The 131,771-nt window shown below is 41.6% G+C and overlaps 6 protein-coding genes, 2 long non-coding RNA genes and 2 pseudogenes across 11 annotated transcripts; 7 read left to right on the top strand and 3 right to left on the bottom strand.

Moving 5' to 3' along the window:
• Positions 1–3,257: 3,257 nt before the first annotated feature.
• Positions 3,258–9,043, bottom strand: LOC476070 (mitotic arrest deficient 2 like 1). Its single transcript, XM_038545097.1, is given in 7 exon segments — positions 3,258–3,403; positions 3,406–3,426; positions 4,134–4,225; positions 5,195–5,315; positions 7,030–7,176; positions 7,968–7,994; positions 7,997–9,043. Coding segments are annotated over 7 exon segments (597 nt in total). The 5' UTR covers positions 8,040–9,043.
• Positions 9,044–9,781: 738 nt separating this feature from the next.
• LOC611720 (nucleoside diphosphate-linked moiety X motif 6-like) lies at positions 9,782–37,770 on the bottom strand. Of its 2 annotated transcripts, XR_005363482.1 has the most exons (4): positions 36,592–37,770; positions 15,363–15,417; positions 10,037–11,009; positions 9,782–9,941 (listed from the first exon to the last, which is right to left on the bottom strand). XR_005363482.1 is itself a non-coding variant. In XM_038545093.1 (3 exons), the coding sequence occupies exons 1-3, from the start codon at positions 36,592–36,594 to the stop codon at positions 10,615–10,617; spliced, it is 453 nt and encodes a 150-aa protein (XP_038401021.1). In that variant the 5' UTR covers positions 36,595–37,770; the 3' UTR covers positions 9,783–10,614. The 2 variants fall into 2 exon arrangements, 1 of the variants encoding a protein (XP_038401021.1); XM_038545093.1 differs by having other exon boundaries at positions 9,783–11,009.
• A 17-nt stretch (positions 37,771–37,787) lies between these two features.
• LOC119872887 (disintegrin and metalloproteinase domain-containing protein 20-like) lies at positions 37,788–40,883 on the top strand. The gene is made up of 2 exons (XM_038545091.1): positions 37,788–39,711; positions 40,087–40,883. The coding sequence occupies exons 1-2, from the start codon at positions 37,929–37,931 to the stop codon at positions 40,146–40,148; spliced, it is 1,845 nt and encodes a 614-aa protein (XP_038401019.1). The 5' UTR covers positions 37,788–37,928; the 3' UTR covers positions 40,149–40,883.
• A 2,747-nt stretch (positions 40,884–43,630) lies between these two features.
• On the top strand, positions 43,631–46,371 carry LOC119876500. Its single transcript, XR_005363486.1, has 3 exons — positions 43,631–44,161; positions 45,677–45,875; positions 46,211–46,371. It is a non-coding gene; the product is annotated as an uncharacterized LOC119876500 (long non-coding RNA).
• Positions 46,372–49,860: 3,489 nt separating this feature from the next.
• On the top strand, positions 49,861–52,964 carry LOC119876499 (disintegrin and metalloproteinase domain-containing protein 21-like). Its single transcript, XM_038545092.1, has 2 exons — positions 49,861–51,785; positions 52,161–52,964. Exons 1-2 carry the CDS (start codon positions 50,003–50,005, stop codon positions 52,220–52,222), a joined length of 1,845 nt encoding a protein of 614 aa, XP_038401020.1. The 5' UTR covers positions 49,861–50,002; the 3' UTR covers positions 52,223–52,964.
• Positions 52,965–55,618: 2,654 nt separating this feature from the next.
• LOC111097092 lies at positions 55,619–68,938 on the top strand. 3 transcript variants are annotated; one of them, XR_005363483.1, is made up of 3 exons: positions 55,619–56,240; positions 67,695–67,768; positions 68,380–68,938. It is a non-coding gene; the product is annotated as an uncharacterized LOC111097092 (long non-coding RNA). The 3 variants fall into 3 exon arrangements; XR_005363485.1 differs by lacking the exons at positions 67,695–67,768; positions 68,380–68,938 and adding exons at positions 57,756–57,954; positions 58,290–58,450 and having other exon boundaries at positions 55,683–56,105; XR_005363484.1 differs by lacking the exons at positions 67,695–67,768; positions 68,380–68,938 and adding exons at positions 57,756–57,954; positions 58,290–58,450 and having other exon boundaries at positions 55,711–56,240.
• Positions 61,950–64,418, top strand: LOC119876498 (disintegrin and metalloproteinase domain-containing protein 21-like). The gene has a single exon (XM_038545090.1). The coding sequence runs from the start codon at positions 62,095–62,097 to the stop codon at positions 64,291–64,293; it is 2,199 nt and encodes a 732-aa protein (XP_038401018.1). The 5' UTR covers positions 61,950–62,094; the 3' UTR covers positions 64,294–64,418.
• A 3,814-nt stretch (positions 68,939–72,752) lies between the features above and the next one.
• Positions 72,753–76,621, bottom strand: LOC119872889 (annotated as a pseudogene).
• Positions 76,622–85,563: 8,942 nt separating this feature from the next.
• LOC100682744 lies at positions 85,564–91,254 on the top strand (annotated as a pseudogene).
• Positions 91,255–95,053: 3,799 nt separating this feature from the next.
• SYNJ2BP (synaptojanin 2 binding protein) lies at positions 95,054–129,533 on the top strand. The gene is made up of 4 exons (NM_001252343.1): positions 95,054–95,157; positions 115,872–116,008; positions 126,624–126,719; positions 128,806–129,533. Exons 1-4 carry the CDS (start codon positions 95,094–95,096, stop codon positions 128,944–128,946), a joined length of 438 nt encoding a protein of 145 aa, NP_001239272.1. The 5' UTR covers positions 95,054–95,093; the 3' UTR covers positions 128,947–129,533.
• The last annotated feature ends 2,238 nt before the right edge of the window (positions 129,534–131,771 follow it).

Below are 131,771 nucleotides of genomic sequence, written 5' to 3'. Positions count from 1 at the left end.
GGCCTCCAAGTTTTGATTTTTTAAAAGTAATCTTTTTTATTTTGAGATAACTGTAGATTCATACGCAGCTATAAGATATAGTACAGAGAGATGACATCAGTTTTTTACAGATGGAGTCTTCCAGAGACACTTCCATCACCACAAGGGTCCTTCCTATTACCCATTTACAACCACACAAATTTCTTTCCCCCTCCACTACCTCTTTAATCCCTGGCAATCACAAATCTGTTCTCCATGTGTATAATGTTGCCATTTCAAGAATGTTATACAGATGGGATCACATAGTTTATGACATTTGGGGATTTGCTTTTTCCCATTTGATGTAACTGGAGACTCATCTGGACGGCTGCAAGTATTCACAGTTCATTTCTTGGTGTCCCTTAGTACTACATCATGATATGAATGTATCACAGTTTGCCTAACTACCTGTTGAAGGAGTTCGGGATTGTCTGCGGGTTTTGGCTGTCACTAACAAAGCTACTATAAACATCTGCATACAGGTTTTTGTGTCAGCATTAAGTCTTCACTTCTCTGGGCTAAATGCCTAGGACTGCAAGAGCCAGCTCATATGGTGGCTGCTATGTTTTGTTTTTTAAGAAACTGTCCAACTGTTTTCCAGAATGGCTGTGCCATTTCACAGTCTCCCTAGTACTGTATGAGTCAGTTTCCCCTCATCCACATGAGCATTTGGTGTTGTCATTTTTTATTTTAGCTATTCTGGTAGCTGTGTAGTGTGATATCTCACCGTGGATTTCACTTGCATTTCCCTAATGGTTAGTGATACTAACCATTGATTTGCCACCTGGGCATCTTCTTCAGTGTCACAGCATCTACAGGAGCCTGTTAAAAACATGTTACATGAAGATGGTGTTACCTTTCTACTAGGAAACTGATGGTTTTAAACTATAGAACACTTCTGAAAGAAATTGAGGAAGACACAAAGAGATGGAAAAATATTCCATGCTCATGGATTGGCAGAATTAATATTGTGAAAATGTCAATGTTACCCAGGGCAATTTACACGTTTAATGCAATCCCTATCAAGATACCATGGACTGTCTTCAGAGAGTTAGAACAAATTATTTTAAGATTTGTGTGGAATCAGAAAAGACCCCGAATAGCCAGGGGAATTTTAAAAAAGAAAACCATAGCTGGCGGCATTACAATGCCAGATTTCAGGTTGTACTACAAAGCTGTGGTCATCAAGACAGTGTGGTACTGGCACAAAAACAGACACATAGATCAATGGAACAGAATAGAGAATCCAGAAGTGGACCCTGAACTTTATGGTCAACTAATATTCAATAAAGGAAGAAAGACTATCCACTGGAAGAAAGACAGTCTCTTCAATAAATGGTGCTGGGAAAATTGGACATCCACATGCAGAAGAATGAAACTAGACCACTCTCTTGCACCATACACAAAGATAAACTCAAAATGGATGAAAGATCTAAATGTGAGACAAGATTCCATCCAAATCCTAGAGAACATAGGCAACACCCTTTCTGAACTCAGCCACAGTAACTTCTTGCAAGATACATCCACGAAGGCAAAAGAAACAAAAGCAAAAATGAACTATTGGGACTTCATCAAGATAAGGAGCTTTTGCACAGCAAAGGATACAGTCAACAAAACTCAAAGACAACCTACAGAATGGGAGAAGATATTTGCAAATGACGTATCAGATAAAGGGCTAGTTTCCAAGATCTATAAAGAACTTTAATTAAACTCAACACCAAAGAAACAAACAATCCAATCATGAAATGGACAAAAGACATGAAGAGAAATCTCACAGAGGAAGACATAGACATGGCCAACACGCACATGAGAAAATGCTCTGCATCACTTGCCATCAGGGAAATACAAATCAAAACCACAATGAGATACCACCTCACACCAGTGAGAATAGGGAAAATTAACAAGGCAGGAAACCACAAATGTTGGAGAGGATGCGGAGAAAAGGGAACCCTCTTACACTGTTGGTGGGAATGTGAACTGGTGCAGCTGCTCTGGAAAACTGTGGAGGTTCCTCAAAGAGTTAAAAATAGACCTGCCCTACGACCCAGCAATTGCACTGCTGGGGATTTACACCAAAGATACAGATGCAATGAAACGCCGGGACACCTGCATCCTGATGTTTCTAGCAGCAATGTCCACAATAGCCAAACTGTGGAAGGAGCCTCAGTGTCCATCGAAAGATGAATGGATAAAGAAGATGTGGTTTATGTATACAATGGAATATTACTCAGCTATTAGAAATGACAAATACCCACTGTTTGCCTCAACGTGGATGGAACTGGAGGATATTATGCTGAGTGAAATGAGTCAATGGGAGAAGGACAAACATTATATGTTCTCATTCATTTGGGGAATACAAATAATAGTGAAAGGGAATAGAAGGGAAGGGAGAAGAAATGGGTAGGGAGACAGAACATAAAGACTCCTAACTCTGGGAAACGAACTAGGAGTGGTGGAAGGGGAGGAGGGTGGGGGTGAATGGGTGATGGGCACTGGGGGGGCACTTGACGGGATGAGCACTGGGTGTTATTCTGTATGTTGGCAAATTGAACACCAATAAAAAATAAATTTATTATTAAAAAAATAAAAAATAAACAAAAAAATAAAGCTTGATTTTATAAAACATAAAAAAAATTTAAGAGTTTTGTGTCACAGGAATTTAAACAGTGGCAATATACATAGCTTTGCAGGTTCGAGTTCTCCAACAAATTAAAATCAAATAATTGGAAATGTTTTCAATATGGAAAATATACAAATGAGATAAATGGCAGAGACCTCTTATGAGCAATGTTTCATTACTTGCAGATTATCATTAGATGATTTCAGAACCTAAACAAAGACTCTCAATATTCAGACTTCTTTTCCTGTATTTTACATTTAATATCTCCCTACCTATATTCCAGAGTCAAAGTACTTGACCAAAAGGTCTGATTTAATAAGGCATTTAGCTTTATGGCAAAAGTTATCCATCTGCAGTTACTACTTTCAAGGACTTGACAACAATGCTGATGTGATCTGCTAGTTCCCTTTTGAACAACGTGCAATAATTTATGCCAACCCTGTATAAAGTCATACAGGTAACAAAAAAAGAAACAATTATGCACAGTTCAATAGATGTATAATGTTGTGTTGTTTTCCCAGTCTAAAAATTAACCAGTGAAACATAATTTATCAACTATACTTGACTTGGTTTCAGGAAAACCGCATCTGAGAACTACATCACTGTCCTTATCTCATCCTCAGTCATTGGTGGGAATTTTATAGGCCACCATGCTATTTATTTTGTGGATAGTAATAGTAAATGAACGAAGACAGACTTCCTCAGAATTGGTAATAAACGCTGGCCCCGACTCTTCCCATTTTTCAGGTACAACCAAATCTTTGCATAAATCAGTAGGTCAAATGAACCTAAATTGGGGATAAGATCATTAAAGTACAACTATTTTTTGAAAGGTACAACTATCCTTGCTGTCTCCCTCACATGTGAGCTACCTATCATGTCAGAAAAGCTAGTTTAGCTTGATCTCTAATCAGTTATATTAGCTAATTGCATTTCTTCAATGGAAATTTTAGTACAGAAAATACTGTACTCCTTTTTATTTAATGAAAAAACTCGAGTTTTTTTTTTTTTTTCAAAGAGAAAAACCATTAAAGATATTTGCAGAAAGTATATAATTAATCACGAGGCAGCATGAATCTAAGCCAGAGAAAGAGAACATCTTGGTTCTGTGACCGCTGTATCCCAATGCCCAGAACCGTGTCAGGCATACCGTAGGCATTTAGGGTATATCTGATGAATGAAGGAGTAACTAAGCTAGAAAAGAAAGACACAGTTATACCTGTAAGTCTTGATTATATACAAGGAAATGTGTAGAAAATAAAAGTAATGGAAGAAATTACATCAAAATATTCAGGAGTACTGTAGGAAACTTTCATTCTTTCCCTATTCAGCACTTGTAAATAAATGCAACCAGCATTACTTTAGATTCATGACGTTTTTCTCACTTATATACCATGACATGGATAATTAAGAAAAAATTCAACAAAACTAATTCTTAAATAGCTTAGTCTTTCCACAACAAATCTGAACCAACGTGAAGTCATATAATACTTACAAGAGACTTTCAACAGCGGCAGAAACGTCACGGTAGCTGTGATCTGTTGGATCTCATCCTGGATAGCCTTCTGAGACTTTTCTCTGGGTGTGCTACTGAAGAAACCAAATGAGTTGATTCATTTTAAGTTTTAACAAGTTATTTAAAACACTGGTAAGATTATTTGTTTGATTAAATGCTTCAAAACTCAAATTAAGTAATGCATTCAAAAGGAATTTTTAAAAAACAATTATAATTTCATTTATTATTCCAGTTTTTAAGGCTGATCTTAGTATCAGGTCATTAAATAACAGATGACTAGAAAACCTGCCAAGTGCTTCAACTCAGGAAACATTCAGCATATTGTAAAATAAAGATAACAAGTAGTATCTAAGATCTTTAATTGGCATAATCATTTTGGCATTTTTAGTAATACCTAAATGTCTAATTCTGTAGTGCTTCAAATAAGATGTTATATCAAGTTGTTTTTATAATTAAACATTTTCTAAAATAGACCAAAGGCTTCAGGAACAAACTACATATCATTATGAGAGAGGGTTCTGAGTTTACAAGTAAGCATGCCTAGGACAATGCTAAGAATTAGCATTTAATGAGGGGCATTTCCCATCCAGAGGATCTAAGAACTTCAGTTAAGAGTGTCTTAGGAAGTTCATAGCATTAAATGAAATACAGTAGATCTGCAGATCAAGCTAGGAGAAAGTCTAGGATAATACTTCATGGTTAAAAGTACCTTGACACAATTCATAAAATGGCCCACCTAATACATCATGTGTAGCTTACATATAGCACCATAAATACTAAAGGTTGAAATGTATGGATTTTAGACTAAGGGCAATTATGTTAAGAGTACACTATACAAGTCCATAATAGGCACGACTCTTTTGTGAGCACAGTTTGAGAGTCTAATTCTTCTCCACGGGAGATGAAAGATTGAATCTAACATAGTTAGAAACAAACTACTTATACGAAACTAGTTCGATATAGTTAGAACTCATTTAGTCAAGAAACAAGTTTTGGAAAAAAAAATCTATGAAAGTGGAAGCAATTTAATTCATACTTGCCTGTCATCTTTTGCAGTCTTGTCGCACTCAATATCAAACTGCCACCTTTCAAGGACTTCATCGCTTTCAATATTTGAGATGACTACCACCAGTTTCTGAACTGAACACTTGTATAACCAACCTGCAATACATAACAAGGCATCTTTTTTTTTTTTTTTTAATTTTTTTATTTATTTATGATAGTCACAGAGAGAGAGAGAGGCAGAGACACAGGCAGAGGGAGAAGCAGGCTCCATGCACCGGGAGCCCGATGTGGGAATCGATCCCGGGTCTCCAGGATCGCGCCCTGGGCCAAAGGCAGGCGCCAAACCGCTGCGCCACCCAGGGATCCCAACAAGGCATCTTTTATGGTTCACTGCATTCCAAAGTAACTCTTCCCAGGTCTCACTTTCTACCCTTAGCAAATTCCTGCCACTGGTATTTTGGAACTCCTCCAACCTATACAGAAAACTTGCCTCACAATAACCTAGCTCCCATTTTCCAATTCTCAGTATCTGTACCAGATGTAGCTAGTACTGAAGGCTAAGGACAGAGTAGTGAACATGCAGTATACTCTAATCCAAGGTAAACTGCAGAAGATGAGCATTAATCTAATCACTGCAGCAATAAATGTAAAATTTTAATTGTAATAAATGCTAAGAAGGTGCAGTGTGTGATCCAATAAGAGAATATAGGAAAATTTGACTCGGAATTCTCACTTGACTTCAGTTCTGCAAGTAAATACCATTAAATATGCAAAAGGTTACAGAGATCGAACAATTTGCCTCTAAGAAGAGCAATTCCTCCATTCTAAATAAAAGGGACAGATTAAATAGGGAGGTCTACATACAACTGAGGTGAAATGTCATCAGTGTAGTCTTAAAGGAGACAACCTAAAAACCAGTAGCTTAGGCAGGGCTTGCTTCTTCATCAAATGAAGGTGACATAGATTCTTAGTTACTTCTACATTTCAGGCTAAATAATCTGAGTATAGCCCTGGGTGATTTAGCCCTGAAGATGATAAAAATACAATTAATAGAATTTAAAAAATAAAGCCTCTTGAAACAAAATATATATGACTCAGGAATTTAAAAAAAATTACTGTAATGTTTTTTTGGAACTAGTTTTGGAAGGTCAAATGAGGAGCCAGGGAGAAACATCCTATAACACAGAAAAATTAGAAGTGAGACTCCTAAGTAGAGAAAAACATGGGGGGAAAAAAGAGTAGATGGAGAACAAGTATTCATTCAACAAGTATTCAGTAATTTCTTAAGCTAAGAAAAAACAATGAGTGTTCAGATAGAAATGGCTAACTTACTGGCAGGATTTTAACAAAGACAAATGAAGACAGTAAGACATTAGAAAACTTTATTGGGTACTCTATTAGTAGTATTTTTTTTTTTTAAGTTTAGTTCCCAGGCTAGATCCAATTTCATTTTGTTTTATTATAAAATAATGATGGTTTTAATCACTAGACAGCTATAGAAAACATATCATGTTAAAAATATATAGTGGATTTCTCTCCAATAATAAACACCATCATAGTTAATTCCAACTTGCTCCACCTGGCTCCACCTGGCTACACGAAATGCAAAAATCAAAGGGAGTTGATAGAGACTGTTTTGTGAAGCCAGATCAGATTCCTAACATCAACGTATTTAACCCACTCAAAATGTGGTAGGGAAGAGTGGACTTTCTTTCAACTTATTATTTGCTTCCTTCGGATTGAGAATCACTATGAGATTGCAGTGTTTTACACCTCTTTGTATAGAGCTGAAAAATGAACACCAAGATGCCAGAAATTACGGGTCCAAGAAGGCCTGCAAAACTCAAAATGGTTTTCAACAATTAAATACCTTTCAGTTGTTCCACTACATTATTGAGTTATTTTATGAGCTCAGGATCAGTTGTTACAAGCAAGGTGAGTCCGTATTTCTGCACTCCAGTAGAGGTTTCGGATGGATATATGCCACGCTGGTATAAAATGCTGTTGATGCCAAATGCTGAAAACAAAAGGAATGTTAAAGTCATTTTCACTTTGCAACTCTGGAAAATAAAACCTATTTAGATGTGGCTACGGTTTCATTCATGGTATCAAACCGAAAAAGCTAAATGTACGTTTGTGGGCGTCTTGGTGAAAGCAGGGTAGGTGAAAAGTGCCACTGAAAATCCTTAAAAATGTTGCTTCTAAGTGAAAAGAACACGATACCTGCGTTTATGCAGGAATAAAAATGCCAAACTGCATTAACCTAGTGTCAAAGTAGAACTACAAGCTCAGGGTAATGCAAGCCCCAATTCAGGTTATGTGACCGCAGGGTGCTGAAACAGGCTTTTGCGTCTGGATTAGCAACTGATTAACCGGTCCGATGCTCCAGAGCAAGCCTCTCCCTCACTTTTCCCTCCTCTTCTCCTGCCGGCGTCTATCAGAGGGTACAAACATGGCCTGGTCCAGGACAGAGTTTCCTAAATCTGGTCCATGGCTGTCAGTACCGGAATCAAAGCTTGGTGGATGGGCTGTTCAAAGTGTACTGGGGCTCCACCGCTCGGGGTGGTGCCGGGGCTGGGAAGCGGGTGGGACCCGCAGTTTCCCGCAAGGATGCTGGTGCAGGGGCGCGGCGCGAGGCAGGCCGCGGCAGCACCTGGGCTTCCCGCTCCCCCAGGAGCAAGGCGCCTAGATTAGATTCTCCAGCCAGGCGGGCGCTGGAGCAGAGACGCCCCCCACCCCCGGCCCCCGCCTCCGGGCCGGCCGGGCCTCAGCAGTCCCCGCCCTCTGGCCTGCGCGAGGGGGACTCACAGAAGAACTCGGCCACGATTTCCGCCTCCCGCGCAGGGCGATGCCTTGCTCCCGGGAGAGCTGCAGCGCCATGGCCAGGCCTACGCACGAGGGAGCGGCTGCGGCCCGGCAGACGGCGACGCCACAGCCTCCAACGGTTCCCGCCACTCGTTTGGAAAGTAACGACGCTGCTCCCCGGGCCCTCCGCGCAGGCGCGACGAGCCTCTCGGCCCACCCAGCGCCAGGCTCCTGGCTCGCCCGAGAGGGGCGCCTCGCGCAGGCGCAGTGGGTAGGCGTGGTCAGGCACTTCGGGGTCGTCGGGGCTCGGAAGGGTCCGGCCGGGCACCTGTACTTGCGGTCGCGGGGCTGAGCTGGGGCGGGACGCCGGCTCCCGAGGCCTGCGGAGTGAGCGGCCCAGGATCCCAGTTCGTCAGTTTCAAAGCTATTTTCCTTCCTTTTTTTTTCAAAGCTATTTTCGAATCCCTCTTAAATTATGAAGGACTTGGCCTCATCTGCTTTTGCTCCTTTCTTTCTCACCAAAATCTATTCCATATATCTTCTTGCAAAATATTCATTTTAATCTCATCTCCTTATTCCCTCTTCCCTGGTTGCCTATTGATTTCTTCTTCAGCTGAACTGCTGGTCCATTTTCATTCATCTACGTTATTACTGATTTCTAGTCCTGGTTCCTATCACTTTCAATGAACACCTGATTTTGACATCCCGGTGACTTTGGGTTTTGGTGTATTCTCCCATTCTCCACTCCCAGATGCAAGAGTGTTTCTTATTTATTCATTGTCTACTTATTCAATAACTGTTTATTGATTGTTATGCCAACCACCATGCTAGGCACTACAAAAAGAGTGATGAACTACACAGACAGTCCTTTCCTTCAAGGGCTCTCAAATTGTGTATCTCTTCAGAGATATTTCAAAACTGCTTCATCCAAGCAGTTCTTGGTACTTCCCCTTATACCTTAGATGCCTTGCGCAGTAGTCAGAATTCAAAGATGATCTCCAGGAGCACAGCTCCCAGGCCTCGAGCCCGGGCGCAGCTCCCCGGCCCCGAGTGCAGCTCCCCGAGCCCGCGCGCAGCTCCCCGAGCCCGAGTGCAGTTCCCCGAGCCCGAGTGCAGCTCCTCGGCCCGCGCGCAGCTCCTCGGCCCGCGCGCAGCTCCCCGAGCCCGAGTGCAGCTCCCCGGCCCCGAGTGCAGCTCCCCGGCCCCGAGTGCAGCTCCCCGCTCCGAGTGCAGCTCCCCGAGCCCGAGTGCAGCTCCCCGGCCCCGAGTGCAGCTCCCCGCTCCGAGTGCAGCTCCCCGAGCCCGAGTGCAGCTCCCCGAGCCCGAGTGCAGCTCCCCGCTCCGAGTGCAGCTCCCCGAGCCCGAGTGCAGCTCCCCGGCCCCGAGTGCAGCTCCCCGAGCCCGAGTGCAGCTCCCCGGCCCCGAGTGCAGCTCCCCGGCCCCGAGTGCAGCTCCCCGAGCCCGAGTGCAGCTCCCCGGCCCCGAGTGCAGCTCCCCGCGCTCAGCTCCCGGGCCCCGCGCCCAGCTCACGGCTCGCGCGCCAGGGCAGCTGGCGAGGGGAGCTGCAGGACCGCGCGAGGCTGGGGGCCCGCGGGCGCTGCCGCGCGCTGCCGGGCGGGAGGCTGGAGGGCCGGGGGCATGGCCGCGCCCCGGACCGGGTCGGCCCGGGCCCGGGGGCGGCGGCGGCTCCTCGCGCGGCTCTGGGGGCGCGGACACCCCGGCAGAGCCCCCCCGGGGTGGGGCATGGCAGCCGGGAGCATCACCACGCTGCCCGCCCTGCCGGCGCCTTCCCGCCCGGCCACTTCAAGGACCCCAAGAGGCTGTACTGCAAAAACGGGGGCTTCTTCCTGCGGATGCACCCCGAGGGCCGGGTGGACGGGGTCGGGGAGAAGAGCGATCCTCACGTCAAATTGCAACTTCAAGTAGAAGAGAGAGGCGTTGTGTCCGTCAGAGGAGTATGTGCAAATCGCTATCCTGCTACGAAGGAAGATGGAAGGTTACTGGCTTCTCAATGTGTTACCGACGAGTGCTTCTTTTTTGAACGATTGCAATCTAAGACCTACAATACTTACCGGTGAAGGAAATGCTCCAGTCGGTATGTGGCGCTGGAACGAACTGGGCAGTATAAACTTGGACCAAAAACAGGACCTGGGCAGAACGCTATACCTTTTCTTCCAATGTCTGCTAAGAGCTGATCTAAATGGCAGCATCTGATCTCATTTCACATGAAAGAAGACGTATATTTTAAAAATTTGTTAATGAAAGAAAAAAATGTGTACAGTTATCTGCTCGGTTTGGATAAATGGTCAGATAACCTTTTATCTAAGAGTAAATATTTAATCATTGCCTTACTAAAGAAAAGGTAACAAAAATGCCTGGAAAATGTATAGACTTCCACCTTTTATATTGCATTTGCCTTTATCTAGTAAAGCTTACTTAGAGCTACACTCTCTTCCTTACATTTGCTTCATTTGAAAAGAGGCTTTTAAAATTTGCACATTTTCTTCAAGTAAGTTTTCTTCGTGTAAATTATACTCTGAGAAAATTAAAATCAGATATTTAGTTAACCCCAAATGTCCACTACTTTTTATAATATGGCACACATTATTCTGCACGTACTTAAGATTTTTTAAAATATGCAAATATGGATTTAATCCATTCCTGTCATAGTTCTGTAATTGTCTGTCAGTTCCTTGTGATAGAGTTTATAGAACAAGCCTGTGTAAACTGGAAGTTCTTCCGTGGTGAAATCAATCTTGTCAAACCCTTCTCTGTACCCATAGAGCAGCAGCCTAGCGACTCTGCTGGTGATGGGAGTTGTATTTTCAGTCTTGATCAGGTCATGGAGATCCATCCATTCACACCTTAAGCATTCATGCTGGCAAAAATTTATGGTGAATGAATATGGCTTTAAGCGACAGATGATATACATATCTGACTTCCCAAAAGCTCCAGGATTGGTGTGCTGTTGCCGAATGCTCAGGAGGGACTTGAACTCTGATTTTATACCAGTCTCTTCAAAAACTTCTCGAACTGCTGTGTCTCCTACATAAAAGATAGGAGTACAAATCAGTAAGGATCACATTTTGAGAATTTTAATCACCAAAGATTTTCAGATAAAGTAGCACTATCCAAAGGTTGAAAAGCAAAACTTCAACATAAACTCTTTGCCTTCTGGACATCCTGAAATACTAAAGTATTTTCTTACAACTATACATCTTAGAAGCTTTTGAAATAGCGAATATTTCTTTGGCTGCTATTTGTAGGCTTACCCACCTGGTATGTATATTTTGGGGGTCACATTTTAATCTCTTTTGACTCTATTTCCCAAAAGTTGAAAACACAGGTTCTTGCCGTTAACACTCTTACATATTTCTTCATTATTTCCTGTTTGTGATCATCCATCAAAACTGCCTAAATTTATACATATCAGTATTGAGAAAAATTGATTCATTCTTCCTCACAAAAGTCTGTAGAGCTGCAGAATGTACTGAGCTGTGAAAAGTTCAAAACCTTCCTGGTGATCTTGGGTGGGACTGTCAAGCCTCTAAAGTCATAGAAGAGTTTCATTTATAACCATTTTGTTATGGTCCCCTAATTATTCTGTCAGGGGAATCCCAGTAGTAATTTTTGGCATTCCCTTTCGTTTCTTGAGATTCCAAAGAACTATTTTATCAAAAGTGTCAAAAAAGAAAAGAAAAGCTTGCAATTTACAGAATTTTATAATACAACATGGATTTCACATTTTATAAGGTTGATTTTTCAATATTATGCAAATTTCTGGGACAGGATTTTGATCACCATTAATATTTCTGTGGTTGCTTTTTCTGAATCTCCAGAAGAACCCCCTAAATGGGCTTTCTCTAATTTTGTGATGCTTTGTCAGTGTCTCCTAAAGTGTTTATGAGAAACTCTTTAAAAAGCTGCCTTCTTTGCTAGGTTTGCTTAGAAGCTTCCCAATTTCACAATTGTCACAGGCATAGATTTTTGTTCAAACACCTCTATTCAGTGCTTCTATTTCCTTGTTTGTCAAATAGAAAATTATACTGGTGAAGAATAGGTAAGGAAGAAGAAATCAAGGGAAAACATCTCAATTTTCCTGTAGTTGGACTATTGCCTTGTCTTAACAATTGCCTACATAAGCTCATGTTTGTTTTCTAAGAAACAGCTATAGCAATATGCACAGGAAAAACAAAGTGTTCTAAAATGTAAGACATTTGTCCACCATTTTGAATTACATGCTGACTTCCCCTTGAGATTTTCCATAGATTAAACATGGTTTGAAATTACTGTTTTAAACTAAAAACATTTAAAAAAAGAATTTATGTGAATAAAAGGAGAATCTTCCTTAAGAAAGATAATCTTCAGCTGGGAATACAATAGATGTTTATTAAATTTGTTACAGGTTGTGTCACTAGTCTTAAGTGAAATCAGCAAATGACATTTACAATTTAACTATTGTTGAAATGTTTACTCTGTCAGCACTTTTAAAAAAATAACCATGGGGGTTCCGTTAAACTCTTACTACCACTAATCAAGAATTTGGCATTTCAGTCAGAATCTAGCCTTTTTTATATATCATGGAGGCACAGGACAGACTAGTGAGTGAATCTACCCTACTCAGCAGTCACTTGAGCTGTTGATTAGAAATCAGCACTGCCTGGGTAGTTTGATCAGTTTAACTTGAATCAACATATTATGGACTAGACTAAACATTGATTGGGTATATAAGTGCTTTTGCATCCAGGGTATGAGTGACTCCTTCCTCCTCAAAATGGAAATCTTTACTCCACAGCTTTTTTGCCATGAATTTAAATTTTGTTATCCAGATAAACTGCTTTATTCTGTTGTACCTTTATTTTAACATACTGTAAGCTCAAGTGAAATAACATTTACTATTTTATATGTTTAAGGAACATAGGAAAAACCAAGAAGTTTTCGTTTTTTTTGCTGACTGAGAGATATGTTTAAATATGTCACAGTATTTTTGTTTAGTTACAGGACAGTGGAATGGAGTTTATTTTGTTATTTCTAGTTTGTAATATTTAACAATAGGGTTAGGTTGAAATAAAATAGGAAAAACTGCAGAATGTGGATTTCCCTGGTGTTTCCCTCTGATTCTGGTGCACTGATGAGCTCTGAACAGACCCCCTGCTGCTTTCTGGTCCTTTGACCATGCAGGAGATTCTCTTCCTGTCGATGGTAATGATGATATTTTAGAAAGGCAATTTCTCTGTTTTTAACCTTGTAGATACTTTTGTACTATTACGGTATTATATTAAAGCCTGAAGATTGTATTCTATTTTGTATATGCCCTCCCTTAATATTTTAAGTGCTTCATTTACCTAGTATTATCAAAGAATGAAGGATTCCAAACAAACGTGTTTCCCAGTTAACTAGAGTTTACTACTCAAGAGCTAATAGGAATGTGTGCACATTTGTGATGGTTGTATTCCTAAAATATATACACTCCTAAATACAGAGTTTAAAGAAAATAATTTCAATACTTAGGTAATTTGGCTCATCCTCAAGGATAATCTGTTGTGTTGTAAGACAGAAATGCTCTAATATGGACATAGTCTCCAGAATTCTATTGTCAGTTATCATTTCTAGCTGCTTTCAGGGTTTTATCAGTTCTAAGGGAAAGCTTTAATTTACATACTCCTAAGCTATATGATGAATGCGAGCTGCTTTTCTTGTAACTCCTCATGGTTGAGGTATATATATGCTCTCTAGATAGGTAGGGTTGTTGTGTCAACCACAAATACTTAATTCAGAATTCACTACTTTTTCTGTTTGTTTTTGTTTTTTAATTTGGACTTGAAGTGTTCTGGAGTACACTTAAACCTAAAATCATGTATACTTGGCTTGAAAATGTGTTCTTCATTTGCATTTAAATATAAGTAAACCGAAAATTCACAAGATCCATAAAAACTCAAAAGGAAAAAGTCAATTCATTTGAGAAGGCAAGATGCAGAGGAGGAAGCTAACCATACTTCCTGTAGCCTAATTTTTGCCCACTATGGATTGGGTAAGGATGTAAGACATAAATTTAACTAGTTTACACACACTCTCATATATCACATAAGGATAGTATGAAATAATTAGGTGTTCCAAAATAAGTGGCCCCCTCTTTCACTACTTGCACCACCACAAAATCTGTTATTTCAACAGAAGACCTAAGCAATGGAATCGAAGCAGAAGATCCTTAAGTACCTAAAGGCCAAAATTTGCTATGGACATATCTCAGTGTAGTAAATTTACTTATGGTTTGTTAGGAGTTGGCTATTTACTGTTTATAGGGCATTTTCATCTGTGTAACATTTTTAAAAAATCATGTTTCAAATATATATACATTTTAAAATATTTATAAAGAACCTAGGAAGTTGCCTTTATATATAAATGTTGGCTAAGTAGGCGACATGCATATGGAGGAAAAAAATTATGGAGAAATAATACTGAGATCAAATGAGGCATCTTGATTTATTATGATAATGCAGACTGCATTTGACCCAGTCAAGGGTCAGGAATAGGTAGGAAAACTCTGTCTTTATTCTTTCTTCTATTTACTGTAAAATCAGTAACACATGAAGAGTTCTTAGCTTATTTCACATTTCCCTGTTTGAAATATTGAGCTCAGGAAGTTGTTTTAGGGAGTTCATTAAGACTTTCTTGTAGGAGACATTTTACTAAGTTTTGACTTCCTGACTATTTAAAATAAATAGTAGATAAAGAGGAGAATTAAGTCACTACTGCTCTATAGGTGACTTTATAAATACTTATTTTGAGGTTCATTTAAAAGTTACTGTTCATCCTTGTGGGGTGAAATGGTCAAGAATTTGTGTTTTCTTATAGTTTAATTCCAGTAACAATATTAGTCAAATCCAAAATAACCCTTGATTGCTAAAATTTTCTAATGTATATGCAAAGCTTTTTATTTCTTTTTAAAAATATTTTATTTATTTATTCACGAGACACACACACCCACAGAGAGAGAGAGAGAGAGAGACGCAGAGACACAGGTGGAGAGAGAAGCAGGCTGATGGGGGACTCCATCCCAGAATTCCAGAATCATGCCCTGGGCCAAAGGGAGGCGCTAAACCGCTGAGCCACACAGGGATCCCCAAAGCTTTTTATTTCAAACAAATTAACCTAGGAGCAATTCTAAACAGAATAGGTGTTGTGCTCCTAATGGTATTTTTTATACTAGTGGGGTAAGTTGTAATATTACAAGTTTTGCTGCTAATTTTGTAGTAGCTCTGAAGTAACCTCTCTGAAATTTCTCAGTATAAACCAGTTAAAAATTTTTAAATCTTATTTTCAGCTATAGAGCAAAAAAGTAAACACAAATTTCCTGAGCATATTCAAGCCAGTTAAAAATATGTAAGGTGTACACACCAATATCTTCTCCAGGCTCTGACAGGCCTCCTGGAAACTTCCATATATTTTTCAACTGCAATATAAAGTCAGGAAATAAAGTTAACATAGCTTCATTCACTAACACACACATGGAGACTGCACAAAATCCACCCATAATTGGTCAAGAGGCTGAGAATTTACTTTTTGGTAATTGCATGCAAATTTCTTTTACCTTCCTTTCACACTCCACCCTTTCTTCTTCTTGGGGGAAACTGGTAACTTAGTAAATATTTCCCTATTTTTTTCTTCAGGAAATAGAAGTGGTTTTGTTTGATTTATGTGATAAATTCTGTTTGAATGAAACAGTGGAGGGAAACATCTACTGAGTTTGTGTAATTTTTAAAATTTTGCTGCTAGTTAACTATTAACAGGGGAATCATACAGATGCTGCTATAAATAAGTAGAAAGTACAGTATAAATTTAATAACTAAAGTATGCTATTTTTAATTTTCACACTTATTTTTCTATATTGTATGTCTAATCAGATTTCTCTTGTTCTGTGTTAATGATTTTATGTACAAATCTAATTGCTTTTCATGGGTAGTATGAATAAATTTGATTAGTATAAGTTTGCATTGTTTTTTGTGTGTATCATTTCATTTTTTGGTGGACAGGGACACAGGCAGAGGGAGAAGCAGGCTCCGTGCAGGGAGCCTGATGTGGGACTCACGCCCTGAGCCGAAGGCAGTGCTAAACCGCTGAGGCACCGGGGCTGCCCTGGACTAACTTTTAGAGGCACATCCCTAGCACAGAGCTCAAGCATCCCTCTCAAGCGAAGCAGCTGAACAGAACAAGCTTCCCCCACTCAGGTTTTCCACCTAGTCACTGAGTTCCAAAAGGCTAAATTCAGCTGCCACCACTCAGAGGCAAATGGGGAGATAATATACCCTTAAAGTTCTTTGTTAGTAATCTAGCATGTAAGTAGGGATATTTACTGTTTTCTCCCGCTGGTTTTATGAATCTAGAGTTTAGGATTATTCATTCAATCAACAAATAATTGAATATTTTGTGCCAGGTAAATAGACCAAGAAACCCAGAGCTCATGGAAACAGATAATGGACAGATAATAACACAAAATGTAAGGTATATCAGACACTGATAGTTGCTTAAGAGAGAAACAGTAGAGGAAGATAGGAAATGTGGGGGTTGGGAGTAGGTGCTGTTTTTCATAGTGTACACAAAGAAGGCCTTAGGAATGAAGAAATGAGGAAGTAAGCCATGTGAATATCTGCTGGAAGAACATCCCAGGCAGAAGAAATAGCCAGTGGAGATGTCAAGTAAGAAGTTAAATGTACAAATCTTGAGTTTGAGAGAGAGTTCAAGCCAGGACATATAAATTTGGAGTGATCAGCCTGCATATGGTGTCTAAGCTGAGAAGCCAGTTGAGATCACCAAGAGAGTTAGTGTAGATGGAGAAAAAAGATGGTGTGAGAATTAAGCCCCAATGTTTATTTTTTTTTTTAATTTTTTTATTTATGATAGTCACACACAGAGAGAGAGAGAGAGAGGCGCAGAGACACAGGCAGAGGGAGAAGCAGGCTCCATGCACCGGGAGCCCGACGTGGGATTCGATCCCGGGTCTCCAGGATCGCGCCCTGGGCCAAAGGCAGGCGCTAAACCGCAGCGCCACCCAGGGATCCCAAGCCCCAATGTTTAAAGTTTGGGGTGATGAGGAGCAATCAGCAAAGGAAACAGGCAGATTGAATACTGCTGAAGGAGTAAAACCCAGAGAGAGTGGAAGCCAAATGAAGAAAGATTCAGTGATTGATACAATGAAATGCTGATAGATGAAGTAAGATACAGGCTGCAAACTGACCTGGTTATAGCAGTGGGAAAGTCATCGGTGAACTTGAAAAGGGCTATTTCAGCGTAGTAAGGACAAAATCTGGGTTTAAAAAAGCAGAGGAGATAAAGAGTCAGTGAGATCATTATTTCAAAGAGTTTTGTTATAAAGGGAAGCAGGGAAATGAAATCATAGGGAGAGAGGGGTAAATAGTAAAAACTATTTTAAAAGATGTATTTATGTGTTTGAGACACAGCACGAGTGGGAGAGGGTGAGAGAATCCCCAACAGACTCCATGCTGAGCACAGACCTTGATGTAGGGCTCAATCTCACAACCCTGAGATCATAACCCAAACCAAACTGAGAATCAGATGCTCAACCGACTATGCCACCCAGGTGCCCCAAAGCTATTTTTAAGATGGGAAAAATAGTAGCCTGTTTTTATGCTAATGGGAATGATCTATTAGAAATGAGAAAAATTAATGGTTTGGTGTGTGGAGAATTGCTGCAGTGATGTCTTTGAGTGGTTAAGTGAAGGTGGGATCCAGTGCACAAGTGGAAGGCTTGCCCTTAGACAGGAGTACAAACCATTTCTTCAGTGTAACAGGAGGGAATGCTGAGTATATGGATAGAACTACAGGTAGGCAGATAGATAGGGTGGTAAGAGCATGAAGACGTTCTCTTCTGATTGCTTGTATTTCCTCAGAGAAAATGGAAATAAGGTCGTTAGCTGAGAATGCAGATGTGAGCACAAAGTAGGTGTAGACACGGATTTAACCATGGTTGTAATTTTGCCACATGAAGACAAGACAGTGAGTATGAGGATGATAATGATGATAGATAAAAGGCAAGTGATGACATTAGGATGGAGTAGGGACAATAGAAAGTAGGAACAATAAGTTGCAGGAGGTTACATGAAGGATTGTTGGAGTTAAGGCACTAAAGAGAATAAGCTGGAAAGACAGGAGATGGTGATCAGGGGGTGGGATGCTTGGAAATGAGATTATAAAGGGATTAAAGTGATTGAAAACAACAGGGTCTAGTAGGATGTGTCCATGAAAGTAAGTGGCAGAGAAATGATATAGGCAAGATCTTTGAGAGAGATGAGTGAAGGAACTGACAGACCAGAATATCAGAAGGATTATCTATGTGAACATTTAAATCATCAAAAATTGTCAAGAGCGATGTTGAAGGAAGTAAGCAACAATTAACTAACAGTTAAAATTTCAAGGAATGAGAGAAAGGGACCTGGGATATGTGATTAGGGTGTGGGGGCATTGGGTAAAGACAGAAACAAGGAAACTAGCTGGTGCTATGGGCCTTATGGCATGCAGTTCAATGCAGGTGCTTTATTTTTAGGGTGGAGGAAGGAAGAATAATCTGAAAATAGCAACATGGAGCAAGTCATTTGCATCTTGACTTCTTTCCTCTTCATCTCTTTTATCTCCTATAATATATGCTTCCAGTTAGGTATTTTAGAGGCATATTGCTTCTTGGCTTTCTTTACTCCTAAACTTTTTTTTCTTATTTTGTTCACTTAGTGCCCTAGGGATCCAATGCTTAGGCCTGACTATACAGTAGAATCACCCGAAGAGATATTTGAACACTTAGACTATAAACAGGCCCTTTGAGCTTTACTGATTACATTGTTTTGGGATGGGGTCCAGGTATCTAGAGTCTTTGAAGTTCTCCAGGTGATTCTAGTGGACAGGCAAATTAGGAGCCACTGTCCTAGGGAAAAGTTTGAAAAGGTTTGAATCTTTGTAGATATCTGCATTGTTATGGAGAATGCTCCATGGTTTTCATTATATCCTTGAATATATTCCTGACTCAAGAAGATTAACACTAAGCCCCTTATTTTTCTAATGAGAAAACTTGAACCTCAATTTATTTTTTAAAAATCTTTTTCATTAGAGATGGAGATGAGAATTGGGAAAAGGGTGAAATCTGGAAAGAATGATACCAACTATGTAAAATGATGATGTCTTTTCCAAAACATCAGTAGGAATCTGAAACCTCCATGAGTGGAATCCATGAAGCTAGCCCACTACCCTGTGCACCCAAGATCATCTCTGTTTCTCTTCCTGCCCTCTAAAAATGTGATATGTATATGGGTGGCTGACTCTGGAGCTCCCTCACAGATGGTTTCTGTGTAGGAGTGGTGCATACGCTAGGCTCACTTAGTACCTGCGTTTTATGATGTGAAAACTGCACATCCATCATATGATCATCACCTCAAATTGTATAATTTTTTCCTCACAAAGTGTAAAAAAGAGGTTTCAGAGTATGCATTCAACTTCTGCTGGGCTTCTAAAGGAGCAAGATGGGTCAAGAATGAGGTTTCAAAATTGGGGAGCTCAGGAGGCAGAGGCCCTTTCAGGCTGTGATGGCTGCCACTATACTTCACTTACTGTGTCCACACCCTTGTTCCTTCCCTGCTGCAGTAGGGCCAGCTGCCAGTGCACTCAGTTTTGTGAATTTACTCACGTATTAAAATGTTTGCCAATGTGAACTCAGTGGTTCTGGTTCCTTCATCACAGACCTTAATCCTCTGATAGGGAAGATAGAAATGTCTTGGAATCATGTACTTTAATTATAACCATCATTTTTACTTAGCCATCTTTTATCTATTCAGTTAGGATCCTGAGGTGCTCAAACTAAGCTATGACATTTCTCAGCAGTCAGCACAAAGATAATAGGGAACGGTTTAGAACTTGTTAGACAAGATAGATTCTAGTGAAAGCAGCAGCCAGGAGAAATTACTGAATATATTTGCCTTGGCTATGAAATTGCCTATCTCTAGCCTAGTGAGTATTAACACTTGCTTGCCTCTGCACATATGAAGGAGAAAAGATTGGCAAATAGAACATGTCCACAGATGCACTGGGTGAAAGTGCAAATGGCTTCTCCTTTGTCTCTTATTCTCTCCCTTTCTTCCTACCATTGACCATCATTTCCCCTTTTTTCTTTCTGCTTATAGTCCTCTACACCGACCTCACACGCACACTTGACTTCCACACCCACATGTCATCCACTGACTCATGCTCTCATAGTCACCCACACTGTGGTGCTCACTGTGTGCTTCTTTCATGTCCATTTCTGTCCAGAAGCCTCAGCTTTTCAGCTTTTGCCTGATTCTCAATAGTAGTAGTCTACAGGTCTGCAGGCCTTTGGAGTCCAAAATGCCTAAACCAACCATGGGTTGTTAACTTGTGACTCTCCTCACTACTCCATAGTATTTGGGTCAACTTTTGGAGGAACCTGTGATAACACACATAAATCTAATGAATTCAGCACAAGACCTCTGGAGTGGAGGTTGAAAATTAGCAGCTCTTATGTGATTCTGGTCAGTGTTGTCTTCATCCTACACGGAATCTTAAAAATACCCTTGGGGCCATGTTATCTTTTTTTTTTTTTTAATTCATGAGAGACACAGAGAGAAAGAGAGGCAGAGACATAGGCAGAGGGAGAAGCAGGCTCCATGCAAGGAACCTGATGTGGTACTCCATCCCAGGACCCCAGGATCATGACCTGAACTGAAGGCAGACTCTTAACTGCTGAGCCACCCAGGCATCCCAGGGCCATGTTATCTTTAACAAAAATATTGAGTCAACATTTAAAGTTAGGAGATATTACAACTTTTATGTAACATTGAGTCTGCATTCCCACCAGGCAATTGTCAGTTAGAGTTGATTCACTCCTGTGCCCCTTTATATAGGTTTAAATTTGCCAGTTTCCCACAGTCCCCACTACCCTTCATCCATCCCAACTTCCTGCCTTTTCATTTATTTATGGTACTTGTCTGGCTCAGGGAGGCATTTGTGCTGGACATATTCTCTATAGCTAGCACAAATGGAATCCAACCCAGCTGGGCAAGAACCCAAACTCCAAAAGATAAACTACCCTGGTGGTTGTGAAAAGCCAAAAGGAAGAGCTGTCTCCTGGCTCTTTGATGTAATAGAAAGATCATCTGCTTTGGGAACAAATATGTCTAAGTTCAACTACTTGCTAACAGTTTAACTTTGGGTGATTCATTTATCTACTACAAACTTAATTTCTCATTTTTATCAAATAGAGTTATTAATGGAGACATTGCTATAAAATAATGTATTTAATAAAATACCTAACACAGTAAATGCTAGCTGCTATATATACTTCCCCTCTCCTTTCTGGCCATATGCATTCTTGAGTACTAATGAGTACACATGCACAGTACTGATGAAAATGTCAGCAGGAGAGAAAGGATGATGTCAGCAATACTGGGCAATAATGATGAAGCCAAACAAGCTCAATGGTATTCCTAAGATTTTGGGGTGCCCCAGAGAGCTAGATGGGCAGAAGCTCTTGCCATAGTGCCTACAAGAAGGACCTGAAAATTCATCAAATGTTTTGCATCTCTGCTATGCCGATAGGCCAGAAGAGAGATCCCAGGGATCTATACTAGAGCAATCATAGTAGAGAAGGAAAGAATGGACAAAAACTTAAGAATTAAAAATGATTGATATGTAAGGATTATGTTGATTTTATACTCTGTCAACTTTGCTTAGTTGGAATTGCATTTTTCATAATTTCCTTCTCTGTGTGGATCAAGGGTGACCACATAAGGCATTTGGCCATGATTTGGAAGGTGGAAGTAAAACAGCAGCCATCATGTTGTCACTGACCTGCTGACTCACCTAGGCAGCGCCAAGACCACATCTTGTCTAGCTGTTACCCATCTCTTCCTTCAACCTCTCCAAATACTGGGCTGACACATGAACAGTTCTCAGATTTGTGGTAGCAGCTTTTCCGCTGGTCATCAGGATTAGGTACAGTGAGAGAGACATGAACTCCAGTGTTTCCTTTTAGGTTCTAGTTTATTCTTTGATTCTAATTTTTTCTCACCATTTTCCACAAATGTCCATCTTTCCTTCCTAACTGCCAGCCCTCCTGACCAAGAGTGACCCAGACTTATCATAAGATAGTTTGCTGGGATTCACAGAGGCAGTTGCCACAAAGAGCCAACAACCTTCCACAGACTTCAACATCAGCTTTCTTCATCTTTCCACTCGAGCAACTGGTTAGTGATTTTTCTCTGATCCTTTCAGACCTTTATTTCCCTAGATTCTCCAATAATTGTATGAGGTCTAATTTCTACAATGAATTCCTTAGTCTTTAATGTCCACAGTGGTTCTGATTCTTAAATGGAACCCTGATCAGTATGGGGAATAAGGGAAGGAAATGATGGAAGGTTTCCGGGCCACTGGTTTGGAGATGAACTAGATGGATGTATATGAAGAATATAAAAAAGACAGCTAAAGACATATATCTAAAGTTCTTGAAAAGACCCCCTGTCCAAAGGCTCTCAAAAGCATGGAAGAAGCACTGAATTAATCTAGAGAACTCAGATATCTAGGGAAGTTCTTATTCTCAATGCAGGACTCTCTTCTTTCTTTCTCTTTTTTCTTTCTTTCTTTCTTTCTTTCTTTCTTTCTTTCTTTTTCTTTCTTTCTTTTCTTTTCTTTCTTTCTTTTCTTTCTTCTTTCTTTCTTTCTCTCTCTTTCTTTCTTTCTTTCTTTCTTTCTTTCTTTTCTTTCTTTCTTTCCTTCCTTCCTTCCTTCCTTCTTTCAGATTTTATTTATTTATTTATTTATTTATTTATTTATTTATTTATTTATTTGACAGAGACAGAGAGAGCACAAGTAGGGGGAACAGTAAAGGGAGATGGAGAAGTAGGCTCCTTGCTGAGCGGGGAGCCCGATGCAGGGCTGGATCCCAGACGCTAAACCAACTAAGCCACTCAGATGCTCCCAGAACTCACTTTCTTTCCTTCTTTTAAAAAAGATTTTGTTTATTTATTCATGAGAGACAGAGAGAGGCAGAGACATAATCAGAGGGAGAAGCAGGCTCCCTGTGAGGAGCCTGTTGTGGGACTCTATCCCATGATCCCAGGATCACAACCAGAGCCAAAAGCATACACTCAGCCACTGAGCCACCCAGGTGTCCCAGCGGGGACTTTCATTAAGACTTCCATCTCTAAGTCACAGCTTCATCCACTTTACTACTCTGGCTGTGCATACTCTAGGGATAAATCTGTCTTTGGATGTATCAGGTACTATCCTCAGAGAAGTCATGGCCATAAGTATTTTATCCGAGATCTTCACTTCTTTTTGTTGTTGTTGTTGTAATATCACTTTCTAATATTTTATAATTTACTAATACGCTATGTTTATTGTTTATTTTCTGTATCTCCCACTAGAATGTAAGCTCCACAGGGCAAGTCTTGGCTCTCTGTACTTTAATGCAAATAAAATACCTAGACTGTGGTCCTAACTGTGGCACATAGTAAGGACCCCTAAAATAGTTGTGGAGTTAAACATAGTGAGATTCAGCAATTGCAGTATAACGGGCTCTATTATATGTACTCAGAATCAGAAACAAATGTGCAAAAGATATGAAAAAACTTAGTTGTAGAAGGTATTGGTCATATGGGACATGATATAATCAGTTAATGTGCTTACAGCTTTTGGGTCCAGACATGATGAATGTTATTCAATGCACACCAGTACTGCAGCCACCTTTTGTCCTAACAATGATAGAAGCAGCGATCTCAAAATATGAGAAGAGGCAAACAAAGCATGATTTAGAAGGGATACTCAAGTACTAGCATCTGAAATAATTTACCCTTTGTGTAACATTTCAGGATGCAGAATTTCCAAGAATTGAGATATTTTAGACTTTAGTAGCTATTGCAGGCTTCCAACCTGGTAGATACTATTGTATGAAGTATTTTTTGTGCTTTCACTCATTTTATCCTTTCACAAGCCAGCAAATAGATCTTATCATTCTGCAAATTAGGAAACTGAGATACAGAAATGCTATCTAACATCCTCAGTGTCAACCAGATAGGTAAATGAACTTGCTTGTAACAGGCTACATCCTAAGACTTGTTTCTTTGGTAAACATCTAAAAAAATTGCAGAGAATTTTTGTTTTCATATTTGTAGTTGCAACCTGGATAATCTCACTCTCTTGCCCACTCTTTCCTTCTAAAAGAGGATTCTTTGCTTTTGAGGATAGTTCTTGAGCTCTTCTTTTTGTTGTATGGAATGCAAATACTGTGAGAATAGAAAAGCTGAAAAAACAGAGGTTAATATAGATCCACATAATAAAACTCTGACCAATGAAGAGAGTGGCAAAAGCCTACCTTGCTTGAATTTATGGCTCAGTTTTTTGGAAGATCTTAAAGACAAATTTTGGAGCTAAGTTGGTATCAAGGCAATATGGAGGATCAGATGGGAAGTTCCTGTGGCCAAGTTCAAAAAGGGTGTTGCCTGTGTTCTCCTCTAGGATTTTGATGGAATCTTGTCTCACATTTAGATCTTTCACCCATTTTGAGTTTATCTTTGTGTATGGTGCAAGGGAGTGGTCTAGTTTCATTCTTCTGCATGTGGTTGTCCAATTTTCCCAGCACCATTTATTGAAGAGGCTGTCTTTCTTCCAATAGATAGTCTTTCCTCCTTTATCGAATATTAGTTGACCATAAAGTTCAGGGTCCACTTCTGGGTTCTCTATTCTGTTCCATTGATCTATGTGTCTGTTTTTGTGCCAGTACCACACTGTCTTGATGACCACAGCTTTGTAGTACAACCTGAAATCTGGCATTGTGATGCCCCCAGCTATGGTTTTCTTTTTTAAAATTCCCCTGGCTATTCGGGGTCTTTTCTGATTCCACACAAATCTTAAAATAATTTGTTCCAACTCTCTGAAGAAAGTCCATGGTATTTTGATAGGGATTGCATTAAACGTGTAAATTGCCCTGGGTAACATTGACATTTTCACAATATTAATTCTGCCAATCCATGAGCATGGAATATTTTTCCGTCTCTTTGGGTCTTCCTCAATTTCTTTCAGAAGTGTTCTATAGTTTTTAGGGTATAGATCCTTTACCTCTTTGGTTAGGTTTATTCCTAGGTATCTCATGCTTTTGGGTGCAATTGTAAATGAGATGGACTCCCTAATTTCTCATTCTTCAATCTCATTGTTAGTGTATAGAAATGCCACTGACTTATTTGCATTGATTTTGTATCCTGCCACGCTGCCAAATTTCTGTATGAGTTCTAGCAATCTTGGGGGGGAGGCCTTTGGGTTTTCCATGTAGAGTATCATGTCATCGGCAAAGAGGGAGAGTTTGACTTCTTCTTTGCCAATTTGAATGCCTTTAATGTCTTTTTGTTGCCTGATTGCTGAGGCTAGGACTTCCAATACTATGTTGAATAGCAGTGGTGAGAGTGGACATCCCTGTCTTGTTCCTGATCTTAGGGGAAAGGCTCCCAGTGCTTCCCCATGGAGAATGATATTTGCTGTGGGCTTTTCGTAGATGGCTTTTAAGATGTTGAGGAATGTTCCCTCTATCCCTACACTCTGAAGAGTTTCAATCAGGAATGGATGCTGTATCTTGTCAAATGCTTTCTCTGCATCTAATGAGAGGATCATATGGTTCTTGGTTTTTCTCTTGCTGATATGATGAATCACATTGATTGTTTTACGAGTGTTGAACCAGCCTTGCGTCCCAGGGATAAATCCTACTTGGTCATGGTGAATAATTTTCTTAATGTACTTTTGGATCCTATTGGCTAGTATCTTGTTGAGAATTTTTGCATCCATGTTCATCAGGGATATTGGTCCTTAATCTCCTTTTTGGTGGGGTCTTTGTCTGGTTTTGGAATTAAGGTGATGCTGGCCTCATAGAACGAATTTGGAAGTACTCCATCTCTTTCTATCTTTCCAAACAGCTTTAGTAGAATAGGTATGGTTTCTTCTTTAAACCTTTGATAGAATTCCCCTGGGAAGCCATCTGGCCCTGGACTTTTGTGTCTTGGGAGGTTTTTGATGATTGCTTCAATTTCCTCCCTTGTATTGGCCTATTCCGGTTTTCTATTTCTTCCTGTTCCAGTTTTGGTAGTTTGTGGCTTTCCAGAAATGCGTCCAATTCTTCTAGATGGCCTAATTTGTTGGCATATAGCTGTTCATAATATGTTTTTAAAGTTATTTGTATTTCCTTGGTGTTGGTAGTGATCTCTCCTTTTTCATTCATGATTTTATTAATTTGAGTCTTCTCTCTCTTCTTTTTAATAAGGCTGGCTAATGGTTTATCTATCTTATTAATTCTTTCAAAGAACCAACTCCTGGTTTTGTTGATCTGTTCCACAATTCTTCTGGTCTTGATTTTGTTGAGTTCTGCGCGAATCTTTATTAACTCTCTTCTTCTCCTGGGTGTAGGATCTATTTGCTGTTTTTTCTCTAGCTCCTTTATGTGTAAAGTTAGCTTTTGTATTTGAGTTCTTTCCAGTTTTTGGATGGATGCTTCTATTGCGATGTATTTCCCCCTCAGGACTGCTTTTGCTGCATCCCAAAGATTTTGAACAGTTGTATCTTCATTCTCATTGGTTTCCATGAATCTTTTTAATTCTTCCTTAATTTCCTGGTTGACCCTTTCATCTTTTAGCAGGATGGTCCTTAACTTCCACGTGTTTGAAGTCCTTCCAAACTTCTTGTTGTGATTTAGTTCTAATTTAAGGCATTATGGTCTGAGAATATGCAGGGGACGATCCCAATCTTTTGGTATTGATTCAGACCCGATTCGTGACCCAGTATGTGGTCTATTCTGGAGAAAGTTCCATGTGCACTTGAGAAGAATGTGTATTCAGTTGAGTTTGGATGTAAAGTTCTGTAGATATCTGTGAAATCCATCTGGTCCAGTGTATCATTTAAAGCTCTTGTTTCTTTGGAGATGTTTAGAAGACCTATCAAGTGTAGAAAGCGCTAGATTGAAGTCACCAAGTATAAGTGTATTATTATCTATGTCTTAACTTTGGTTATTAATTGATTGATATATTTGGCAGCTCCCACATTCGGGGCATATATATTGAGGATTGTTAAGTCCTCTTGTTGGATAGATCCTTTAAGTATGATATAGTGTCCCTCTTCATCTCTCACTACAGTCTTTGGGGTAAATTTTAGTTTATCTGATATAAGGATTGCTACCCCTGCTTTCTTTTGAGGACCATTTGAATGGTAAATGGTTCTCCAACCTTTTATTTTCAGGCTGTAGGTGTCCTTGTGTCTAAAATGAGTCTCTTGTAGACAGCAAATAGATGGGTCCTGCTTTTTTATCCAGTCTGAAACCCTGCGCCTTTTGATGGGGTCATTAAGCCCGTTCACGTTCAGAGTTACTATTGAGAGATATGAGTTTAGTGTCATCATGATATCTATTCAGTCCCTGTTTTTGTGGATTGTTCCACTGGACTTCTTCTTAACGGGGAATTTTAAGAGTCCCCCTTAAAATTTCTTGCAGAGCTGGTTTGGAGGTCACATATTCTTTCATTTTGTGCCTGTCTTGGAAGCTCTTTATCTCTCCTTCCATTCTGAATGAGAGCCTTGCTGGATAAAGTAGTCTTGGTTGCATGTTTTTCTCATTTAGGACCCCGAATATATCCTGCCAGCCCTTTCTGGCCTGCCAGGTCTCTGTGGAGAGGTCTGCTGTTACCCAAATACTCCTCTCCATAAAAGTAAGGGATTTCTTGTCTCGTGCTGCTTTAAGGATCTTCTCTTTATCTTTGGAATTTGCAAGCTTCACTATTAAATGTCGAGGTGTTGAACGGTTTTTATTGATTTTTTGGGGGGGGGAATCTCTCTATTTCCTGGATCTGAATGCCTGTTTCCCTTCCCAGATTAGGAAAGTTTTCAGCTATGATTTGTTCAAATACATATCCTGGACCTCTGTCCTTTTTGGCGCCCTCAGGAACCCCAATTAAGCATAGGTTTTTCTTCCTCAGGCTGTCATTTATTTCCCTTAATCTATCCTCATGGTCTTTTAATTGTTTGTCTGTTTTTTCCTCGGTTTCCCTCTTTGCCATCAAGTTGTCTTCTATGTCACTCACTCGTTCTTCCACCTCGTTAACCCTCGTCGTTAGGACTTCTAGTTCGGATTGCATCTCATTCAATTGATTTTTAATTTCTGCCTGATTAGCTCTAAATTCTGCAGTCATGAAGTCCCTTGAGTCCTTTATACTTTTTTCTAGAGCCACCAGTAGCTGTATAATAGTGCTTCTGAATTGGCTTTCTGACAGTGAATTGTAATACAAATTTTGTAAGTCTGTGGGCGAGAGGACTGTTTCTGATTCTTTCTTTTGAGATGAGGTTTTCCTTCTAGTCATTTTGCTCAGTGCGGAATGGCCAAAAACAAGTTGTATTGGGAAAAGGAGAAAAAGAGAGGAGAGAAAGAAGGAAAGAAAAGAGAAAAGGAAAAAAGGAAGAAAAAAAGAAAAAAGAGAGAAGAAAAAGAGAAAGAAAAAAAAGGGTGGGGGAAGCAAACAGAAATCAAAAAGCAAAGCAAAACAAAACAAAACAAAACAACACGGGGGAGTATCTTCTGATTCTGTATACTTTAAGTCCCTTGACTTCCCCTGGAACTTGTCCATCTAGCTGGTCTTCTGGGTGAGGGGCCTGTTGTGCTAATTTTCAGGTGTTAGCACTTGGGGGAGCTGCTCAGCCCCCTGCCTGGTGCAGGGCTCAGTGGGGGTTGTTTACCCCGTGAGGCCCCAGGAGGAACAACCCCAGTGGCGGCGGCCAGCTCTGGAGCCCTGGATTCAGCTCCTGCAGTAACTACAGAGCTCTCGGTCTGCAGGGGCCTGGATGCTCCGCCGCGGGGCCGCTGATCTGCTCAGCTCGGGGCAGGAGCGTCCTTGCTGTCCTGGGCCCTCCTGGCCTCTACCTGTCCCGGGGGGAGGCCGGATCCTGGGCTGTGTCCCGGCGCCCTGGGCTCCCGGGCCTGAGCTGTTGGATTCGAGCTCCCGGCCCCGCAGCCCCCTCCGCCCGAGCCCCTCCGAGCTGCTCCGGGGTCCAGCCATGGGCGCTGCAGCCCTTTAGGGAGCTCGGCGCACTCTCCCCGGGGCGCAGGTGCCCTGTTAGTGCCCCCGGGAGCCTGAGGGCATCCCCGCCCTCCTGGGGTCCTGCTCCAACTCCCTGCAAGCGCCTTTCCCTCCAGGAAGTTTGGTGAAGCTCCTGCTTCTCCAGGTGGGGCTTTCCTGTCCTGGGGACACTCCCCCTTGGATGCCTTTTGTTTCTTTATTTCTTCCCCTTGATAGAAGCACGAACTCTTCTCACTGTAGCATTCCAGCTGTTCTCTCTTTAAATCTCAGGCCGAATTCGTAGATTTTCAGGATGATTTGAAGGTTATATAGGTAATTTGGTGGGGACAGGTGACTTGGGGACCCTACTCTTTCGCCATCTTGCCCCTCCCTCACTTCTTTCATTTCTGATTTTATTTATTTTAGTCTTTTTTTCTTTCTTAATGAGTCTAGCTAAAGGTTTATCAACTTGATTTATTTTCAAAAAAGTAACTTTTGTTTCATTAATTCTTTTCTATTTTTTTAAGTTTCTCTTTCATTTATTTCCACTCTAATCTGTATTACTTTCATCCTTTTACTAACTCTGGGCTATTTTTGTTATTCTAGTTCTTTTAGGTGTAACGTTAGATTGTCTATTTGAGATCTCTTATTTTTCTTGAGGTAGACTTATTTCACTATAAACTTTCATTTTAACTGCTTTTGCTGTGTCTCAAAGATTTTGAACCATTGTGTTTCCATTTTCATTTGACTCAAAGTATTATTAAAATTTCCTCTTTGATTTCATCCTTTATCCATTGGTTGTTTAGTCTCCACATGTTTGGTTTTTTTCTAGTTTTTTTGCTTGTAATTGATTCCTACTTTCGTATCATGGTCAGAAAAAAATGCTTAATATGTCTTCTTAAATTTACTGAGATTTTTTTGTGTGTGTCCTAACATATGATCTATCCTGTAAAATGTACCATGCGCACTTGCAAAGAATGTGTACTCTGTCTTCGGATGCAATGTTCTGTATATATTTGTTAAATCCATCTGTTCTAACATTTCATTCAATGCCACTTTTTCCTCATTGATTTTCTAACTGGATAATCTATCCATTGATGTAAGTGGGGTGCCCAAGTCCCCTACCATTATTTTATTACTGTCAATTTCTCCCTTTATATCTGTTCATTTTACTTTATATATTTAGGTGCTGCTATGTTGCATGCATTTGGATATTTACAATTATATCCTCTTGTTGGATTGATTCTTTTATCATTATGTAATGTCCTTCTTTGTCTATTATAGTCTTTGTTTTAAAGTCTATTTTGTCTGATCTAAGTATTGCTACCCCAGCTTTTTGTTTGCTTCCATTCACATGGATTATTCATTTCTATTCCCTCACTTTCATTCTGTATGTGACTTTGGGTCTGAAGTCAATCCCTTGTAGGCAGCAAAAGATGGGTCTCAATATTTTTCAATCCATTCAGTTATCCTATGTCTTCTGATTGGAGCATTTAGAACACCTAAATTTTAAAGGATTGCCATTTTGTTAATTACTTTCCAGGTTTTTTTTTTTTTGTAATTTTCCTCTCTTCCTTTCTTCTGTTACTCTTTCCTTGTGATTGATGAACTTTTAAAAAATTTTTTTAATTGGAGTTCAATTTGCCAACATATAGCATAACACCCAGTACTCATCCCGCTAAGTGTCCCTCTCAGTGCCCATCACTCAGTCACCCCAACCCCCTGCCCACCTCCCCTTCCACTACCCCTTGTTCATTTCCTAGAGTTAGGTGTCTCATGTTTTGTCACCTTCACTGATATTTTCACTCATTTTCTCTCCTTTCCCTTTATTCTCTTTCACTAATTTTTATATTCCCCAAATGAATGAGACCATATAATGTTTGTGCTTTTCCGATGGACTTCTTTCACTCAGCATAATACCCTCCAGGTCCATCCATGTCGAAGCAAATGGTGGGTATTTGTCATTTCTAATGGCTGAGTGAGATTCCATTGTATACATAGACCACATCTTCTTTTGATTGATGAACTTCTTTAGTGTTATGTTTGGATTCCTTTTTCTTTATTTTTTGTGAATCTATTATAGGTTTGTGGATAACATCCTAAGTATATAGCAATCTATATTAAGTTGATGGTCACTTAAGTTTGAACACATCCTAAAAGCACTACATTTACTTATTTCTTCAGTGTTTGACCTATATGATACCAAATTTTGCATCTTTTTATTTTGGAATCCCTTTACTGATTTTTTAGATACAATTGATTTTATTATTTTTTTCCTTTAACCTTCATACTAGCTTTATAAGTGACTGATCTGCTACCTTTACTATATGTTTGATTTTTTTTTAAAGATTTTACTTATTTATTTGACAGAAAGAGAGAGAGCACAGGTGGGGGAGTGGCAGGCAGATGGGGAGAGAGAAGCAGGCTTCTTGCCAAGCAGAGAGACCTCTAGAACAGCATCAAGAAGAATAACATTTGCATTATAGAGGTTCCAGAAAGAGAGAGAGCATGAGGCAGAAAACGTCTTTGAAATAATGACTGAAACTTTCTCTAACATAAGGAAGGAAAGAAACATCTAGGTCTGGGAATGCCATAGAGTCCCAGATTAGAGGAAGCCAAAATAAGCCCCATCAACACATTATAATTAAGATGTCAAAAGTTATATATAAAGAGAGAATGTTAAAAAGCAGCAAAAGCAAAATAAATTGTTACATACAAAGAAACCATATAAGGTCATCAGCAAACTTCTTAGAAGAACCTTTGCAAGCCAGAGAGGGTGGCATGGCATATTCAGACTTCTTAAAGGAAAAATTACCAATGAAGTGTGTTCTACTTGTCAAAGTATATTTAGATTTGGAGGAGAGATAAAGAGTATTCCAGATAAGCAAAAGCTAAAGGATTTCATTATAACTACATTAGCCTTAAAAAATATTACAGAAATTAAAAATTATTTAAGCTGAAGTGATATAACACTAATTAGTAGGAAAACATGAAAGTAAAAATCACGCTAGAAACTAAAAGGTAAATACATAGTAAAGGTAGTGAGTTAATCACTCATAATGATGCTAAGAAGGCTAAAAGACAAAGATAAGATTACAATAATCAGTTAAGGGATATACAAAATAAAAAGAAGTAAAAAGTTACATGAAAAACATAACATTTAGAGGAGAAGTCAAAATGTAGAGTTTTGAAATATGTTCTAATTTGAGTTTCTATCAACTTAAAATAGACTATTATCTATTGTTACCTCATGGTAACCAAGCAAAACTTTATAGTAAGAAAATCAGAAGGGAATCTAGATATAACATAAAGAAAGTTATCAAACCACAGGGAAGAGAGAGAAGAAAAAAAGACCAGAGTGAAACTAAAAACAATTAACAATATGTCAATGCATATATACCTATCAATAATTACTTTCAATATAAGAAGACTAAATTCTCTAATTAAGAATCATAGAGTGGCTGTAAAGCCATCTATATTCTAACTGTAAGAGGCTCACTTCAGAAGTAAGGACACACACAGACTGAAAGTATAGGGATGGAAAAATATATTCCATGAAAATGGAAAAGAAAAGAAAGTTGGTATACCTATACTCAGACAAAATAGACTTTAAACACTGTAACAAAAGACAAAGAGGGACACTAAATAATGATAAAGTGATCAATCCAGCAAGAAGATATAACATTTATAAATATATATACAGCCAACATAGGAACACCAAAATATATAAAGAAAATATTAACAGACTTAAGTGGATAAATTGACAGAAATGCAATAATAGTGGGTGATTTTATTGCTGCACTTACATCAATAGGTAGATCATCCAGACACAGAATCAGTATGGAAACACTGATCTTCAATGACTTAACAGGCCAGCTATGTACAGAAATTACTAAATGTAACAAGATACACATTCTGCTCAAGTGCACATTGAACATTTTTCAGGATAAAACACATATTAGGCCAAAAGCCAAATCTCAATAAATTCAAGAGGACTGAAACCATATAAAGCATTTTTCCTGACCACAGTGGTATGAAACAGGAAATCAATTAGAAAAAGATAAAAATCATAATCATCTCAACAGATGCAGACAAAACATTTGACAAAATTCAACATCCCCATTTATGATAAAAACTCCAATAAACTGGATATAGAGGGAACATACCTCCACATAATAAAGGCTATATATGACAGACCCACAGCTAGTATCATACTCAGCAGTGAAAAACTGAAATCTTTTCCTTTCAGACCAGGAGCAAGAAAAGGATGCCTACTATCCGCACTTTTATTCAACATAGTTTAGAAATCCTAGCCACAGCAATTAAGTAAGAAAAAGAAATAAAAGGCACCCAAATTGTTAAGGGAGAAGTAAAATTCACTATTTTCAGATGACATACTACATATAGACAATCCTAAAGAATCCACTGTAAAGCTAGTCAGCTACTAAATGAGCTCAATAAAGTCACAAGATACAAAATCATTATGGAAAAATCTGTTGCATTTTTATACACTAATCATCAAGTACCAGAAAGAGAGATCAAGAAAACAATCTCATTTATAATTGCATCAAAAAAAGAGAATACCAAAGAGAGAGAGAGAGAGAGAGAGAGAGAGAGAATGCCTAGGAATAAATTTAACCGAGGAGATGAAAGATCTGTATTCCTTTTTTTTAAGGATTTTATTTATTTATTTATTCATAAGATTCATAAGATACACAGGGAGAGAGAGAGAGAGAGAGAGATAGAGAGAAGCAGATACACAGGCAGAGGGAGAAGCAGGCTCCATACAGGGAGCCCGACGTGGGACTCGATCCTGGGTCTCCAGGATCATGCTCTGGCTGAAGGCGGCGCTAAACCGCTGAGCCACCCAGGCTGCCCAAAGATGTATTCTTAAAACTATAAAACACTGATGAAAAAAACTGAAGAAGAAAGAAAGAAATAGAAAGTTATTGTGTGCCAGTGGATTAGAAGAATCAATAGTATTAAAAAGTCCATACTACCCAAAGCAATCTACAGATTCAATGCAATCCCTATAAAAATTTTAATGATGTTTTTCACATGACTTGAACAAACAATATCAAATTTCTGTGGAATCACAAAAGACCTCAAATAGCCAAAACAACCTTGAGAGAGACAGACAAAACCAAAGGAATCACTCCCACCAATTTCAACCTATTTACAAAGTTATAGTAATTAAAATAGTGTGGTATTGGCATAAAAATAGACACATAGATCAATGGAACAGAATAGAGCCCAGAAGTAAACACACACATACATGGTGAATTGATGTATGACAAAGGAGACAAGAATGTGCAATAGAGAAAGGACAATGGCTTCAATAAATGGTGTTGGGAAAACTGGATAGCTACATTCAAAAGCATGAAATTGGGCCACTATATTACACTGTATGTAAAAATCAACTCAAAAAAGGGGTACCTGGGTGGCTTAAGTGTTAATCATCCCACTCCTGATTTCAGCTTAGGTCATGATCTCAGGGTCATGAGACCGAGTCCTGTATTGGGTTCCAAGCTCAGCAGGGTGTCTGCTTGAAATTGTCTTTCTTCCTCTCCCTCTGCCCTTCCCTGCCTCATGGGCATGCATTCTCTCTCTCTCTCTCTCTCTAAAAAATAAATAAATAAATAAAATTTTAAAAGAAAAAGATTCCCTCTCCCCCTCTACTCCTCCACCTCTCCCTGCTCAAGTTCTCTCTCTCTTAAAAAAAATCAACTCAAAATAGACTTGAATGTAAGACCTGAAATCATAAACTGCTAGGAAAAGACATAAGTGGTAAGTTCCTTGACATTGGTCTTAGCAATTTTTTTTTTATGTCTGTGGCTCCAATGGCAAGGGAAACAAAAGCAAAATTAAACATATGGAATATTTCTAACTAAACAGCTTCTGCACAGGAAAGAAGACCATCAACAAAATGAAAAAACAAACTACAGACTGGAAGGAAATATTTGCAAATATCTAATAAGGGGTTAAAATCCAAAATATAAACAGAACTCATATAATCTATTAACAAACAAAATAAACAATCATTAAAAATAGCCAAAGGATGTGAATAGACATTTTTTTAAAGACATGCAGGTGGCCTACAAGCACATGCAAAAATGCTCAACATTAATAATATCAGGAAAACGCATATCAAAACCACACTGAGATACACCTTACACCTAATAATGGCTATTATGAAAAAGACAAAAAACACGTGTTGACAAGAATGCGGAACTCTTGCATGCTGTACATAGAAACATAAATTGATATAGCTATTATGGAAAGCAGTATGAAGGCTCCTCAAAAATTAAAAATATTGGCACATCTGGGTGGCTCAGTAAGTTTACAGATTGATCAGCTTGGGTCATGATCTGAGGATTTGAGCCTCACATCATGCTCTGCAGTCAGCATGGAGTCTTCTGGAGATTCTCTTCCAATCCCTCTCCCTCCACTCGATTGAGCTTTCTCATTCTTTCAAATAAAGAAATAGATAAATAGATAAAATCTTTTTAATAAATTAAAAACAGAGGGATCCCTGGGTGGCGCAGCGGTTTGGCGCCTGCCTTTGGCCCAGGGCGCGATCCTGGAGACCGGGGATCGAATCCCACGTCGGGCTCCCAGTGCATGGAGCCTGCTTCTCCCTCTGCCTGTGTCTCTGCCTCTCTCTCTCTCTCTGTGACTATCATAAATAAATAAAAAATTTTAAAAAAATACCCTCCAGTTTCATCAAGGTTGAAGCAAATTGTGGGTATTTGTTGTTAAAAAAAAAAAAAAAAAAAAAAAAAACAGAGCAATCATATAACCAGAAATTCCACTTCTGGGTGTTTTAATCCAAAGAAAACAAAAACATACTTTTAAAAGGTATGTACACCCTTATGTTTGTTGCAGGATTATTTACAATAACCAAGATATGAAAACAACCTCAAAGTCCACCCATGGATGGAATGGATAAGGAAGATGTGGCACGTATATAAAATGGAATACTACTCAGCGATAAAAAACAATGAAATTTTGCAACAGTATGGATAGACCTTGAGGCTGAGTAAGTCAGATGAGACAATTCTTCATGATTTCACTTACAAGTTGAATCTCAAAAACAAAACAAACAAACGAACAAATCAAAACACAGACTCCTAGATGCAGAGAAAAGATTAGTCCTTGCAAAAGGGGAGGGGTTGGGGGAAAGGCAAAATGAGTGAAGAGGATTAACAGCTACAAAGAAACATTATAAATAAATCACAGGGATGTAATGTACAACATGGGCAATACAGTCAATAATATTGAAATAAATTTGTACAGTGATAGATGCTTACAAGGCTTATTGTGGTGACAATACTGCAATGTATATTACGTTAAGTTGTTGTATGCCTGAAACAAATAAAATGTTGTATGTTAATTATTCTTCAATGAAAAATATTAACTTTTTTTGAGGTATACATAGCATACAATAATATACCTAGATTTTAAGGTAGAGATTGATGACTTTTGATGTGTAAACACTATGAATTTAACTTCTTTTAGTCACTATACTAAAATACCATAGACTGGCTGGCTTCTTTCTCACTGTTGTGGAAACAGGAAGGTCAAGATCAAGTCACCAGCTTGGCAGATTCATTGTCTAGTGAGAGCCGCTTCTTGCTTCAGAGATGGTACCTCTGGCTGAAAACCCACATGCAGGAGAGGCAAGAGATCTCTCTATGGCACCTTTTGTCAAGACAATAATCCCATTCCTGAGGGCTCCACCCTCATGACACGATCACCTTGCACAGGCTCCACCTCCTGATACCACCAACCTGGGGCTTGGCATTTCAACCTCTGAATTTTGCAGGGCCACAAACATTCACTCCACAGCACACCCTCATCAATATACATAAATTTCCTGTCACTTTTCCTTCGGAAAGTTCCCTCCATTCCTCCACTGCCACATCAGGAAACTACAGATTTAAATTCTAGTCTCATAAACTAAGCCCATTTTAGACTATACCAGATTTCATCCAAATTAAAACCTACATTAGGTTCGTTTGGTCTAACTCTTTCTGTCATCACAATACCTTGGAGATAAATCCTTATTCCTACATGATCAGAAGTTAGTTCTGATTTAGAAGGGATTATCTCACTGGGATTAAGCCAGTTTTGTTTACTGACTCATCTGTTAAATTCCGGCTGTTTATTCCCAGGTTGTAGAATAAATTCATGAATTATACTGAACATTCATACACTAAGTATTCATGGGTAATTCCCTAGGGCAGGATCGCTTGATTGCAGGGCAGTATAACTTTATAAGAAACGTCTATTATACATGCTAAATTCTCTACTCATGACCTCCATTTACAATTTCTTTCCTAAATCATCGCCAAGTGCACTCAAGTGTTGTAAAGTGTGAGGGAATCTAATTCTCTCCTCAACATTATTTGAAGACGCTCCCACTGTCCTCTCCAACCTCCGTGTTAATTATGTGTCGATCGCTTATGCCATTTAGTTTGAGAAAGAGAAGCCCTTCCCTCACTGAACTTCCACCAAGTGCACTGATTCTTCCCGTGTGCCTTCTCCAAGAGACCGTGGGACCTTTTGGCCCAGGGACACACTACACACTACTATTCCCAGTGCCTCCCATCTTTTCTCTTCTCTAGGTCCCCTGTGCTCAGACACCCAGCTCACTGAGCACAGCCTCCCCTACTGAGCACATCATTATTATGTAACAGCTTCTCTGCCTCCCCCCCACCCCCACCCCCACCCACCCCCTCTGGGGAGGCCTAGTCCCCAGTCCCTCTCTGCTCTCCTCAGGACTCCACCGCTAGAAAAGTTGCTGTTTCAGGGATCATCTTGCCTACCTCCCGCCTGTTTACATCTTCTGTGGTCACAGGCTCCTTCACTTATGGGGCCTGCCTGGGCCCAGGCCCACTTGACAGGTAATCTCTGGCTGCCTCTGCTCTGGCTACTCCTGTCCCCAGGCTGCTGCTCCCGTGCCCTCCCAGGATGGCGCTTCACTTCCTCTGAAGTCGTGATCCCCAGGAAGGTGTCCCACAGGGTGGGTGGAATGGAGAGACAAGGCCACCTCTCCTATAAGATTCACTTCAGGGGGCAAAGACATGTGGTTCACATGAAAGTTAAGAAGAACCTGCTGCCCAGACATTTTCCTGTGATCACCGATAACGATCAGGGTGCCATGCAGGAGGACTACCCTTTTGTCCCCCGAGACTGCTACTACTACAGCTACCTGGAAGGGGTCCCTGGGTCCATGGGCACGCTGGACACCTGCAATGGGGGTCTGCGTGGCATGCTGCAGGTCGATGACTTCACGTATGAAATAAAACCGCTGGAGGCTTCTTCCACATTTGAGCACGTGGTTTCCCTGCTTGTGACAGAAGGAAGATCATCAGAGGCTCAAAAGTGTAAGATTGGAGAGCAAGATACAGATCAAGCATATGAGGAGGCAATGCTTGCTGGAACTCCTAGAGCAGGCCCTGTGTATTTGTGGTGGCCACATAAGAAATACTTTAAAATCCATTACACCACTACTCTCTCAGTATTTGTGATCGACAGAAATTACACTCGTATTGTACAGGATGTAGTAATTTTGAACAACATAATACATACCATCTTCAAACCAGCCCTCCTGGATGTCTACTTACGTGTTTTGTGCATATGGGATAGAGTCGATAAGTGGGATCTGGATAGCTTCTTTAATATTCAAGATCTCATGGCTGATTTTGGTGTGAATAAATACTGGGGTTGGTTTGACGAAATTCCTCATGACACTTCACTGGTTCTTTCAGCAGAACCAATACTGGAGGCCTCCTATTATGGCCAACACAATGGAGCATGCAATCCTAACTGGGGCGTGGCATACGTATATATAGCAAGATACCACTTATTTTTGGCTGCGACTATTTCAGCACATGTCCTAGGTCATACTTTAGGCGCCGTTCATGATACACCCGGTTGTATTTGCTTTCGAAGAAAGCACTGCGTCATGGCTCCTCAGCCTGATTTATTGGATATGATGAGCAATTGTACTTATGACAGACTGCATCACAAGGTCAATATTTGGGATCCTTGTTTGAGCATACCAAATGTACCATACACCAATTATCCTTACGTAGCTGCTCGTTGTGGTGACCTGGTCGTGGACAGGAGGGAAGAATGTGACTGTGGCTCCTTAAAACAGTGCTCTAAGAATAAGTGTTGCACCACCACTTGTGCCCTCTCCCTTGGCAGTGACTGCAATGGAGGTTCCTGCTGTGTTAACTGCAAATATGCTCAACCTGGACTGCTTTGCAGAGACATACTCGGTATTTGTGATCTCCCAGAATACTGTGATGGGACATCGCATAATTGCCCTAATGACGTTTACACCCAGGATGGAACCCCATGTTCAACGTTAGCTGTCTGTGTGAGAGGAAACTGTACTGATCGTGATATGCAGTGTCAATCCCTTTTTGGCTATGGAATAAAAGATGCTGCACCAGCATGCTATGAAAAACTGAACGTATTAGGTGATCGATTTGGGAACTGTGGGGTGAGGGTGGTACGAGGAGGAGGAAAACCTGTTAGATGTGAAGAAGATGATGTTCTTTGTGGAATGCTGCACTGTCGTGATGTTCAAGAAATTCCTGGTGGAGGTGACCATGTTACATTTCGTCACATAGTAGTAACAGGTATTAATCAAGAAAAATGCTTTGGATACGATGCACACCATGGGACAGAGATCCCAGAAATGGGGCTAGTTGTGGATGGGGCAACATGTGGCCCAGGAAAATACTGCTTGAATCAGAATTGTACTTTTTATCAAGACTTGGGTTTTGACTGTGATGTCAGTACATGCAATTTCAGAGGAGTGTGTAACAGCAAGAAACACTGTCACTGTATGAGAGGTTGGAAACCCCCAACATGTGAAGAGAAAGGAGCAGGTGGTAGTATAGATAGTGGCCCTCCACCTGACAGAGAATATGGTTTTCGAACCAGAATAATTTTTAGTATACACCAAACATTACTTCTACTGATTATTCGTTTAAGTCTTTTTCTGATTTCAGGCATCACTGGTGCCTCTCATCACTTAGAAGATATAAAAGAGGAGGATGAAGAACAAAAATGACCTAGACGCAAGTGAATACTAACTGGATGTGCCAGATGACGAAAATCATATTGGTAGGACCAGGAGAAATGATCAAGAATCACTCTGATAATTACATAGTCCTTTAGACACTCTGAGGTTGTCATCTTAAAATAAAACGAGTTGGCCATTTAACATGAGGTCGTCTCTTTTAATATATGTAACATTTCCTTTCTAGCCATATTGTTACTATTCCTACCGGGGATAGTAGAGGACTCTTAGATTCATTAGCAAGAGACCAGTAGTACTCTTGTTAGGATGTGGAATCCAGCGTTTCACAAATGATTGGGTAGCAGACCTTGTTTGCATGGGTATGCATCAGATTTAACAAGTTTTTGGACCATCTCCCAATTGGCCATATACTAGATTTCTGTTATTTGTTCATTTTACTGCTCCTGTTAAACAAATGGCACTTAAAGTGACAGTTGGAAGATATGGTAGGATGGTAAGAACTTTTCCGTCAAGGCACATGGGTGCCAACAGATCTACCTACCGCCTGCCAAGTACGGGCTCCTGGACAAAGCCTCAGGCCGTGAGTTTCAAGGTCCATGTTACATTGGGAGATGCAATGCACTTTGCCAGGATTTTGTGGTGATCAGAGGAAAGCACCCAAGAAAGGCCTGGAACACGTTAGGCACTTAATATATGCCATTATTCCCGCTATTCTCATTATTCCTTTTGGGCTATGCTAAACCTGAGGTATTCCAGCAGAATGAGCTTGGCATTGTATCTTTATCACTTTTTTTTTAGAGTTCATTTATTGATTTGAGAGAGACAGTGAAGTGAAATAGAGTGAGTGAAAGAGAGAAAGGGGGGGGCGCACATGCACGAGCAAGGAGGGAGAGGGGCAGAGGGAGAGGGAAAGAAGCAGACTCACCTGCTGAGCAGGGAGTCTGACCCAGGACTCCATCCCAGGATTCTGGAATCATGACCTGAGCTGAAGGCAGACACTTAACTGACTGAGCCCCCCATGTGCCCCCGTTGTGTCTTGATTATAAAACCATCACAGGAGGAACTGTCCATCCCTGACTGATACATCACGGCTTAAGGCCCCTGGCTGTTGGAGTCGTAGGAACTCACATTTCATACCTTAGGAAATGCCTGAGCACAGGCTGTCTGTAAAGTACGAGGCAGAACTGACCGTCTGATACGTGTATGGACAAAACATTTACACAAAAGGGAACAGGAAGAGATCGCTTCAGAAATCGTGCAAGAGAAGAAGAGGGTCCCATAAGGGACGTGTGGTACATTAGTGCTATGGAAATGCCTCAGGCCTCAGATCCAAGTTCTTTCTGAAAGTATGGAGTCCAGGTGAGAATAGCACCAAAGGGTCGAGGAAGGACACAGCAAGAGAGAATCAACAGGAGTGCCACTCTGAGCCATTGTGATCTGTCCGTCTTTTCTAGAGCTCTCTTACCTTCTCGTCCAGGTGGCTTATGTGGTAGAGTGGCCTGGATCTTCATCCACGACAGGTCTGAGCCCCTGTTTACTATGTCCTTGTCAAACATGTGTTTCTGCATTGGCACTTGGCACCAGGATCTACTGTCCGCCAATGAATAAATCACGGGAATAAAAGGCACAGCCTAGGGAATATAGTCAATGATGTTGCAACAGCATTGTGACAGATGGTAGCTTCATTTGTGGCGAGCAGAGCAGGACTTACTGGAAGAAGTGGAATCAACTGTATTGTACACCTGAAAGTAATGTAACACTGTGTGTCAGCTATCTCTAATAAAGAAACATTTTAAACCACAGTGAGATGCCAGGACACAGCCGCTGGGGTGGCAAAAACAAATGTTAAGACTGACAATACCAAGGGCCAAGGAGGATATGAAGCAACCATAGTTCTCCTCTATTGCCGGGGGAGGGCGGGTGGGATGCAAAACTATAGAGGTCATTGGAAAACGGTTTGTCTGTTTCCTACCAAGGTCAGCACACACTGGACTACACACTCAGCGATCCTCCTTCTAAATAGCACTGAGAACATGGGTCCGTACGAAGAACTGCAGGCAGATGCTCACAACAGCTTTGTTCACAATAGCCCCCAAGTGAAAACAACCCAAATGTCCATCAGCGGCGAATGAATCAACCAAGAGTGGTATAGCCACATGATGGACTGCTACTTGGCAGTAAAGAGCAACCAGTTACTGACTCACGCAACAACATGGGGGTGGATCTCAAAATCATGCTGAGTGAACAAAGTCAGATCCAGTAGACTGACTGCAGGACTGTGTGGCTCTATTTCTTATGACATCGGGGGAAAGGCAAAACTGTGGGGACAGAGAACAGATTGGTGGTCGTCAGGGACTGGAGGGAAGGGGCTGACTGCAAAGGGGCACAGGGAAGGTCTTGGGGGCAAAGGGTATGTTCCGTGTCTTGACTGGGGTAGCGGCGTCATGACCGCATACATTTGGCGTATTATAATCTATACCAGTTATACCTCAAGAAATCTCCCTTTAAAAATAACAACTACAACGAAGAGTCTTCCACCTGCAGTGTGACGATGAGAGCTGTTACTCCACATGCCAAGCACCCTGTGGGGATGTTGTTCTAACTGCCAAAGACACCAAGCCCAGTCATATACCTGGAGACTCGGGGAAGCGACCCCAGGCTTGGGCTGCAGACCACTGAACCCACTGTGGGCTGTGTGTCAGCTAGGACTCCACTTATTGCCTGACATGGTACCCTTGTGCAGTGTCCCCACCCCCACAAGGCTGAAGAAGCTGTTCATTCACTCTGCTCTTCCTTTCCTGGTAAGAGGGAAAATTTCTAGCTGGGAAGTTCTGTCTCGGTGCTCAACAATGCTGGGCTGGGCATGGGATGATGCAGGCAAAATGAAGGGCTCCCTCTCTTCTGGTATGATTGACTGTTCTGGGTGATTTTGTTCCACCGTGTTGCTAAAACGCTCTAAGTGAACTCTAGACATCTGCCAGAGCTGTTTTTGTCTGTGGGTAGCAGTTTAACTGTTGCTCTCTGTGGGGGCATGGGAAGGCTGGGTTTGCTGGAGCCAATTCTTCTCCAGCTCTGAACTTGCCAACGTTTTAGAGCTTCAGACCCCCTTCAAACTATTGGAGACAATGAATGACACCCAGGACCCTGTCCAGGGTGATCCATTGCCATGGGAGTAAGGTCAAGGGCTGGGAGGGGCCGCTCTGGGGCTTACTCAGCCTCTCAAGAAACCCTGGGTTTTGGGAAACGTGATCTAAAGACGACGGTGAAAAAATCAATCCATCCACCCATCCACCCCATCCACCCCATCCACCCATCCACCCCATCCACCCATCCACCCCATCCACCCCATCCACCCGATCCACCCTATCCACCCGATCCACCCCATCCATTCATCCATCCATCCATCCATCCATCCATCCATCCATCCATCCAATCTCTGTGGCCCACGTATGGTGACAATGGTAGCTGCACTTGTCAGAGAGGCATAGCTGTGGTGATGTTTACACTGGCCCACTCACTGTTGTGGACCAGAAACTATGTCACGTGGATGTCAACTATACTCCAGTACAATAATATCAAGTCACTGAAGCCCAGCCTTGCAGAGTACCACCTGGGGGGCTCACAGTGTCACAGGCTGGAGAGGGGGATCCTCAAGTACCGGGGTCTGGGCAGGTGCAGCTCTCCGGGCCACTGGGCTCTCGAGGCTGGTTCAGTCACCTGCCAGAGCCAGGGAGGGGGTCGGAGAGCCCTTGCTCTGGGCAGAGGTGAAGGGGGTAGTCTAGACATTGCTCCCAAATCCTGTGTAGGTGTGTGAGTTCTGCTGCTGCTGGCTATGAGTCTTAGCATGTCTCTGGGCCCCCTGGGCCTGACTCCTCACCACCTGGTCACTGTGAGGATAGTGGAGAAAGGTGAGTTCACAAAGCGCCTGCCGCCTGGGGGCCTCAGTAAGGGTAGCTGCCACAAAGAAGGTGGATGTGACGGGGTACCATCTCCGGAGAACGGTCCAGGCCCACTGCTCCCCAAACCTGCCCCACCCTGCCCAGGTAAGAGGATGTGGCTGTGTCAGCATTGTTGACCCAAGAGGACGGTGACCAAGATAGGGCGCCCAGGCTCTGCCAAGCATCCCTGAAGCCCGCGCGCGCGCGTGTGTGCGCGGGGTATCCCTGCCACCTCTGAGAAGCCCTTCCTGTCCCTTGCAGGATTCAGCCCACTCTCCCACTCACTTCGTTACCACTACACTGGGGGTTCCCGGCACGCCGGCCTCTGTGCCCTCGACCTGGGGGCTGTCCCCACCCTGCACTGCAGCTTCTTCTCAACCCCAAGTCTTGCTGAAATGTCCTCTCCTCAGGAGATCCTCCCTGACACAAGGCGTCTTCTGTTGGCTGCTTTTCTCATTTGTCCTCTGTCCCCTCCACTGGACTGAGTTCTGTAAGGATCTCACCCACCCATCCTGCTCCCTGCTGCAACCCCAGCTCCAAGCCCGAGCCAATTTGCTCTCCACCCAGTGGAGCACCAGTCACCCGACTGCAGTCTTCACATTCCCCCAAGACCCTGTCACAGCCCTCGGGCACCCTTTCCCTCACCTCGGCCCCATCCCCATGCGGGTAGCCATGCCTCTCACTCTGCATCAGGCAAGCCCAGAACTGTGTGTGGTCCTGCTGAAGGGGACTGTCTTGATGAGGGCTAGCCATATCTGTGGGCCTGAAACTCCACCATTAGCACTCATCCCCCTGGCTTGTCCCAAACGGTCACTGGATATCTGCCTATCTGGGCTGGGACCCGGGCTAGGCGCTGGGAACACAGGGTTAATCTGACTTGGAAAACTCCCAGTCTGAGAACAGGGATGCACAAGGCAGGGGACACAGCCAATCACAGCAGGTGAGGCCTGCTATGATGGATGAGGCAAAGAAACAGGGGTTGGGGGACATGTGACCCCTGGCTCAGTGGCTCCCAGTCACACTTGGGTAGGGGAATTTGAGCAAGCGGTGGTGGCCAAAAGGCCAGCAGCCACCTGCTCCTCCGACTCCCACCCAGCAGCCCTGCCAGGCCATCTCCATGTCCCTTCTCCTGGGCCGTGGGGCAAGAGCCACTTCCCACTCCTGGCATGGCTGCTCCCTCAGGCCCAGTCTGCTCCTCTCTATTCCAGGCTGTGTGTGTGTGAGGCAGTCAGAGCCCTCAGGGCACTTCCAAAACATGCACGTCTGCCACTGCCCCAGGTCTGGCATCTGTCTTGCCCTCTGAGGTTCACATGCTTCCTTCTCTGCCCGGTGGGGGCTGGGGGCGCTGGAGATCCAGCATGGAGGATGCCCATCTCAGAGTCCCAGGCCTCTCTGAACTGAGAGTCAGAGCCCTGGGTTCTGCTTGCCGTGTGACCTTGGCCAAGTCACTGTCCTTCTCTGGACCTCAGTGCCCTCATTTGTGGAGTGCGGGTGGACTCACACTAGGGATTTATGCTTTCTGCACCCTGCACTTCAGTGACGGAGCCATATCGGACTTTAAGCACACAGGAAAAATTGCTCATTTGTTCATTCTACAAATTCATGCTCCATGTTTTTCAGGTGCCAGCCGAATGAATATGGTCATTTTACAGTGGTCATGCTTCAAAGATTAGAACAAAAGATTGATTCCAACACAAAGGTTTTCAGAAGTGTAGGAGATAGACAATTGATGGCTCCCTAGATGGTTTGCAGCTTCAGTAGTTTAGTTACTGATGAAAATCCCACCAAAATCTCCAATTTGAGCCATTTACGGCTCTTGGTGAGTAAACATTTGTTTTGAGGTTATAAAACACTTTTTTTCTGGCTAGGAGGTAGATTGTTCATGTTCTTTGTTTCCTTTCTGGTATGAGGAGAAAAAGAGATCAGTACTCAAATGCTGCTTATTTTTGTAAATAAAAATTGACAGGACTGGGGGGGAAGCCTTTGAGTCCTTTAGGAGAGATTATCATCCCAGTAGTTTCCTAGGAGTATTCACTATGTCTCATTACAACATCCTTTCATATATAAGGTGACACGGTGCCAGACTATGAATTCTGTATATTATTCAACAAAATACATTGCATAGCAACTTTTCTCTTTTCCTCTCTTGATTAGCTCCAAAGTGGAAAAGAAGATATGTCATACCAACTTGAGGGCGCCTGGGTGGCTCAGTCAGTTAAGCGTCTGCCTTCGGCTCGGGTTGTGATCTCGGGGTTCTGGGATGGAGCCCCTTGTCAGTCTCCCTGCTCACTGGGGAGTCTGCTTCTCCCTCCTCCTGCTCCCCGCTTGTGCTCTCTCTGTGTCTCAAATAAATAAATAAATAAATAAACAAATGAATAAATAAGTAAGTGAGTAAAATCTTTAAAAATACTAATTGTGACTTTAAAGGTCGGTCCCATAGTTGTGGACAACAGGGTGACCCTGGTGCCGCTGGGACCATGGGCCCCCGTGAGCTGGGGAATCCGACACAGACAGGGCATGTGGTCGCCTACAGCCTGACACCCTGTGCACACCTTCCTGTCCTACTTCAACAAAGGCATCCCCAGCATGCGGCACTGCACCTGGTGTCCATCCTGTGTGTGACACCACCATCTGTAGTGTATTGTGTACATGGTGGGGACTGAGGAGTTCTGAGTATTCCCAGAGGAAGACTCCAGTTGCCTATGAAAACGACAAATGAGCCAACTCACTGGGATAAAGATTCTCTGTCTGTGAGAGACCGTTCTCTGTCCACACTGCATCCTAAAGACACCATAAACAGTTTATGAGTCACACACACACACACACACACACACACAAGCACACACACGAGTCTCTTTAAGCCTTCAGAATCCAGCAGTCTGCAGCCCCGAAGAGGGCTCCTCTCAGAACCGGACCAAGCTGGCATTCCCCTCTAGACTCCATCCCCTTCCAGAGCTTTAATCACTCTAGAAGTGAATTGTATGCTACTTGGACCGAAGGAGATCATGCCTGGAGCAAATGGGGAGAAAAGATGAGTGAAATGTGACATTGGCCACATGATGGCCCAGATTAATTCAGAGCACCTTCCGACCAAGCCTCACTCTGGATCTTTCAATAATCTGTGGATATTTTCTGAATAAAAATAAATAAATAGATAAATAGATAAATAAATAAATAAATAAATAAATTAATTAATTAATTAATTAATTAATTCAAAAAGGGTGTTGCCTGTGTTCTCCTCTAGGATTTTGATGGATTCTTGTCTCACATTTAGATCCTTCATCCATTTTGAGTTTATCTTTGTGTCTGGTGTAAGAGAATGGTCTAGTTTCATTCTTCTGCACGTGGCTGTCCAATTCTCCCAGTACCATTTATTGAAGAGACTGTCCTTTTTTCCAGTGGATAGTCTTTCCTGCTTTGTCAAATATTAGTTGACCATAGAGTTGAGGGCCCATTTCTGGGTTCTCTATTCTGTTCCATTGATTTTGTGTCTGTTTTTGTGCCAGTGTCACAGTGTCTTAATGATCACAGCTTTGTAGTATAACTTAAACTCTGGCACTGTGATGCCCCCGGCTCTGGTTTTCTTTCTCAATATTCCCCTGGATGTTCGGGGTCTTTTCTGATTCCACACAAATCTTAAGATGATTTGTTCCAACTCTCTGAAGAAAGTCCATGGTATTTTGATAGGGATTGCACTGAACATGCAAATTGCCCTGAGTAGCATTGGCATCTTCACAATATTAATTCTTCCACTCCATGAGCATGGAATACTGTTCCATCTCTTTGTGTCTTCCTCAATTTCTTTCAGAAGTGTTCTGTAGTTTTTAGGGTATAGATCCTTTACCTCTTTAGTTAGGTTTATTCCTAGATACTTATGCTTTTGGGTTCAATTGTAACACCCTTTCTGAACTTGGCCACTGCAACTTCTTGCAAGATATATCTGTGAAGGCAGGGGAAACAAAAGCAAAAATGAACCACTGGGACTTGATCAAGATAAAAGGCTTCTGCACAACAAAACTAAAAGACAACCAACAGAACCAGAGAAGATATTTGCAAATGACGTATCAGATAAAGGGCTCGCATCCAAGGTCTATAAAAAACTTATTACACTCAACGGCAAAGAAACAAACAATCCAATCATGAAATGGGCAAAAGACAGGAACGGAAATTTCACCAAAGAAGACATACACATGACCAATAAGCACATGAGAAAATGCTCCGCATCCCTTGCCATCAGGGAAATACAAATCAAAACCACAATGAGATACCACCTCACCCCAGTGAGAATGGTGAAAATGAACAAGACAGGAAACAACCAATGTTGGAGGGGATGTGGAGAAAGGGGAACCCTCTTGCACCGTTGGTGGGCATGTGAACTGGTACAGCCACTCTGCAAAACAGTGTGGAGGTTCCTCAAAGAGTTAAAAATAGAGCTACCCTACGACCCAGCAATTGCACTACTAGGGATTTACCCCAAAGATACAGATTCAGTGAAAAGCGGAGACACCTGCACCCCAAAGTTTATAGCAGCAATGTCCGCAATAGCCACACTGTGGAAGGAGCCTCGGTGTCCTTCGAAAGATGAATGGATAAAGAAGATGTGGTCCATGTATACAATGGAATATTACTCAGTCATTAGAAACAACAAATACCCACCATTTGCTTCGACGTGGATGGAACTGGAGGTATTATGCTGAGTGAAGTAAGTCAATTGAGAAGGACAAACGTTATATGGTTTCACTCATATGGGGAATATAAAAAATAGTGAAAGGGATTATAGGGGAAAGGAGAGACCATGAGTGGGAAAAATCAGAGAGGGTGACAGAACATGAGAGACTCCTGACTCTGGGAAACGAACAAGGGGTAGCAGAAGGGGGGAGGTGGGCAGGGGGATGGGGTGACTGGGTGACGGCCACTGAGGGGGGCACTTGACGGAATGAGCACTGGGTGTTATATGCTGGCAAATCAAACTCCAATAAAAAAAATATACAAAAAAAGTAAAATAAAATAAGTTAGATGCCTCCAAGGTACAACAGCGGGACAGGCAAAGGATGTACACTGCCATTCCAAAAGGAAGAAATAGGGAAGAAAGGAGTGACAGATCCCAAGCAAGTCCAGAACCTTAGGGCAAGAGAGTAATCCTCTTTGGCTCCATGCTCCTCTCTCTGGGGATCCCATCCCACCTCCTGGACCCACTAGAGTGGAAGGCCTGCCTTCCAGGTACACCGCGGTAGCGATCCTACCTCCGCAGCCTTGCCAGACAGGGGTGGGACACCCATACCACAGTTCTCCCTGTGCCTATGGCTGTTGTGGGCTGAAACAATGTACGAGTGGCTCTAAAAGTCTGGGGACTGACTTGTTTTATTATACACGCTAACTTTTCTGCTCATGACCTCCATTTACAATTTCTTTCCTAAATCATCGCCAAGTGCACTCAAGTGTTGTAAAGTGTGAGGGAATCTAACTCTCTCCTCAACATTATTTGAAGAAGCTCCCACTGTCCTCTCCAACCTCCGTGTTAATTATGTGTCGATCGCTTATGCCATTTAGTTTGAGAAAGAGAAGCCCTTCCCTCACTGAACTTCCACCAAGTGCACTGATTCTTCCCGTGTGCCTTCTCCAAGAGACCGTGGGACCTTTTGGCCCAGGGACACACTACACACTACTATTCCCAGTGCCTCCCATCTTTTCTCTTCTCTAGGTCCCCTGTGCTCAGACACCCAGCTCACTGAGCACAGCCTCCCCTACTGAGCACATCATTATTATGTAACAGCTTCTCTGCCTCCCCCCCACCCCCACCCCCACCCACCCCCTCTGGGGAGGCCTAGTCCCCAGTCCCTCTCTGCTCTCCTCAGGACTCCACCGCTAGAAAAGTTGCTGTTTCAGGGATCATCTTGCCTACCTCCCGCCTGTTTACATCTTCTGTGGTCACAGGCTCCTTCACTTATGGGGCCTGCCTGGGCCCAGGCCCACTTGACAGGTAATCTCTGGCTGCCTCTGCTCTGGCTACTCCTGTCCCCAGGCTGCTGCTCCCGTGCCCTCCCAGGATGGCGCTTCACTTCCTCTGAAGTCGTGATCCCCAGGAAGGTGTCCCACAGGGTGGGTGGAATGGAGAGACAAGGCCACCTCTCCTATAAGATTCACTTCAGGGGGCAAAGACATGTGGTTCACATGAAAGTTAAGAAGAACCTGCTGCCCAGACATTTTCCTGTGATCACCGATAACGATCAGGGTGCCATGCAGGAGGACTACCCTTTTGTCCCCCGAGACTGCTACTACTACAGCTACCTGGAAGGGGTCCCTGGGTCCATGGGCACGCTGGACACCTGCAATGGGGGTCTGCGTGGCATGCTGCAGGTCGATGACTTCACGTATGAAATAAAACCGCTGGAGGCTTCTTCCACATTTGAGCACGTGGTTTCCCTGCTTGTGACAGAAGGAAGATCATCAGAGGCTCAAAAGTGTAAGATTGGAGAGCAAGATACAGATCAAGCATATGAGGAGGCAATGCTTGCTGGAACTCCTAGAGCAGGCCCAGTGTATTTGTGGCAGTCACATAGGAAATTTTTAAAAATTCACTACACAATTTCTCACTCTTTATATTTGATGAGGCCTAATATAACACAGGCAATAGAGGGTGTGGTAATGATAAACAGCATACTTCACACAATTTACCAACAATCTCTTATAAATGTCTATGTACGTCTTTTGTGCATATGGAATGATCGGGATCATGTAGAAATAACAAAGAAAAAATCAGCATATTCTGCTGTAGAAGACTTTGGCTTGTGGAAATATTATGGATTTTTCTCTAAGATTGAACATGATACTTCCCTACTTCTTACAGGACATAAGATTGTAGGAAGTATATACTTTGCCCACCATGGTGGAACATGCAACCCCAACTGGGGAGCAATGTTTGTGTATGTAGCAAATTATCACATATTCTTGGCTGGGGGTATTTCAGCACACACCTTAGGTCACAGCTTAAACCTTGTCCATGATGTATTTGGTTGTAAATGTTTTAGAAGAAGCCACTGTGTCATGACTGAACAGCCTGGTTTAATGGATATGTTGAGTAATTGTTCTTATGACAGCCTGCACCGTCGAGTTAGTGGATGGGATCCTTGTATGAGCATACCAAATGTACCATACACCAATTTTCCTTATGTAGCTCCTCGTTGTGGTGACAAGATTAGAAATCAGTTGGAAGAATGTGACTGTGGCTCCCTTAAAGACTGCAATGACAATAAATGTTGTGAGACCAATTGTGCCTTTTCCCTTGGGAGTGACTGCAGCGAAGGATCCTGTTGCGTTAACTGCAAATATGCTCAACCTGGACTGCTTTGCAGGGACATACTCGGTATTTGTGATCTCCCAGAATACTGTGATGGGACATCGCATAATTGTCCTAATGACGTTTACACCCAGGATGGAACCCCATGTTCAACGTTAGCTGTCTGTGTGAGAGGAAACTGTACTGATCGTGATATGCAGTGTCAATCCCTTTTTGGCTATGGAATAAAAGATGCTGCACCAGCATGCTATGAAAAACTGAACGTATTAGGTGATCGATTTGGGAACTGTGGGGTGAGGGTGGTACGAGGAGGAGGAAAACCTGTTAGATGTGAAGAAGATGATGTTCTTTGTGGAATGCTGCACTGTCGTGATGTTGAAGAAATTCCTGGTGGAGGTGACCATGTTACATTTCGTCACATAGTAGTAACAGGTATTAATCAAGAAAAATGCTTTGGATACGATGCACACCATGGGACAGAGATCCCAGAAATGGGGCTAGTTGTGGATGGGGCAACATGTGGCCCAGGAAAATACTGCTTGAATCAGAATTGTACTTTTTATCAAGACTTGGGTTTTGACTGTGATGTCAGTACATGCAATTTCAGAGGAGTGTGTAACAGCAAGAAACACTGTCACTGTATGAGAGGTTGGAAACCCCCAACATGTGAAGAGAAAGGAGCAGGTGGTAGTATAGATAGTGGCCCTCCACCTGACAGAGAATATGGTTTTCGAACCAGAATAATTTTTAGTATACACCAAACATTACTTCTACTGATTATTCGTTTAAGTCTTTTTCTGATTTCAGGCATCACTGGTGCCTCTCATCACTTAGAAGATATAAAAGAGGAGGATGAAGAACAAAAATGACCTAGACGCAAGTGAATACTAACTGGATGTGCCAGATGACGAAAATCATATTGGTAGGACCAGGAGAAATGATCAAGAATCACTCTGATAATTACATAGTCCTTTAGACACTCTGAGGTTGTCATCTTAAAATAAAACGAGTTGGCCATTTAACATGAGGTCGTCTCTTTTAATATATGTAACATTTCCTTTCTAGCCATATTGTTACTATTCCTACCGGGGATAGTAGAGGACTCTTAGATTCATTAGCAAGAGACCAGTAGTACTCTTGTTAGGATGTGGAATCCAGCGTTTCACAAATGATTGGGTAGCAGACCTTGTTTGCATGGGTATGCATCAGATTTAACAAGTTTTTGGACCATCTCCCAATTGGCCATATACTAGATTTCTGTTATTTGTTCATTTTACTGCTCCTGTTAAACAAATGGCACTTAAAGTGACAGTTGGAAGATATGGTAGGATGGTAAGAACTTTTCCGTCAAGGCACATGGGTGCCAACAGATCTACCTACCGCCTGCCAAGTACGGGCTCCTGGACAAAGCCTCAGGCCGTGAGTTTCAAGGTCCATGTTACATTGGGAGATGCAATGCACTTTGCCAGGATTTTGTGGTGATCAGAGGAAAGCACCCAAGAAAGGCCTGGAACACGTTAGGCACTTAATATATGCCATTATTCCCGCTATTCTCATTATTCCTTTTGGGCTATGCTAAACCTGAGGTATTCCAGCAGAATGAGCTTGGCATTGTATCTTTATCACTTTTTTTTTAGAGTTCATTTATTGATTTGAGAGAGACAGTGAAGTGAAATAGAGTGAGTGAAAGAGAGAAAGGGGGGGGCGCACATGCACGAGCAAGGAGGGAGAGGGGCAGAGGGAGAGGGAAAGAAGCAGACTCACCTGCTGAGCAGGGAGTCTGACCCAGGACTCCATCCCAGGATTCTGGAATCATGACCTGAGCTGAAGGCAGACACTTAACTGACTGAGCCCCCCATGTGCCCCCGTTGTGTCTTGATTATAAAACCATCACAGGAGGAACTGTCCATCCCTGACTGATACATCACGGCTTAAGGCCCCTGGCTGTTGGAGTCGTAGGAACTCACATTTCATACCTTAGGAAATGCCTGAGCACAGGCTGTCTGTAAAGTACGAGGCAGAACTGACCGTCTGATACGTGTATGGACAAAACATTTACACAAAAGGGAACAGGAAGAGATCGCTTCAGAAATCGTGCAAGAGAAGAAGAGGGTCCCATAAGGGACGTGTGGTACATTAGTGCTATGGAAATGCCTCAGGCCTCAGATCCAAGTTCTTTCTGAAAGTATGGAGTCCAGGTGAGAATAGCACCAAAGGGTCGAGGAAGGACACAGCAAGAGAGAATCAACAGGAGTGCCACTCTGAGCCATTGTGATCTGTCCGTCTTTTCTAGAGCTCTCTTACCTTCTCGTCCAGGTGGCTTATGTGGTAGAGTGGCCTGGATCTTCATCCACGACAGGTCTGAGCCCCTGTTTACTATGTCCTTGTCAAACATGTGTTTCTGCATTGGCACTTGGCACCAGGATCTACTGTCCGCCAATGAATAAATCACGGGAATAAAAGGCACAGCCTAGGGAATATAGTCAATGATGTTGCAACAGCATTGTGACAGATGGTAGCTTCATTTGTGGCGAGCAGAGCAGGACTTACTGGAAGAAGTGGAATCAACTGTATTGTACACCTGAAAGTAATGTAACACTGTGTGTCAGCTATCTCTAATAAAGAAACATTTTAAACCACAGTGAGATGCCAGGACACAGCCGCTGGGGTGGCAAAAACAAATGTTAAGACTGACAATACCAAGGGCCAAGGAGGATATGAAGCAACCATAGTTCTCCTCTATTGCCGGGGGAGGGCGGGTGGGATGCAAAACTATAGAGGTCATTGGAAAACGGTTTGTCTGTTTCCTACCAAGGTCAGCACACACTGGACTACACACTCAGCGATCCTCCTTCTAAATAGCACTGAGAACATGGGTCCGTACGAAGAACTGCAGGCAGATGCTCACAACAGCTTTGTTCACAATAGCCCCCAAGTGAAAACAACCCAAATGTCCATCAGCGGCGAATGAATCAACCAAGAGTGGTATAGCCACATGATGGACTGCTACTTGGCAGTAAAGAGCAACCAGTTACTGACTCACGCAACAACATGGGGGTGGATCTCAAAATCATGCTGAGTGAACAAAGTCAGATCCAGTAGACTGACTGCAGGACTGTGTGGCTCTATTTCTTATGACATCGGGGGAAAGGCAAAACTGTGGGGACAGAGAACAGATTGGTGGTCGTCAGGGACTGGAGGGAAGGGGCTGACTGCAAAGGGGCACAGGGAAGGTCTTGGGGGCAAAGGGTATGTTCCGTGTCTTGACTGGGGTAGCGGCGTCATGACCGCATACATTTGGCGTATTATAATCTATACCAGTTATACCTCAAGAAATCTCCCTTTAAAAATAACAACTACAACGAAGAGTCTTCCACCTGCAGTGTGACGATGAGAGCTGTTACTCCACATGCCAAGCACCCTGTGGGGATGTTGTTCTAACTGCCAAAGACACCAAGCCCAGTCATATACCTGGAGACTCGGGGAAGCGACCCCAGGCTTGGGCTGCAGACCACTGAACCCACTGTGGGCTGTGTGTCAGCTAGGACTCCACTTATTGCCTGACATGGTACCCTTGTGCAGTGCCCCCACCCCCACAAGGCTGAAGAAGCTGTTCATTCACTCTGCTCTTCCTTTCCTGGTAAGAGGGAAAATTTCTAGCTGGGAAGTTCTGTCTCGGTGCTCAACAATGCTGGGCTGGGCATGGGATGATGCAGGCAAAATGAAGGGCTCCCTCTCTTCTGGTATGATTGACTGTTCTGGGTGATTTTGTTCCACCGTGTTGCTAAAACGCTCTAAGTGAACTCTAGACATCTGCCAGAGCTGTTTTTGTCTGTGGGTAGCAGTTTAACTGTTGCTCTCTGTGGGGGCATGGGAAGGCTGGGTTTGCTGGAGCCAATTCTTCTCCAGCTCTGAACTTGCCAACGTTTTAGAGCTTCAGACCCCCTTCAAACTATTGGAGACAATGAATGACACCCAGGACCCTGTCCAGGGTGATCCATTGCCATGGGAGTAAGGTCAAGGGCTGGGAGGGGCCGCTCTGGGGCTTACTCAGCCTCTCAAGAAACCCTGGGTTTTGGGAAACGTGATCTAAAGACGACGGTGAAAAAAATCAATCCATCCACCCATCCACCCCATCCACCCCATCCACCCATCCACCCCATCCACCCATCCACCCCATCCACCCCATCCACCCGATCCACCCTATCCACCCGATCCACCCCATCCATTCATCCATCCATCCATCCATCCATCCATCCATCCATCCATCCATCCAATCTCTGTGGCCCACGTATGGTGACAATGGTAGCTGCACTTGTCAGAGAGGCATAGCTGTGGTGATGTTTACACTGGCCCACTCACTGTTGTGGACCAGAAACTATGTCACGTGGATGTCAACTATACTCCAGTACAATAATATCAAGTCACTGAAGCCCAGCCTTGCAGAGTACCACCTGGGGGGCTCACAGTGTCACAGGCTGGAGAGGGGGATCCTCAAGTACCGGGGTCTGGGCAGGTGCAGCTCTCCGGGCCACTGGGCTCTCGAGGCTGGTTCAGTCACCTGCCAGAGCCAGGGAGGGGGTCGGAGAGCCCTTGCTCTGGGCAGAGGTGAAGGGGGTAGTCTAGACATTGCTCCCAAATCCTGTGTAGGTGTGTGAGTTCTGCTGCTGCTGGCTATGAGTCTTAGCATGTCTCTGGGCCCCCTGGGCCTGACTCCTCACCACCTGGTCACTGTGAGGATAGTGGAGAAAGGTGAGTTCACAAAGCGCCTGCCGCCTGGGGGCCTCAGTAAGGGTAGCTGCCACAAAGAAGGTGGATGTGACGGGGTACCATCTCCGGAGAACGGTCCAGGCCCACTGCTCCCCAAACCTGCCCCACCCTGCCCAGGTAAGAGGATGTGGCTGTGTCAGCATTGTTGACCCAAGAGGACGGTGACCAAGATAGGGCGCCCAGGCTCTGCCAAGCATCCCTGAAGCCCGCGCGCGCGCGTGTGTGCGCGGGGTATCCCTGCCACCTCTGAGAAGCCCTTCCTGTCCCTTGCAGGATTCAGCCCACTCTCCCACTCACTTCGTTACCACTACACTGGGGGTTCCCGGCACGCCGGCCTCTGTGCCCTCGACCTGGGGGCTGTCCCCACCCTGCACTGCAGCTTCTTCTCAACCCCAAGTCTTGCTGAAATGTCCTCTCCTCAGGAGATCCTCCCTGACACAAGGCGTCTTCTGTTGGCTGCTTTTCTCATTTGTCCTCTGTCCCCTCCACTGGACTGAGTTCTGTAAGGATCTCACCCACCCATCCTGCTCCCTGCTGCAACCCCAGCTCCAAGCCCGAGCCAATTTGCTCTCCACCCAGTGGAGCACCAGTCACCCGACTGCAGTCTTCACATTCCCCCAAGACCCTGTCACAGCCCTCGGGCACCCTTTCCCTCACCTCGGCCCCATCCCCATGCGGGTAGCCATGCCTCTCACTCTGCATCAGGCAAGCCCAGAACTGTGTGTGGTCCTGCTGAAGGGGACTGTCTTGATGAGGGCTAGCCATATCTGTGGGCCTGAAACTCCACCATTAGCACTCATCCCCCTGGCTTGTCCCAAACGGTCACTGGATATCTGCCTATCTGGGCTGGGACCCGGGCTAGGCGCTGGGAACACAGGGTTAATCTGACTTGGAAAACTCCCAGTCTGAGAACAGGGATGCACAAGGCAGGGGACACAGCCAATCACAGCAGGTGAGGCCTGCTATGATGGATGAGGCAAAGAAACAGGGGTTGGGGGACATGTGACCCCTGGCTCAGTGGCTCCCAGTCACACTTGGGTAGGGGAATTTGAGCAAGCGGTGGTGGCCAAAAGGCCAGCAGCCACCTGCTCCTCCGACTCCCACCCAGCAGCCCTGCCAGGCCATCTCCATGTCCCTTCTCCTGGGCCGTGGGGCAAGAGCCACTTCCCACTCCTGGCATGGCTGCTCCCTCAGGCCCAGTCTGCTCCTCTCTATTCCAGGCTGTGTGTGTGTGAGGCAGTCAGAGCCCTCAGGGCACTTCCAAAACATGCACGTCTGCCACTGCCCCAGGTCTGGCATCTGTCTTGCCCTCTGAGGTTCACATGCTTCCTTCTCTGCCCGGTGGGGGCTGGGGGCGCTGGAGATCCAGCATGGAGGATGCCCATCTCAGAGTCCCAGGCCTCTCTGAACTGAGAGTCAGAGACCTGGGTTCTGCTTGCCGTGTGACCTTGGCCAAGTCACTGTCCTTCTCTGGACCTCAGTGCCCTCATTTGTGGAGTGCGGGTGGACTCACACTAGGGATTTATGCTTTCTGCACCCTGCACTTCAGTGACGGAGCCATATCGGACTTTAAGCACACAGGAAAAATTGCTCATTTGTTCATTCTACAAATTCATGCTCCATGTTTTTCAGGTGCCAGCCGAATGAATATGGTCATTTTACAGTGGTCATGCTTCAAAGATTAGAACAAAAGATTGATTCCAACACAAAGGTTTTCAGAAGTGTAGGAGATAGACAATTGATGGCTCCCTAGATGGTTTGCAGCTTCAGTAGTTTAGTTACTGATGAAAATCCCACCAAAATCTCCAATTTGAGCCATTTACGGCTCTTGGTGAGTAAACATTTGTTTTGAGGTTATAAAACACTTTTTTTCTGGCTAGGAGGTAGATTGTTCATGTTCTTTGTTTCCTTTCTGGTATGAGGAGAAAAAGAGATCAGTACTCAAATGCTGCTTATTTTTGTAAATAAAAATTGACAGGACTGGGGGGGAAGCCTTTGAGTCCTTTAGGAGAGATTATCATCCCAGTAGTTTCCTAGGAGTATTCACTATGTCTCATTACAACATCCTTTCATATATAAGGTGACACGGTGCCAGACTATGAATTCTGTATATTATTCAACAAAATACATTGCATAGCAACTTTTCTCTTTTCCTCTCTTGATTAGCTCCAAAGTGGAAAAGAAGATATGTCATACCAACTTGAGGGCGCCTGGGTGGCTCAGTCAGTTAAGCGTCTGCCTTCGGCTCGGGTTGTGATCTCGGGGTTCTGGGATGGAGCCCCTTGTCAGTCTCCCTGCTCACTGGGGAGTCTGCTTCTCCCTCCTCCTGCTCCCCGCTTGTGCTCTCTCTGTGTCTCAAATAAATAAATAAATAAATAAACAAATGAATAAATAAGTAAGTGAGTAAAATCTTTAAAAATACTAATTGTGACTTTAAAGGTCGGTCCCATAGTTGTGGACAACAGGGTGACCCTGGTGCCGCTGGGACCATGGGCCCCCGTGAGCTGGGGAATCCGACACAGACAGGGCATGTGGTCGCCTACAGCCTGACACCCTGTGCACACCTTCCTGTCCTACTTCAACAAAGGCATCCCCAGCATGCGGCACTGCACCTGGTGTCCATCCTGTGTGTGACACCACCATCTGTAGTGTATTGTGTACATGGTGGGGACTGAGGAGTTCTGAGTATTCCCAGAGGAAGACTCCAGTTGCCTATGAAAACGACAAATGAGCCAACTCACTGGGATAAAGATTCTCTGTCTGTGAGAGACCGTTCTCTGTCCACACTGCATCCTAAAGACACCATAAACAGTTTATGAGTCACACACACACACACACACACACACACACACACACAAGCACACACACGAGTCTCTTTAAGCCTTCAGAATCCAGCAGTCTGCAGCCCCGAAGAGGGCTCCTCTCAGAACCGGACCAAGCTGGCATTCCCCTCTAGACTCCATCCCCTTCCAGAGCTTTAATCACTCTAGAAGTGAATTGTATGCTACTTGGACCGAAGGAGATCATGCCTGGAGCAAATGGGGAGAAAAGATGAGTGAAATGTGACATTGGCCACATGATGGCCCAGATTAATTCAGAGCACCTTCCGACCAAGCCTCACTCTGGATCTTTCAATAATCTGTGGATATTTTCTGAATAAAAATAAATAAATAGATAAATAGATAAATAAATAAATAAATAAATAAATAAATAAATAAATAAATTAATTAATTAATTCAAAAAGGGTGTTGCCTGTGTTCTCCTCTAGGATTTTGATGGATTCTTGTCTCACATTTAGATCCTTCATCCATTTTGAGTTTATCTTTGTGTCTGGTGTAAGAGAATGGTCTAGTTTCATTCTTCTGCACGTGGCTGTCCAATTCTCCCAGTACCATTTATTGAAGAGACTGTCCTTTTTTCCAGTGGATAGTCTTTCCTGCTTTGTCAAATATTAGTTGACCATAGAGTTGAGGGCCCATTTCTGGGTTCTCTATTCTGTTCCATTGATTTTGTGTCTGTTTTTGTGCCAGTGTCACAGTGTCTTAATGATCACAGCTTTGTAGTATAACTTAAACTCTGGCACTGTGATGCCCCCGGCTCTGGTTTTCTTTCTCAATATTCCCCTGGATGTTCGGGGTCTTTTCTGATTCCACACAAATCTTAAGATGATTTGTTCCAACTCTCTGAAGAAAGTCCATGGTATTTTGATAGGGATTGCACTGAACATGCAAATTGCCCTGAGTAGCATTGGCATCTTCACAATATTAATTCTTCCACTCCATGAGCATGGAATACTGTTCCATCTCTTTGTGTCTTCCTCAATTTCTTTCAGAAGTGTTCTGTAGTTTTTAGGGTATAGATCCTTTACCTCTTTAGTTAGGTTTATTCCTAGATACTTATGCTTTTGGGTTCAATTGTAACACCCTTTCTGAACTTGGCCACTGCAACTTCTTGCAAGATATATCTGTGAAGGCAGGGGAAACAAAAGCAAAAATGAACCACTGGGACTTGATCAAGATAAAAGGCTTCTGCACAACAAAACTAAAAGACAACCAACGGAACCAGAGAAGATATTTGCAAATGACGTATCAGATAAAGGGCTCGCATCCAAGGTCTATAAAAAACTTATTACACTCAACGGCAAAGAAACAAACAATCCAATCATGAAATGGGCAAAAGACAGGAACGGAAATTTCACCAAAGAAGACATACACATGACCAATAAGCACATGAGAAAATGCTCCGCATCCCTTGCCATCAGGGAAATACAAATCAAAACCACAATGAGATACCACCTCACCCCAGTGAGAATGGTGAAAATGAACAAGACAGGAAACAACCAATGTTGGAGGGGATGTGGAGAAAGGGGAACCCTCTTGCACCGTTGGTGGGCATGTGAACTGGTACAGCCACTCTGCAAAACAGTGTGGAGGTTCCTCAAAGAGTTAAAAATAGAGCTACCCTACGACCCAGCAATTGCACTACTAGGGATTTACCCCAAAGATACAGATTCAGTGAAAAGCGGAGACACCTGCACCCCAAAGTTTATAGCAGCAATGTCCGCAATAGCCACACTGTGGAAGGAGCCTCGGTGTCCTTCGAAAGATGAATGGATAAAGAAGATGTGGTCCATGTATACAATGGAATATTACTCAGTCATTAGAAACAACAAATACCCACCATTTGCTTCGACGTGGATGGAACTGGAGGTATTATGCTGAGTGAAGTAAGTCAATTGAGAAGGACAAACGTTATATGGTTTCACTCATATGGGGAATATAAAAAATAGTGAAAGGGATTATAGGGGAAAGGAGAGACCATGAGTGGGAAAAATCAGAGAGGGTGACAGAACATGAGAGACTCCTGACTCTGGGAAACGAACAAGGGGTAGCAGAAGGGGGGAGGTGGGCAGGGGGATGGGGTGACTGGGTGACGGCCACTGAGGGGGGCACTTGACGGAATGAGCACTGGGTGTTATATGCTGGCAAATCAAACTCCAATAAAAAAAATATACAAAAAAAGTAAAATAAAATAAGTTAGATGCCTCCAAGGTACAACAGCGGGACAGGCAAAGGATGTACACTGCCATTCCAAAAGGAAGAAATAGGGAAGAAAGGAGTGACAGATCCCAAGCAAGTCCAGAACCTTAGGGCAAGAGAGTAATCCTCTTTGGCTCCATGCTCCTCTCTCTGGGGATCCCATCCCACCTCCTGGACCCACTAGAGTGGAAGGCCTGCCTTCCAGGTACACCGCGGTAGCGATCCTACCTCCGCAGCCTTGCCAGACAGGGGTGGGACACCCATACCACAGTTCTCCCTGTGCCTATGGCTGTTGTGGGCTGAAACAATGTACGAGTGGCTCTAAAAGTCTGGGGACTGACTTGTTTTATTATACACGCTAACTTTTCTGCTCATGACCTCCATTTACAATTTCTTTCCATCAATCATCGCCAAGTGCACTCAAGTGTTGTAAAGTGTGAGGGAATCTAATTCTCTCCTCAACATTATTTGAAGAAGCTCCCACTGTCCTCTCCAACCTCCGTGTTAATTATGTGTCGATCGCTTATGCCATTTAGTTTGAGAAAGAGAAGCCCTTCCCTCACTGAACTTCCACCAAGTGCACTGATTCTTCCCGTGTGCCTTCTCCAAGAGACCGTGGGACCTTTTGGCCCAGGGACACACTACACACTACTATTCCCAGTGCCTCCCATCTTTTCTCTTCTCTAGGTCCCCTGTGCTCAGACACCCAGCTCACTGAGCACAGCCTCCCCTACTGAGCACATCATTATTATGTAACAGCTTCTCTGCCTCCCCCCCACCCCCACCCCCACCCACCCCCTCTGGGGAGGCCTAGTCCCCAGTCCCTCTCTGCTCTCCTCAGGACTCCACCGCTAGAAAAGTTGCTGTTTCAGGGATCATCTTGCCTACCTCCCGCCTGTTTACATCTTCTGTGGTCACAGGCTCCTTCACTTATGGGGCCTGCCTGGGCCCAGGCCCACTTGACAGGTAATCTCTGGCTGCCTCTGCTCTGGCTACTCCTGTCCCCAGGCTGCTGCTCCCGTGCCCTCCCAGGATGGCGCTTCACTTCCTCTGAAGTCGTGATCCCCAGGAAGGTGTCCCACAGGGTGGGTGGAATGGAGAGACAAGGCCACCTCTCCTATAAGATTCACTTCAGGGGGCAAAGACATGTGGTTCACATGAAAGTTAAGAAGAACCTGCTGCCCAGACATTTTCCTGTGATCACCGATAACGATCAGGGTGCCATGCAGGAGGACTACCCTTTTGTCCCCCGAGACTGCTACTACTACAGCTACCTGGAAGGGGTCCCTGGGTCCATGGGCACGCTGGACACCTGCAATGGGGGTCTGCGTGGCATGCTGCAGGTCGATGACTTCACGTATGAAATAAAACCGCTGGAGGCTTCTTCCACATTTGAGCACGTGGTTTCCCTGCTTGTGACAGAAGGAAGATCATCAGAGGCTCAAAAGTGTAAGATTGGAGAGCAAGATACAGATCAAGCATATGAGGAGGCAATGCTTGCTGGAACTCCTAGAGCAGGCCCAGTGTATTTGTGGCAGTCACATAGGAAATTTTTAAAAATTCACTACACAATTTCTCACTCTTTATATTTGATGAGGCCTAATATAACACAGGCAATAGAGGGTGTGGTAATGATAAACAGCATACTTCACACAATTTACCAACAATCTCTTATAAATGTCTATATACGTCTTTTGTGCATATGGAATGATCGGGATCATGTAGAAATAACAAAGAAAAAATCAGCATATTCTGCTGTAGAAGACTTTGGCTTGTGGAAATATTATGGATTTTTCTATAAGATTGAACATGATACTTCCCTACTTCTTACAGGACATAAGATTGTAGGAAGTATATACTTTGCCCACCATGGTGGAACATGCAACCCCAACTGGGGAGCAATGTTTGTGTATGTAGCAAATTATCACATATTCTTGGCTGGGGGTATTTCAGCACACACCTTAGGTCACAGCTTAAACCTTGTCCATGATGTATTTGGTTGTAAATGTTTTAGAAGAAGCCACTGTGTCATGACTGAACAGCCTGGTTTAATGGATATGTTGAGTAATTGTTCTTATGACAGCCTGCACCGTCGAGTTAGTGGATGGGATCCTTGTATGAGCATACCAAATGTACCATACACCAATTTTCCTTATGTAGCTCCTCGTTGTGGTGACAAGATTAGAAATCAGTTGGAAGAATGTGACTGTGGCTCCCTTAAAGACTGCAATGACAATAAATGTTGTGAGACCAATTGTGCCTTTTCCCTTGGGAGTGACTGCAGCGAAGGATCCTGTTGCGTTAACTGCAAATATGCTCAACCTGGACTGCTTTGCAGGGACATACTCGGTATTTGTGATCTCCCAGAATACTGTGATGGGACATCGCATAATTGTCCTAATGACGTTTACACCCAGGATGGAACCCCATGTTCAACGTTAGCTGTCTGTGTGAGAGGAAACTGTACTGATCGTGATATGCAGTGTCAATCCCTTTTTGGCTATGGAATAAAAGATGCTGCACCAGCATGCTATGAAAAACTGAACGTATTAGGTGATCGATTTGGGAACTGTGGGGTGAGGGTGGTACGAGGAGGAGGAAAACCTGTTAGATGTGAAGAAGATGATGTTCTTTGTGGAATGCTGCACTGTCGTGATGTTGAAGAAATTCCTGGTGGAGGTGACCATGTTACATTTCGTCACATAATAGTAACAGGTATTAATCAAGAAAAATGCTTTGGATACGATGCACACCATGGGACAGAGATCCCAGAAATGGGGCTAGTTGTGGATGGGGCAACATGTGGCCCAGGAAAATACTGCTTGAATCAGAATTGTACTTTTTATCAAGACATGGGTTTTGACTGTGATGTGAGTACATGCAATTTCAGAGGGGTGTGTAACAGCAAGAAACACTGTCACTGTATGAGAGGTTGGAAACCCCCAACATGTGAAGAGAAAGGAGCAGGTGGTAGTATAGATAGTGGCCCTCCACCGGACAGAGAATATGTTCTAAGAGGCAAAGTAACTGTTAGTGTAAACAGGGCACTAGGTTTAATAGTGATTCGTACATTACTTTTCCTGACTGGGTTAATCATTGGACTCTTTTTCCAATTAAAAAAAAGGTACTGAGGAGCACAAAACATAAACCTTCGAAGCATCAATATTTCAGTTAGTTAATACCAGTGATATGCACAAAATGGACAAAATAACATTGACCACTGGAAAAATGATCAATAAAGACTCTTATAATTATACATTCCCGTATTTATCCTGAGCTTGTCACCTTCAAATAAAATATCCCGGCAAAAAAAAAAAAAAAAAAAAAAAAAAAAAGCAACCTGTGTGTTTGTTAAGATGTGGAATCCCGCGTTTTACAAATGATTGGGTAAGCAAACCTTGTTGGCATGGGTACGCACCAGATTTAACAAGTTTTTGGACCATTTCCCAATTGGCCATATAGTAGATTTCTGTTATTTCTTCATTTCACTGCTCCTGTTAAACAAATGGCACTTGAAGTGACAGTTGGAAGATATGATAGGATGGTAAGAACTTTTCTGTCAAGGCACATGGGTGCCAACAGATCTACCTACCGCCTGCCAAGTATGGGCTCTTGGACAAAGCCTCAGGCCGTGAGTTTCAAGGTCCATGTTACATTGGGAGATGCAATGCACTTTGCCAGGATTTTGTGGTGATCAGAAGAAAGCACCCAAGAAGGGCCTGGAACACGTTAGGCACTTAATATATGCCATTATTCTCACTATTCTCATTATTCCTTTTGGGCTATACTAAACCTGAGGTATTCCAGCAGAATGAGTTTGGCATTGTATCTTTATCACTTTTTTTTTTTTAGAGTTCATTTATTGATTTGAGAGAGACAGTGAAGTGAAATAGAGTGAGTGAAAGAGAGAAAGGGGGAGGCGCACATGCACGAGCAAGGAGGGAGAGGGGCAGAGGGAGAGGGAAAGAAGCAGACTCACCTGCTGAGCAGGGAGTCTGACCCAGGACTCCATCCCAGGATTCTGGAATCATGACCTGAGCTGAAGGCAGACACTTAACTGGCTGAGCCCCTCATGTGCCCCTGTTGTGTCTTGATTATAAAACCATCACAGGAGGAACTGTCCATCCCTGACTGATACATCACAGCTTAAGGCCCCTGGCTGTTGGAGTTGTAGGAACTCACATTTCATACCTTAGGAAATGCCTGAGCACAGGCTGTCTGTAAAGTACGAGGCAGAACTGACCATCTGATACGTGTACGGACAAAACATTTACACAAAAGTGAACAGTTATACCAGTTATACCTCAAGAAATCTCCCTTTAAAAATAACAACTACAACGAAGAGTCTTCCACCTGCAGTGTGACGATGAGAGCTGTTACTCCACATGCTAAGCACCCTGTGGGGATGTTGTTCTAACTGCCAAAGACACCAAGCCCAGTCATATACCTGGAGACTCGGGGAAGTGACCCCGGGCTTGGGCTGCAGACCACTGAACCCACTGTGGGCTGTGTGTCAGCTAGGACTCCACTTACTGCCTGATGCCCATAAGCTCCCACTCTAACATGATCTATGATGATGCTTTGGAATTCTTAGTATTAATGTCAATGCAGAGACAGTGTCTAAGAATCCAAAGTATTTCTCTATTCCTAGTGTACAGGCTCTCAGGGTAATGGCCATCAGGCTCGTGTAGTCGTGGGACTGGGAGAATTGATAGGTTACCTTGTGTCCCATTATATTGATAGGTCCTTCCTCCTAGGGACACAGCCATATCTATCTGTTCAGTTCATAGGTGTCTGCCTCTGCAAATCATCTTTGCTCCAGGAACTGCACAAGCATCATGATTTTTTATCGTTGCAACCATTCTCAGCCTCCTCCTCTGCCAGTTTTGCCTTCTTCCATTGTAGATGTTACGAAGCGCTCTGTTTGCCTCTCGAGATCTTGTGCTTGTGACCACCACAAAAGTCCCTATAGGTGAATCCCCTTTGCTACCTCTCCAATCTTGACCAGTTTTAGGGTCATTGTGGGTCCCTGGCTGCGGCCACCTGGTCTCTGTTACTTGGAGAGACCTCATTATTGCCTTAGGTGCTAAAAAACAGGGTTCCGTGCTAATCTGTCTTATCATCAGACTGGCCTGTAGAGGAGAGACACAATTGAACTCCTAAGAGGTGATGTTTCTCCTTGCACCAGCAGTTTGGTTGTTTTCCTTTCATTGAGGTATAATTGACCTGTAGCATATTGACCTGTAGCATCATATCCGTTTCAAGTTGGGAGTGTAATTGTTCAACGTGTGTACATATGGCAATAGACACAGCCATAAGTCTAGTTAGCATCTGTCACCATACATTGTTACAGGAAAGCTTTTTCTTGCCATGAGAACTTTGAAGATCTACTCTCTCAATAACTTTCAAATACAGAATGCAGTATTATTAACGATGGTCACCATGCTATACACTACCTCCCCAGGGCTTATTGATGACACGACTGGAAATTTGTGCCTTTTGACGCCCCCCCCCCCCCCCCACTCCTATATTGCTCACCCCTCTGCCTCTTCCTCTGGTAACCACTGGTCTGTTCTGTCTTTACCAAGTACATTCCGATGGGTCCTCTGGGCTCACATCATATATGCAGGGTAGCATGCCTATCTCTCTTAGCCTTGTTCTGCCAGCAAGCATGGTAAATGAAGCATTTTGACTTTGCCCAGGACAGGCTATTGTTTTCTACCTGCTTCTGAGAGTTCCCCTAGAAGTGCGTGGGCCTCATTCCCTGGGACCATTGTCCTTGCCTCACACGGATTCTTGCATCTACTTTGGTGTGATACCATTCTTCTCAGAGTGGGGCTTGGGACTTATCCAGCCAGATTATGCTAGGTATGGCACAGCAGACCCCATGTGAGGGAGGGCAGCCAGGAGGAGTGGGGACGGTTCCTTGTGGGAAGACAAGCTCTGAGAATTCATATGGTCCTGTGGAGCCCATATTTTCAGGGATATATACCCAGAGGTCACAATCTCCTGTTTAAAACACCTGGTTTCCCTAGCATAATTATATACTTGCTCTGGAGGACTATGGAAAAGTCCCTGCAGCTCTTGGGCCCTCTGATACTGAGATTGCTCCTCAGCTATGATTACTCTTCCATACCAGGAGATAAGGGCCCTTTGGTAAGCAACTAAAGAAGCTTTCTGGCACTTATATATGGCCTTACTGTTTAGTAACCTAGGAGAGTCCCCCAGTTCCCTTTTTTCTTGTTACCTTTGACAGGGCCTCAACACAATTTGGTCATAACCCACCAAATCTGCCATCCTTGGAGACATTACAGCTTGCATGTGGTTCAAATGCCTAATTCATTGCACATGAGAGAGTGTTGCCCTGTCAGGACCTTTCCCGGGTCACCGCTGGTAAATTCCTCAGCGTTAGGCTACCTACCACCTTGTGCCAGGGATTACCTTTTCTTCACATTCTTCTTGGGAGAGAGTCCTCCTTGACAGCTGAGTGTTGACTGAGCATGGCCCTAAGCTCATCTTGCTCTTTTGGCAGATCACTATCAGCACCACTGTCTTTGGAGAAGTGGATGTCAAGACAGGATTAGACCTTCAGGAGGTTCATGGAAGGAAAGTTTGTAAGGATAAAGGGGGAGGAGTTAAGAGTAGACTCAGCGAGCCTTTAATCCACCATACCTCTCATGCTAAAGGAGAGAGAAAGATACGATCGTATTATAAGAGCCTCAGACAACAGAGTAGGTGTGAATCTCGTTTACCCATGCCAGTGGGGAGCCCTTGAGCCACAGCGACCCTTTACAGCCTCCTACTTTGGGCAGCAGTGTGGCCCTGGTTTAGTGCCACCATGCTCAAACATGGGCTGGAGCTTCCCAAAAGAAACATGGCCTGGGGTGAATTTCTTGCAGCCACAAAGGTAAGATAACTGGAGGGTGTCGATGAGCCTTGCTCCCCGTCTCAGATGATTCCCCTGAAGGGTGACCGGAAGTCACAGAACAAGCAACTGCCATATTAAGGAAGGATTTTTCAGGGGGCCACAAAGGGATCTCAATTGGGAAGAAATGTGGCCCACCATTCTTAAGTCCTTTGGGTAAACATTACTTCTGCTCCTACCTTAGTTGCGTATTGCTCCTGTGTTGGTGGAGAAGGCAGTTGGGAGGGGCTTTTGACAGAAGGCAGTTAGGAGTAGCCTTGGCTACTGTAGTGACTCCGTCTCCCTCTGTCAGGGAACCGGTGAGAGGATTCCGCCAGCTGCTAAGGAGATCTGTTGATTCTTCAGCCAAGGGCCAGGAAGAGGACACCATGCATGGCATAAGTCACGAGGAGGACGTGTGCCAGCAATGTTTGTTACCTTGCCTCTGTCTGTCCCCACGCTAATGGATGATCACCATCACATTATCTGCCCTGTTATCAATGGCAGCTCAGCAGACCCTGTATCAGAGAAATGCTGCTAATATTGGAGTACTTCCCTTTCTTCAGGATCTCAGTATCATTTGAGGAAGGAGTGAGGGAATGGGTTCTATGAATACATGTACGATTGCCTTCAGAGTCTTTGCTTGAGGTGATCTTACTTCCACTTCAGTCAGTGAGTCTGGGTCTGAGAACTGGTCTAGGTCTGGACACGGGGGTGAGAGGGTCACAATTTCCCATTGCAGCCACTAACATTGTTCTTGAGAGCTTTTTTGCTTGCACAAATCGTGCTTGCCCTCAGATACTCATCTGTCTCTCTCATAGCAACATGTTCTAGTAGACATCTTCCCCTGTGGCTGAAAGGTTACTGGGTGGACATTCCAATTTGAGCAATGTCACATTAATTACAGACACTTTGCCTCCGATGGCTCAATGCTGCCTTGTGGACCCTGACATTCTGGAATCCTGTCATGTCCAGTGAGAGATGGAGTCCAGGTCTGTGGCAGCATCAACCCAGGTCTGCTAGAAGACAGCCACGACAGAGCTGCTCAGGGGTATCAGTGTCCCTTTCACCAGCCGTTCCTTACCAATTCAGTAGAGTACCTCTGGGCCGTCCTAGGAAACATATCCAGCTGGTGGGTTTTATCTTCCAGTGCTTTGGTGGTGTCCTTACTCACTTTATTTTTTTAATTTTTTAAAAGATTTTATTTATTTATTCATGAGAGACAGAGAGAGAGACAGAGAGAGAGAGAGGCAGAGACACAGGCAGAGGGAGAAGCAGGCTCCATGCAGGGAGCCCGATGTGGGACTCAATCCTGGGTTTCCAGGATCAGGCCCTGGGCTGAAGGTGGTGCTAAACTGCTGAGCCACCCGGGCTGCCCAGTCATTGCTCACTTTAGCTAAAAGTTGGAACAAATTTCTCAGCATTGTATAGAAGCTGCCTTTAATATGTGCAGTAATGAGTCAGTTATCTCTCTGGTAATCTTTCCTCATTTTGGGGAAAGCTCTGCAGTCATTTGAAGGCTACCTGGTCTACTGGTCATGTATCCTTAAACACTTGGAGACCCCTTATGAGTATCCCTAAGATGAACGTGTTTTCAGGTGACAGGACAGTTATGCCTGGTATTCACAAAAATTATGCCAGGAAGGTACACAAAATGCCCCCAAAATGTTGCATTGTGTAAAAGGACCATTGAGGTACTTCAATCAATCATAGTGTATAGGTTGAGAGTAGCTCCAGTATGATTTTCTAAAAGCTGATAGCCTTGTGTTTCTGCATTCCATTCAAATAAAATAATATAGCCCTGTACTTACAGGGATCAAAGACAGTTCTCTGATTTGTCATATTTGTCTACCCCATCAGTCAGGTGGTATTCATCCACCTCCAAGAATGAGGGCTAGCTATAGAATGGGGATGACAACGGCACCTGAAGGTTTCTTCAGTGTTTTGCATGGTGCAGGAACTGGGGCCACTCCTATTTTTTTCCAATTACTTCCCAGTAAGGTTAAGTAAGATAGTCAAATCATGGCCAGAGCCGTCTGATAGAGGACGCCAGACTCAATAGTTGGTTAAATTTTAGATGCCTGCAGGAGTTTGGCAATGCTGCATCAGGGCAATGGCCTTCATGAGGAAGGTTCCAGTGAAGTTCTGAAAGATAAAAAAAATCTTTAATGTCCCTCTTTCCCCCAGGTCTGAGGTATTCTCTCCTCCAGTTCCAGGGTTTTCTCTTTCTACTGCCACAAAATTGTTATTTGTCATCCCTGTAGATAAAAAATTTCATTTAAAAATGTTTTTGTTTAAAAAAAAAAAAAAGATCTGAGAGAGAGAGAGAAAGAGCAGTGGGGAGGCATAGAGGGAGAGGGAGAAGCAGACTCCCTGCTGAGCAGAAAGCCCGATACAGGACTGGATTCCAGGACCCTGGGATCATGACCTAAGCCAAAGGTAGACATTTAACCAACTGAGCCACCTAGGCACCACAACATGTTTCTTTTTTTAATTAAGTAGGCTCTATGGCCTACATGGGGTCAAACTCATGACTCTGATACCAAGAGTCATATGATCTACCATCTAAGACTTCTAGGTACCCCTAAAATCTTTCTAAAATCTCCTACTCATAACTAGCTCTTCGCTCTGGAAGGGACTGGTACGGGTGATTCCATGGCACTTTCATAAAATTCAGTAAGAATTCGGTTTAAGGGGCACCTGGGTGGCCCAGCAGTTGAGCATCTGCTTTCAGCCCAGGGCCTAATCCTGGAGACCCAGGATTGAGTCCTACGCCCGGCTCCTTGCATGGAGCCTGCTTCTCCCTCTGCCGGTGTGTCTGCCTCTCTCTGTGTCTCTCATGAATAAATAAAATATTTAAAAAAAAATTTTTTTTAAAGATTTTGGTTTAAATTCCCTAAACCTCCTTCTAGTCAGGCTGCCTTCCAGAGAATGTACTGCCATGGTGATATATATACCAGGGGAATAAAGGATGCCTAGGAATGGTCCATGGTCCATGGTCCAGTGGTCCATGCCTAGGAATGGTCACACACAGCAGAATCCAGAACTTTTAAAATAGTGCTATATTACTTCCCACCCCTTGTGTCCTTATCATTACACCAAAGAAATAGCCAAGATGGTGCTACGAAGACTAGGGAGACCCCAAGGCCCTAAGGCCTCCTCCGGCCAACCAGTCCCCAATGTTGCTGGAGGCTCTTTGTCTTGTGGAAAAAAGAATGATGATAGACTAAACAAGCAATGCAAGTGAAGCATTTTTTAAAGTGGGAGTACACTCCAGAGATGTAAGACATGTTCTCTCAAGGGCAAGTTGCATGCCCCCGGGTGTGGGTTTCTATCTTTTCTTGATAGTTGTTAACTATGGGGTAGAATAGCTATTACTTGGAGAGGAGAGCTTTTCGAGAGCAGGGTTTTGTCCCTTGCCTTGGGCCTGCCTATTTAACAGTCCAGCTTCTTGTAGCTTTGTCTTTGGGAGAGCTGCCAGTACAGGCCCTTGACTTTCCCAATAGCGGGCCAGGGCCCCCCCCCCCCCTTGGCTGGCCTCCAGGTGTCCTGTTAAAGTCTAATTAACTGCCAACTCTAACAAAAAGGCAATGATCCCTTTTTAGAAATAGCTTCATTGAGTGATGAAATCATCTTACACTGTGTGCAAGTCAATAGGTAAGGGAGGCAGAAGCATCCATCTTTTTGAGTTGAATTCTTGGAGATGCTTCCAAAACTTGAATACTACCATGGCTGTGGATGTTGAAGGTTTGTGGACTACCTTTACTGTCAGCTAATCGTTGAGTGGTTTTAGAGATAAAATGTGTGCTTTGTGTAGATCTCGGTCTGTCCCTATTGATACTATTGGCTAGGAATGCCTGGGGGCACTCACCTACACGTGTACCACTTCTGGTGACTTTACATTTCCCCCACCAGAGCCAATGTGGTGGTTCTTATTATGACCACAAGACACACCTTAGCAACAAGAATCAGGAAACGTTGAAAAAGCAACGTTTATTGCTCAAAAGTCCTACAGGGGTACGTTGCACAACTGGGACCACATAGCCAGGTTAGGATTGAGGGACAGTGCATGTATCTCGGGTTCTATCTTTATTGGGGTTGAGGGTGTCCTGTTTACTCTTTATTGGTTAATTTAAAACAAAAGAGTGGGAATTAAAGTGCAGGAAAGGAAAAGCATTCAAGGGATCAGTTATCTAGATTACCCAGGGCTTTCCAAAAGGGGAACATGATGGGTAGAGTGGCCTGGCTCTTTATCTATTTGTGTAGCTAAGAATATGTTTATTTGAGATGGATATCTTTGAAGTGAGTGGCTCAGCAATCAAAAGTTTACTGTCAGGCACTTAAACTACAATGTGTACTATTGTCAGGCTACAAATGGTCCAGAAAGCTGAACACATGACCCAGATTAGTTTCAAAGGCCCCAACTGTGTGGCTGAGGTTGGTTGATCAGATTGAAACAGCAATACTGTAGCTTCAGAAAGTGTCAACAGTGGCAAAGTACCACTGGTGGCCCCCCAAAAAGGATCAAAGTTCTGATGTCAGTTGGCCAGGAGCTTGCAGAGGCAGCACCCATGCAACCTGGGCTCTCTTACCTTGAAACATAAGCTTTTGGCAGGAATCACAAACCTAGCAGGCAGTGGTAGGCTCTGCATCAGAAAGTCTTATTTTCTGCCTCATATAGTAGAATTTTTTTTTTTATGGTAGTTAATTTTATTTGTTCAAGGCTCATATTGCAAGCATTAAACCAAGCATGGGCTTTGATTCTGTGAGCCCAAATTCACATATTTAGGAAGATAAAAGCAAACTGTGATCCATGTATATGGATGAAAAACTAAAGGCTCACAGTTAATCACATCATGGTTTTAAATTTCTACAGCCTAGAAGCCAGAAGTCACAGATCTTTTAGGTCTTTCTGGATATCCCACAAGGTATCTGCACTTTTCTTGAGCTGGGCAACCTCATCATCCTTCAGCTTCTGATTGATCACACTGGTTAAGCCCCGAGCATTCAGGATACACGGAAGACTCAGGAAGACTTCGTTCTCAATACCATACATGCCCTTCACCATTGTTGACACTGGATGAATCCTGGAGATTTTTCAACATGGATTCAATGAGATCAGCCACACTTAATCCAATAGCCCAGTTGGTATATCCTTTTAGCTTGATGACTTCATAGGCACTTTCAACCACCATCTTATGCACTTCCTTCCAATTTTTACTGTCGTTGTCTGTTCCCATTTCTGAATTCAGTTCCTGAAGAGAAACACCTGCCACATTCACTACACTCCACACAGCCGCACTTGAGTCACCATGTTCTCCCAAAATCCATCCATGCTGGGATGGATGCTGGGATGAATGCCAAGTTTTTCAGCCATAAGATAGCAAAATCTAGCAGAATCCAGATTACACCCACTTCCAATCACACAGTGCTTGGGTAGTCCACTTAGTTTCCAGGTAACATATGTAAGAATATCCACTGGGTTGGAAACCACAATTATGATACAATCAGGACTGTACTTGACTATCTGAGGAATAATGAATTTGAAGACATTAACATTCCTTTGCACCAGATTGAGGCAGCTCTCTCCCTCCTGCTGGCGGACTCCTGCAGTCACCACCACAATCTTAGAATTGGCAGTCACAGAGTAATCTTTATCTGCCACAATTTTAGGTGTCTGTAGAAATAAGCTCCCATGCTGTAGATCCATCATTTCTCCTTTGAGTTTATCTTCTAAAACATCCACAAGGGCAAGTTCATCAGCCACAGACTTTCCCAGAATGCTGATGGCACATGCCATACCAACTTGTCCAACACCCACTACAGTGATCTTATTGTTTGGGATTGCAGCCTCTTCTGCAACTGGTGCAATCAGTTTTTCCTTAAGAGTTGCCATTGTGCCCCGAGACCAGCGGCTGTAAGGGTCGCGCGAAGGAGACCAGGTAGCTGCGCGCGTCTCCTCCAGCGCAGGATCCGCAAGGAGAGGAAGAGGCGGGTCATATAGTAGAAATTGATGCTATATGCTTGTAATTCCTGAACCATAAATTTGTGTTCAATATATGATGGTACAGGTTTTGCCACGATAGTAGTACAAAGTTTTCCATCAGTTTGATTCCTGTTGGTCTCATTAGAAAACCAATCTTTACCAAGGACATCTACATGAGTGACCCTGGATGGTTCAGTCCCTACAATTCGTTTCCAGGGTTCATGGCCCCAAAGGGGTGTCATTAATGTGCCAGTCTGTTGTGTTTCTAAGTAGCAAACAGCCAGGCCATTGGCGATAGGGAAGACTCAAGAGAAGAATAGCCAAGGCACAGAGGTGTAAGAGCACCAGCTCTGGCGAAGGAGGTGGGGGGAAAGGGGGAGCAATCCCAAACAAACTAGGTTCAGCCACTTTCTGCTGATGAAATCGAAGGCAGAGAGACAAGTGATGGTGAAACAAGAAAGTAGTTTATTTCAGTGAGGCCAAAACTAGGAAGACCGCGGCCTAGCATCTCAAAGACAGTTTCCCAAGTACTGAAAATACTTAGGTTTATACAAGGATAGGGATATCTTGTATATCCCCCTATGTGGGATAGGGGTCAGTGGGTACATGCAGGTGGGCAGTGCAGATCATCATTGTCATGGGTAGGGTCTTGCTGGCTCAGGGCAGCCCTTACTACTTGAGGGCGTAGTTGTGACGCTTTGCCCACAAGTCTTTTGCCAGATTTAAGAGATAAGCTGGAAAGAACTTGATCAGTTAGAAAGGTTGAGGTCAGAGTGGAGGTAGTTGAAGTCCTCTTTCAAAACTACACCAGAGGATAGAGGCACCTGCGCTAAATAAACCCTGACCACTCTGCTTAAGGCTCAACCAAACTAGCTTCTAATATTTTTGGCCACTCAATTTCTTAATCTTCATTGTGGACATCATTTTTTTCTGCTTTAAGGATGCCTTGACTCAGCAGCTACAGCCATACTGCATTTTGGCTAGGGCTGCAGGGATTTCCGCCTTTTGTTATAATGACATCCTTTCCCCATCCCACTTTGGAGAATGAACAATCGAAGGAGCATTTGATTGACTTATTTAATCCTAACTCATTACCCAGCCTCTAAGCATCTATTGACAATATGGCAGAGAAGAACCCTTACCCCCTTCTTGCCCACTATTTGATCAAGAGCATTCAGTAGTGGATCCTGGGGAGTCCTCTTTTATCCTCTAATCTGGCCTGTGTAGACCTTCATTCTCCATTTACAAAAAGCATGTTTTTGTTACCATCACATCTTTGTCACCAAAAATGGTCAAGAAATGTGATCAGTCTAAGATTTTACCCTATGTGCAAGCTAACAAGTGAGCATGCCACAGTTTTGTAGGACACTTGATTGGATGGGTGGGCCACCAAATGTGAGGTGTCCCAATTGGGTGGGATCCAGTAGGGTGGACGGTGAAAGATTCACCCAAGGCAAAATAGGAGATAGAATTTTACCGAATACACTGTAAGGGAGCTGTAGGCAGAACAGCAAAGGAGACTGGGACAAGGCAACCGTGAGGGGCCACAGGTAGAGGGCAGAGTGAGGAGGTATGGGAACATGTGCAATTTCCCTTTTTTTGTTAATCTTAGGAACTGTGCCTGGTCAGTTAGGGCCTATGGCTATTTCAGCATGGATTACTTAACAAGCCGGTTTGCACTGCCTATTTGCCTTCAGCTTGGTGGCCACTGTGGGCCCTTTTACCTTAAAGGTTTCCATTGCTCAGGCTTGTTGCCTAAAAGTGGCCTAAGTTTCATGGATAGTAGCAGAAGATGAGATGCCTGGTTCAGAGACAAAGGATTTTATTTCTCATGGCAGGGCAAAGAGCATGCTCTTGTCAATTTAATGTATTCCAAAGTCTCATGGGAGCAATGTAGAGAAGTCCTGAGGATACTGCACATATAATGATTTTACAACATAGCTAAGAAACTGTGAGCTTTGGGAAACCACACCTTTTATGATATGTTGCTCAGAAATCTGCCCAATTTCTGCCCTGGAGGAAGACATTACCTTTATTAAACTGGACAGTAAACAAACCAGGTTTTCCAGGGCAGGTTTTCCAAATTGGTCCACTATACAAACATCCTTGAAAAGATACTCTGGAATAATATCTGTCAGTACTTCTGCATATTACAAATGTAATAAGCAATCCATGGAGAATTGTTTCCCAAGAGATAAAGATATAGAAACGTTCATATAATAGATCAATGTATTCTCTGATTCAGTCTTCTGAGAGGGACTAGGAGCAATTATACCCCAGTAATAATGAGCACACTTAGTCCTCAGATCTTGTCTCATAAATACCACTGACTGCTCAAAAACACCAGAGATCCTTGGAGAAAATGGTAATTCCAGGACTGGCACCAGTAAAATACAAGAGAAGCCTAAAACATTTTGTGGCAAAAAATAATGCAATGCTCGAGGAATTATAGAGATAGGTTGAAAGGACACAGATGCAAGCTTAAAGGTGCTCCCATGGGTCAAATCTAAGACAATTTAGCTTTAAAATAAATAAATGAGAGGGATACCTGGGTGGCTCAGTGGCTAAGCACCTGCCTTTGGCTCAGGGTGTGATCCTGCAGTCCCAGGATCAGTCCCACATTGGGCTTCCCACAAGAAGCCTGCTTCTCCCTCTGTCTCTCATGAATAAATAAATTTAAAAGTCTTTTAAAAAATCTTTTAAAAAATAAATAATAGATTATAAACCATTTAATTATATTGAAATTCAGGAATCCATACTGATGATAATAAATGAAATAAGGGAAAGGGGAAAGCTGTTCTTTATAACAGAATGCCAAATAATACATGTAGATGGAATTATGGGTAAAAAAAGATCATTTGACAGATTTTACAGTTAACTGTTTCAGTGGATGATAATCAATGAATGCTGAAACAACTGGGTAAAAATTTGATGGAGGAAAGAATAATTTACATGATCTTAAAGTAATTCTCCATAAACTTCCTATTAATTATAAAAAGAAATAGTCACTTTTCAGTAGAGCCATCTACTGGACAGCATTATAACTAAGTGTTCAAAGGTAACATAACCAGTAATAGGACTGACCAACATTTTGTGCCTGATAATATGGACTGAGAAAGACATAACATCACTTTTATAGTGCTGCTTCTAAAGCTAAACTACAATTGGGACACATGGGTGGCTCAACAGTTAAACATCTGCCTTCAGCCCAGGACGTGATCCTGGAGTCCTGGGATTGGGTCCCGCATCGGGCTCCCGGCATGGAGCCTGCTTCTCTCTCTGCCTATGTCTCTGCCTGTCTCTCATGAATAAATAAAACCTTTTAAAAAAATTAAGGTACAACTGATGGGATTTCTACAAGATGATTGTTCTATATTCTTGTCATGTGAGACAGACTTAAGGAGCTGATCCAGCTTAAAGGTGATTAAAGATATGGCAACTAAATTGAGTCTGTGACTCTTGGACTTTGGACAGGGAAATATAAGATGTAAAGGCCATTTAGGGAACAGTTGATGAATATAGTCTGTGAAATAGATAGTAGTATTGTATCAGTATTAAAATCCTGATTTGAGGGCAGCCCAGGTGGCTCAGCGATTTAGTGCCACCTTTGGCCCAGGGCCTGATCCTGGAGATCTGGGATAGAGTCCCACGTTGGGCTCCCTGCATGGAGCCTGCTTCTCCCTCTGCCTGTGTCTCTGCCTCTCTATCTCTCATGAATAAATGAAATCTTTAAAAAAAATTCCTGATTTTAATAAATATACTGTACTTATGTACTAGAAATGCCTTTTCTTTTTTTTTTTTTTTTTTACGATTTTATTTATTCATGAAAGACAGAGAGAGAGAGAGAGAGAGAGGCAGAGACACAGGCAGAGGGAGAAGCAGGCTCCATGCAGGGAGCCCAATGTAGGACTTGATTCCAGAACTCCAGGAACACGATCACACCCTGAGCCAAAGGCAGACGCTCAACTGTTGAGCCACCCAGGCATCCCATAGAATGCCTTTTCATGTATATATCTGTCCTTCTTTTTCTTCCTCCATTCCTTGCTTTCCTTTCTTTCCTGCCTTCTTCTATTAATCTATGTACACGCTATATATGTATGTACCTATATATATGAATGTACTGTCGTGCGTATTTTTTCTTTCATATACCAAGAAAGTACCCAAGAGTGGGAGGAGAAAGTAGAGCAGGGTAAATTATAAGAAACTGGAGAAGTGGGTAAAAGGTATACGGAAGTTTTGTGTAGTCTTCTTGCAGCTTCTAAGACTAAATATTTCCTATATGAAAAAAGAAAAATATTCCAATAGAAAAATGGACAAAGAGCAAGAGTTTTCAGATAAATAAAAAAGGGTAATGATTAAACAGAGCCATAAATATATGAAAATAATCTTTTTAAAAAAGATTTTATTTTTTTATTCCTGAGACAAGGGGAGAGCTCTCAGAGGCAGAGACATAGGCAGAGGCAGGAGAAGCAGACTCCATGCAGAAGCCCAATGCGGGACTCAACCCCGGAACTCCAGGATCATGTCTTAAGCCAAAGGCAGATGCTCAACCACCGAGCCACCCTCAACAGCATTCATAAGTGAAAAATTCAAATTAAAATATTATTTTCCACTTATCATTTTGACTAAGATGTAAAGCTGTGATGCTAATTCCAGTATGGAAAATAGCATTCTCACATAATGCTCACAGAAGGATGACTGGTACAAGCACTTTGAAATAAAATTTAGGGGGCAGGGATCCCTGGGTGGCGCAGCGGTTTGGCGCCTGCCTTTGGCCCAGGGCGCGATCCTGGAGACCCCGGATCGAATCCCACATCGGGCTCCCTGCATGGAGCCTGCTTCTCCCTCTGCCTATGTCTCTGCCCCTCTCTCTCTGTGTGTGACTATCATGAATAAATAAATAAAATCTTTAAAAAAAAAAAATTTAGGGGGCACCTGGTGGCTCACGCCATGATCCCAGGGTACTGGGATCAAATCCCACGTCAGGCACCCTACTCAGCAAGGAGTCTGCCTCTCCTCCCTCCACCTGCAGCTCCCCATTTATGCTCTCTGTCATCAAATCTTTAAAAAAAAAAATAAAGAAGTAAAATTCAGTAATATTTTCCATAAATTAGTACATACCTACCCTTTGACCTGGAAGATCTCCTTCTAGAAATTTTATTTTCCTAAGACACACAGATTCTGAATTTTCACTTAGAATTGTTTGTTGTAGGAATAAAACTAAAAATAACCCAAATGTCTATCAGTAGAAACTAAAATCTTATGAAATATCTCTAATATGAATCCTATACTCTGGATAGAATATGGATCAAAATAGACAGCAGCAATAGACTGCTAAATAAACAAATCAAGTTGCACATAATTATAGAGTGGGAAGTAACATTCTCATACTTCCCACCACGTATGCTTCTTGATCTACAGAAAACTCCAATTCTCTAAAGCCTACAACCACCTGCTTAACAAACGTAACTATCTAATGGGTCAGGGATTGACCTTCTTAGAATCAACTTTATAGGCCAATGCATTGCCAGCCAAGGCTCCCTAGCTGTTCTCAGCCCCCCTCTGCCCATGCTCCCAGAAGCAGGTCATTGCCCCCATTCATGCAGCAGCAGTGTTAGCCACTCATTTCTGAAACCTGCAGGGTACTTACTAAAGTATACATTTTACACTTCTCATCTTTAGCCAAGATTATAAGCTGTATTTTCTGACACAGCTTTATGAGAAGCACTAATGTTGGGGGCTTAGGGTACTTGTTCAAATCAACAAAATCAGGGACGCCTTGGGTGGCTCAGCGGTTGGGTGTCTGCCTTCAGCTCAGGGATGATCCCCAGACTGGGGATCAAGTCCCACATCAGGCTTCCTGTAATGAGCCTGCTTCTCCCTCTGCCTGTATCTCTGCCCCTCTCTGTGTGTCTCTCATGAATAAAATCTTTAAAAAAAAAAAAAAATTGGTACCAGTTTGTGATATACCTAATAATGAGAGAGAGGGAACAGTGACACAAGCAGAGGAGAAGCAGGCTCCCCGCAGGAAGCCCAATGCAGAACTTAATCCTAGAACACTGGCATCACACCGTGAGCCAAAGATAGACACACTCAACCACTGAGCCACCCAGGCGTCCCCGTAATGATCATTTTATGTTTTCTCTACTAAAAAGAAACCAGGAGAAATAGGTGTGCTAGTGTTATTTGGGTCACCTACCATTTATAATGTGACGCATTAAAAAAGACAAGTGTTTAGTTGTGTGAATGTATGTTTGTGTATGTTTTGCTAGTTATTGACTGGTATCACAGCAGCAGGCCTATCCTTCTCTAGTATTCTTTAGCGCTGGAGCTAGGACTGCAAACTACATTTCCCATATTCCCTTGATGCCTGTCTTCTGCATAGGTTTTGCCAACCTGGAAACATTGGCAACATTTTAGATTTGACTACAAAATTGGTCACGGAAGAAACTGTTGATGTGAGTCATGGAATCCTCCCGTAAAAACTGTTGATGTGAGTCATGGAATCCTCCCGTAATAAAGATGTTCTAGAGAACCACTAGGAAAATAGGAAACATTTAGAGTAAAATTTCTCTCCTCTACTTAATTTTATTAGGTTCTTTTCTTGGATTTAAATGTAACTCACTGAAACCCATGGTGTGAGTGGCTCTTCTCTCATATAAAATCTATTAGATTTTTGAGTAAAGGAAAGCTGAGGGATCCCTGGGTGGCGCAGCGGTTTAGCGCCTGCCTTTGGCCCAGGGCGCGATCCTGGAGACCCGGGATCAAGTCCCACGTCGGGCTCCCGGTGCATGGAGCCTGCTTCTCCCTCTGCCTGTGTCTCTGCCTCTCTCTCTCTCTCTCTCTCTCTCTCTGTGTGTGTGTGTGACTATCATAAATAAATAAAAATAAAAATAAAAAATAAAAAAAAAAGAAAGCTGAGGAGAAAAATGGGTGGAAAGCAGCATTTAATAGGTACCTACTAAGTGCTAGGTAATTAATATTCACTCTATAACTTACTGATCACAAAATAGTGATTATCACTTCCACTGCAAAACATGATCAAAGCTTAGAATAGTTAAAAACACACTGCTCAAAGGCCTGCAAACATCCAAATACTCTTTACAAAGAACAAGGCTGGAGAATCACATTACTTGATTTCAAGACCTATAAAAAAACAATAGTAATCAAGATAATGTGGTGTAAATGGTTTCAGAATTTACACACCCATCAAGAACAGTCGAGTCCAGAAACAGGTCCACATTTTACACCACTTGTTTTCTGACCAAACACAAAGATAATCCAATGGCAGGAGGGAAAATTATACATTATGTACTGTTTTGTAACTGATTTTTTTCTGAACATAGCATTCTTGAAATTCATCAATTTTACTATGCTGATCAAATGTTTGATGCTTTTATTGCTGAGCAGTATATCCTTTGTAAAAGTAGATAACATGTATACACTTACCCAGTCTCCTTTTTTTTTTTTTTTAATTCAGTCTCCCTTTGATAGATATTTGTGTTGTTTACAATTTGGAGCTGTTAGGAAAAAGTAGTTAAAAACATTCTGGCGAGAAAAGGAGAGGGGAGGGGAGGGGAGGGGAGGGGAGGGGAGGGGAGGGGAAGAGAAGAGAAGAGAAGAGAAGAGAAGAGAAGAGAAGAGAAGAGAAGAGAAGAGATTGACAAGAGTTTGCAAGCTGGGAAAAGGGATTTCCTTCCTGTTTGTAACCTGTATCAGCCTTTCTCTAGAAGCAAAATGCAGCTCTGGCTCCAACCTCCACCTTGTCTTGGTGACTTCACTGCCAGCAGCTCTGTCCCACCTGAGAAGTACCACCATTAGCTACCTGTGAGCCCCAGATAGGTAATTCCCTTTATAGGCACACCTAGAGATACTGCAGGTTTGGTTCCAGACTACCGCCATAAAATGAATATTGCCATAAAATGAGTTAAGAGAGTTTTTTTTTTCCCATGCACATAATAGTTATTTTTACACTACAATGTAGTCTAAATGCACATTATGTCTAAAAAGGAAACATTGTACATATCTTCAAAGTAGTTTATTGCAAAAAATAAAGTACCTTATTGCTAAATTGCTTAATAACAGGAACCATCATCTGCAGTTTCAGTGGGTTGCAATTTTTCTGCTGGTGGAGGGTCTTACCTGGATGTTGGTGGTTGCTGACTGATCTGGGTGGTGGCTTGCTAAAGGTTCCCGTGGCTGTAGCAATTTCTTAAAATAAGACAATGAATTTATCTTAAAGTTGTCATGTTTTATTGTGCACATTTAAATTTCACCATTAATACTGAGCCTAAATATATGCTGGCTTTATGTCAAGATTTTTGAAATAAAAAAGAAAATGGACAGCTCTTAGGATATAGAATATATTAAATAATTAGAGAATCTACAGGATGGTAAATTCTATCTATAAAACATTTACACATTCAGTGGTACAAAAACAAATACTAGAGGGACTAGAAGACATGTAAAACTTTGGGTTGCAATGAGAAAAAAACTAATCAGGACTAAAGGGAGAGAGGTACTTGGTTGCTGACAAGAATCTCCCCTTGATTTCAGACTTCAAATTAAGGAGTCAGCATACAAAACCCACCAAATTGTACAAAATCCCCATTATTCAGAAGAAACAGTAGCAACATGATAGATGGAGGAACTAGCCTGCGCCAGTTAGGGTTGTGGGGGCTGGCCAGGCTGCACTGAGCAGGGATGGCTGGGCTGGAAGTTGGAAATCCAGTTGGAGGCTGCAGCTCAAGGTCAGGATCTACAATAGAGTGAAATGGCAGGCTGGAAACAGTCTATAGAGGCAGAGTGGTTACTGCATTTTTTAAAAATCCTTATTTTCCAAACAGGGTCCTAGGATGCTTTCCTCAAACAGGGAATACAACAATAAAGTTTGGTGGATGAGCAAAGAAAGCAGTTTCTTAAGATGTAATTTATTCCTGGTGAAGATTGCTAAAATGACAACAAAAGATTTGGACTATTACATAAATTTAGTTGCCCTGTTCATGCTCTCCTCTCTCTCAAATGAATAATTTTTTTAAATAAAGCACAAGCAGAATAGATTTAGCTTAATTCTTAAGGGCCCTAGGATTTTTAGAATGGTCCATGAGCATTGGCTTCAACCTAAAGTCACCTTATGTGTTAGCTTCCAACAAGAGAGTCAGCCTAGACTCTGAAGCTTTGAAGCCAGGCATTGACTTCTTTCTAGCCATGAAGGTCCCAGATGGCATCTTCTTCCAATAAAAGGCTATATCATTGTATTATACAGATGAGGGTTTCTGTGATTTGTCCTGCATAACTGACAACCCTGACCTGTAGGCAGGCAGCTAAAGAGTTTGCTCGTGAGACTTGTGCAGCTTAAGTGACCTCAGGAGCCTGATTATTTGACACTAGCTGGCCTCCAAGTCAGAACTGGCCCTTCTGGTCTGGATGCCAAAAGGTATAAATTTTGCCTTGCATCCCCTCCTGCTCCAGTCTAGGCTGGCCCCCCAGAATGGAATCTAGGAGGGGAAATGAAAACACCTGGCCCAGACCCCTTGGACATGTAAAGACATGACGATGCAGCTAACTCCAAACTGCAAGTAGGCAAACAAATGTTTAACTTCAGACCCCATCATTTGCCCTATACATGCAACACTTACGGAGATGGTTAGTTGGAAGTCTCCCCGAGGGCAGGACTCCAGCCTGGCTGTCTCCACAGGGCTTCCCCAAGTAATGAGGTTGGATGTTGTAAGTATCAGCTTTGATGTAACATTGCCTTATTCTCCTTTACTGCTTACTATTATTGCCCTCATCTATGCACAGATTTCTCTTTTCTTCTGTTTCTATTAGATTTTTTTTAATATCAATAAAGTGGTGTTTTCCCCTTTGAAACTGAGTACAGCTGCTGTGAATCATTTCTTCAGAACACTCATTTACATTGAAAATCTCATTTAGTGCAACCACCTTGGTTAATTATCTTGCAGCAGCTTCTACATCAGAACTTGTTGCTGCTTCACCTTGCACTCTGATGTTATGAAGATGGCTTCTTTCCTTAAACTTCATGACCCAACCTCTGCTAGCTTCAGACTTTGCTTCACCTATCTCAGCCTTCATAGAATTTGAAGAGTTAGGGCTCTCCTCTGGATTAAGTTTTGGCTTAAAGGAATGTTGTGGTTGATTTGATCTTCTATCCAGACCATTAACCTTTCTCTGTAACAGCAATAAGACTTTCACTTTCTTACATGCGTGTGTTCACTGGAGTAGCACTTTTAATTTCCATCAATAACTTTTTCTTTGCATTCACAACTTGGCTGTTTGGGATAATGTGGGGAACCAGCTGCGGGGCTTATCTGAGAACTGAATCTCGTAGTCCTCAGCATGCTGGGGATACATGAGGTTCCGAGTCCCACACTGACTTTTTTTTTTATATATAAACTTATTTTTTATTGGTGTTCAATTTGCCAACATATAGAATAACACCCAGTGCTCATCCCATCAAGTGCATCCCATCAAGTGCCCGTCACCCAGTCACCCCCACACCCCGCCCACCTCCCTTTCTACCACCCCTTGTTCATTTCCCAGTTAGGAGTCTCTCATGTTGTCTTCCTTTCTAATATTTCCCACTCATTTTTTCTCCTATCCACTTTATTCCCTTTCACTATTTTTTATATTCCCCAAATGAATGAGACCATATAATGTTTGTCCTTCTCCGACTGACTTATTCACTCAGCATAATACCCTCGGTGTCCATCAAAAGATGAATGGATAAAGAAGATGTGGTATATGTATACCATGGAATATTACTCAGCTATTACCCACACTGACTCTTGATCACATTGTTCTCCAAATACAGCTCCTCTGTTCCCCCCTCCTCGAGTCAATCACCTATTCTTTTACCCTCAGAGGTAAACATTTTTCTCTGCTTCCCAAAGTTAATCATTCCTATAGCCAATCTGCTAGCTCTCTTAATAAAAGCTGGAGGAGACAAAGCCTCGAAGTGAGTCTGAATCCAAGTCTCGGTCCCCTTTCCCTCAGATTAAAATTCAGTGAAACTCCAAATCTTTCTTCACATCATTGCCTCCAAGTATCCTGGCTCCAAGGCAGGACAAGTGTAACTTTTGGCTTATCTCAGCTTTCTTCATGCCTTCCTTCCTAAGCTTAATCATTTCTAGCTTCTGATTTAAAATAGGAACACGTGACTCTTCCTTTCACTTGACCACTCGGAGGCCGTTGTAGGGTTATTAGGCTAAATTCAATATTGTTGTGTCTCAGGGAATAGGGAGGCCTGAGGAGAGAGAAAGAGATGGCAGGATGGCTGGTGAGTGGAGCAGTCAGAACACACCCATTTATCCACTGAGTTTGCTCTCTTATGTGGGTGCAGTTTGTGGTACCCAAAACAATGACAACAGTGACATCAAACATCACTGACATTACAGATCACCATAACAGATACAGTAATAATGAAAAAGTTGTAAATACTGCAAAAATTATCAAAATGTGACACAGAGCCATGAGTGAGCAAATGTTGGAAAAATGGCGCCGAAAGACTTGCATGGTTATGGCATGGCTGCCATCAACCTTCAATTTGTAAAAAGCACAGTATCTGCAAAGTGCAATAAAGGGAAATGCAACAAAACAAAGTATGCCTGTATAAAGTAAATCCACTTAGTCTAAATATTAGTATATTTTCATGATTAGATCTTGAAACATATTTATATATACTGAGAATTTTTAGACACTTACATAAAAATTACTCAACAATGGTTCCCTTTAAAGAGTGGAACTGATAAAGCTGGAGGAAAGAGGAACTTTTACTTTTCATTTTTTTCCTTCTGAATTTTGTTTTATATCGGTTACAAACTATTTTATTCCTACCATAAGTTTTGTTATGCTATCTGTAACCTATTTCACAATAGCACAATAGAATATATGCTTAGTTGCTTTAAACAGAAGTACCAACTTCAGTGATGACTACTTAGGACTGAATCAAAAACCTATACTCCAGATATGATTACTACCAGTCTTTTAGCTATTTTTACTCTAATCAATACCAGAGATTTTATTAATTAGCCTAGCAGATTTTAGGTGTAGGTTTTTGTTGTTCTACTGAATGAGGAATAATTAGAAGATTTTTTGAACTTTTGACAAACTCATGGTCAAAAATTGGTATCTCATTTTAGTATGTAGATACCAGTAGTCTGGTATCTTTTCATATGATTTTTGTCTCTTTTTTTTCACTTTTTGCTATTTATAGAAAAACTTTTTTGAATAAATGCCTTTTTGTTGTATTATCAGGACAAAACCAACCAAATAAGCAAAAAAAGTCTATGTATAGTAGAATTCCACTTTTTTGGTGAAGAAAAAAATCTAGATATTGATACAGATAGGTAGATAGGTAAACACATTTATATTTGTACCAGGACCTTGAGCTAAACATTTAAAAGTCTGACCTCATCATTTTCTTTCTCCAAGATCTCTAGTACACATAAAGCAACTAACCAGCCCCACATTCATTTTTTTTTATTTTTATTTTTTTATTTATTTATGATAGTTACACACACACAGAGAGAGAGAGAGAGGCAGAGACACAGGCAGAGGGAGAAACAGGCTCCATCCACCGGGAGCCCGACGTGGGATTCGATCCCGAGTCTCCAGGATCGCGCCCTGGGCCAAAGGCAGGTGCCAAACCGCTGCGCCACCCAGGGATCCCAGCCCCACATTCTTAAATGCTTTGACTAAAATGTCCTATGGCATCAGATATTTGACTCCAGCATCAGATATTTGACTCCAATTATTTGATGATAATTTAAGTAACCATTTTGAATGAATGCTATGAAGAACCAATTCCATATTCCCACTTTAGGTTCTATTCTATACCAATAACTCTATCATTTAGGACTCAGTCAGGGATGCAGAATCACTATCAGTGTTTTAGGATATGTGATCCACATTAAAAACTAGACCTTACATAACTGGAGAAGTTGAATACATACTTACATAACTGGAGAAGTTGAAAGTAAAGGTCCAAAAGGGGGTCCTGCTGAATCAGAGAAGGGTTTGCCAACCAACCAACCTGAAAAGCCACCTACCCACATCCAACTTCTTAAGTAAGAACTGGAAAGGCAGCTGTTGCCTCTATGTTCTTACCTCGTGTATGTGTCCACACTCAAGTTTCCAGTGATAGACCTGGGTCTACTCTTGATCATCTTGGACAAGTTTTAGGAAGAAGAGTTATAAATGGAACAGAGGGAAAAAAGGATAAGCTAGAACTCACCTGGCACCTCTGCATCTGTTCATCGTACACAACTACAAAAAGAATTCCAAAAACTAATTCACTTCTGCCTTCCAAACTAAGTACATGTTTTTTCTTTTGTCAAAGTCTGCATTAGAGTCACATAGTTAAACTTAGTTTGAGAACTCAGTTTCTAAGTTGACACAGCACAACTCATCATAGGAACCACGAACCACTACTATTACTACTATTTTGCTCTATTATTATTATTAATTATTATTATTATATTATTACTACTACTACTAATTTGCTAATTTCACTTACCCTATGAAAAACAGATGTGAAATTCAGAATACGGTTTTTAATGTAATCAATCAGAGACCTATCTACATGCTAATCTTATCAAGTCTGAATAATTAAAGCAGGCTACTAGGAATCCTAATTATGTAAGTCTCTGGGTTCTTTGGGAAAGGGAGGTGTATTAGAAAGACCATCAATACCTAGGCCCTAAATTCAAACCCTGATAATGCTTCTTTCTAGCCATGCACTCCTGGGCAAGTTAAATTTTTTCCTTGATCTTTAGCTTCCTCATCTACCAAACAGACTTAACTATAATTATTCTGAAGATTACTATGAAGGCTAAATCAAGTAACATACTAAAACAAATCTACCTTACCCACTATTAAATGATAAAGTGCACTTTAAGACTGTCACTAGAATTGTTATACAGCAGATAAAATCTGCACTATCAGGGAAGTAGGCATGAGGGGAGAGCTGGTTTAGAAGGAATAAGGTATTCTGAGAAGGGATCTTATAGTCTAGTCAAGGGTAACAGTTCATAGTGGTAGGGATCCCTGGGTGGCTCAGCGGTTTAGCGCCTGCCTTCGGCCCAGGGTGTGGTCCTGGAGTCCCGGGATCGAGTCCCACATCAGGCTCCCTGCATGGAGCCTGCTTCTCCCTCTGCCTGTGTCTCTGCCCCCGCCCCTGCACCTCTCATGAATAAAAAAAAAAAAAAAAAAAAAAAAAAAAAACACACACAAAAACAGTTCATAGTGATCTGTGAGAAACTGATCTTGTTACTCAAATGTTCTCTGGCCCAATTCCAGGACAATTAACTTATTTATTCATTCAACAAGTATTTAGTGAATAATTACTAAGGATATTACAATCGCTGTCACTGTACAGGAGATATGAATAAGAAATACACAATTTGTACATCTAAAATTTAACGTAGGAAGGATTCAAGATGGTGGTGTAGAAAGATTCTGAACTCACCTCTTCCCACAGACACACAGAATCTACATCTACATACAGAGTCATTCCTCCTGAAAAACAGCTGAAGGCTGATGAAACAGCTCTGCACAACAAAGGGTAGGGAGCCACACAGAGAAGAGACAGACACAGTAATGACCAAAACCCCAACCGGGTGCTATGAACTGTGAGGCAGGACAGGGGGGCTGGGGTGTGGGTGGTGGGATGTCATTGAATGGCCTGTGCACAGATTTACCTAATCTGGGACACAGCAAAAAATACCACAGTGGTTTAAAGGGCAATTAGAATATTAGTCTAATTGATGAGCCCTCCAATGTACACCAAACAGTTGGGAAACTTTTAGAACTCTGAGGCTGGAGCTGCTGGCGAGCACCATTATCTATGTTGCCCCTCCATTCTGATAGTGCAGATGGATGCTCCAGCCAGGCTGCCAGCTCAGCGAGCCCTGCGCCATTAGTCCATACCAGCTTTAGCTGTTTCACAAAAGTGGCTCCCCAATTATGCCTACCCTGGCTCCAGCCTTTCCACCAAAGCTGCCCTGGCATAGCATACTAGGATACCCCTGGTTTCTGTCCACTACAGCTCCAACTGATTAAGGCTGCCCAAGCACAAAGCACCTCAGGACACCCCAAACCCCAAGCATGCTTCAGCTTCAGCCATTCCCCAGAGTGCCCCCTGCATGGAGTGCCATACTTGTTACAATTCCAGCTGTCCTGCAAGGGCAGCCATCATTCAAAGCACCTTGGGATCTGCTGACTCATGCCCACTTTAGCTCCAGCTGTCTCACCAGGGTGGACTCTGTGGAGTGCTCTAGAACCACCTAGCCTGAGCTCACCACAGTTTCAACCAGCCAGTCAAAGCCAAAAGGCACATGTGTAGTCTACACAGTGTACATTCCCACACAAACCTACTCCTTCAAGACTGGCAGAGGTATGTTTTACCTAACCCACAAAAACAAACACAAAGTCAGACAAAATGAAGAGATAGAAGAATATACTCAAAATGAAAGGACAAAACTTCAGAAAAAGAACTAAATGTAATAGAGATAAGTAATCTACCTGATAAAGAATTCAAAGTAATATTCATAAAGATGCCCACCACATGAGAGAAGACAATGAATCCAGTGAGAACTTCAATAAAGAGATAGAAAATATAAAAGAAACAGAGCTGAGGAATACAACTGAAATGAAAAATTAATCATTAATTGAAGAAGACATAACAATTTTCTCGACAAACAAAAGTTAAAGGAGTCCACCAGCATTAAACTGGTCTTAAAAGAAAGAAATTTTCATAAGAAAATTATGAAATAAAAACATATAACTAGTAAAAGCAAACGTATAATAAAGGTTTGATCACTTATAAAAAGTGATCCCTTTTTATATAAAAGATTTTATATAAAAGATTGATCACTTATAAAGCTACTATGAAAGCTGAAAGACAAAAGTAAAATCTATTATATAAAAAAATTAGTAAAGGAATTCATAAAGAAATATAAAATATGATATATATAAAACATGGAGGAGCAAAGTATAAATGTAGTGCTTTTAGAATGTGTTCAAACTTAAATAACCATCAGCTTAATACAGACTGTTACATACTTAGGATTTTATACATTAACCTCATGGTAACAGACTGAGAACCTATGATAGATATATAAAAAATAAAAAGGAATCCATGTGTAACACTAAAGTCGTCTATCACAAGGGAAGAGAAGAAAAAAGGAGCAGAGAACTACAAAAAACAATTAACAAAATGGCAGTAAGTACATGCTTGCCAATTAATTACTTTAAATGTAAATGGTCTAATGTTGCAATCAAAAGACATAAAGTGACTGAATGCCTTAAAAAATAAAAAAGACCTACCTATATGCTGCCTACAAGAGACTCACTTCAGACTTAAAAACACACAGATTGAAAGTGATAGAAAAAGATATTGCATGCAAATGGAAGTGGAAAAAACAAAAGCAAGGTAGCAGTACTTATACCAGACAAAATAGACATTAAAACACAGTAACAAGGGCAGCTGTGAGGCTCTGAGAAGGAAGGGCTAGGTGGGGAGGCGGTGGCTGCTTGTTGGATGCAGCCACAGGTCATGAGACCGAAGGGCTCCTAAAGGACGCCCACTGGCCCTCCTGGCCTGGCCTAGGTGCCTAACCGGAACCCAGCCATGGAGTGCTGCTACAAGCAGCAAGAATGAAGACTTGGACCAGGCCCAGGACCAAGACGAGCAGAAGCTACTGCTGGACCCTAGAAGCTCCTCTGCCAAAGCCCTCAAAGGAGTTGACTACCACAGCCTACTTTCCACTCACACAGATGAGCAGGGCCTGCTCTCCTCCTCCTTGCTAAGATAGCCCCCAACATCGTTGACACATCTGCTGTGGACTCCCAGAGCATGGAGCAGCATGAGTACATGGACTAAGCAAGGAAGGCAGCACAGCACCCACTTGGCTATGCTGAGCAGCAGTCTGCCCCACCAGAAGAAGCTGCTGCCGCCACAATCTCTCACCAGCCAGCCCCACCAAATGGTGGCCAGCAAGCCCATCCCCTTCTCCGACTTGCAGCAGGTCTCCAAGATAGCTGTTTATGCCTACAATGCACTTTCTCAGATCCAAGTGGATGCAAAAAAGGAGCTGGTTGTACAGTTTGGGGCTCCTTGAAGAGAAAGATCCTTGAACAGGTCCTCTTCTCGCTTTATCCTACCTCCATCCTGCCTCCCCCAACCCTCAGCCTCTCTGGCTCACACAGTACCCTAACCTGCTACTTAATCACAGATAAGAGTGTGGAAGAGGACAAGGCTGAAAGCCTGAGCAAGTAAGGATGGAACAAGGGAGGGTAGAAGCATTTGGGACTGGTATTCAAAGCCCTGGCCAGGGATGTGTGGGATCAAAAGGTCAGGGCCTAGAAGGTCTTCATTGTCACTGGAAAAGTAGAGGTACGACCGTGAGGGTGATCCCTAGGGGGCCTATGGGTCCCCTTCCCACCTTCTCTTGGCCTCACTCCTGTCTTCCTCTCCCTGACTTGGTGCTCACATGCACCTCACTAGGATTTATTACTACAATATTGGCTTTATTTCCTATGCTGTACATTACATCCCCATGACTTATTTTATAACTGGAATTTTGTACCTCTTTTATCCACTTTACCTATTTTGCCCACCTCCTAATACCTCCCCACTTTGTTAACCAAGTTTTTTTCATCTAGGAGTCTATTTCTCTTTTTTGTTTATGGATTTTTTGCATATTTCTTCATTGATGATTTGCTTTTCTCATTTGCTTCCCCTTTTCTCTCTCGATAGTCCAATCTCATATTTATTTGTACTTTTTTTTGCTTACCGTATTCTGCTTTTTAGTATGATCATTTTATCCACTCAGTCAACATGTTGAGGCGGCTTAGAAGTGAGGGTGGCATGAATCTAAGTTTGAAGGTGAGGAGTAACTTTCTTGTAAGGTTTACTTATTTGAGAGAGAGCACGTGTGAGCACATGATGGGGGGGGGGGGGGGGGGGGGAGGCGGGTAAGCAGAAGGAGAGAGAATCTCAGACGTCAGACGCCCTGCTAAGTGCAAAGCCCGACAGAGGGCTCAGTCCCAGGACCCATGAGATCATGACCTGAGCCGAAACCAAGAGTCAGATGGCCAAAGGCCTGAGCAGCCCAGGCACCCCTGAAAATGACAAGTAATTTTTAAAATGTCATCTCATTTAATCCTTTCGACATTTTAAAGACCTATTATCATGCCCTTTTTCAGATGGGGAATCAGTTAGGAAATGTATGTTAGATTATTCGCTCAAAGCCAGACAACTCCAAAAAGATGGAACTGAAACTCGAGACCAGATCTTCTGACATCATCTCCTGCATTCTTTCCATTATTCTACATTAACTTCTTGCAGGATTAGCAAGTAAGAGGCGTTCCTGCTGAATCCTCTTGTTTTTCGTTTTTTAAGATTTTATTTACTTATTCTTGAGAGAGAGAGAGAGGCAGAGACACAGGCAGAGGGAGAAGCAGGCTCCATACAGGGAGCCAGACATGGGATTCAATCCCAGGACTCCAGGATCACACCCTGGGCGGAAGGCAGGTGCTAAACTGCTGAGCCACCCGGGCTGCCCTGCCTCTTGTTTTCTTTGTAAACCCAGTAGGTTCTGGTTTGATTATTTAATCAGAATTTGAATGCCTTAATCGGAACCGCACTTGTCAGCCCTCCAAGGTACCCCACCACTCCCTGTGGTCTAATTCCGGGTTGTCTCCCATATTTAAGTGTCCTTCTTGCCCTTTAAGGCTCTTGAATTTTTTATCTGAAATCGTTCCTTAGAACTCTGTTTTGGAATCCTACTTCAAAAGTCAGGAAGGCTGCTGAAGTCACAGTGCATCCACTAATCTTACTGTAAGAATTAAACCAACAAATAAAAACTGTGAATTTTCCGTTACCAAAAAGAAGAAACCTCTACCCCTCTTTCCTTTTCTCAGAGGACTTTTCTTGAGCAAATTTGTAATTAATAAATCCTTCGTCTCTTTCAAAGAAAAAATTTTTTTTAAAGATTTTATTTACCTATTTGAGGGAGAGAGCAAGAGCACAAGGAGGGGAAAAAGCAGAGGGAGAGGGACAAGCAGACTCCCTGCTCAGCCTGGAGCCTGAGGCGGGCTGGACCCTGTTGTGCCCAAGATTGCGAATCCGAGAAACCACCAAGGAACCGACACCGATGCAAACACACGAGGATTTAATTACAAGCTCGAGCTTGGGTCCAAATGTACCCGACACAGCGGAGCAGGGACTTGGACCCCGAGGTGGGTTTCAGCTTAGTTTTATGGGCTGGTCTAGGGGACCTCCAGAAGGGGTGGAGGGATTTCTCAAGTTCTTTTTTTTTAAATAATAAATTTATTTTTTATTGGTGTTCAATTTGCCAACATACAGAACACCCAGTGCTCATCTCGTCAAGTGCCCCCCTCAGTGCCCCTCACCCATTCACCCCCCCCCCCCCCCCCCCCCCCGCCCTCCTCCCCTTCCGCCACCCCTAGTTCATTTCCCAGAGTTAGGAGTCTTTATGTTCTGTCTCCCTTTCTGATATTTCTTACCCATTTCTTCTCCCTTCCCTTCTATTCCCTTTCACTATTATTTATATTCCCCAAATGAATGAGAACATATAATGTTTGTCCTTCTCCCATTGACTCATTTCACTCAGCATAATTCCTTCCAGTTCCATCCACTTCGAAGCAAACGGTGGGTATTTGTCGTTTCTAATGGCTGAGTAATATTCCATTGTATACATAAACCACATCTTCTTTATCCATTCATTTTCCGATGGACACCGAGGCTCCTTCCACAGTTTGGCTATTGTGGACATTGCTGCTAGAAACATCGGGGGGCAGGTGTCCCGGCGTTTCATTGCATCTGTATCTTTGGGGTAAATCCCCAGCAGTGCCATTGCTGGGTCGTAGGGCAGGTCTATTTTTAACTCTTTGAGGAACCTCCACACAGTTTTCCAGAGTGGCTGCACCATTTCTCAAGTTCTGTTTACATTCTGATATGGGGCTTTCAAGGGCATTGAGCTCTGTTCTTATTCTAATATGGGGCTTTCTAGGACGTTAAGCTTTAAGCTGTTTTCTTCCTGTAACTGAAGTAAGGTAAAGTTCGGCTCTTATTCACAGGGGCCTGGGATGGCTGTACTCGTGCTGACACTGAACTTAGAGTGGAATGGCCTTAATATTCTCGGCCTCCACAGACCCGACCAACCTGAGCTCAGGGCCCGGCCAGATATCAAGAGTTGGAGGATTAAAGGACTGAGCCACCTAGGTACCCCTCCTTTGTCTCTTCTATATATACATACAATTTTCTAAAAGCCCAAAAGCCTCTTGTGAGGTACAAGTCTCTGAAATGTAAATATCAAGGAAGATAGTGCCCCGTCTCCCCTCACCCGTAGGAGTTACCGCCTCAGCGCCTTGCTCCAAGCTTTTAAGTACCTGCTTGTCATAGTTTTATTTTCCTTTTGGATCACGGCAATTCAGTAACAAAGTGGGTGGCCACTACAGGGGCGACTTACCGAAGAACGAATACAGCAAACTCTTACACGAGAACGCGCATCGAACGGATGGTACCTGCCCGGCTACTTCGTGCTCTGCAGTCGCATTAGCGGCAACGCCTGGCACGCCCCTCCTCCCACTCGGGTCTCAGGATTACTGAGTAACAGAACTTATTTCCCACCCCCCACACCCAGGTTTGTAGCGATTTTCTAAGATGTCAGGAGATTTCATGTTTAATTTCTCCTCACCAATATCAACTGAGTGACCTCGACGACGCCCACTCCCGACGGTAAAGGAGGACGGCAAGCGGCTCGTCGCTCACCTCAGAGCTGGCGGCGCGGACCCGGGCGAGGTAAAGATGGCGGGCTGGCCGCCCGAACCACGACTCCCAGCATGCCCCGCGCTCCCAGCGCGCCCGCCTTCCTCTTCCGGTCCGCGGGCTGCTGAAACCGAAAGCGTTGTGCCTCGGGTGGCGCGCAGAGATTGGTTCACCTTCACCTGCGCGAGTCCCAGCCGACCCGGGCGCGGAGCCGGCCGAGCGGTGAGACATGAACGGAAGAGTGGATTACTTGGTCACTGAGGAGGAAATCAATCTTACGAGGGGACCCTCGGGTACGTGCGCACAGGTGGTCTCCGGGAGCAGGGTGCTTGAGGTTGTAATTGCGGAGCAGACAACCTCCTCTGCTGAGCCCCGGTTGGTTTGGCCTTGGAGCAGACAGGCCCCAGCCTAGAGGTTCCCTGCGACGCTTTGAGCACGTACAAGACCATATTGGCATCCTTCGTTAGCCGGACCCGGATCCGAGGAATCCACCTCATTTTTCAGTCGGATTGTCACATGTATTTATAGTCAGGGAGGTTTTCCTTGGCGGGCAAATTGTACCAGAAAGTTCTGCCCCAAGCCTGCTTTTTTAACACCACACCCCTCCTTCCGTTGCCTGCTTTTTATCCCTGTTCCCGTGAGGACCTGTTTAGTGAAAAATGGGAGCGTACACGGTGTTGACTGTAAACGCATGGCCGTTTTTTGTGTTTTTGTTTTTGTTGTTTTTTTAACTGCTGGAATCTCCCCTCCTTCTTTTCATTTTTTTGGGAAATTCATTTAGAGTGTCGACTGGAATGCTAAAACGCTAAGAAACCTTAGAGATCTGCCACAGCACTTTTTAAAGCTTACTTGGGCCTCAATATTACCCAGGGTTTCTCGGTTATGCTTTTGCTTTAAAAAAAAAAAAAAAATTTCCTAGGTCCCATCTCTTAGGAAATTGGATTCAATGCAGGTTTTGTTTGTTTGAGTTGTTTCTTCTCTCTTTTTTTTTTTTCTTTTTTTCAAAACAAGCACGTCCTGTGATTCTGATACCGCTAAATCCTCACTTAGCTTTCAGTCATCTTTCTCCTCAAACCCCTGTGTTTCCGCCAACGCTCTCACTCCACTGGGCTCTTAACTCATTATATGCAGCCTGCCTTGGGTTTTGTTGCCTCCCCTTACAGCTGTCTACTGATTTAAGAGCTTTGGCTCCGGGATTATGTAGATCCATCTGGCATCTAACCTCTTAATAGAACTTTGACATCGGTTGTCTGCCTAACTCTCCTGATAGAAGCTAAGCCTTAGTTTCTCATCCGTTAAAATGTGCGTGATAATAGAATATATTGCAAAGGGTTATGAGAATGAAATGAGTTAATCTATGTAAAACGTTCAGAACATTGCCTGACACCCTAGATAGCACTGTGTGTTTGCTTCCATTGTTGTTATTATTAATAGATGAATAGCTAGATTAGCACAAAAATCCTGCTAAATACTGTTATTCCAAGAGTCATCAAGTAACATGAGCTCTAGTTCTGAAATGTTTCCATAAATCTCTGCTCCTTTTGGCTCCATTACCATTTACTAGAACAGTCCATCATCTTGTCTCATGTGGAATTGTGCAATATCTTGAATACCACTTAGAGACTGTTCTTCATAAAATATACCTTTCAGAATCATCCGTACTTTGCCTTTTTTCTTGTCATAGAAGATTGGAAGTCAGCTTCACTTATGGATGTAATTCATTCTAATCTGCATGACTTAATGTCCTGCTTCAGAGGAGCACCTAAATGTTTGTTGAATGCTCATTCAGTATGCCCAGTTTTTTTGACTCCTTTTTCCTACTTTATGTAAATTTCTCCTCTTTTTTTTTTTTTAAGATGTTATTTATTTATTTATTTGAAAGAAAGAGCACAAGCAGGCAGAACCAAAAGGAGAAAAAGACTTTGATGAGCAGGGAGCTCGACAGACGGGTCAATCCCAGGACCCTGGGATCATGCCCTGAGCTAAAGGCAGACGCTCAACCGACTGAGCCACCCAGGTGCCCCTCTCCTCTCACTCTTCATATTTATTGACTTCTGAAGCTAATATGGAAAAGTATTGTTAAGCCAAATCTGCATTCTTATACTGTTCATCCACTGGTTCTTGTTCCTAGGGCCAGTTAAAACAATGCTAGTTCCTTTTCTGATTATCCTGCAAGTATTTAAAGACATCTAGTTGTTCTGCTCCTGTTTTGTCTTTTTCCTCTATAGCCTCAGTATCCCTAATTATTATATTAGCTGCCTTGATGTGATTTGGGATTTGATTCGTGTCTCCTAAGAATTTAATGTACTTTGACATAATTCTTTTGCTGTGGCATCCACAGCAGAGCAGAACTCTGATATTATCTTGGGTGTTCAAGTCACTGAATATATTTTTAAAGTTCAGTGTAATATCACTTCACCTTTTCTGGAGTTTGCATAGTAGGGTTGACTAATGTTCAGCTCACTATTCTCCAAAATTTCTGATCCTGCTGATCTTTGAAACCTAAAGTTCTTAGTGTTGACATTTTTCTGAATCATTTGAGTTAGGACAAACTTCAAGGAACTAATTAAAAAGAGTAATTACATCTAGTTAATATATTTCCCTCAAAAGTAGTTTAGTTTCTTTTTTTCCTTTTTTTTTTTTTTTTAACAGTCTTTTATTTATTTATTTATTTATGATACGGAGAGAGAGAGAGGCACAGATACAGGCAGAGGGAGAGGGAGAAGCAGGCTCCATGCACCGGGAACCCAACGTGGGATTCGATTCCGGGTTTCCAGGATCTCGCCCTGGGCCAAAGGCAGGCGCTAAACCGCTGCGCCACCCAGGGATCCCAGTAGTTTAGTTTCTATAGTATATGTATGTTTATTCACAATGAATATTTATTTACCAGGTGACTCCTTTAATTTTCCTAAGTATTTTCATGTCTTACTCCTGTAAGTTGATAAATTTAAGAGTTTAGGAGAATGGAGTCACAAATTTAGGATTGAACTGGGATAAAACAGTCATTTGATGTTTGGTTGCTTCAGTTATCAAGAGAATGTTTCAAGTTTCTGTCACCTCTCAGAGCTAGTTACCTGGTATGTTGTAAGAAGCCTCACATTCTAATTCAGCTTTTCTTTAATGTGTCATCATGAACACACAGAGGGAAGAAGTCATTTATCACCACCAGAAACTTCTAGTAACTTTGGTAGGCTCATAGAGATCTTTTGTCCTGTAGAAGAACTATGAAAAGCCACTACTTATAAATATGTATTTCTGCTTGTAGGCAACATTGTCACTCTGTATGTACAACTTCCTATGCAGAGACCTGATAGTTTAATCAGGTAACAGCAAAAAATGCACATTCTGCACTTTTGTGCCAGTGTTCTATCAAGGGCAAGAGTCTTGAGATATTTTCAGTGTTTGGGCCCATTTTGCAAGGTAAGTTAGCTTGTTCTGTGTGATCATGCTTACTTCAAGGGAAAAAACGAAATCTTAGGGGAAGTGAGTATCTGGTGAGGCAGAAAGAGACTTGGCATGTAGCTTGGCATCTCTCCCATTCCTACCTCCTCAACTGTTTAAGAGAACACTTAGGCTGGATGACTTTGGAAGTGTCTTCCACTTCTAGGAATTTATTATTTTTTTGGCCCATCTCGCATGTTATGTTATAACTCCTGCCATTTTGGACTAACAGTGGGTGATCTGAAGAGGTGGTGGTCACAATTTTAAATGGTTTCAAAGGTTTGAAGAATTCACCTTTTATCCTTTATGGAACACCATTGATCTTTTTACTTTCTATGGGTGTTCAGCTTGGTTACAGTCTCTCAGCCTCCCACATTGTCCTTTATCAAATTAAGTGTTCTTAATTTTGAAAAGACCCAGTTACTCTAACAAGTATCACAAGAATCTAATCTAGGAGCCCCCCCTCCAGCTCTTTCCCTCTCCCCTCCTGCTATCCTCCCCTCCCCCAAAACAGGTAGCGATTGACCATAAAGACAACCCTCTGATCCACTGGATATTAGAATTAAGATTCCTTGTTCAAGACTGAGGCCTCAATGGGGTTCAGCAGGTTGTTCCTGATATCTTTAAAGAGGGAAGAGAATCCCTATTTTTTTACTTTTTTTTTTTTTTTTTTTTTTTTTTTTTTTGCAGAGAATTGTGGATTAGTTTGATGTTTTAATAATGAATAATTAGAAGGGTATTATATTTCTGGTACTGTGTTAGTTACTTTATATATTAACTCATTTCATCTTCACAGCAACCTTGAGTGCTTAAGTGATTCATCCACATTATTAGATGAGAAAATGATCTCTCAGAGACGTTAGGGATTTATCCAAGTTTTAAAGCCAGTAAGTTTAACATAGATCTGTTGATTCTACTATTCCATATACTACCTTCCATTAAAGTAGCCATTTCTAAGGAGTTGTCGCCAGTCTTTCTCCTGACCTTTATTTGCTTATATCATGCCTTAAGGATTTGAGGCATCTTAAATGACTAGCATAGTCCACAGTGGAAAGTTTTTATAGTTAGCTGTTGATAGAGCTGAGGGCATATCAAGGTAAGAACCTAAAAACAGGAAACCATATTAAGTCCAAGCATTTAAGTCTCTACAGATTGGTCATGTGCTTTGCATTTGACCTTGACACTGTTGCTAAGAGTTTTCTGAACTGTTCCCTCATGTGCCAAATAAATCTGACACTAAGGTGCGCTATCTTTGTCCTGTTTTCTCTTGCTTGTATAAAGTCTTACCCTCATGGAATTTACATTCCAATGGAGACATTACATTCACATGTGAAAAGTGAAATCTCAGTGCAAAGGATGGTTAAGGAGGACTATGATGAGTGTGTATGTTGTCAGAGGGCAGAAGAAATGTGGTGGGGTGTGTGTTAATCTGACCTTGTGCTGGAAAAGTTCAAAGAATGGAGCCATTGATAATGGCCAGACTCCTAAATTATAAGAAGGTAGAATTTGGGGCTTCTGGGTGGTTGAGGTCATGATCCCGAGGTCCTGGGTTCGAGTCTCTATCGGGCTCCCTTTGAGGAGCCTGCTTCTCCCTCTGCCTATGTCTCTGCCTCTCTCTCTGTGTCTCTCATGAATAAATAAATAAATCTTTAAAAAAAAAAAAAAGGTAGAATTTATGTTGGTCTTATAGATAGTCTGTAGACCAGTGCCAGGCATAGGGAAGGGTATGGCCTAGGCAGTAATAGTAAAGGGAAAATTAGTAAAGCATATTCTGAGGTCAGTGAGTATACCAGCCTGGATGGAAAGGAGCCTTCTTTTAGGAGAGTTAAGGGAGATGAGGTTGCTGAGGTACTTAGAGACTGGATTATGAAAAGTTTTAATGCTAGAGTGGAAACTTAACTTTTCTCTAAGGTTCCGTTTTGATTCCTTCCCCTTCCTGTTCGTTGATTATGACTGAATTCAAGAGTTACCTCCTCCAGGAAGCCTTACAGGCTAGCTGCCCCCTTGTTAATGAATATCATACACCATTTATTGAGTGCTTACCGTGTATTGTTATACTAAGCACTTTGTTTCATGTACTCTCAACAAGGAACAGATGAAATGGTTATTATCCCATTTTTTTTTTAAATTTTTATTTATGTATGATAGTCACACAGAGAAAGAGAGAGGCAGAGACATAGGCAGAGGGAGAAGCAGGCTCCATGCACTGGGAGCTCGACGTGGGATTTGATCCCAGGTCTCCAGGATCACGCCCTGGGCCAAAGGCAGGCGCCAAACCGCTGTACCATCCAGGGATCCCTTATTATCCCATTTTAAAAATGGGAAAACCTTGACTCTTAGGTCACACAGTTCTTTGACAGGTAGAGCTAAGGATCATATTCAAGTCTGTATGACTTAAAAACCCAGGTTCTGAATCATCATACAAAGTTTTTATTCTCTTTATGTTCCAGCTGGACTCTGTGCATATTATTTATTTATTTATTTCTATATTTGCTTCCTTACTTGTGTTTTCTCCCCCTCTACTTCACTCTGAGCTCTTCTGATTCAAAAGATACATACTTCATCTTCTGTTTTCCTAATACCTTGCTGGTATGACACAAAGTGGTGGGTAAGTGTTCATGAAATGACTAAGAAAACTGATAAAGGGATCCCTGGGTGGCGCAGTGGTTTGGCGCCTGCCTTTGGCCCAGGGCACGATCCTGGAGACCCGGGATCAAATCCCACATCAGGCTCCCAGTGCATGGAGCCTGCTTCTCTCTCTCTCTCTCTCTCTCTGTGGCTATCATAAATAAATAAAAATTTCAAAAAAAATTGTTAAAAAAAACTGATAAAATGTCAGAAAAATATAATAGAATGTTGTAAGTAAAGAGAATTAGTAACATGGTCTATTTCAGCTTTCAAAAAGTCAAACAGGGCTCTCCACTAACTTTAAGAAAGAAAGAATGAATTTGAACATAAGGTATTATAATGCATAGGAAACTAAAATTCAAGGAACAAGGAGACAGTATACTATAAAATCAGGGATAGATTGGTAGGAGAGTGTAGATAGATTGAGATTGAGAGGAGTGTTTTATACCAGTCTCTAAAGATTGCTTCAAGGATCATTCTTGTTAATATTTTTCCAAGAATAAAAAAAATTTTTTTTCCAAGAATAACTGTAAAGTAAGACATCTAGAAATTACTTTGGAGAAGTAGAAAGGCAAGCTGATAGATGCTGAACTATAGAAACATTTTTTTAAATCCATGTGACTAGGCAGGAAGGTCACCAGTGACTGAATAAATACAAAATTGCTTATTGAGGAAAAAGATCCAAGATGATAGAATAGGAACAAACTTGGTTTCAGAGCTCAGAAATAAAGGGAAGCTGTTTTTAAAAACATTCATTTAGTGTTTACTACATGCCTACACTATGATTAGGAATTATATTTGCTAAAATAAAGACTAAAAGATCCCTATTTTTAAGAATTTTACAGTTAGGAGAATAGAAGGGTAATTATTAATTATGAAAGGCATATGCCAAGTACCTTCAAGAGGTAGAAAAACTGGGACACCTGGGTGGCTCAGCAGTTTAGCACTTGACTTCAGCCCAGGGCATGATCCTGGAGTCCCAGGATAGAGTCCCACATCCAGCTCCCTGCAGGGAGCCTGCTTTTCCCTTTGCTTGTGTCTCTGCCTCTCTCTGTGTGTATGTCTCTCATGAATAAATAAATAAAATCTTAAAAAAAAAAGGTAGAAAAACCAAAATAGTGATGATCCTTCATAAGATATGTTCTATCCCTTGTAGAATCAGACAGAAGACTTGAGACCATATTAAATGTCTTTAGGAAGTGTTTCAGAAATAAATTAGATAGTATCATTCTCCCCTTAACAAAACTATGGTATGTCCATGCCTGCTACAATGTGCAGATTACCATATTTGGGGCAAGAAGCAGTAGAGTAAGAGAAAGTAGAAAAGAGGGCAGTGGGGGAGGGTACAGATTGTAATATGATGTAAAAATGAAGAGATTGAAACACTTTGAAAGCAAAGGAGCAAATGGAGACATCCAGTAGAGACCTGGCCTATACATTCAGTGTTTGAACAAAGGTTTATAATGGAATGAGAGATTAAAGATATCTACATAAATATTTCAGAGAAAAGTTGGGGAGCTGTCAAACGAGGGGGTATAAAGCAACCAAAATGCTTATTTGGGGTTTCACTGGGAGATACGGTCAACCAAAATTGATAATGTGCCCTGGATTGTGAGCTGGGAGTACAGGCTTATAAAGGTAAAAACCACAAGGTCACATAACTTGTTTTGAAAAAATTACGGTGCTGGCAGAATTTAAACTGATTAGTGCAGGATTGGCTATTTAACTAACAGGTGTTACATTATATCTCGCTTTTTTTTTTTTTAAAGATTTTATTTATCTATTAATGAGAGACAGAAAAGCAGAGACACAGGCAGAGGAAGAAGCAGGCTCCGTGCAGGTAGCCCGATGTGGGACTCGATCCTGGGTCTCCAGGACCCAGCCCTGGGCTGAAGGTGGCACCAAACCGCTGAGCCACCCGGGCTGCCCATATTACCTCTCTTGTCCACAGTAGAAGGATTTATCCAATTGGCAAAAGTCAGAAATTCATGGTATTCTGAGAATTGAAACCAGAGAGGTGCATAGGGCCTACTTCCTCAATGTCCTTTTGAGTGACTCACTTGGCAATGCTTCCTTTACTTTGAATCTTTTACAGAGTAATAAAAAGAGGTCCTCGTATACATCCTGGCAGGTACTGCCTGAACCATCTTTGGGAAGCCATATTCTTTGTTGCTCCCAGGAGATGGAGCATTGTGATATGGGCATAACATGTTTTTGGGTTGTTACACCATCTTTTTGTTCCTTCAGTGTTAAAGATTTTTCCCTCTTTCTATTTGTCAGTAGATATTTACTTGTTCATGTCTTGTGGACGAGGTAGCAAAGAACAAGTGACATATTTTATCTTTGCACCAGAGGATTTCTGTAGAGCATATAATAGTTTTGAATGAAAATATACTTAGTCTTTTCATCTCTTCAGTCACACATTTGAATCATTCTTTCATTCTTTAAATCCACACATATTTATTGAGCAGCGACTATAGGGCATGGGGTTTTTTGCTAGATACTGTGGATACAGAAGAGAATTGAATTTTAATATAATTTCAGTGAGCAGCAGAGCATAGTGATTAAGAGCCAGAATGCGGAGTTACTAGCTGTGTGACCTTGGGTAAGTTACCACACTTCTTTCTATATGCCTCATTTTCCTTAGATGAGAGCATTACTCGAACCTACTCATGGAGTTGTGAGACTTAAATGAATTTCTTTGTTTTACAAATAATTTTATATAACAGACTCTGTACCAGGCACTGTTCTAAGCATTTTACCAAAAGATAACTCAATTCATGTAAAGTGCTTAAATGGTGCCTACCATTACCTCTGCTATGTGGAGAATAGACTTCAGCAAGATAGGAGGTAAGTCATCCAGGAAAGGCAGAGTGACCTGTGTCATAGGAATTTTAAAGTCATTGGCCTTTCCCTTCTATATTTTTCTTTTTCTTTTGTGCCGCCTTTTTTAGGGTTATGAAAAAGCTTACTAGAGTCTTACAGAGACATTTTTAAACCTTGCTAGATTTCCTTAGAACTAGAAATGTTAGGAGTTCCTGGCCTGGGTGTTATTTCCAATGGCATTAACAGTCATTTGACACAGGCTGAGGTCTGTATATTTAGGAGGTGCTGTATGGGCACAGGAGACATAAAAATGAACAAAAGCCAGTTACCTGTGCACAAATGTTTATAGCAGTTTATTCATAATTGGAACTAATTATTGTAGTAGGGTGAAGAGATCATTAAACATGTAATTACAGTGAAGTATGTTTCCAGGTAAAGGGAAGAAGACAAAGTCATGGAGATATGGAACAGCTGTGTGTGTAAGGGTAAAAAACAGGGAAGTAATAGTTATTAATTAAATAATTTTTAGGGGTGCCTGGGTGACTCAGTTAGGCAGCTGCCTTCAGCTTAGGTCATGATCCCAGGGTCCTGGGATCGAGTCCTGAGTCGAGCTTCCTCAGCTCTTCCCCCTGCTCATTCTCATGTGTACTCTGTCTCAAATAAATAATATCTTTAAAAAACATTTTTTAATTTTAATTCTAGTATAGTTAACATACTATAGAATATTAATTTCAGGTGTACAGTATAGTGATTCAGTAATTCTATACAACACCCAGTGCTCATCAGGACAGATGCACTCCTTAATTCCCATCACCTATTTCACTCCCCACCCCCCCACCTCCTTAGTATCAAGGTTAACTTATTCTCATAAAATGGGCTGAGAAACTTATCGTGGATTTTTTTTTTTTTTTTTGCATAAGGGAATTATTTCTTCCTTAAATGTTTGCTATTATACACTAGTGTAACATTCTAGGCCTGAAGTAGTCTTTGTGGGAATATTTTTTATTGTGAATTCAGTATCTTTAACATGGTTGGAGATATTTTTAATAGATATGAGGATATTCAAATATTCTGTTTCTTCTTGAGTCAGTTTTGATAATTTGTGATTTTTTTTTTTTTTAAAGAATTCTCCCATTTGGGCAGACTGGGTGGCTCAGCGGTTTAGCGTGGCCTTTGGCCCAGGGCATGATCCTGGAGACCCTGGATTGAGTCCCACGTCAGGCTCTCTGCATGGAGCCTGCTTCTCCCTCTGCCTGTGTCTCTGCCCCTCTCTCTCTCTGTGCGTCTCTCATGAATAAATAAATAAAATCTTTAAAAAAAAAAAAAAGAATTCTCCCATTTTATTGAAAATACCATTATTATTCATAATATTCTTATTTTAATATCTTTAGAATATATAGTAATAATCCATTTGGTATTCCTGAAATTGCTAATTCATAAATTACATATGCTGGATTAGTCTTGCTACCAATTCATCAACCTTATTAATCCTTTAAAGAACTGTCCTTTGGCTCTGTTAAATTTTTTTCACTGTATTATTTTCTTTTTTTTACTTCCTTTAGTCCTTAGAAGACTAAGATCAATGAACCTGAAGACCTAGAAGGGAAGCCACAGTAACATGTAGGATAATGGCAATACATAACTGGAGTTCCAGAAGAAGAACAAAAAAGGAAGATTGATCTTAGTCTTCTTTTTCTAGCTTTTTAAAAAATAAATATTTTATTTATTTATTCATGAGAGACACACACAGAGAAAGAGACGCACAGACACTGGCAGAGGGACAAGCAGGCTCCATGCAGGGAGCCCGACGTGGGACCCATCCTGGGTCTCCAGGACCACACCCTGGGCCGAAGGTGGCCTTAAACCACTGAGCCACCTGGGCTGCCCTTTTCCTAGCTTCTTAAGTTAGAAATTGATGTCATTGATTTTGTACCTTTTTTTTTTATTCTGTGAGTATGTAAAGCTACAAATTTTCCTCTAACTGTTCCTTTGGCTACATCCCACAATTTTTAATACACTGTGATTTCATTGTCTTTGTCATTCAACTACAGTGTTTTTTATTTTCCCTTATAGTTTAATCTTTTACTCATGGGTTATTTGTTTACCAAACATTGAGAGATTTTTTTTTTTCCAATATCTTATTGTTTGGGTTTTTCTTTTTAAGACTTTATTTATTTATTCACGAGAGACACACACAGAGAGAGAGAGAGAGAGAGGCAAAGACACAGGCAGAGGGAGAAGCAGGCTCCCCACAAGGAGCCCAATGGGGACTCGATTCCGAATCCCAGGATCACGCCTTGAGCCAAGGCAGATACCCAGCCACTGAGCCACCCAGGCATCCCACAATATTTTACTGTTATGAATTGAATGTTTGTGTCCTCCCCCTACCCCCCCCCCCCCCGCCCCGCCCCGCCCCGCCTCCAAATTCATATGTTGAAGCCTTAACCCTCAGTGTGACTATATTTGGAGATAAGGCCTTTACAGAAGTGATTAAAGTTAAAAGAAGTTAAGGATGGGGCTTTGATCCTGTAGAATTAGTGTCCTTATAGAAACCCAGAGAACTCCTCTCTCTCTCTGCACATGCACAAAGAAGCACATAGTGAGATGGTGGCCACCTATAAGTCAAGAGGAGGCCTAAGCATGAAATTGTCTTGTTGGTACTTTGGTTTTATTATTTATCTTATTTTTATTATTATTATTTTAAGATTTTATTTATTTATTCATGAGAGATAGAGAGAGGCAGAGACACAGGCAAAGGGAGAAGCAGGCTCCATGCAGGGAGCCCGATGTGGGACTTGATCCCGGGACTCCAGGATCAGGCCCTGGGCCCAAGGCAGATGCAACCGCTGAGCCACCCAGGGATCCCCGGTACTTTGGTTTCAGACTTCCCAAGCTTCCAGAAAAGAAATTTCAACTATGTAGTCTATGGTATTTATTTTTACGGCAGCCCAATAAAAGAAACCATTATTTTTGCTGATTTCTAATTTAGGTCTATTGAAATTTATCGAGACAGACTTATAGAGCAGTCTATGGTCAATCTTTGTGAATATTACCTATACATTAGAAAGGAATGTTTATTCCATAGTTGTTGGGTGTTTTGTTCTGTAAAAGATAAATTAGGTCAGGTTGGTTCTTAGTGTTGCTCAAGTGTTTTGTATTCTTACTGATTTTTCTGTTTACTTGTTCTATCAATTATAGGGAGAGAAGTGTTGAAACTTAGAACTGTCATTTTTTTATTTGCCTTGTGTTTGCTCCATAAATATTTAATTTCTGTTATTTGTGTCCATTCAGATTTAATGCTTTAATGTCATCTTGATAAATTGACTCCTTTTTCTTTAGGAATTGTCCCTATTCCATCTTCTGAAGTCTGCTTTATATTTAAAGGGCCCATCCAGCTGTTTAGTGTATCTATGTCCTTCCCTTTCATTTTAAATTGTATTTACCCATGTATTCATGATTTCTGGTAGTATTCATTCCTTTATATGATCCAGTTTCTATTCAATATTATTTCTCTTTTGCCTGAAAGATTTAACATTTATCATAGTATGGATCTTGTGACAAATTCTTGCAACTTTTGTTTTTCTAAAAAATATTTATTTTGCTGTTCTTTTTGAATGCTATATTCATTGGATATAAAATTCTAAGTTGATCTTTATTTTTCTTTTAGCTTTTTAAAGATGATGTTTCATTGCCTTACAGCATGTATAGTTTCTGAGAAGACTTGTCATTCTCATCTTTGCAACTTAGTACTCATGTGCCCTTTTTTCCTTTGACTCCTTTTAAGATTCGTTTTATATTTGGTTTTTAAGAATGTGGTTATGATATACTTTGCTGGGGTTTTTTGTGTGTGTGTGTTTATTCTGATTGGAGTTAGTTGAGCTTCTTGGATCTGTTTGTGTATATTTTTTGCAAATTTGAAACAGTTGTGTTTTTTTGTTTGTTTTTGTTTTTTTTAATAGAGCAGAGCTAATGACAGAGAACACAAGTGGAAAGAGGGAAAAGCAGGCTCCCACTGATTAGGAAGCCTGATGTGGGGTTCTATTCCAGGACCCTGGGATCATGACTTGAGCCAAAGGCAGATACTTAACTGACCGAAGCACCCAGGCACCCAAGCCAATTGTGGTTTTTGAATATTTTTTGCTTCCTTTTTTCCTCTTCTTCTGGAACTCCAGTTATGTATTGCCGTTATCCTACATGTTACTGTGGTTTCCCTTCTAAGTCTTCAGATTCATTGATCTTTTCCTCTGTGGTATTAAATCTGCTGTTAATCACATCAAGTATATTTTTCCTTTCAGACATTGTAATTTTCAAACCTGTAAGTTTCTTTCTTTTTTTTTTTAATCTTCCATTTTCATACATTACATCAATGGAACAGAATAGAGAACTCAGGAATAAACCCATGCATGTATGGTCAATTAGTTAATGACAGAGGGACTAAGAATATACAATAGGGAAAGGATAGTCTCTTCAAAAATGGTGTTAGGAAAACTAGACAGAATGCAAAGACATGCAAACATGCATAAGAATGAAACAACTGCTATTTTATACCATATACAAAAATCAACTCAGTAGATTAAGACTTGAAAAAAATCTTCCATTTTGTCATTATGTTTGACTTTTATCTTCACATAGCTACAATAGCCTTTTAAACATCCTTGTCTGCCCATTTCATCCTTTATTATTTCTGGCTTTGTTTCTAATGACTGATTTTTCTCTTGATTATGGGTCATGTTTTCTTGCTTCTTAGCATGTTAATTTTTAATTAGATTCTGAATGTTGTGAATATTACATTGTTGCATATCTGTATTTTGTTTTATTACATTACCATTGTTAATGTTATAATGTTAAACTTTGTTTAGCAGACAGTTAAGTAACTTGTAGATGAATTTGACCTCCTGAAGTCCTGTTTATAACCTTTTCTTACTCTAAAGTAGCATTTACTTTAGGTATAGTTCAGCTCTACAAATGAGGTATGCTCTTAGTGTCCACAGAATTTTCAAGGGAACCATTGAAGATTTCCATTCTGGCTGGACAGAACTTGAAAATCTCCCTACACTTTGTGAACTCTGAGACTTATTCAGCATACAAATTCCTAGTTTTTGTTTTTCTGGCTTTGTGGAGTTTGACTCAACATACGCATGGGCCAGTATTGGGTAAAGACTCATGCAGATACCTGGATCTCTTTTTCTGCGTACATTCCTCTTTTGCAGAACTTTGCCCTGCAGCTTTCAGCGACCTCACCCTCTTCAAACTTTAATCCCCATTTCATCAACTCAGTGAAGCTAGTAGGTTCTGCTTGGGTTGTACTTCCTGTGGTTGTGATCAGAAATTGCCTCCACATGGACTACTAAGGGTGATCATCGAGCTACACTGTTTTAATTCAACAACACATTAAGAGAAATATATGCTATGACAAAATGGGATTTACTCCATGAATGCAGAAGATTCAGTGAAAGAAAATCACTCGGTGTAATTATATTAATAGAATGAAGGAAAAACTAACATGATCATCTCAGCAGATACAGAAAAAGCATTTGAAGATATTCAACACCTTTCCTTGTTAAAAACAAAGTAGGAATGGGAGGGAACTTCCTCAATATGATAAAGGCCATGTATGCAGAATCCATAGCTAACATCATACTTACTTATGTAAGCGTGAAAGCTAAGATCAGGAACAAAACAAAGGTGTCTTCTTTCACCATTTCTGTTCAACATGATATTAAAAGTTCTAACCAAAATGATTAGGCAAGAAAAGGTATACAGATTGAAAAGGAAGAAGTAAAATTGTCTCTATTCACAAATAACATAATCTTACATGTAGTAAACTCTAAAGGTTCCACAAACAAAACTTGTTAGAATCTATAACAAATTCAGCAAAGTTGCAGGATACAAACTCAACACACAAAATCAGTTTAGTTTCTATACATTAACAATAAACAATATGAAAAGGAAATTAAATCCATATACAAAAGCATCAAATACAATAATACTTATAGGGATGCCTGGGTGGCTCAGCAGTTGAGCGTCTGCCTTTGGCTCAGGGTGTGATCCCAGGATCTCAATCCTGGAACTCCAGGATCATGCCCCAAGCCAAAGGCAGACGCTCAACCACTAACCCACCCAGGCGTCCTGGTTTGTTGATTTTTTGAATATAACATCAAATTCACAGGCAACAAAAGAAAAAAATAATTTGGGTTTTACCAAAAATTAAAAATTTTGTGCATCCAAAGACACTAAAGAGATTTAAAGATACACAGAATGAGAGATATTCGCAAGTCTTACATGTGATAATGGATTAATATCCAGAATATAAAGAACTCTTAACAACTCAACAACAACAAAACAATTCAAAATAAGTGAAGGTCTTGGAGGATGTTTCTCCAGAGATGATATTCAAATGGCCAGTAAACTCAAGAAAAGATATTCAATATCACTGGCCTTAGGAAAGTAAAATCAAAACCATAACGACATACTACTTCACATCCACTAGAATGACTTTTCTCCAGAAGACAAGCAAAGATAAATAGTATTGGTGAGGATATGGAGAAATTGGAACCCTGGGCATTGCTTGTTGGAATGTAAAATGATGCAGCTGTTCAGGGAAACAGTTGAATAATTCCTTAAATTATCAAAAAAATTGCCATGTGATCCAGCAATTCAGTTCCTAGATAATTGCCCAAAAGAATTGAAAGCAGGGACTCAAAACAGATACTTCTACACCAGTGTTCATAGCATTATTCACAATAGCCAAAATGTGGAAACAACCAAATGTCCATTGATAGATGACTGGATACACAAAATGTGGCATGTACATACAATAGATTATTATTTAACTTGTAAAAAGAATGAAATTCTTTTTTTTTTATTTTTTTTTTAAATTTTTATTTACTTATGATAGTTACACAGAGAGAGAGAGAGAGAGGCAGAGACACAGGCAGAGGGAGAAGCAGGCTCCATGCACCAGGAGCCCGACGTGAGACTCGATCCCCGGTCTCCAGGATCGCGCCCTGGGCCAAAGGCAGGCGCCAAACCCCTGCACCACCCAGGGATCCCAAGGAATGAAATTCTGATACATGTTACAACATAAGTGAACCTGGAAGATACTATGCTAAGTGAAAAAAAGCAAGTCACAAAAGAACAAGTATTGTAAGATTCCACTTATATAAGGTATATAGAATAGGCAAACTCCTAGAGACATAAAGTTACCAGGGGTGAAGAGAAGGGAGGAGTTACAGTCCAGTGTGTACAGAATTTTTGTTTGGGATGATGAAAATGGTGTAGATCTGGTTAGTGGTGGTGGTTGTACAACATTGTGCATGTACTTAATGCTGCTGAATTATACAGTTAAAAATGGCTAAAAAGTTAAATTTTATGTTACATATATTTTACCATTAAGCAAACAAACGAGTTTGATTGACACCTAGGGAAAATTGAGATTATCTTGGGATAGAGAAACCTGCAGGTTGATGGGGGGAAATAGGGTGTTTGTCAGTCAGGTATTCATAATTCAACAAGGGGCTACCATTGTTGGTGTTAATGGACTGTTTTGTTTCATTTTAATTATGTCTAGAATTGTTTCCAGCATAATATGGCTAAATATTGTTGGTTTTGGGTTTTTTTGGGGTTTTTTTGTTTTTTTACTTTATAACTTTTAGATTTTATAGACAAAAATCTAAAATACATGAAGAGTTTTTCCTTCTCTTGCCTGAAAGTAACCAATAGGGACTCTGAGTAAGGTGACAGACCTCCAGAATGACCGGTTCTTCCTCTGTAATATCATATTCTTGGAAACTGTTCTACAATGATTATTCCAACATAGGCAGGTTGACTCTCAAGATAGGCAGCCTTGCTTAGCTTGCTTTCTTTCTTTCTTTCTTTCTTTCTTTCTTTCTTTCTTTCTTTCAAGATTTTATTTAAGAGAGAGAGAAAGAGAGCACGAGTGGGGGCAGAGGGAGAGGGAGAAGCAGACTCCCTACCGAGCAGAGCACAGAACCCGCTGCTGGGCTCAGTCCCAGGAGCCTGAGATCATGACCTGAGCCAAAGGCAGACATTTAACTGACTAGCCACCCAGGCACCCTCCAGACTTCTTTTCCTAAAGCAGTTGTTTCTATTTCCTACAAAGATAAAGTATGGCAAAATGGTTTAAAATTCACACCTCAGGAATCAACTATCCTGACTTAACTGTCTTGGCTTTTTGAAGAGCTATGTGACCTTTTGTACAATTACTTCATCTCTTGCCTCATCTTCAAATTCATCTGTAAAATGTAATAATCATTTCACGTGTTCATTGAAAAGATTAGATGTGATAACATACGTAAAGCACAAAACTAGTACCTATATTAAATGCTCAATAAATATTAACTGTTCTTCTGCTGTTACTGTTCTTAGGCATAAGGAAGCTCAAAGTCTCTAGACCTGGAGATGAGTGGCGGGGTCCACAAAAAGGCATTTCTTGTTTAACTTTACAAAGCTCTTAAACAAAACAAAGTTCCTTTCTCAGTCCTACAGTGGTGTCATTCTTATGCGATCTTTTTTGCATTTAGACTTCTAAATGCAAATTCCAAATTAAGACCAAGCACCCATTTTAATCTTATTACATTTAAAAAACTTATTGTCACATTATAACCAACGTTCGTCATTCAATCACTTTTTTAAGTCACTTGAGTCCCAGTCTTTTTTTCTTTATCCCTCTCCCCTCTTTTGGATTATAGATAATGATAGCTGAATTAATTATATCCTTTAGCTCCATAACACATTGTCATCATCAGTACATACAAGGTTTCTCTCTGGCTTTATTTTTGCCCTTCATCCCTAAACTTCATCCTGTATCTTTCTCCCATAAGTACCCATTCTAATGCATCTTTTGTAAGTAGGTATACTGTTTTGTGTGTATGCGTTTCTAATTTATAAGAAGATATTGTTGTATTATTGACATTACATTTTAAAACTATTACCTTGTATATGATTTTTCAGCTATTCTAACTCTTAACCATATTTTTTCTATTCCCTAATGGATAGATACCTAAATTGCCATCAGTTCCACCCTGCCACAAAACATGCTGCAACTAACATTCTTACACTACCCACCCACCCCCCTTTTTTTAAAGATTTTATTTATTTATTTATTTATTTTAAAGAGAAACCACAAGCAGGAGGAATGGGGAAGCAGACTTTCTGCTAAGCAGGGAGCCCCATGCAGGGCTCGATCCCAGGACCCTGGTATCATGACCTGAGCCAAAGGCAAACCCTTATCCGACTGAGCCACCTAAGCACCTCTTATATTAATTACCCTTATAGAAAGGATGGTCACATTGTTCCAAAATGAGATGCTTTTTAAATTGAAGGGAACTCTGCCAAACTATCCATTTTGGGGCATTAGCAGGCACCAATGTTTATTGACAACTACTCTTATAGTGTATACTTTGTAGGTCATAAAGGATTTTTTTTTCAGATTTCACGTTACTGGACACTAGCAATTATCTTTTGAGGTAGAGAGGGCAGAACTTGTAATCCTTATGTTACAGAAAAAGAGACCGAGGATCAGAGGTACACTGACTTATTTTAGTCCACATATCTGGTCATTTATGGAATTGAATTTGTGACTAGGTCTTGAGACTTTAATTTGTTTTTCCAAAATCTGAAAGGGACAGGGAAAAGGATAAATTTCTGTGATTAAAACAGGGACTGTCCCAGTTAGCTTTATGTCTTCCTTAGAACAAAAGACAGTACTTGACACATAGTAAGTGATCAGGTTTGAATCAGTAGTGCTGCTACTCAGCGCTTTGGTGACTCTGGTTATTTCAGTAATGCTTCAAATTATAGGTAATTTCAGTTCTATGAGTGTTCTGGCTGAACAGACTTCAAGTCAGTCTCAGAGTTTTCGTGTTAAATGGTTAGTTCATTTACAACTGATGTAGCAATCCTTATATACATGCCTATTTGATTTGATTTTTAGGTGAGAGTAGACTATACTTGTATGTTTATAGAAAATTTCAGTAAGATTTCTTCCACTCTCCCTTTTTAGACACTGTTCTGTAGCTTTCATTAACCAGTAGCGAATCCCCTCCTCTTTCTAACTACTGTATTGCATTTAGCTACTTACCATGTGCCTCCTATTGCCCAAGTCCCCAGAGTCATCTGTAACATTTGGTGAAGATGTTAGATTTGAAGGATTTTCTCCAAATAGTTTGTGCTAGTATTGTGAGGCTGGTTGTTCTCAGCCACCTTGCTCAAACTTGCCACAGTTTAGAAGTGATTTCAAAGCCTTCAGTAATCAAGCTTCACTCACCTTTCTCTCTTATCTCATAACTACCCACCATCCCCTTTCTAGTACTTCCCACCCACTATGATACAAATTAAGAGTGTTCTAAGAGGAACCATTTAGTAACTTAAATTTTCATGTCCCACCCTTCAAGGAAGCTTACAGAAGGAGCTCTTGCTATCTTGTATCTTTTTTTTTTTTTTTTAAAGATTTATTTATTCAGAGAGAGCGCGAGAGAGGCAGAGACACAGGCAGAGGGAGAAGCAGGCATCATACAGAGAGCCTGATGTGGGACTTGATCCAGGGTCTCCAGGATCACACCCCAGGCTGCAGGCGGTGCTAAACCGCTGCGCCACCAGGGCTGCCCGCCATCTTGTATCTTAAACCACTTTAGTTCTCTGGCTTAGATAGTCTTTATGCAAGGTATGCTACCTAAATGAGTTGTTTCCTACTGCTTCTCTCCCTTTGGCCATGTGCTTCCTTACATTGCAGATTGATTTACTAGTACTTATGTTAATACTGTGAGCTTCACACACAAGCTTTCATCCCATCAATGGGGAGAATTTTTTAGAAAGCCCACAAATGTCTCCTTAAGTATCTGTTTTCTATTGAAATCAATAAATAAGCTAGTGATTATGGCTGTTCCTTCTAATTGTGCCCCCAGATTTTTGTTTTTTATTTTCAAACTGTTTCTTTTCTCTTGGCATTATGGCTATGAATTCTACAGTGTCTGACAGAAAACCCTAGGGAGGTTCCTTTTTTTTTCCTTTTCTTTTTAATGCATAGATAAATTCTGTTTATAACAATGATTTTTGAATAGTGAAATTCCACAACTTGGTTGGTTGGTCCATAGAAATGACACTTTACAAGTCATCTTTTTTTTTTTTTAATTTGTTGTTATGGTAAGAACACTTAAATGAGATCTACTCTCTTAATAGATTTTTAAGTGTACAATAACACTGTTGTTATCTATAGGCACCATGTTGTACACCAGATCTCCAGAACTTATTCATTGTGTATAACTGAAATTTTATACCCACTTAAATTAGTCACTTAGAGAAGCAAAGAATAGAAGGGTGGTTGCCAGGGGTTTAGGCGTGGGGGTGGAATGGAGAGTTGCTAATCAGTGGGTAGCTGGTTTCCTACAGTGAATAAAACTTGACAGACTACCCAAATGCATGGTTGTTTTCACTGGTCATAGAAAAGGAAAAAGTAAATTTGGTGGTTTAGTCCTATCATGAAGCCTCAGTTGCCTTTCTAGTTCCCAGGATTCCTGCCAACACCTACACTCAAAATAGAAAAATAAATTAAACTCCTAAGACCATTTTTTTCCAAAACACCTCCATATGCAAACTGTCCTGAATGTTGGGAGAAGGGAACTATGAAGGGGAAACTTTGATTAGGAAACTCTCTTCCACTAAATTAAAGATAGTTCATTTGCTTCTTATGAACTCACCCTGTTACATTAATAGCAGGAAAGTCAAGAATTGGGTCCTTTAAATGCCACCAGCAGAATCAGAATTGAATATGAACAGAAGTACATCTTACAAGAATCACTGTTATTCTTTTACTGAGTTTAGAATATAGATCTTTCTTTTTATACTAAACAGACTATGTTGATCTCTGTGTTTGTATTTTTAATCTTGCCTGGCCTAAGTGGGCAACTCTGGGTACTCTTGACCTCTGTTGATGATCCTCTTCACTAACCTTGCCTGTGTCTATTGACCAGTTACATCACAGTTTGACTCACCAGCCTCCCCTCCTCACTAGGCCTCTCCTCTTTCTCTTTCTTCTCTAATCCCTTTCTACTTCATCACTATCTCCTTCACAACTCCTCCATGATTTTCTCAGGGCTGGGCTTCAACATCGTCGGTGGGACAGATCAGCAGTATGTCTCCAACGACAGTGGCATCTACGTCAGCCGCATCAAAGAGAATGGGGCTGCGGCCCTGGATGGGCGGCTCCAGGAGGGTGATAAGATCCTCTCGGTGAGAACTGGCTTCGGCCTCCTTCACTGTTTCTTGCTCCCTAGACCCCAGTTCTTACCCTTAGCCCTTTCCTTGGGAAGATTTCTGCCTGCCTTTTTGGATCTGGAAATATCTGGATTGTAGAATATGGTGGGAGGGACCTTGATCAGTCACCTTTTCCTGCCCAAACATAGAGCAAAGAGGATAATTCCTTACTTGATAGACAAGGCATCTTCAGTCCAGAATGTGAAGCTACTTTAACCAAGTTCAAAAAACAGGGAATAGGAAAGGTTGAGGGGCTGATGTAGGGGAAAGAGACTTAAAACCCACAATTGTCCTTTTTCAGTTATACTTTATCACCTCCCTTTCATTGAAAGATTAATGTGTGTCTTCCTTTACTCCAAAGAAACAAAAAAGGAAGGTAGAAATTAAGCTTCCTTTTTAGACTCAAATCCCTTCTCACCCGTCATGAAGATGAAAAATTTGAATGCATTCTCATTTGGGTATCTGTCCATTGTGCTCCCATTTCATTCAGCTAATGTTTGTAATAAGACACTTACTATATGGTGAGCTTTGATTTGATTCTTTTCTAAAAGTTTCTCAAGGGCAGGGACTAGATCTTTTTTTTAACCTTTTACATCCTTGCAATGCTCAATATATATTTAACAAATGAACAAGTTAAGAAATTCAGGCAAGCCCAGAAAGATTGGCTGATCCAGAATATAAATATAGTATTTTGGATAGTAATAGCCTATTTTTGTCCTTCTCACCAGCTATTTTGCCTCTTTTCAGACCATTAACCTTCTCCTAGATCCTGTTTATTAATTTGAAAGATACAAACAGTGATAAATACCTTTTATCTCAAAATGATACTGTGAGGTTTACAAGTAGATTATTTCATATTAGCTCCCTGGAGAAAGACCTCCTAAAAACATGAAATCAACTTGAGTGGAACATTAAGGAAAATTTAAGAGTGGGTTGTTAATGGTATAGCATGTAGGCAGAAATTATGCAGTTCATAGTGACATATAACACATTCTCTCCAGAATACTGGGGCCTGGGTTACATTTGAAAAGTATAGGGGTTCAGAGGACAGCCATATTATTCAAAAAGGTTTGGTAAAGGGTAGATTATATGAGAATGGTTAGAAGTTTTTGAGCACCATATGCTAAGCAATATGCTGAGAACTTTACGTTTGTTTAATATTGTGGTAACCCTATGAGGTGAGTACAATTATTATAACTACTTTGCTGCTAAGGAAGCTGAGTCTTGGTGAGGTCAAACAGCTTGCCCAAGGTCACACAACTGGTAGGTGGCAGAGGACTAAAACTGATCTGTCTGAATTTGGAGCCCCTACTCTTAATCAGTATGCTGTACTGCCTCCTAAGAAGTAAATGAGGAGCTAGGACTAGGTATCTAAACAGAAGGTTGTATGGTTAATTAATAGATATTTTGTATGGTTTTATATAAAAACAAATCAGTCTTTAAGGGTATAATTGGAGGGAAAAGGTCATTTAGCTCAGTATGAGAGAATTTATTAAACATAAGCTAAGATGAGCAGCCTTTCTTATGTGGACCATTGCCTCATAGAGAAAAGAAATTATTGGAAGGCACTCAAGTTTTTTTTTTTTTTTTTTAGAGAGTATGGTAGGAGATGGATGTCCATGGAGCAAAAAGTAAATGTCAAAAAAACTGCTCTCTTCACCTTGAAATTTACACCAAACAGGATTTTACTTTATTAAAGTAAAACAAATATGAGAAATATTACAAAGACCTATACAATATATTAAATATTACAAATATATATAGGACATATAACAAGGAATGATTCAAGTTTATGTTTTGGACAATTAAGATATGGGAAAGAAGAGAGGGAGGAAATGCCTGACAAAAGTTGTAAAACAGATAGGAAGAGAAAGAAAGAAGACTGAAGAGAAAAAGATGGAGCATATACAAGAGGAGAAGGCCAGCATATTCTCTTCTTTCTTTCTTTCTAGGGCTATCTTATTTATGACTCCAGTCTCCCTATCAAGAGTTTGCTCCAACATAATTCTTTCTAGATCCTTTTCCTAAGAAATACTGCCTCTCTCACCTTCTCACTGTCTTTTCCACTCTCTCCTTAAGTGAACTCATTGGGCATTAACCATTAAATGGTTATGTCTCCTTTGTAACTCACTCTCCCTCTGATTTAACTAAGTGCTCTAATACTGGCTGTGGAGTCTCTGTAAAATGATGGTGCTGAACTGTTTATTAGCTTATATTCTCCTTGATTCTTTATGGGTTTTTCTGTTCTCTTCACATAGGCTATTTTTCCATGTTGTAAAATATGCCCCAGCTCTTTCTTTTAACTTTTGCTAGATAATCAAACTAAGAATATGTTACTTCCTTGGCACATCCATTTTGGATAACTAATACAAATCTTATTTAGTGATCTAGATTTCCTAGAGTTAGTATTGACTAATAAATTAATCTTTCCATTTCTCTTGAAATAATGCCCGTGTTTTGTCTTAATTTCAAGTAAAACTAAATAATTGCATGACTTATGCAATTCCCTCTTGCTCATTAAAAGTTAAATTACATTTTTTTGTGACCTCTGTGGAATGTTTAAACTTAAAAAAATGGGAGGGGGAGGAAGAAAAGAAATTCCTTTAACATAAATTATTTTTAAGGCCCTATTGCATCTGACAACCATAAAACAAAAACAGGTATTACTAATAGAAGGACCTGAAGTTGAGATGAGGGCTGGAGATGGAGATTCCTCACCCAGAGTTTATTTTGTATGTGATGGTTAGGGCAATTTAATATTTGTATAGGTTACAAGGGAAAGATTTTATTTTTGAGGGGAAAAAAATGTAAACTGCTTAGGTTTGTCATTTCCGTTGTGTGCCTGCCTAAATGATGGGAGGTGGATAGTTAAGAACAGTCCATGCTCAGTGAATGCTGCATTTTTATGAAGTTCAGGGTGATATGAGCTAATTATTACACTGAATAGATGAATATTCCCTTTTGACCAAACCCTTTATATAACAAAATGGCACAGATCAGGCCACTAGTCAGCCACATTTCATGTTTTCATCAAGTGTAATTCTTAACTTGGTGAATGAAAGAGCTGAGTAGTCCTCAGCATTTATAGCTGTTATACTTGACAGCCTGCAGAGCACCATGCCAGGTGCTCTGGAATGATTTGAAAAATGAAACACTCACCTTCACACATAGCTTAGAAATCAGTGGGAAAGACCCACCAGAACCCCTCATCTGCTTGGCTGCAAAGACATTGGAATATGCGGAATCCTTTAGACAAAGGATGCCTAGAGGCACTTTGTCCTCCTAGCTCAGTATCCCCAGCTTAGGATCCCCCCTGCCTATATGTTTGTAGCTGGCACAGAGTATGTATGCAGTAGGTTAGTTGCTCTGTGAATGCATCATAGCATAACGGACTTTTTTGGTTTGGTCTGATTAATTAGAACTAGATAATCTATTTTTTTCCCTCTTCAACTCTGATGAAAAAAGAGCCCCCCCCTTCCCTCATTGTGATTCATTTCAGGATCTTGGCAAAAAATTAAAATATCCAGAGTGGTCAATGCTTATTAAATTAAGTCCATTCCTTTTCTACATCTTATGCATTTATATCGATATCGATGTTATTCTATAGTTAGAGCTCTTGAGGCAATTCAAAATTATTAATCGTCAAAGAAAATGAGTTTGGGATAACCTGGGTGGCTCAGTTGGTTAGGCATCTGACTCTTGATTTTGGCTCAGGTCATGATCTGAGTTGTGAGACTGAGCCCTGTATTGGGCTCCACACTGGCTGTGGAGATTGCTTGAGATTCTTCCTTGCCCTCTGTCTCTCTCTGCCTCTCTAAAATAAATAAATAAACAAACAAACAAATATATAAATAAATAAATGTCACACAGGTGAGAAATTAAACTTTTTTTTAATTAAACTTTTTTTAATTTTAATTTATTTTTTTTATATTTTATTTATTCATGAGAGACAGAGACAGAGAGAGAGAGAGAGGCAGAGACACAGGCAGAGGGAAAAGCAGGCTCCCTGTGGGGGAGCCCAATGGGGACTCAATCCCAGGACCCTGGGATCTCAACCTGAGCCAAAGGCAGACGCTCAACCACCGAGCCACCCAGGTGCCCCTTAATTTTATTTTTTAAAGATTTTATTTATTTACTTGAGGGAGAGAAAGGAAAGAGCACAGAGGGAGAGGGAGAAACAGACCAATGTGGGACTCAGTCCCAGGACCCTGGGACCATGACCTCAACCAAAGGCAGACACTTAACCGACTGAGCCACTCAGGTGCCCCAAAAGTTAAACTTTAAAAAACGAAGAAGAAAACTAATTTTAACTCCATTTAACCATTTCCAAAGGCAGAAAATCGGAGACTCATTTTAAAGATTGCTAACAACCATAGCAAAGAAAAAAAACATACTTTTCCCCATCTGGATAGCAGAACACCACCATTCCTATTCTCTGAATATTCAGTCAGCAAAACTTTCTAGCATGTTATAAATCTGCCATATTTCAGGTTCAGTGAAACCGTGCCATGAATTAAGGAAGCTGAAGTAGCAAATTTGGCAGCGTTTTAAGATTTCTCCTTAGAGTACCTCTTGGTACTAAAAGTGAGGTCCAAGGACCATCTGGGAGCTTATTAGTAATGCAGTCTCAGGAACCCTCCCAGACCTATTAGAATCAAAATCTGCATTATAGCAAGATCCTGAGTGTGAATGAAGTCTGAATAAATTGTAAGAGGCACTGCTATAGGCAAGTGTTTTAAGTTATGACCTATAATAGGTAATACACAGTGTGCACATACATACATACATATAATTGAAGCAAAGTTTAAGAAAATAATATTTAGCTCTTCTATATGTAACGCATTCTGTGTTGTGTTTTCTTCTAATGTCAGTTAAATACTGGCCTTGACCCACTGGATTAACTTCAGTATCTTCTGTGGTGGGTCCATAGACTCATTTAAAAAATCACTACTTTGGTAAATGGAAAATCACTGATGAAATCTGTGTATTCACAGAATTTGTATTAAATAGGGCAAGTGGGCTGAGTATAGAGACCAGATAAAGATTGTTTTGGGCAGTTTAGGTTAGAAATAACTCACACTCAGAATCACTTGGAGGGATTGCTTTTAACTTTCAAATTCCCCAGTGAATGTTAATGCTCCTGGTTCTAGCATTGCACTTTGAGAACCCTTGGTCTATATTAGTATGGATGGGACCAAGAGAGTGAATTCCACATATATTTAGGGAATTTGGTGGTTAGTCTTTTTTTTTTTTTTTTTTTTTAAGTAATTAGAGTAACAGTTCTTTTATATTAGAATACTTTTAGGCCTAACTAGGAGGGTTGAAAGGCATAATTAGTCTAATTGGCCTATGCTCTGTATGACACCTTCTTTTGCCTGATACCACTAATGTCTTTCTTCCCTGTTAGCAGGAGACTCAGGTAAGGACCACAGTTATACACTGAGTCACTGGCGGTCAGATTCCAGGCCTTTTGGCTTTGTATAATATTGAGAATATGTCAGTTATATTTGCAGGGCGCAATCTGCAAGCAAGCCTCAGAAAATCATGTGACATTTATTATTTAAAGATTTTATTTATTTGAGAGAGAGAGCAAGTGAGCAAGAGAGCACAAACAGGAGGGGTGAGGGAGAAGGAGAAGCAGACTCCCCGGTGAGCAGGGAGCCTGATGCAGGGCTCAATCCCAGGACTCTGGGCTCATAACCCGAGCTGAAGGCAGCTGCTTGACGGACTGAGCCACCCAGGCACCCTCATGTGACATTTATTATACTCATTATATTCAAGTGTTGTTCAAAGTACTCTTCGGATATAGGAGTTGTAATGATGAGTTTTGCAATACAACCTCTCCAAGTTATTTACAGAAGAATGTAAAGTGATACAATATAGGGCAGAGTCCACTTTGAGCTTTATGATCATTATATAATACGGAGATTCAAAGAAGTAAGTCAGTCACATCAGCAGAATTATCCGTAAAGGTCTTGTCAACAACTTGGCACTTTACTAAATTTTAGCTTCCTAAATTTTAATGCTTCTTCAAAATATGCAAATGAATAAAAATATTAATATAGAAACACCTTATATTGGGGGCAGCCTGGGCGGCTCAGCGGTTTAGCGCCGCCTTCAGCCCAGGGCGTGATCCTGGAGACTCAGGGTCAAGTCCCACATTGGGCTCCCTGCATGGAGACTGCTTCTCCCTCTGCGTGTGTCTCTGCCTTTCTCTCTCTCTCTCTCTCTCTCTCTCTCTCTCTCTGTTTCTCATGAATAAATAAAATATTTAAAATTATTTAAAAATTTTAAAAAATAAACAGCTTATATTGTTATATAAAACTTTAAAAATTTAAAAGTATAACATATTAGATATTAATGAAACTGCAAAACCAGTAAAAATTCAATTTAAAATATTAATATGATGGATAGTGATATGTTGCTGAAATAAAATCCTTGCTTATAATATAAATTTCTGTGGGTTAGTGTTTTAAAGTGGAGGTTTTGCAGCCAGGTGATTTGGATCCTGGCTTTACTACTTCCATTCTATATGCCCATGAACAATTTGCATACCCTTCTAAGTTTTATCATCTATAAAATGGAAGTTCTTAACTCATAGGATTATTGTGAAGACTAAATAAGTTAGTACATATAGAATGAAGAGACAGCTCCAGGCATGATAATAAATATGTGGTGATTGCTGGCAATTATTAATTGACTGTGATTGCAAAGAAGATTTTGAACTCCGTACTCCTGCCATTGAATGGCATGTAGTGACTCAGTTCTCCAACTTGCATTCATATCACTATGAATCTTGGCTCTTTTTCTGAGCTCTGATATCTTTGGCATTTGTTGACACGACCGCATCACTAACTTAATTTGTCTGTCTCTAAGAGAAAATACCTATTTTCTTACAATGAGAAATACAGTTATCACATGGGCTAGATTAGTTAGTTACACAAGTCTTCCCACTACAGTCAGCAGTCTCACACCGATTCTGTCCCCCAGGAATTAACTAGAAAGTTGAGACGTTAAGAATTCATTGTGATGATTCTAGGACTCCTGAAATTCTTTACCTGTGGCATGTCTACCAACAAACAAACGGAAGGCATAATCAGAAGGTGGCTTGGTAGCATGAAATCAAAGTCCATCAACTAGGAAACTATTCATTTTTACACTATAGATAGCAGGACTGAACCTTTTTAAGATTAATCTTGGAAGATACATAGAATTTTTTAAAAGGGAAGCGTATTTAGGTGGTAGAAATAGCTAGAGCACAGGTATGAAGGTAAGGATATGTTTTATGTCCTAGAGACACTGGATTATGTGATTTAAAGCACAGGATTTAGGAAAGGGAATAATGCAAAATTAAACTGGGGAAGTAGGTTGGAGCCACTTCCTGGAGAACTTTGCACAGCAGAATGAGAAATCAGGCGTATACTCCCTTTTCCCCTGCTTCCAGTTTTGTATAAACAAAATCTTATTTTAGGAGGCTTGATCTGGAGACAATGTCTGAATAGGATAAGAGTGGGGGAGGGCCTAGAGGAAAGTGAATCAGAAAGAAGGTGATCACAACAGTTCATCTAAAAGTATCCACCGTCTAAAAAGAGAGGCAATTGAAAGAAAATAGCATGTGAGGGATGGTGTTACGTTAGGCTATGTGATTTAACAAGGTATTTGTATGCGAACACTGCTAGGGAATGGAGTTTTAAAATATCAGCATTTTAGTCTGAAGTAATGGTAGTGGCAATAAGGGAATAGGGGACAGTCTGGTTTTGTGGGAAGTAAAAGGCTTTGGATATGTTGAATTGAGGTGTAACAGAACATTCCAGTACAGGAACCCAGCAGGAACCTGGCAAGTCCAGCAGTAGAAATAAGGATAAAAATGTGGGAGCTGTCTTACAGAGTACAGTTGTAATTGTGAAAGATCACCGTGGGGGAGAAGATAAGAGGACAGAGAGACTACAGACATTGAGGAATGCTTACTTAAGGAAGAAGAGGAAGAGGAATCAAGAAAGGAATCCCTCAAGAACTAAGAGAGCTAAATATTAAAAAGCTGAGACCAGAGAGAATTGCAAAAGGCAGGAGGTCTGAAGACTGGGAAAGGGCTGTAGGGTTTAGTAATTGGAAGTCAATGCTGACCCACAGGACAGAATATTCTTTCCTGCCACCTCATATATCACGGCAGTACCAGGGAATAGAGTGAATGAACTGCGGAGGAAGTAGAGGCCAATGTTTTCAAATAGCTCTTTGAACAAGTTTTACAATGAAAGGAAGAAGACAGAAGATGGGAAGAAGGTGATCGTGGGTTCCAAGAAACATCTGTATTTCTTCTTTATAGACGAGAATAGTTTTAGTTGAGAAGGAGCAGAGGGCAATAATAATGAAGGAATCAAGAGAAGCAAGTGATCACTTAAGTTCTTTAGAAGGCTGGAAGGAATGAGTACTAGTGGGTGGTTTAGCCTCTGTAAAGGAAATGGATCCTAATTCAGAAACAAGGACAAAGCAGCAGTGAGAAGCTCTCAAGAAACTTTGAAAGGGAAGGAGAAAACATGGAGAGAGTGTGAGAAGTTAACAGTATTCTCAAAAAAAGATAAGGCAGGGGCACCTGGGTGGCTCACACTCAGGTGGCAATTGAGCATCTGCCTTCAGCTTAGGGCGTGATCCTGGAGTCCTGGGATCGAGTCCCATATTGGGCTCCTTGCATGGAGCCTGCTTCTTCTTTCTCTGCCTTTCTCTCTGCCTCTGTGTGTGTCATGAATAAGTAAATGAAATCTTAAAAAAAAAAAAAAAAAGATAAGGCAAAGGAATCTGGAGAGAGGAGATAGGATCAGAGTTAGGGTTTAATGACTGGAAAGGTCTGGAATAGCTGCTGCTGGGAATTCATTAGGGAGTTCACCAGGTGAGTAGAGCGGGCATAAAGATGGAAGTGTCAGCCAGCATGGATGGATCTGTGCTGGAAGGTGTGTGTGTGTGTGTGTGTGTGTGTGTGTGTGTGTGTGTGTATTTTTCCCCAGGAATCTTAAACTCAGTGATGATAAGGAAAACAAATGCAGTGTGTTGTGCAGGACTGGAAAGATGGAAGAAAATCATAGGGACAAGGGATTATAATAGTTAACCAAGTGCTTTGTTGAAATAACAGCAAGAACTCTTAGATGGGTAAGGATGTATGCAAGTAGAGTCTAAAAAGATTAAAGATTTTGATGAGGATAATGAGCAGATTCAGTAGAGGAATAGAAAGTATGAAGTGTGTAGAAATTCTGATCAGTTTTCTAAGAGTTTGAGATATTGGAGCTGAAGCATGCCTAATGTTGAAGTCAAAGGCTTGTGCCAGTTGGTAACTAAAGTGGAATAGGACAGGAAACTATTAATTTGGGAAGTTAGACAATCTATAATGCCAAAGTGTTGTTAGATTAATTCACCAAGGACATTGGCAGGAGATTGGAGGAACAATATGAACCTCTTGGAGAAGGAAAACAGTAACAAGGAAGATCAGAGGCTTGAATTAGTCAATGGCTTGAGTTTCAGCTAAGAATAGTTTGTGAGTCAAGGTTGAAGAATAATAGTGCAGAAGGAACAGTAAATTGCAGGGGCACTGTACCTTTACTTCTGGTATTTAAAAACACTAGGCCTAGCTCCTACACTTACTATGACTTTGGGTGAATTATCTACCTTGCTAAGCTTCAGTTTCTTCATATGTGAAAACAACATTAAAATGGTGTCTACCTAACAAAAAAAAAAAATGGTGTCTACCTCATAGGATTATTGTGAGAACTACATTAAACAGTATATATGAAGCATTCAGCACAGAACCTAACAAGTAAAACCATTAGGTGTTCTTGCTGCTGTTGATGACATTGATGTGTACAAAAGATGTGTAGATCTTGCATAAGGTGGGCTATGCTGTGTCAGTACAGCATAGAGTAGATATCACTTATGGACAGTCACTCCTAACACTAAAGAGTATTTTAACATCACTGGTCATCTCTCACCTCTAAATGGTAGGACTGGCCTACCCTTAAAATTTTTTTAGGAGTTTGTTTCATCAAAGAAATTTTGTATGATTAGTAAATTGGAGGAGAATGGGAGTATCCGTGGAATCAAGGGAAGTTGTCCACAATTGGACAAGACCAACAGAATGGGCCAGTAGGTTTACACCTCATCAAGAAAATTGTTTCATAGTTACATTACTAGAGTTTCATAAAGTTATATTTCTAGAGTTGAAGCTGGCAATGCCAAGGATTAGGAATGTAAAGGTTCGGATGGTAACCCAGAAGACCATGTTAGCTATAGGGAAGCAGGCTGATGCTCATGGAAGACACACAAGTACAGTAACAGAGACCCAAATGTCAAAATGAGACAGGCAGCAGGAGCTAAGGTGAAGGAGAAACTACTTTTTTTTTTTTTAACCTTGGTGTTTTTCAGAGGGCCCAGGGAACCTCAGCTCTAGGAAAACCGCTTTGAAAGTGAAAAAGTTACTCAGCTCTATATAACCTGACCCATTCTCCTAGCCCTTGGAATTAGCTCTCTAGTTTTTAAATGTTTAGTCACATGAATGTAAATCTTTGACTTACGATTCTACTTCTCAACTACTTGCTGTTTTTAACAGGTAAATGGCCAAGACCTAAGGAACTTGCTGCACCAGGATGCTGTAGACCTCTTTCGTAATGCAGGCTATGCTGTGTCCCTAAGAGTGCAGCACAGGGTAGGTGTTATTTGCAGCCAGCAAGCTGGCACCAAGCTTGTGTGTCATTCTTGGGAATAAAGCATATAGTATAATGTTCAGTAGTGCATTTGCTTTTTTTTTTTTTTTTTCTTATTTCATTCTCATTCTTGAGCTTGTCTGGCACAGGCCTGGGTCTTCAGGGACTTCTGCTTATCATGAAAGGAAATTCAAACAGTCTGCTTGCAGCCTAGATCCTAGCTTCAGGCAATATGCTTTAAGCGTAAAGCTTGACAACCAAATTAAAATAAATGGGGAGAAAATACAACCAGAATCAATTTCATTTTTCAGCAGGGAAGGCAACCTGTATGCCCTTGAACATACTAATGAAGCTTGAAGTGTGGAGGTGGTGGGTTTTCTGATAGCCACTGTGTGCTTTTCCTGATCACCATCAGGAACCCTTTTCTTGTCAACTTGGTGACCCTCTTGACCAAAGCTCTAGTGCTCAAAGAGGAGCTCCAGGAAAAAGAAAATCGAATTCAGAATTGAGTCATAGTCGCACCTCTCCCTGCATCCACTTCTTAGTTCCTAGTGTTAAATAATTTGGATGATGGGGAGAGAAGCCAGGGAGAACTAATTCCTCCTATGGCACTAGGGACTTCGGGGTACATTTACCACACACGCTCAATGTGCTGTCTTAAATGATGCTGTCTTTGCCCCACTCAGCTCTTGAGTGAGGCTTCAAAGGCTGAGGAAGAGTTGGACAGGAGAGGTTACAAAGTGGAAGGGGCTAGGCATGAAAGATACCAGGGTTGCAAGCAGAATCTGTGTGATGAATTAGAAAACAGGTCGATAGGAAACAATATTGGTAATCAGCTGCTTCTGCCTCAGCTCTTCTGTTTCTAAAGCATGGAAGACTTTATGCAATAGGTAAAGGCAAATAATGAATGTAGGTATACACTTCAGGTATGATGAGAGTTCTTTTTGAAGAAATGTGGAAAATGATTTCCAAAGTTCACATTTTTGGGAAACATCCACAAATAACTCCTAATAAAACATAGTAACTCCTAATAAAACTCTGGTCAGAAAATTGGCCTAGCCCTAAAAACCACATCTTACTATTGAGCATGCCCTCGGGACATCTGAACAGTAAGTGAAAAATACAGCGGTAGGCTAGAGGATAGAAAAGCTAAGTCTACAGCATTGTCTTTTAGATGGAAGGAACACGGGTTGTAAAGAGGTTATATTGAACTGAAACAAGATGGTACCGTAACTGTTGCAAGTTAGCTATTAGAAGTTAATATGAAGAGTGGCGCCTGGGAGGCTCAGTTAGTTAAGCATCTGACTCTTGGTTTTAGCTCAGGTCATGATCAAGGTCATGGAATTGATTCCTGCATCTGGATCCACGCTGGGCAGGAAGCCTGCTTAGGATTCTCTCTCTCCTTCTACCCCTTCCCCCACCCCATTCACTTACTCACTAAAGAAAAAAAAGTTAATATGAAGAAATGCCACCAGCTTCAAAAGGGAATGCTTAGGCAGTGGAAAATGATGTTTCCTCTTTATCTGTGTGCAGTGTTAGAAAATAGAGATGAAGGACATGACCCCATATCAGGAGGGAGTGGGTGCCTTTTGAGAATTGCAAAGTATTTCCAAAAATGGCACTGTACCTGTGTTAACATTGTTCAGATATGCCCTTATTGCTTTCCGATGACTGGTAGTCTTTCTAAGTAAACATTTCTAAGAAGATGGGCATCCCTTGCCCCCACCCACTAATTTCAAGGTTCCCTACAGGATCAATAGGTTTCATCTTGTATCTTCATTTTCCTAATATGATACACAGAGAGCTTGGTTGAGGCAGTAGAAAAAACAGAAAGAGGTTATCTGCTCTCCCTTGGGTCCCTTTGGGTCAGTATCACACAACAAGGTTAAATGCTTCCCCATCAGACTTCTTTCCAAAGAATTGACACTGATGCATCAATTTAGAACAAACCGAGAGGACCCCTGCCAGGTAGTGCTTGGAGGTGACAGCTTTGGGTGGTCTAGACCCAGGTAATGGGTCAAGCTGGACCCCTTGGTTGGGGTAAATACACATTGGTGACTAGAGTTAACGTTTTTTTCTCCCTTCCAGGTACAAGTGCAGAACGGGCCTCTAGGACATCGAAGTGAAGGGGAGCCAAGTGGCATCCCCATAGCTCTGGTGCTGGTGCCAGTGTTTGCCCTCACCGTGATAGCAGCCTGGGCCTTCATGAAATACCGGCAGCAACTTTGAAAAGCTTAGTCTCTTCCAGTGCTCCCAATAGAAGACACATTTCTCTCTCCCTCTCACCTTCGTCCCCTGCCATTCTCCCATATCCTTCCCTCTCTCTGCACGGCCAACACATCATTGACAGAGACTGCTACCCAAACAGGACCTCGCTATCCCAAATCTCCACATCCTCATATCTCATGGGAGAGTGAAGGCATTGTTTGAAAGAAGACTGAAGAAAAGACCTGCCTAGAACAAATGGGGAGTTACATATTTTGCTAGGACCACCAATAGAAGTTCAGCTACAACCCAAAGAGGGAACAGTCCAGTCTTCCCATCAGCACGGGTGATACCTTTCTCTTAGCTGGCATGCCTCAAAGGCCAGCTATGTGATACAAGAGAAGGGAGAATTTTTCTTCTTAATGATCTTCTTTGGGAAGTTTTTGTGGCCTTTATTTAATTTCTATCTACATACTTGGGTGCCTATATGAAATACAGGATAATGACAGCATTTTTACTTTTTTTAAAAAAGCAAGTGCATGTGCACACATACATCCATACATGACAGTATGATAGTAATGCCTTATGGAGAATTAAAAAGGTGGAAAGCTGCTCTGTGGTTTCAGGTTTCTGATATAAGGGAAGTTCTTAATGGAAGAATTTGATATATAGCAGGAGTGAGAGAGTAAGCCTTGAAAGAAGATGGCCAATCTGAGTCATTTTAAAAAGAAAAAAGAAAAACCGAAGCAACTAATTAAAAATCTTAGAAAAATATTTCTTATACTAGCTATGCTTCGGAAGTGGAAGTAAAATGCCATAATCCAGCTTTGTGAAGTCCATCTGTTCCCCAAACTTTGAAATTTAGAGAGATAAATCTTACCGGTTTTCTGGGCCTTCCTAGTCACTTTTCTGATACCTCATAGTCCTAGTAAAGGATCAGCTAGAAAACTGTGGTCAGAGCTTTGGTGATGCGGCCAAACCAACCCAGTGAAAAAAAAACTAGAAGACAAAAGGATAATGCTTCCACGGTAGCCCCTGAACCCTCTCAGGCCATCTAACAGACTTTTTGGTTTCTAGTAATAGGCAAATTGAGAGCAGGAACTGCTCTCCGGCAGGATGCACATGAAATCAGCTCTGCTTCTGATTCAGTTGAGAGGGTTTGGATTGCAGGGGTTTTTTGAATGGCTCTAAACCAGCTTTGGCTTCTAATGAGTAAACCGTTTTTGCAAGGAAGAAGAAAAGAGGTTTTATTGTTTTTGTGGGTAGGGAAGTTTGGTGGATGTTTCGTGGGGAAACCTTGAGAGAAGGATATGTTTGAATGGATGCTCAGGATGCCCACGGATATTAATGAGGTGGGAACCACATTCTGTTCATGTGATATCAAACATTGGTTTTAAAGCACTAAGGAGAGCTAAACCAAGGCTAATTCTCTGGCTTTAAAAAAATAATTTCCGTCCTCCAAGCATACTGGCCAGACTATAGCCCTTACATAATCCTGGCAAGAGTATGAAGACTTCCCTGAGGCAATCATTTGTGTCCAATTTTCAGCATGGATAATCCAGTAAGTGTTTTAGAGCTGCTGCTTGGACACCAGCTTTGTTAAGGCACTTTTACAAAGAAGATCACATTTATATTGTGGATAGCAAAAGGGAATGGTTACTGAGAATCAAGACACATGAGAAAATTCCATGGAGGAAGAGGACAAATTAAGGACCCTAGAGGAGCTCAGGGTCTAGTTAAGAGATTTCATAAGTAGATGAGTAAAAGTATATTATCAGGCTGAGTGACAGTCAAAAACAAGAAATGGGAAAAATTCAGAATATGACGTAGCAACAGATGAGCAGACAGCCATCCTATTTTTCTATTCAGGAATTCCAAAAAAGAAAGCTGTCACATATGGGATCAGGCCAGAGCAGAAAGGGAAGGCTTATAAAAATAACCCTCGTTAGACAGGTACAGGGAGAAACTTACTTTAAACAATCCTGATAGGACTGAGGCCTTAGACCCCAAGTATTCAGCATCTTCCAGCCTCACTTAGCTGCCCCTGTAGGTCAGCGACACACAGTATTCCAGGTCTCACCTCAGCGCTGCTGTGGGGACACAAGCCCTGCCCCTCCCTGCATCTGGAGACTTGTGCAGCAGTTTCTGCAGTGTACTTGTTTCCCTCCCAGGATTCATCTCAGGGTTTGGACATTAACTCCTGAGAGGACCTTGAGATACTCAGAATGAAGCAAATGGCAAGCAGGGAGGAAAGCTATCTAGTTTTTTAATTTGTTGGTAGATGTAAATAGAACGGACCCTTATCTCTTTGTTGGTAGAAGTTTTGCTTTGTTTAATAATAGGGATTCTTATGCACTTTAATAATTTAGATTTTCTTTGGAATTAAATAGCATTTAAAGATCCATGATTAAAGTTTTTAGGCAAGTATGCTATTCAGTTTTTATTTCTGATTCTTTAAGAAACTATTGTCCTAGATGAGATATCAGAGTCCATTGTAGGTCATTAAAAAGATTCATGATCTTTATAGATTGAATCTAAGTTTCTTTCACTTTATAGATTTTATCAAATATTCCTGCTACCTAAATTACTATGTTCAAAGTTTTGAAGATTGAAAGTAATTTTAAGACAATATGCTGAAAACACTTCTCTGTATTTATCATCTTCTGTGACACCTATGATTTTGATAAGACATTGTTTGCTTCAGTTGTCTCTCTTTTCCTTCCAAGTTTTAATATGTGCTATTGATTTAATTACTCACGCCATCTAGCCATGTGTGATGGAAAAAGGAAATTAATATTTGATACTGCATTTTGTGGCAGGTAGTCTACTAATCACAGTGGGTACACTAT

Source organism: Canis lupus, chromosome 8, assembly GCF_011100685.1.
Source record: "Canis lupus familiaris isolate Mischka breed German Shepherd chromosome 8, alternate assembly UU_Cfam_GSD_1.0, whole genome shotgun sequence".
NCBI lineage: Eukaryota > Metazoa > Chordata > Mammalia > Carnivora > Canidae > Canis > Canis lupus.
Note: the sequence above shows the minus strand (reverse complement) of the source record. Positions and strands in the feature narration are given on the sequence as shown.

Coding starts and splice junctions, on each gene's coding strand:
- LOC119872887 (XM_038545091.1), top strand. CDS start 37,929: ATGGGGCCTGCCTGGGCCCAGGCCCACTTGACAGGTAATCTCTGGCTG. Junction 39,712..40,086: donor TCGTCACATAGTAGTAACAG/GTATTAATCAAG, acceptor TTCTGATTTCAG/GCATCACTGGTGCCTCTCAT.
- LOC119876498 (XM_038545090.1), top strand. CDS start 62,095: ATGGGGCCTGCCTGGGCCCAGGCCCACTTGACAGGTAATCTCTGGCTG.
- SYNJ2BP (NM_001252343.1), top strand. CDS start 95,094: ATGAACGGAAGAGTGGATTACTTGGTCACTGAGGAGGAAATCAATCTT. Junction 95,158..115,871: donor TCTTACGAGGGGACCCTCGG/GTACGTGCGCAC, acceptor TGATTTTCTCAG/GGCTGGGCTTCAACATCGTC. Junction 116,009..126,623: donor AGGGTGATAAGATCCTCTCG/GTGAGAACTGGC, acceptor TGTTTTTAACAG/GTAAATGGCCAAGACCTAAG.
- LOC611720 (XM_038545093.1), bottom strand. Junction 11,010..15,362: donor AGAGCCTGGAGAAGATATTG/GTGTGTACACCT, acceptor TCTTTTATGTAG/GAGACACAGCAGTTCGAGAA.
- LOC119876499 (XM_038545092.1), top strand. CDS start 50,003: ATGGGGCCTGCCTGGGCCCAGGCCCACTTGACAGGTAATCTCTGGCTG. Junction 51,786..52,160: donor TCGTCACATAGTAGTAACAG/GTATTAATCAAG, acceptor TTCTGATTTCAG/GCATCACTGGTGCCTCTCAT.